This window comes from Mercenaria mercenaria, chromosome 11 (genome assembly GCF_021730395.1).
Source record: "Mercenaria mercenaria strain notata chromosome 11, MADL_Memer_1, whole genome shotgun sequence".
Classification (NCBI taxonomy): Eukaryota; Metazoa; Mollusca; class Bivalvia; order Venerida; family Veneridae; genus Mercenaria; species Mercenaria mercenaria.
The window spans coordinates 269,259-413,437 of NC_069371.1; the positions used below are offsets into that span (position 1 = coordinate 269,259).

General features: G+C 34.1%; 4 protein-coding genes and 2 long non-coding RNA genes across 8 annotated transcripts; all 6 read left to right on the forward strand.

The window, feature by feature from the left end:
- The first annotated feature begins 1,889 nt into the window (after nt 1-1,889).
- Nucleotides 1,890-28,276, forward strand: LOC123532205 (uncharacterized). 2 transcript variants are annotated; one of them, XM_053518397.1, is made up of 7 exons: nt 1,890-2,025; nt 10,098-10,160; nt 10,763-10,858; nt 18,734-18,802; nt 23,039-23,118; nt 25,566-25,656; nt 28,065-28,199. In XM_053518397.1, the coding sequence occupies exons 1-6, from the start codon at nt 2,010-2,012 to the stop codon at nt 25,644-25,646; spliced, it is 405 nt and encodes a 134-aa protein (XP_053374372.1). In that variant the 5' UTR covers nt 1,890-2,009; the 3' UTR covers nt 25,647-25,656; nt 28,065-28,199. The 2 variants fall into 2 exon arrangements, with proteins under 2 accessions (XP_053374372.1, XP_045169519.2); XM_045313584.2 differs by lacking the exon at nt 25,566-25,656 and having other exon boundaries at nt 28,065-28,276.
- Nucleotides 28,277-28,497: 221 nt separating this feature from the next.
- On the forward strand, nt 28,498-29,439 carry LOC128546963 (uncharacterized). The gene has a single exon (XM_053518394.1). The coding sequence runs from the start codon at nt 28,638-28,640 to the stop codon at nt 29,289-29,291; it is 654 nt and encodes a 217-aa protein (XP_053374369.1). The 5' UTR covers nt 28,498-28,637; the 3' UTR covers nt 29,292-29,439.
- A 1,655-nt stretch (nt 29,440-31,094) lies between these two features.
- LOC128546964 (uncharacterized) lies at nt 31,095-70,474 on the forward strand. 2 transcript variants are annotated; one of them, XM_053518396.1, is made up of 6 exons: nt 31,095-31,192; nt 31,366-31,525; nt 31,794-32,024; nt 32,350-32,448; nt 68,687-68,805; nt 69,226-70,474. In XM_053518396.1, the coding sequence occupies exons 3-6, from the start codon at nt 31,973-31,975 to the stop codon at nt 69,316-69,318; spliced, it is 363 nt and encodes a 120-aa protein (XP_053374371.1). In that variant the 5' UTR covers nt 31,095-31,192; nt 31,366-31,525; nt 31,794-31,972; the 3' UTR covers nt 69,319-70,474. The 2 variants fall into 2 exon arrangements, with proteins under 2 accessions (XP_053374371.1, XP_053374370.1); XM_053518395.1 differs by lacking the exon at nt 31,794-32,024.
- Nucleotides 33,683-53,641, forward strand: LOC123531831 (uncharacterized). The gene is made up of 12 exons (XM_053518393.1): nt 33,683-34,175; nt 36,818-37,088; nt 38,008-38,300; nt 38,517-38,652; nt 41,571-41,633; nt 43,514-43,573; nt 43,990-44,102; nt 46,942-47,007; nt 47,325-47,387; nt 47,681-47,746; nt 48,551-48,628; nt 50,725-53,641. Exons 2-12 carry the CDS (start codon nt 36,929-36,931, stop codon nt 51,028-51,030), a joined length of 1,404 nt encoding a protein of 467 aa, XP_053374368.1. The 5' UTR covers nt 33,683-34,175; nt 36,818-36,928; the 3' UTR covers nt 51,031-53,641.
- A 51,368-nt stretch (nt 70,475-121,842) lies between the features above and the next one.
- On the forward strand, nt 121,843-130,623 carry LOC123532057 (uncharacterized). Its single transcript, XR_006682568.2, has 4 exons — nt 121,843-121,978; nt 127,971-128,205; nt 130,037-130,107; nt 130,480-130,623. It is a non-coding gene; the product is annotated as an uncharacterized LOC123532057 (long non-coding RNA).
- Nucleotides 130,624-132,355: 1,732 nt separating this feature from the next.
- On the forward strand, nt 132,356-143,989 carry LOC128546966 (uncharacterized). Its single transcript, XR_008366224.1, has 3 exons — nt 132,356-132,552; nt 134,685-134,839; nt 142,355-143,989. It is a non-coding gene; the product is annotated as an uncharacterized LOC128546966 (long non-coding RNA).
- The last annotated feature ends 190 nt before the right edge of the window (nt 143,990-144,179 follow it).

Here is a 144,179-nt window from a genome sequence, read left to right on the forward strand (position 1 = left end):
CTGGGCAGAATTACACCAAACTTAATAGGAATGATCCTTGGGTGGCCCCCTTTCAAAATTATTCAAAGAATTGAATTCCATGCAGAACTCTGGTTGCCATGGAAACCGAAAGGAAAAACTTTAAAAATCTTCTTGTCCAAAACCACAGGGCCTAGGGCTTTGATATCTGGTGTGTAGCATCATCTAGTAGTCCTCTACCAAAATTATTCAAATTATCCCCCTAGGGTCAAATATGGCCCCGCCCCGGGGGTCACATGGTTTATATAGACTAGTATAGGGAAAACTTTGAAAATCTTCTTGTACAAAACCACATGGCCTAGGGCTTTGATATTTGGTATGTAGCATCATCTAGTGGTCCTCTACCAAGATTGTTCAAATTATCCCCCTTAGGTCAAATATGGCCCCACCCTGGGGGTCACATTGTTTACATAGACTTCTATAGGGAAAACTATAAAAATCTTCTTGTCCAAAACCAAATGTCATAGGGCTTTGAAAGTTGGTGTGTAGCATCATTTAGTAGTCCTCTACCAAGACTTAACAAATTATTCCCCTAGGATCAAATTTGGCCCTGCCCTGGGGATCACATGCTTAACATAGACTTATACAGGGAAAAACTTCGAAAATCTTCTTGTTAAAAACCACAGAGCCTAGGGCTTTGATATTTGGTATGTGACATCATCTAGTGGTTCTCTAGCAAGATTGTTCAAATATTGCCCCTGGGGTGAAAAGGGACCCTGTCCCAGGTGTCCGAACTAAACATAGACTTGTATAAGGGAAAAACTTTAAAAATTTTAAATCTTCTTGTCTGAAACCACAAGAACTAGGCCTTTGATATTTGGTATGTAGTATTGCCTTATGGTCCTGTACCAAGATTGTTTAATTACCCTGGGGTGAAAAGTGGCCCGACCCCGCGTGTCCAAAGTTTTACATAGACTTTTATATGACTTTTTTTAAAATCTTGTCTGAAGGTTCAAGGTCTAGGCCTTTGATACTTGGTATGTAGCATTGCCTAGTGGTTTCTAACAAGAATCTTCAAATTACGCTCCTAGGGTGAAAAGTGGCCCTGCCCTGGGGGTCACTTGTAATATGAGTGATATAGGAAAAAATACTTAAACTTTTCTGATCATATTTCCTAGACTGTTTTATTATAATTACCCGATGACCCCAAATAATTAGGGGTCACCTGACTTTGACCTTGACCTTCTGACCTACTTTTTTTGTTTTTTAAGATAGAACCTTGAGATTTTGATGACAAGTACAGTTTTGCACACCAATCCTAAAGCTGACTTTCAGTGACCAATTGAGCTACTTTCATAATAATTAAGCATCAGTTTGATATTTGAAACATGTAGCTGATATTACTCAGGTGAGCGGACCAGGGTCATCATGATCCTCTTGTTTGTTGTAGAGAAGGAAAATGTCACCAAAAGAGGAAGCAGAGTTTTGGGCCACTTCAGGTCTTGACCAAGAGGGGTTCAAGGTCAAATACATATCAGATTACAAAGGTAAATATAGAGGCTTGTTTTTTGGTTCATACTGGTATTGAGTTTTCCACACAAGATCTCAAAAAGCTCATAATTATGTCAAGAAGCTGCATAACATTGATCTAAACAGGATTTAGATTTTTTTAAAAAGTTAATACACATTAATCAACAGGAGAAAACAACAAAATATCCAAGCTAATACCTCCAGCAACATGGTGAACTATCTGAGCTGCACAACAAGTCAAACTTTCAGTAGCATTCATCAGCATTAGCAACACAGTACTTTAACCATTTCAATAAGGAAGATTGTAAAAAAAAAACTATCAACAAATGGATCTGATTTTGTATGCTGTGGATTTTAAACTACCGTTTTGTTTCCTTTTTCAGGTTATGGAGTGTTTGCAGAAAAACAGTTTAGCAGAGGAGATTTTCTACTTGAGTACGTTGGTGACAGAATATCGGTGTCCGAAGCAGAGGCCAGAGAAAACAAACATCCAGGAAACATTATGTTTTACTTTACCTACGATGGAAAGAAACAGTGGTATATATACACATAATAGAAAACCTCACTAATCTCAAATTGAAAATTTAAGTTTTAACAACATATCCGTAGAAATAAAAGATGTGAATAAAGATTCTGCAAGGAGACCTTAAAATTTTTTAAACCTTTTAATAGAGATGGTACCTACCCAAATAAATCAAAGGGGGACAACTATGAATTGATCAATAAACTGAAGCCAACATTAAACATTGATCAAAAGTGAAAGAAAAATCAGATAGGTCCTTTTTCAAACAACTTATCAGACAAACAAAATATGACCTACATTTGTTTAAATCCCTTTGTATTCAGTATGCACGCTTTTCTCATGACTTACACTGACAGTTATTTTGTAAGTTGAAGTGAGGCCCTGATAGAAAGTTTAGTAATGCATGAAGATTAGAGAATAATGCATACATTCCTTTGAAGAAAATTAACGACACTTAGAAGCGTTATTAAGTTTTGATCTTTTAGCCAAAGTTGTTTATTTATTGTTCTCAATGGTGATACATTGGTTTACACAACATTTATATATCAAAATGTAAAATGTATATATCCAACAATGAGAAATAACAAAAAAAGTTAAATTGGTAACACAAAAATTCATTGTCGTCAAATATAATTACAATGTTTTAAGGTAGTGGTTGTAATAACTACATGTTAAGGTAGCTGACAGGTAATGACTCTATGTAATGTATTTTAAGCAATTCTCAATTTAAACATTCTCTGGAGGGAACTAGCATGATCATTTAATAAATGCTGAAAAAGCATATGGAAATTACTCTATTTTGATTATTTTCATTACAGGTCAACTACCCAAAACAAACTAAAAGGTGTTTTATTTATTGTTGAAAACAAAGTAATCGGATAATTTCAGATATCAACATTAATTTAAAACTTATGCTGTTTACACAACATGAAAAAAGGTTTTTGTTGGGGCCTCTCATTTACAAATATATCAACAATTAACACCTGAATTGAGTGCATTCATGAGTGGTAAATATTGATGGTAAAATGATGTAGGGGTTTGTTTACAATATAAAATCTTCAATAACTCCTTTAAGGTACAGTTTTGGTATGGTTTTGGTAAGCTTATAATAAAGAGCATGTCATTCTCTTTCACTCAGAATTTTTTCAAGCATTCTAGACTCTTGGCTAGTCTTGGAATTTGACTTTATTAAAAGACAAAAGGAAATTCAGTATAGGCTCTTTCAAAATGTTGAAAGTAGAGTAAACTTACCTTATACTCTATTGAATATATTTAGCTGTGGGAGCATTTGATATAGACTATAATTGGAGAAGTCCTAAAATCTTTGAAAAACGGTCAATACAAGCGTTGTCCATTTTGCTTCAGATATTTTGAGAAAGTCATTTTTTAGATATCAAATATTTCTATTTTTGACATGGAGAAGAGGAAAACCATAAATATATTTAGAAAATTGGTGCACTTAGCTATCATTTCCCTCTGAAAAAAATCTATAAAGATGAATTTGAATTTTTAGGTACCATGTCTACTTTTAACAGAAAATAGCTTAAACCCATAAATGGGCAACATTTCGATCCCTGGTGACCCCATTTTTGGTATCATTTGAAAAAGATGTATCTGCTGAAAAAGAATTAGTAACTAAAATGACCAAAGAAATATGCACCAGTCACTACAGTCTGCGAAATGATAGATCTTACACAGTAAATACTGGATAGTCTGTTGAAGTATTATTGATAATTATAAATAGAAAAAACAACATATTTGTGACCCCACCACCCCCACCCCCATGAAATAGCCAAAATAGTGGATTTTTAGTTTGTGATGCTCATAGCTCAAAAAGTATATGGTCTAGAATAATTAATCCTTTTCATAAAATGTTTGTTGAGGCTATACCCCCTTAAGACTGCAAACAATTGAATTATTGCCCCTTATTTGTGACAAATGTACCAGTCGGGGCACACCTTGTGTCCTACAGACACGTTCTAGTTTGACATATAATTTGTATTTCATTTTCAGTGGACAATACACTTTCAAATGATACCAAACTTACATAGGTTTGCCAGGCATCAATATTTGATATATTTTAATATCACTGTTATATAGACCTAGCTAATTTGTGGATCGGATGCCTTAAACATGGTTACTGATACTAGAAATCAAATTATGTTTTAAAGGCATAACCCCCTTAATCGAAGGACTTTGACGATGATAAATGTCCATTACATTTCATTTGGAATGGCCAATGTCAGTATTTGAAAGACCACAATGAATTTGGTTATGGTATCGAGAACGAAACCCCCTTATTTGTATTAATTTTTGACACAAAAATAATTTCTGAAAGATCACATTAATGATAAAAAAAAATTCCGAAAAAATAATTTACCTATCTACCTACCCTATTTTTTTTACCATGAAACCAGAAACAATATTTTTTTATACTTCCCCCGAAACGAGGTTTGGGCGGGTATATAGGAGTGAGCTTGCCTGCCGGTTGGTCGGTCCGTTGGTTTTCATGGTTTCCAGACAACAACTCATGAAAGGCTTGACAGATTTAAATAATTTTTGGTACACAGGTGTAACATCAGAAAATACAGGTCAAGTTTGACTTTGAGGTCAGTTGATCAAAGGTCAAGGTCACAATGACCCTGAACAGTTAAACAGTTTCCGGATGATAACTTGAGAACGCTTTGGCGTAGGATCATGAAATACAGGTCAAATTCGACTTTGAGGTTGGTAGGTCAAAGGTCAAGGTCACAATGAACCTGAAAAGTTCAACGGTTTCCAGGTGATAACTTGAGAACGCTTTGGCCTAGGATTCTTAATTTGGGTACAGAGGTGTAACATCATGAAATACAGGTCAAGTTCGATATTGTGAACGGTAGGTCAAAGGTCAAGGTCATAATGACACAGAACAGTCGGATGATAACTTGAGAACGCTTTGGCCTAGGATCATAAATTTTGGTACACAAGTGTAACATCATGCACAATGACCCAAAACAGTTAAACGGTTCCCAGATGATAACTTGAGAATGCTTGGTTATAGGATCATGAAAATTGAGGGAGGTTGGTCATGACCAGCAGATGACCCTTGTTAATTTTGAGGTCAGCAGGTCACAGGTCAAGGTCACGGTGACCTGGAACAGTTAAACAGTTTTCGGATGATAACTTAGAACGCTTAGGCCTAGGATCACGAAACTTAATAGGGAGGTTGTTCTAACCAGCAGATGACCCTATTGATTTTGAGTTCAGGAGGTCAAAGATCAGAGTGACCTGGAACATTTAAACAGTTTCTGGACAATAACTTGAGAACGCTGGGCTGAGGATCATGAAACTTCATAGGGAGGTTTATCATGACCAGCAAATGACCCCTATTGATTTTGAGGTCAGTAAGTCAAAGGTGAAGCAAATTTGGCTTTAACATTGGCTTAGTTCTGTGACAAGGCCTTATTTTGGAGGTATAATTCGTCACTCCTGTGACAACTCTAGTTTATTATGTCTCCCACACTGCTGTAGTGGGAGACCTATTGATTTACTCCTGTCTGTATGTCTGTGTGTACATATGTCTGTCTGTCACAAATCTTGTCTGTGCTCCAAGTGGAACATTTCTCATCCGATCTTCACCAAACTTGAACAAAATGTGTTTGCCAGTAAGTTCTCGGCCAGGTTCGATAACTAGCCAAATCGGCCCAGGCACTTCGGAATTATGGCCCTTGAATTACCGAAAATACAGATGCAACTGATACATGTATTGGTGCAGTGCTGACTCAGATACATAACTGTTCAGATGATTAGGCAGTTGTGGGAGACATGTGCTTTTCTCAAAAGCAGCTCTAGTTCGCCTGATGTTTTTATGTCTCCACTGATTAATATTTTAAAAATTACTTATCACAGAACTTTCAAACTAGAGGTGATTATTAGGTTTAAGGAACACTTAACCCTTTATGTTTTTAAGGTCATTTGGTCCATGGTCAAATCAACATGGGCCTAAACTTTAAAAATTGTTTCAGCTTAATAACTTTAGAACCTTGAAAAAGATGAGTTGTGTATATGTTTGAAGGTCAAGGTCACATTGACCTTGTACATTAAATGAGTTTCTAGACAATATTTGAGAAAAAAACTGACTCTGAGCCAACACCTTTGATTCATTGATGAGGCTTATGGTGTAGATAATCCATAATCTCACGTTTTTGGGTCAGTATGACAAGTTTAAAACCATATGACATAGAACCTGAGTCAAATAATGACTTGGCTGACAAAGTAGATGACTCGTTTGTTTGAATCTCTACACTTACTCCATTCCTCACAAGTGTGCTTTATAATCAGAAATATACTCATTTCAAAACCTGTGTTGTATGCTCTGTTTGTGTTGTTCCCTATAGAATTTGGAAGAGGCTGATGCTTACTGTTATGGTAATTGTACAGCAGTGTGTGAAAAGTCATGTTTTAGCTTGTTGATGAAGTTCTTTGTTCCCTTTTTTTAGCTCACCTGAGCCAAAGGCTCATGGTGAGCTTTTGTGACTTCTTGATGTACGTCGTGCGTCGTGTATCCGTCAACAATTCCTAAAAAAATCTTCTTGAAAACCACTGGGCAGAATTACACCAAACTTCACAGGAATGATCCTTGGGTAGTCCACATTCAAAATTGTTCAAAGAATTGAATTCCAAGCAGAACTCTGGTTGCCATGGCAACCAAAAAGAAAAACTTCAAACATCTTCTTGTCCAAAACCACAGGGCCTAGGGCTTTGATATTTGGTATGTAGCATCATATAGTAGTTCTCTACCAAGATTATTCAAATTATTCCCCTAGGGTCAAATATGGCCCCGCCCCAGGGGTCACATGGTTTATATAGACTTATATAGGAAAAAAAAATAAAAGAATTCTTGTCTGAAACCACAAGAGCTAGGCCTTTGATATTTGGTATGTAGCATTGCCTTATGGTCCTCTACTCAGATTGTTCAAATTATGCCTCTAGAGTGATAAGAGGCTCTGTCCCGGGGGTACCAAGTTTTACATAGACTTGTGTAGGAAAAACTTTAAAAATTGTTTAGTCTGAAACTGCAAGGCCTAGGCTTTTGATATTTGGTATGTAGTATTGTCAAGTGGTCCTTTACCAAGATTATTTAAAAAATATGCTCCTGAGGTGAAAAGAGGCCCCACCCAGGGCGTCCCAAATTTTACATAGACTTATAAAGGAAAAAAACTTTAAAAATCTTCTTGCCTGAAACTGCAAGGTCAAGGCTTTTGATATTTGGTATGTTGCATTGCCTAGTGATCCTCTACCATAATTGTTCAAATTATGCCCCTTGGGTGAAAAGAGGCCCAGACCCGGGGGTCCCAAGTTTTACATAGACTTATAAAGGAAAATATTTTGACAATCTTCTTGTCTTGAAGTTCAAGGCTTAAGCCTTTGATATTTGGTATGTAGCATTGCTTAGTGGTTCTCTAACAAGATTGTTCAAATTATGCCCCTGGGGTGAAAAGAGGCCCCGCCCCGGGGGTCCCTTGTATATGAGTTATATAGGAAAATATACCTCAAAAATTATCTGATCATATTTCCTAGACTGTTTAATTATAATTTCCTGATGACCCCAAGTTACTAAGGGTCACTTGACCGTGACTTTGACCTAATGACCTACATTTTTGTTTTTTAAGATACAGCCTTGAAATTTGGATGACATGCAGTTTTTCACACCGATCTTAACAGCATAGAATTTGGACTACATCAGTAACTGTCGACAAAGATTTCAATTCTCTCTTCAATGTTCTTTTTGTAACCTAGTGACCTACTTTCTTGTTTTTGGAGCTACAGCAAAATGATTTGACCAGAAGTATAATGTTTGATACAGATTTCAATACTCATCTTGAATAGTGTTTATCATGACCTACTGACCTACTTTCTTGTTTTTGAAGATACAGCATGGAAATTTGGACCACATGTAGAACTTTTGATACAGATTTCAATACTCATCTTTAATATTATTAACCCTGACCTACTGGTCTACTTTCTTGTTTTTGAAGCTACAGCAAAGAGATTTGGACCACCTGTATATTTTTCTAACAGATTTCATTACTTATCTTGAAGAATGTTCACCATGACTTTCTCACCTAGTTTTGTTTTTGTTTTTGAAGCTTTAGCAAAGAAATTTGTTCAAGCGAGCAATTAATCTCAGGTGAGCGATATAGGGCCATCATGGCCCTCTTATTTCTGAATTGTGAAAATGTTTTTTTTTCATTTTTTAGTTTGACTTTTCGAGATATTTTTGTCGCCCAGGCGTCGTCTTCACACCTTGGTTCAAGTTTTGCGTGCAAGTGCATATATCCATGTAGAGAAGAGATATGGCTCTGAAACCTTTTGTATATTATTCTAGGTCATTGTCCGCACTAAACTGATCTAGTCCCATACCTCTGGCATGTATTTTGACTGGATTTTGCCCCTTTTTGGACTTTGCATGCAATGGCATATCTTCCAAACTACTGCACATATTGCATTGAAACTTCACACAAGTCTTCCGGGTCAATAGCTAAGGTCACACATCAAGTCCCATAACTCTTGTTTAAATTTACAAAATTATCCCCCTTTTTGGACTTCGAAAATCATGGTTAAAGTCTTGTGTCCAAGGGCATATATTCTCCATAGCTACTGCAGATATCACATTGAAACTTCCCGCAAGTCTTTGGGGTCAATGGTTAAGGTCACACATCAAGTCCCATAAGTCTGGTTTGAATTTTGACAGGATTATGTCCCTTTTTGGACTTAGAAAATCCTGGTTAAAGTTTTGCGTGCAAGGTCATATCTCCAGAACTACTGCAGAAATTACGTTGAAACTTCACACAAGACTTCGGGGTTCAATAGCTAAGGTCACACATTAACTCCACTAACTTTGGCTTGAATTTTGACAGGATCATGCCCCTTTTTGCAGTATTTGGACTTAGAATGTTAAAGTTTTGCTTGCAGGGACATATCTCTGTATCTACTGCAGATATTGCATTGATTCTTCACACACATCTTAAAGGTCACTTAAGGCCAAACATCAAGTTTCATAACTCTGGCATGAATTTTGACAGTATTATGCCCCTTTATGGACTCTGTTTAATATAAACCTGGGTTCTGGAGTCAGGCATGCTGTCTTTTAGATAGTTCTTGTTAGAGTCAAGCACTGAGAATAGTCAAGCGCGCTGTCTTATGGACAGCTCTTGTTTTTTTCAGTTAACTAAACAAGTTTATGTGTATAATCTTTATGTGTAAGTTCTCCAAGAAAGCAGAATATCTCTTGTCACAAAAATGATACCTTTATTCCTTACTACCTTCAAAAAGCTCTAATTTGCTTTAAAAGTAGTTGCAAAATCTAAAATAAGTATCTTGCAAGTCCCGTTCTTGTGAAACGGATCTTGTGATCACAAAATTGACGTCTGCATATAACAATTTTATTATTGTTTCTTGTTTTTATAACTGTTACAAGAAATGCCAAATAATAACAGTTTGCCAAAATGCTTAACAACAAAATAAGAGATTGACCTAATACACTTGTAAATTCAGTGTTGTCAACTCAGGTCAGGTCTGTTTGTTTATATTTTCTGACGTGAAGGTCCAATTCTTTTAGGTTACACAGATTTAAATCAGGCAGACACATGCACTGAGTAGGGGTGCTTGTTAATTTGTTTTTGTGCCCCAGATGCTATCACAGATAACCATAATGATATTTGCCAGAGTAAAATGTCATCAGTGGCAGTAATTTGCTGTTTGCTTTTGGCGTTTTTTTAATCAGAGAAAAAGAAAACAGTAAAAATAAATTTTTGTTTATTATGCACTGATAAGGATCCTTAGCAAACTCGCAAACCTTGATGCTTCTTTTTCTTTTCTCATTTCTGAGGAATAATGTAACCTAAAGTAAAAAATCAAATAGCAGTTAAGTGTTGAATTTAGTTTTATCTAAGAACTAATGTGTAATGGTCATTTTTAAACCAACCAATCTTAGATGGGGGAGTTCTCCATTGTAGAATGTTAAACTTGTTTCATTACTGTTTGCATTCATCAGTTGTAAAACATTTTCAACCGTTTTTTAGCATGTTCTAATAATTACTTTCAGAAAGTTCAGATTCCGATCCATTTGACACGAAAGAATGGGTGTCCGACAGCTCCACAAGCTCAGGTATTTATAGAGCGATGATTATTATCTTGATATATATTTTGTCCTGAAAATGGGAAAACATTGTCTTGTAGTGTTAACCCATATTTCTTCTAACAGAGATGCGGATTATTTTCAAGCTAAAACTTTTCTTTTTTTCACAAAGCCGTTTACATGCATATGTAGTATACACTTTTTGCCTTAGCTTTCGATACAGGTGGTGGAATTTATGACGAATTAAAGATTAGAAGCGAGCTGTTTAGTTTACAATTTGCTCTTGTCATGTAGCATAAAATGATGTAAGTCACGTTGAATGTGCACATTCGCCACATTAAAGATATTAGATTTAAGATAGACAGAAGGTTCAGGCAAGAGTGCAGTGTTACATCAAGTTACATACCATTGATGCTTGACATGGCATATAGCAGAGTTACAAATTTTGCTGTTTTATTAGAACCTTGCATTGATGCTTACAACAGTAAAATTCAGATGATGAAAATATAATTAACTTGGCTGAAATAATATTGGCACTAAATATCCCTAGTATGAGTTGCAGAACCAGAAAGATCAGGAATTCATTGTATCATTATTAAGTGTTTTAAAATTTATCTTGTAACACATTTTAGATCAAGAGATGGAATCAGATGAGTTTCTAAGTGACAACAGTTTGGATAAACATGGACTTGAAGCTGAAGAAATTAAGGAGCCAGTCATGTCTAAAGGTACTTTATTTTATGAAAAAACACTGTGTTCTGAATTCCTTCTGTAGTGCAAAATTCAGTTTCCTTTGGAATGCTATACTGTTAACTCATTATTTCTTAATATCTGCTCAAAGATTCACCTTTACTATGCATTCCTGAGAAGAGTCTGAAACTATAATATTCTTCTTTCAATAATATACATATTAAAAATACTTAAAAATCATTTGAAAGCAGAAATTTGACCAATTTTGAGACTTTCTTCCAAGTCCTTTGGTCTCCTTGTTTCTTACCTCAGTTGTGAACCAATATTTATGAAACTTGGTCATAATGTTTGTCTTGATGATCTCTATGTAAAGTTCGAAACTGGGTAATGTGGGGTCAAAACTAGGGGTGTAACAATACATCGAACTACCGATGCATTGCGCTCCTGAGTGTCCCGATAGTATGCATCGATAGAAAAGTCACGATCCAATAACAATCGCCTATAGTTCCTTTGATAGTTTTGAAATTTTAGTAAATAAAGAAATAATTAATAATTTATAAACCAAGACACAGAGCCAGCTTTCATTTACGGCTCGGAAAATGTTTACGTCTCCATTACAATAATTAACCTCACGGAATTAAACTACCATACAGGACTGAGAAGTCTTGGAGATAATTAATAAAGTTAGTTTCTTAGAAACTTTGATTAAATATATTTAAATAACCTGTTTATCTTAAATGAGAAAAAGTACTCTGGACATGGAGAAAGTAGGCTACTTGTATGATATAGCAAACTGTCCGATAGGGCCCTTCATTTAGTGCTGTTACACCTTAGTCCGATCCGTCAATTTTCTATTCTATGGTTATTGCCCTTTGATTTTTCAACATTAGTGAACTTTAGTGTCGTCCTTGTTTAGAATATTTCTCAGCAACCACAGGCTGGAATTGAGCGAAACTTTGAAGGTAGTTTAACACTCAAAAGGAGATGTGTGTTTTTAAGCTCACCTGAGCCAAAGGCTCATGGTGAGCTTTTGTGACCGCTCAATGGCCTTTGTACGTAGTCCGTCGTGCGGCGTGCGGCCATCAACAATTTGTAAAAAAATCTTCTTCTTGAAAAACAATGATCAGAATTACACCAAACTTCACAGGAATGATCATTGGGTGGCTCCCTTTCAAAATTGTTCAAAGAATTGAAATTAATGCATAACTCTGGTTGCCACGGCAACCGAAAGGAAATACTTTAAAAATCTTATTGTCCAAAACTGCAAGGCGTAGAGTCTTGATATTTGGCATGTGACATCATCTAATGCTCCTGTATGAAGATTGTTCAAATTGTGCCCTTGGGGTGAAAAGAGGCCCCGCCCCAGGGTCACAAGTTTTACATAGACTTATAGGCCTTCGATATTTGGTATGTAGCATTGCCTTGTGGTCCTCTACCAAACGTGTTCAAATTATAATCCTGGGGTGAAAAGAGGCCCAGCCCCGGGGGTGTCAAGTTTTACATAGACTTATATAGGAAAAAACTTTAAATATTTTCTTGCCTTAAACTGCAAGGCCTAGGCTTTTGATATTTGGTATGTTGCATTGCCTTGTGGTCCTGTGCCAAAATTGTTCAAATTATGCCCCTGAGTAAAAAAAGACCCTACCCTGGGGGTTCCGAATTTAACATAGACTTGTATAGGGAGAAAAAAAAATCTTCTTGTCTGAATGTTCAAGGCCCTTGGGGTGAAAAGAGGCCCCGCCCCAGGGTCACAAGTTTTACATAGACTTATAGGCCTTCGATATTTGATATGTGGCATTGCCTAGTGGATTTCTAACAAGATTGTTGAAATTGTGCCCCTGGGGTGAAAAGAGGCCCCACCCTGGGGGTCACTTGTTATATGATTTATATAGGAATAAATATTCAAACAATTATCAGATAATATTTCCTAGACTGTTTTATTATAATTACCTGATGACCACAAGCAATTAGGGTCACTTGACTGTGACTTTGATCTACTGACCTACTTACTTGTTTTTTAAGTTACAGCCTTGAAATATGTATTACATGTATAGTTTTGTACACCGATCTTAAAACTAACTTGCAGTGACCAAGAATGTGACCTACTTTCTAAAATTTTAGCATCAGTGTGCCATTTTAAACATGTGGCTTATATTACTCAGGTGAGCGATTCAGGGTCATCATGACCCTCTTGTTAAGAAACAACCTTCAAATTTGGATGACATGTACAGTTAAGCACACAGATCTTAAAACTGACTTTCAGTGACCATGAATGTGACCTGATGACCTACTTTCTTTATATTTTAGCATCAGTTTGTCATTTGAAACATGTGGCTCATATTACTCAGGTGAGCGATCCATGGTCATCTTGACCCTCTTGTTTATTTTTTACCGTCGATGTCCTCGTAAAATGATGAAATGTTTGAGTTTCGAACTCTCGGCCCAGTTTACAGTGCCTATAGCATATAACATATACTTGAAAAAGTAGTCCGTCAGTTGCATTGACGGTATAAACCTGTATTAACTAAATAAACCTCAGATTTACACAGTAGGCAGATATCGGACTGATAAGTGCATAGTGGTAGGATAAATTCTTTACACTGGCCACATACATTTGTAAATGTACTATGTCTATATATTGGTCACCTTAATGTTTGTTTTAACCAAGGTATGTCCTATGTATCAGTTACTCTAATGTTTGTTTTAACCAAGGTATGACCTATGTATTTGTCACTTAATGTTTGTTTTAACCAAGGTATGACCTATGTATCAGTCACTCTAATGTTTTTTTAACCAAGATATGACCTATGTATCAGTCACTCTAATGTTTGTTTTAACCAAGGTATGACCTATGTATCGGTCACCTTAATGTTTGTTTTAACCAAGGTATGACCTATGTATCAGTCACTCTAATGTTTTTTTAACCAAGATATGACCTATGTATCAGTCACTCTAATGTTTGTTTTAACCAAGGTATGTTTTATGTATCGGTCACCTTAATGTTTGTTTTAACCAAAGTATGACCTATGTATCAGTCACTCTAATGTTTGTTTTAACCAAGGCATGACCTATGTATCAGTGACTCTTACACTAATGGTTGTTTTAACCAAGGTATGACCTGTGTATCAGTCACTCTAATGTTTGTTTTAACCAAGGTATGTCGTATGTATCTATCACTCTAATGTTTGTTTTGAACCAAGGTATGTCCTATGTATCAGTCACTCTAATGTAGAGATGGTACCTAAAAAATTCAAATTCATCTTTGCAGATTTTTAGCTCACCTCAGCAATGCTGCTCAGGTGATATTTTGTGATCGCTAGATGTCCGGCGTCTGTCTGTCGTCTGTCTGTCAATATTTAGCTTGTTTGTGCGATAGAGGCTATATCTTTTAACTGATCTTCGAGATCTAGTAATAGTTCGAAAATGGGTCATCTGGGGTCAAAAACAAGGTCACTAGATCAAACCAGGTAAAACGTTGTTATGCGATAGAGGCTGTATTTTTCACTTGACCTTCATGCAAATTTGTCAGAATGATTAACTTGATAAAATCTAGGCCGAGTTTAAAAATGGGTCCCCTCGGGTCAAAAACTAGGTCACTAGGTCAAATTAAATAAAAACCTTGTGTATGCGATAGAGGCTGTATTTTTCAATTGATCGTCATCAATTTTGGTCAGAATGATTACCTTGATAAAATCTAGGCCTAGTTAGAAAATGGATTATCTGGGATCAAAAACTAGGTCACTATGTCAAATCAAAGAAAAACATTGTGTATGCAATAGAGGCTGCATGTTACACCAGATCTTCATGAAATTTATTCAGAATGTTTGTCTGTATGAAATCATGGTGGAGTCTTAATATGGGTCATCTAGGGTCAAAAACTAGGTCACCCGGTCAAATTTTAAAAAGCCTTTTGTACGCAATAGGGGCTGCATTTTACAATGGATATTCATTAAATTTAGTCAGAATGATTGCCTTTACGAAATCTAGGTCAAGTTAGAATATGGGTCATCTGTGGTAAAAAACTAGGTCACTAGGTCAAATCAAAGAAAAACCTTGTGTATGCGATAGAGACTGTATTTTTCAATTGATCCTCATGAAATTTGGTCAGAATGATAGCCCTGGCGAAGTTAAGGTCAAGTTTGAATATGGATCATCTGGGGTCAAAAACTAGGTCGTTAGGACAAATCAAAGAAAAACGTTTTGTATGCGATAGAGGCTGTATTTTTCAATTGAGGTTGATGAAATTTAGTCAAAATGATTGCCTTCACCTAATCTAAGTCAAATTTGAATGTAGGTTATCTTGGCTCAAAAACTAGGTCACTAGGATAATTGAAGAAAATGCTTGTTTACACTTAAGAGACCACATTTTTGGTCCAGTCTTAATGAAAGTTGGTCAAAATATTTCTTTCCATGAAATCACTAGGTCAAATATGTTTACACTATTATGGTGTGTTTCTCAGGTGAGCGACCTAAGGCCATCTTGGCCCTCTTGTTTTCAGAGTGAAATGATAGCTAAGTGCACCAATTTACTAAATATATTTATGGTTTTGTTTTACTCCTCTCCATGTAAAAATGGAAATATTTGATATTTAAAAAATGATTTTCTCAAAATATCTGAAGCAAAATGGACAACTCTTGTATTGACCGTTTTTCAATGATTTTTAGGATTTTTCCCAATTAAAGTCTATATCAGAAGTCTCCACAGCTAAATAAATTCAATAGAGTACAGTGTAACTTTAGTCTACTTTCAACTGTTTGAAAGAGCCTATACTGAACTTCCTTTTGTCTTTTATTAAAGTCAAATTCCAGGCTAGCCAAGAGTCTAAAACTCATGAAAACAATCTGAATGATAGAGAATGACATGCACTTTATGATAAGCTTACCAAAAACATACCAAACGTTTACCTGAAAGAAGTTATTAAAGATTTTATAATGTAAACAAACCCTACACTATTTTGCCATCATCATTTTCTACTCACGAATGCACTCAATTCATGTAATAATTGTTGATATAATTGTAAATGAGAGCCCCTTAACATTTTTTTTTTCAAGTTGTGTAAACAGTTTATGCTGAAAATTAATGTTGATATCTGAAGTAACCCGCTTACTGTGTTTACAACAATAAATAAAACACCTATAATTTGTTTAAGGTAATTGACGAAAATCATCAAATAAAGTAATCCCCATATATCCCTTTTCAGCATTTATTCGTTTTTTCCCATGGAAAGCAATGATCGTGATATTTCCATCCAAAGAATGTTGAACTGCTTAAAATGCATTGCAGAGAGTCATTACTTATCAGCTACCTTAAAATGTTGTAATTACAACCACTACCTAAAAATGTTGTAATTTCATTTGATAACAATGACATTTAATGTTACATTATTTGCAGCAAAGTACTCTTTGAACAGTAAGAGGAATGCTTCAAAATGACTAAAGCATAAAAAACACTTTCAAAATGATTCATTGAAATGATGAATATAACCAGTCTACACAAACGTGATACCAATTTAACTCTTTTTATGCCCCCGAAGGGAGGCATATTAGTTTTCAATGTCCGTCCGTTCGGTAGTTCGTTCGATCGTCACAACGTTAACTTTTTGCATCAAGGCATTTTACTCGCGAACCACTGCACCCAGGACCTTCAAACTTCACGTGCTGATAGTTCATATTGAGTACACGACCCCTACTGACTTTGGGGTCACCAGGTCAAAGGTCAAGGTCACCAGGTCAAAGGTCGAGGCGCTGCGGGGGCATTTGTCACCATTAGTGACAGCTCTATTTTTTAGTTCACCTGAGCACGAAGTGCTCAAGGTGAGCTTTTGTGATCGCCCTGTGTCGGTCGTTAGTCTTCCGTCGTCCATCCGTCCGTCGTCCGTCATCAACAATTTGACTGTTAACACTCTAGTTTGTAATTTCTTATTGTTGGATATATACATTTTGCATTTTAATATATAAATTTTATGTAAACCAATGTATCATCATTGGCTAAAATATCAAAACTTGTCAGATACTTTTTACTTCATTTTCATGCACTACTATTAGGGCCTCACTACAACTTATAAAATAACTGTCAGCATAGGTCATATTTTGTATGCCTGATCAGTTGTTGCTAAAAGAACCTATTTGATTTTTCTTTCACTTTTGATCAAGGTTTTATGTTTGCTTCAGTTTATATGTCAATTCAGAGTTGTTCCCCTTAGATATTTTGGGTAGGTACCATCTATATCTAATGTTTGTTTTAATCAAGGTATGACCTATGTATCAGTCACTCTAATGTTTGTTTTAACCAAGGTATGTGACATTATGTACCGGTCACTCTAATGTTTGTTTTAACCAAGGTATGTCATATGTATCAGTCACTCTAATGTTTGTTTTAACCAAGGTATGACGTATGTATCGGTCACCTTAATGATTGTTTTAACCAAGGTATGACGTATGTATCAGCCACTGTAATGTTTGTTTTAACCAAGGTTTGACCTATGTATCAGTCACTCTAATGTTTGTTTTAACCAAGGTATGACTATGTCACCTTAATGTTTGTTTTAACCAATGTATTTCCCATGTATCAGACACTCTAATGTTTGTTTTAACCAAGGTATGACGTATGTATCAGTCACCTTAATGTTTGTTTTAACCAAAGTATGACCTATGTATCAGTCACCTTAATGTTTGTTTTAACCAAGGTATATGACGTATGTATCAGTCACTCTAATGTTTGTTTTAACCAAGGTATGTCCTATGTATCAGTCACTCTAATGTTTGTTTTAACCAAGGTATGACGTATGCATCAGTCACTCTAATGTTTGTTTTAACCAAGGTATGACATATGTATCAATCACTCTAATGCTTGTTTTAACCAAGGTATGACGTATGCATCTGTCACTCTAATGTTTGTTTTAACCAAGGTATGACATATGTATCGGTCACTTAAAGTTTGTTTTAACCAAAGTATGACCTATGTATCGGTCACCTTGATGAATATTTTAACTATGGTATTTTCTTATGCATCGGTCACTTCAATGTTTGTTTTTGTCCAGTTACTGTATATCCTTTACACTGGCCACATACATTTGTAAATGTACTATATGTATCGGTCACCTAAATGTTTGTTTTAACCAAGGTAATGTCTATGTATCAGTCACTCTAATGTTTGTTTTAACCAAGGTATGACCTATGTATTTGTCACTGTAATGTTTGTTTTAACGAAGATATGTCCTCACCTAATGTTTGTTTTAACCAAGACATATGATAATATCGCTTTTCGTCCGTGGTCCGTCCGTCCGTCTGTCCTTTAGCAATCTGTAACTCTTGAACCCCTTGAAGTATTTTGAAGAAACTTTACACAACTGTTCATCCCATCAAAGCAAAGTGCAAAACCCATGAGCCAGCCATGTCGGGTCAAGGTCACTACTCAAGGTCAAAGGTTTTCAAGAGCCTTAATTTTTGTGTTTGCTCTGTAACCCCTTAACCCCTTGATTTTTTTAATTTTTTTCTGTAGGGCAAATTAAGTTTTCTTTACCAAATCACAAGTGTTAGTTCCCTAGTGGTCTGTGACTGAAGGGCACTGTTTGTTTGTTGGTCAATCAGTATTTCAGTCTGTCCAGCAAACAAATCCTGTTATAGCTCAAAAAGTGCCCAACCTAGACTTCCGAAACTTTGCATGTTTATTTCAGATTTTTGTTTCAAACTTTTTTCTCATTCAACATGCACAGTTTGAAGAAATTCTAGGAAAAAAATGGTGTTGATATTTATGATAGGAAGATTCATAGCTAACTTGTCACAATGTGCATTTACTTCAAGCAGTAATGTTCTGGTGATAAAGGACCATCATGGCATTCATTGTTCGTTGCATATTTGCCCTACGTCATGCAAGTAAATGTTTAAGTATCTTGTATGTTTTTATATTCTAGATGGAAGTGAAAACGGTCAACCAGACAATGCTTATGAAGATTCCAATTTAAGTGATTGTTCTGCAATAGGTAACTTTTATTCCTCAGCTCCAATATTTGAAGAAGAGAGTGTCAGCTTCTCATTTTGTGGTAGATTGTGTATAATATTATAGTAAACCCTTGTTTTTAGATACTAGTATGTCTTTGATACTGATTCTCCAATCTACAGTTACTTAATAGAAACATAGTACAGGATGCAGCTACTTCAACCCAATGCCAGAGTGACCATGTGTGCTTTTTCTTTAGGTTTCTGTTTTGTTATGTAATGGAATTTAACTTAAAATTGCTGCATGGATATATAATTTTGTTTCCCACATTCAGATTTGCTCCTGTTTTTATTTTATCTTTAATACCTAGCACTTAAAAAGCATGGCCAGACTGTTCTAATGGCAACAGACGTCTTTCTCTCTGCTGTCAACCACATTTCTTTTTTCAAATATAATATCATCCAGTCTATAGAGTGCAAATGCTTGTATCTCTAGTAACTGTCAAAGGTTATGGTTTAATGAAAGTACTAAAAACAGTAAAGCATACAGTCATAAAACCGGCTCTTTTCTTAATTCCACAATTACTAATAAACTACAAATGATACATGATTTGATTGAAACTCTTAATCCAGTGGATAGAAACCATTGGCAGGAGAAATGTGATCAATGGACAAAGTCATTCAAAACCAATCAAGTTCTGCTCTTTAGCTCACCTGTCACATAGTGACAGGGTGAGCTTTTGTGATCGCATTTTGGTCTGTCCATCCGTCACTTTCCGTTCACAATTTCTTGTGAACACGATGAAGACCACATTTTGCAATTAATTCTAATCAAACTCGCACACAACTTGTATTGGAATAATATCCCAGTTCCTTTCGAAAACTGGCCAGATCCTATCATGGGTTCCAGAGTTATGACCCCTTAAAAGGACAAAATTTGATATTTTGGCTTTTTAGCTCACCTGAGCCAAAGGCTCAATGTCCGTCGTCTGTCGTGCGTCCATCAGCATTTAATAAAAAATTCTTCTTGAAAACCACTGGGCAGAATTACACCAAACTTCACAGGAATGATCCTTGATTGGTCCCCTTTCACAATTTTTTAAGAATTGAATTCCTTGCAGAACTGTTGTTGCCATGGCAACCAAAAGTAATTTTTAAAAAATCTTCTTGTCCAAAACCACTAGGCGTAGAGCCTTGATATTTGGCTTATAACATCATCTAATGGTTCTCTATGAAGATTGTTCAAATTGTGCCCCTGGGGTGAAAAGAGGCCCTGCCCCGGGGGTCACAAATTTTACTTAGACTTATATAGGAAAAAAGTTTAAAAATTTTCTTGTCTAAAACCACAAGACCTAGGCCTTTGATATTTGGTATGTAGCATTGCCTTGTGGTCATATACCGTAACCAAGATTGTTCAAATTATAACCCTAGGGTGAAAAGAGGCCCTGCCCCGGGGGTGTTATGTTTTACATAGACTTATATAGGAAAAAACTTTAAATATCTTCTTGTCTGAAACTGCAAGGCCTAGGCCTTTGATATTTGGTATGTTGCATTGCCTTGTGGTCCTCTAATTAAATTGTTCAAATTATGTCCCTGGGGTGAAAAGAGGCCCCGCCCTGGGATACACTTGTTATAATAATGAGTTATATAGAAAAAATACTTAAACAACTATCAGATCATGTTTCCTAGACTGTTTAATTATAATTACCTGATGACCCCAAACGATTAGGGATCACCTGACTGTGACCTTGACCTACTGACCTACTTTATTGTTTTTAGCTCACCAGAGCCAAAAGCTCAGGGTGAGCTATTAGGATCACTCACCGTCCGGCGTCCGTCGTCCGTTTTCCGTTGTCCGTAAACTTTTACTTTAAACGACATCTCCTCATAAACCGCTAGGCCAATTTGATCCAAACTTCACAAGAATGTTCCTTGGGTGAAGCTCTACAAAAATTGTTCAAAGAATTGAATTCCATGCAGAACTCTGGTTGCCATGGCAACCGAAACGATTTTTTTTAAATCTTCTTCTCAAAAACAAGAAGCCCTAGAGCTTAGATATTTGGCGTGAAGCATTGCCTAGTGGACCTCTACTAAGTTTGTTCAAATCATGACCCCGGAGTCAAAATTGACCCCGCCCCAGGGGTCAATTGATTTTACATTGATTTCTATAGGAAAATCTTCAATTTAAAAAAAAATAAACCAGAAGGCCTAGAGCTTAGATATTTGACATGTAGCATTGCCTAGTGAACCTCTACAAAATTGCTCAAATCATGACCCCCGGGGTCAAAATTGACCCCACCCCTCCCCTGGGGTCACTTCATTTTACATAGGAAAATCTTCAAACAATTTCTTAAAATAAACCAGAAGACCTAGAGCTTAGATGTTTCACGTGTAGCATTGCCTAGTAGACCTCTACAAAATTTGTTCAAATCATGACCCCCGGGGTCAAATTGACCCCGCCCCATGGGGTAACTTGATTGTACATAGAAAAATCTTCATTAAAAAAAAAAATAAACCAGAAGGCCTAGAGCTTAGATATTTGACATGTAGCATTGCCTAGTAGACCTCTACAAAATATGTTCAAATCTTGACCCCCCAGGGTCAAATTGACCAAGCCCCAGGAGTTACTTGATTGTACATAGGGAAATCTTCATAAATTTGCTAAAAAAAACCAGGAGGCCTAGATCTTAGATATTTGATATGTAACATTGCCTAGTAGATTTCTACAAACTTTGTTCAAATTATAACCCCCGGGATAAAATTGGCCCCGCCCCAGGGGTTACTTGATTGTACATCGGAAAATCTTCCAAAATTTTTCTAAAAATCATCAGTTTGACATTTGAAACATGCAGCTCATATTTCTCAGGTGAGCGATCCAGGGTCATCATGACCCTCTTGTTTAAGATACAGTCTTGAAATTTTGATGACATGTACAGTTTTGCACACCGATCTTAAAACTGATTTTCAGTTACCATGAATATGACCTACTGACCTACCTTCTTAATATTTTAGCATCAGTTTGCCATTTGAAACATGTGGCTCACATTACTCAGGTGAGCGATCCAGGGTCATCATGACCCTCTTGTGCAGCAATAAAGAGACTTCATTTATGGTTTGATTTGAAACAAACTTGCATACTATCTTTAGCAACAATATATCTTGTATTCTATGATGAATTCGTCAGATCCAATAATAGGTTCCGGAGTTACGGCCCCTGATTGACCCCTGACAGGGCCAAAATTTGTTATTTTTTACATTGTGAATATGATAGAAGCGACATTTTAAATTTGATTTTAACTACACTTACACACAATTTGAGTCACAAAAAGAATCTCGGTTCCCTTCGAAAACTGGCTAAATTCCATAATGGGTTGTAGAGTTACTGCCCCTGAATAGGGCAAACTTTTCTATTTTGGCGCTTTCAGCCATATAGAGGTTTCATTTATGCTTTGACTTGATACAAACTTGCACAGAATGTTTATCTTGATGATTTCTAGGCCAAGTTTGAAACTGGGGCATGTGGGTAAAAAACTAGCTGACCCGGTCAAATTTAAGGAAAAGCTTGTTAATAACCTAGATGCCACATTTATGATCCTATCTTCTTGAAACTTGGTCAGAATGTTTATCTTGATTATTCCTAGGCAAAGTTTGAAACTGGGTCATACTTGGTCAAAAACTAGGTCACCTGGTCAAATCAAATGAAAATATCTTTAACACTCTTGAGACCAGATTTGTGACCCTATCTTCATGAAACTTGGTCAAAATGTTTATTTTGATGATTCCTAGGCCAAGTTTGAAACTGGGTCATGTGGGGTCAAAAACTAGGTCACCTGCTCAAATCTAAGGAAAAGCTTGTTAACACTATAAGGGCCATATTTATAATCCAATCTTCGTGAAACTTGGTAAGAATGTTTATCTTTATGATTTCCATGCCAAGTTCGAAACCTGATCATGTGGGGTCAAAAACTAGGTCATCACTCAAATCAATGAAAAGCTTGTTAACACTGTAGAGGCTATATTTATGACCCTATCTTCATGAAACTTGGTCAGAATGTTTATCTTGATGATTCCAAGGCAAAGTTTAACAGGTCAGCGATATAGGGTCATCATGACCCTCTTGTCTTTAATTCTTGCTTTGCTCATGTTGTTTTTGAAAGAAAAACTTAACGAAATATCAAAAACCTAAATTAGAAATTTGGCATATCTTAACTGTAAATCACACTCTTTAGATAATTAAAATTACATAAATATAGACCATATAATTATGACTCTGTTTGTAGTGCCCATGCAAAGCGCAGTGAAAGATTCAGTAAAAGAGCAGGTCAATGTTACAGCAAACACGAAGGCAAAGAATAAAAAGGTAACCATTATACTTGTTTTGAAATTTTTTTGCTGCAATATATTAGCTTTATCTCTAAGCCTGATAAAGCTTTGTTTTTGACCTTGACCTTGAAGATATCTGCAAATAATTGAGTACTTGGTGCTATAAAATATTTGTGTTTCATTGAAGTGCTATAACTAGGACTGGTTCAATTACTCGGTTAATCGGATCCGATTCGATTGCTAGGTGAAACCGATTTCAATTTTGCAAAACCGCTCCCAAACAATGAACATCACGAGTCGTACTTTATCTTTATACATTTCTTTGACCAGCACATAGATCCACAGTATATTTCAGCTAAAACACATCAACTGAACATAATCAGTAGTCTGGGATTTGCATGTCGTGTTATATTAAAAATAAAATACACCAAAATATGACTTATTAATTGTCACACTGCTTGCAAACAATACAGTTGGTAAGTTTCTAATGAAGTCAGCTGCTGGAAGTACGTTGATACGGTCGTCAGGAAAGAAAACAGGCATTTTCAATATGGCGACCGATTAACCGGTTCGATTCGATTTCAAAATTAAAGATTAACTGGTTTCAAAATTTTGAAATCGTCTCAGCCCTAGTTATAACAGAATACAAAAACGTAGTCTGAAAATGAAGAAACAACGAACAAATGTAGTTGAAATTATTTTATTATAACCAGTTTGTCATTATACCCCTGCCAAACGAAGTTTGAAGGGGGTATATTGGAATCACCTTGTCCGTCCGTCTGTCCGTAAATGTTTGTCCATAATTCTTGTGAATACAACTGCTCCTAAACTACTGGGGATTTTGAAAAAAAAATACACACTGGTAGTACATGACCTGAGGATATTCATAGTGACTTAGTGTATCACCTGAAAATATGCATACTGCAACATAATCAAGGTCAGAGGTCTCTAAGGGGTGATAACTCGACTTGATTATTTTTAGCGTGACTATACGAAGTATATGGAGAGCTATCCCCGGCGTCGGCGTCTTTCCACGTCTCCACCTTGATTAAAGCTTTTATGCACTTTCTCTTTTTATGCCCCCGGTATCTACTGATGCATGAGGCATATAGTGATTGTCCTGTCCGTCCGTTTGTCCGTCCGTACGAGGTTAACCAAATGGGACTGTTTCGTCTAGCATCAATACCCCTAACAAGAATGACTTGATACTAATGCAGATGAAACCTGTGACCATTCCTCATCTTCAGACATCACCTGACCTCAGTTTGACGTTGACCTTGAACTTGACCTCGTTTTGGACTTAGCTTGCTTTATATCGACAAGGATGCCATCGGGGGCATCTTGAACGCAGCTACTTGTTTCTCCTTATCTCAGTAATTACTTGATGGATTTGCTTTAAACTTAAAATAGTTATTCCTCATCATTACCTACATCATCAGGCTTAAGGGTCATAACTCTCGCACCAATATTTCAGGAATTATCTCCCCTTTTTACTTAAAATTTCAGGTTAAAGTTTTGGAGCACTTTCACTCTATCTCAGTTATTATTAAAGTTTTTCGGCAACCTTTGTTTTTCTGTCATACCTTTATGTATGTTTTAACCAAGATATATCCTATGTATATATCATATGTATTGATCACCTTAATGTATTTTTAGCTCGACTATTCTCAAAAGCAGCTCTAGTTATACATGGCATGCCCATTGATTTGAACATTTTATCAATTACCATTAAGCTGAATACTGGAGTTAAGGTATCGGAACCATGCTGTTTATTACATCACAGGGTGAGCTTTTGTGATCGCCCTTCGTCCGTCCACAATTTCTTGTGAACACAATAGAGAACATATTTTGCAATCAATTTTAATCAAACTTGCACACAACTTGTATTGGCATAATATCTCGGTTCCTTTTGAAAAGTGGCTAGATCCCATCATGGGTTCTAGAGTTATGGCGCCTTAAAGGGCCAAAATTTGGTATTTTTAGCTTGTGAACACGATAAAGACCACATTTTGCAATCACCTTTATTCAAACTTGCACACAAGTTGTATTGACATAATATCGCGGTTCGTTTCGAAAACGGGCCAGATCGCGTCATGGGTTCCAGAGTTATGGCCCCTTAAAGGGTCAAAATTGGATATTTTTGGCGTGTGAACACGATAGAGACCACATTTTGCAATCAGCTTTAATCAAACTTGCACCAGATCTGTTTATATCTACGGACTGTCCGTAGTTTCTAGGAACTTGCCTTTAAAATTACGGACTACGATTTACCAAAAAATTACTACGGAAAATTGCCATGGAGATCGGCAAATTGGCGAATTTGCAATCAAAGTGGTGCTTAAACATCCCAAGTGGCGAAATGGAAATTTCTGCATATAACTTTGTTCTAAATCATAACCTTTTTAGAACTTTGACTGGTTCTAATAATTTGCCTTCAATTTAGGTCGCAAAAAAATTGATAGCGATACGCATTCTGTGTTTTAGGTAACACGTGTAATAAACATCTTGACTCATGTGATTGCAGTTTGCATTCAGTTAGCAGATAAATTATCGTGTGAGGAATAACCACTTACAGGTTTGTTTTAATTACTAGTATTGGTCTGAATAAATGATTTTTCAAGAAATAAACAAATTGGCGAAACATTAAATTGTATTATTTTACGTTTTTGAAATCGTAAGTAGATCGTCTGCTATCGTGTCAAACTGAAATATTTCAGGAAATGATTTTAACAAGAGGTAATGTTACTATAAACTATAATGTCAGATACTGCAAAATGCGGCTAAACTGACTTCTTATTATCAAAATTTGTCAAACATATCTTTGAAACTAGAGATTTGGGCGATATTTAGAAAAGTATAATCGTATTTGGATATATTAATATTTTTGGATAATTATCGAGACGCTGTGTTCTGAAATTTTAACATTCAAGTAACATACATGATTAATGTTATTGTAACAGAAATGATTCTAGAATTTATTCTCATAACACATACATATATCAGACTTATATTCTACAGGAGGCTTGACCTGAAAATAAAAACATGTAGTGTCAATAATTCATAATTTGGATATTGTAATAGGTACTATTTAGAAATTGAAACGTGTCATTTTCAGTCAGAAAATGCACAAAATGTTGTGTCAAGGGCCTACATTTTCAAAATTTTCTTGGGGTGATACTAAAATCCCTTCTTGCAGGAGTGAGTATTCCTTCCACATCCTCCCTTCTTATAGCCACTTTGGAGTTTTATGTGCCCTTTTACCAGCTGCCACCATATCCATTTCAAAATTTGACTGCAGCACTGTTTTACTAATGGAAATTACAAAAAAATCAAAGCAGGAGGGAACACCCATCCTCACGCCCACCCTGCTACCAATTGAATGAAAGTGGCTCAAACTTTTTTCGTCCCATTGTGAGCCCTGTCTGTCTACATGGATCAAATTGTGATACAGACTTAAATTTGCAAGATACTGCATTAAAATAAAGGAAAGCTTGCCAGCAGTATTTACACACATACACTGCCATATGGCCTCAACACGACTTTATACGCAATTCCCATTGACAGATGGTCAAAACTACTGATAAATCTCTTAGAGACTACTGACATTGCTTTGAACGGGTAAACAGATCTGTTGCATACAACTTGTATTGGCATAATATCTCGGTTCCTTTCGAAAACTGGCTAGATCCAATCATGGGTTCTAGAGTTATGGCCCCTTATAGAGCCAAAATATGCTATTTTGGCATTTGCAGCCATATAGAGACTTCATTTACGGTTTGATTTGATACAAACTTGCAAAATATCTTCAACAACGATAACTCTTGGATTCTATGATGAATATATCAGATCCAGTCATAGGTTCCAGAGTTACGCCCCTGATTGACCCCTGAAACAGCCAAAATTTGTTAATTTTTACCTTGTGAAGATGATAGAAGTGACATTTTATATTTGATTTTAACCACACTTACACACAACTTAAGTAACAATAAGATCTCGGTTTCTTTCGAAAACCTGCTAGATTCCTTCATTGGTTCTAGAGTTACTGTCCCTGAATCAAAGGAAAAGCTTGTTAACAACCTAGAGGCCACATTTATGACCCTATCTTCATGAAGCTTGGTCAGAATGTTTATCTTGATGATTTCTAGGCCAAGATCGAAATTGGGTCATATGGGGTCAAAATCTAGGTCACCCAGTCAAATCAAAGGAAAAGCTTGTTAACACTCTTGAGGCCACATTCATGATCCTATCTTCATGAAACTTGGTCAGAATGTTTATCTTGATGATTCCTAGGCTAAGTTCGAAATTGGGTCAATTGAGGTCAAAAACTAGGTCACCCGGTCAAACAAAGGAAAATCTTGTTAACACTTGTTCATTTGATGTGCATGAAACTTGGTCAGAATGTTTGTCTGCATGAAATATGGCAGGAATTTTTATCTGGGTCATGTGGGATAAAAAACTAGGTCACCAGGTCAAATAAAAAAATAAGCTTGTTTACACCCTAGGGGGCATATTTTTGATTCTATCTTCATAAAACTTTGTCAGAATGTTTGTTATGAAGTCTTGGATGATTTTAAATCTGGGTCATGTGGGGTCAAAAACTAGGTCACTCGGTCAAATCAAAGGAAAAGCTTGTATACTCTCTAGAGGCCACTTTTTTGCTCCAATCTTCCCGAAACTTTGTCAGAATGTTTGTTTTCATGAAATTTGGACAAGTTCGAATCTGGGTCATGTGGGGTAAAAATCTAGGTCACTAGGTCAAATCAAAGAATATGCTTGTTTAGTCTAAAGAGGCCACATTGTTTGGTCCAATCTTAATGAAAATTGGTCAGAATATTTGTCTCCATTAAATCACAAAGTAAAACATGTTTACACCCTTATGGTGTGTTACTCAGGCGAGCGACCTAGGGCCATTTTGGCACTCTTGTATGATAAAGTCTGGAATAACCTGTTTATCTCATGAGACTTAATTTGTCTTCTTTTCAGAAACCAGGCAGATTCTGCATTTTTGTAAGAGTGCAGTGCATGGCGGAAAGCTTAAGAGGCACATCATCATGAAACATAAAGAGAAAACAGAAGTTCAGGATATATTATCAAAACCACGCCAAAATTCATTTTTTGATAAAGTACGAAGAGAAGGTATATATGAGAATAATTTAAAAGACATTGCAGAAGATCGGGTACCATCAATGAGAGAACGCAAACCAAAATACCAAGACAATCTACGTGTTTGTACTGAATGTAAAGGTTTTTTTTTCAAATAGGTATTCTTCAAAGCATAAATGTGAAGGTGAAAGTCCTGTGGCGTTGAAACCAAAATGGATGCTGATGAAGAGTTCAGAGACATATTGAATAGGTTCAGAGATGGTGAAGTTGGAGATCTTTGCAGGAGCAATGTTACAATAAAAAGGATTGGGTATCGACACTTTAATCTCAGACGCCATGAGGAAGGAAAACAAAACGAAATCAGTAAAGAAATTATGACTGATATGAGGGAATTGAGCGAACTCTTTTTTAAAGTTTCAGAATATTTGTAATTCTGAAAAAGAGGTTGAAGATATGTTCGACAGAGATTACCTGCCACAGTTAGTAGAAGCTATTGAAGAAAGTGTACGGCTGGAAGATACCCATGGGAAAAGAAAGGAGAAATATGGACAGAAACTGACTATTGATGCAATCATTTTAAAATCAATCAAAACATTACATGGATTTTATCCAGAAACAAAACAGGATGAGAAAAGAAAGGAAATGAAAAACTTCAAACTTACATACAAAAACAAGTCATGTGAATTGTATCCACAGGCAAGACAAACTTGTGTGAAAAATTCACTAGAAAAAGCAAGAAGGCCTGACAAATTGCTCACAACCAATGCAGTACGACAAGTTAAAGAGTACATCACAGTAGAAATGAATCACGTAGTGTCAGAGTACACACTAAAACATTATGCATGGTTGAGAAGTTTAGTGGTAGCAAGGCTTACTCTGTATAATGCCAGGCGTAGAGAAGCAGCAGCTAGATTACTCATGAGAGAGTGGGAAATGGCCCAGACAGGTGCCTGGTTACCGCCCGATCAAATTGAGAGGGTAAATGATCCGGCTGAAAAATTCTTTTTAGGACAATACAAATTAGTAATTTGGGATCAGAGAAGACAATATGTTCCTCTTTGCAATAAAAGGAAAAGATTCACATTATTCTGGTTGGCATGCAGTTGACCAAGTTTGTCAAAAAATTGGAGTAAAGCTTACTGCTATTAAAATGCGCCACTGGATCTCCTCCATATATGCAAGTCTACACATGACACCAGAAGACAGACAGATTTTTTTAGACCATTTGGGTCATGAAGGACACATTAATAAAGAGAACTACCAGTGTCTAAAAGGAATGAGAACGGTGTTGGTGATGAGTAAAATGTTCAGTGGAATTGATGATGATAGTAAGTGCACTATTTGCTCTGTACATGTATTGATACAGTAAGATACTCTATAATCTGAATGTAATAAGTCACCAGTTTTTATACAGCAAAGCTTTCTCTAAGTCTCCCAAACTTAATTGTTTAACTTTAATTTTGAAATGATTAATTTGTTCAAAACTTTGGTAAACATATTCACCTTGTTTTCTTCTCTAGGTAGAAAGCCAAAACTGTTGTGTGAGTCATATTTATACCTCCCGCACAACAAAGTTGTAAGGGGGGTATACTGGAATCAGCTTGTCTTTTGTACGTCTGTCGGGTTTATTTTTGTCCGGAGTATAACTTTCAAACCCTGTCAGATATCAACTTGAAACTTCATACATGAATAGATGGTTGTTAGGCGGAGTGCAGTGTTCAAGAATGATAACTCTAGCGACATTAGTTATGCAGTTATTCGCCTTTGTCAATATCCTTGTGACAAAGTGGCTTGTGGGGGGTACTTGTGCCATGACAGTGGCAGTTCCTGTATAAAGAAAAATTGTATTTGCATTGTTGCATCTGATTAAAAGGAAGCAGTTACAGTCAATTTCTGATTGTTGTTTACAGGATCAAAGACGGTATGCGGTATGAATTATGAACATAATTTCAGTGGTACTGAAAACATCAATGGTACTGATACTGAGATTTGTAACAATGAGGAAGTGGTGGAACCAGAGGGTATTAGTATACTTGATGACAGAAAAATGCTGAGTCATTCATTGAAATCAGGTACTGTTACAAAGTTATTTGTTTTTTAGTTACTTTTCAAAAAGTGTATCTTCTTATTTCTCTTTTCCTGAAGAGAACTGTATTTTTGCAGGAAGTTTAGAATAATGTGCATGCATCCAAATGACCAGTAAAACTATAATTTTCATTTTTAACTGCTTGAAATGAATACTATCGAAATTGGTATCATATTGAAAATTTTTGTAATGAAGTTTTACAAAAAATGCAATATTTGGACATTCAGCCAGTCATTCCTGCTAACCTATTTAAGGGTAATAAGCCCTTATAACTCGGCAGTGCTTGAGCCGAGGATATACAAACTAATAGAGAGGTTGGAACTGACAAATAGATGACCTTGAAGTGAAAGGTCATGGTCACTGTGACCTTTAGTATCAAAAAAAGCTTGTCACTGAGCATTGCGTATGGTTAGGACCCTCAACCCTAGTAAGGATGTTTGTCCTGACTGGTAGATTAACATTAGGGTAAAGGTTATGGTCAAGGTCACCAAGATTCAGGTGAGTGATGCAGGGCCATCATGGTCCTCTTGTTTTTAAATCTGAAGCTGTAATTCAGCAAAACTTTACGAAAGTGACTATTAATTTGTACATAAAGTGTGTAATGTTTCATGTTTAATGACCATAATTAGGTTTATTTAAAAGAGCACATGATATTGTATCATGTTTTCCTTATAACTGCAAAATGAAAATGTTTCTTCTTAAATCTTGATTTTTGCAATCCGTGTGGATTGTGATTCATTGCTTACTAATCAAATTCTGTCCAAAAACAGGAAGTTACATTTTCTCATAACACAGCATATAACACTCTTTGTTAGGTTTTCAGTGAAATGGACTGAAGAAAACACCAGAGTTGTCAAACGTTATTTTCAAACCATTGTGTTAGATAACTCGGAGAACCAGCACAACAAAGGGAGTTTACCAAGTAATTGCACATTTTATAATATTTTGGTAGATTTTATGTCAACTTCATTTTTTCCTAGAAAATATTCACATACTGTATTGAGAGTGGATAAAAGATATATATATATTATACTACAGTTCGTGTAAAAGGGAACAGCATTTCAGTTTACTGTTACCTGCAATGTATGTTTCCAGGGATATGTTTTGGTCGTTATGAATTCTGAAGATCATTTCAGTGGTACTGAAAACATCAATGGTACTGATACTGAGATTTGTAACAATGAGAAAGTGGTGGAACCAGAGGGTATTAGTATACTTGATGACAGAAAAATGCTGAGTCATTCATTGAAATCAGGTACTGTTACAAAGTTATTTGTTTTTTAGTTACTTTTCAAAAAGTGTACCTTCTTATTTCTCTTTTCCTGAAGAGAACTGTATTCTTGCAGGATGTTGAGAATAATGTGCAGGCATCCAAATGACCAGTAAAACTATAATTTTCATTATTAACTGCTTGAAATGAATGCTATCGAAATTTGTATCACATTGAAAATTTTTGTAATGAAGTTTTACAAAAAATGCAATATTTGGACATTCAGCCAGTCATTCCTGCTAACATATTTTAGGATAATAAGCCCTTATAACTCGGCAGTGCTTGAGCCGAGGATATACAGACTAATAGAGAGGTTGGAACTGACAAATAGATGACCTTGAAGTGAAAGGTCATGGTCACTGTGACCTTTAGTATCAAAAAAAGCTTGTCACTGAGCAATGCGTATGGTTAGGACCCTCAACCCTAGTAAGGATGTTTGTCCTGACTGGAGGTAAAGGTTATGGTCAAGGTCACCAAGATTCAGGTGAGTGATGCAGGGCCATCATGGTCCTCTTGTTTTTAAATCTGAAGCTGTTATTCAGCAAAACTTTACGAAAGTGACTATTAATTTGTACATAAAGTGTGTAATGTTTCATGTTTAGTGACCATAATTAGGTTTATTTAAAAGAGCACATGATATTGTATCATGTTTTCCTTATAACTGCAAAATGAGAATGTTTCTTCTGAAATCTTGATTTTTGCAATCCGTGTAGATTGTGATTCATTGCTGACGTATCAAATTCTGTCCAAAAACAGGAAGTTACATTTTCTCATAACACAGCATATAACACTCTTTGTTTGGTTTTCAGTGAAATGGACTGAAGAAGACACCAGAGTTGTTAAACGTTATTTTCATACCATTGTGTTAGATAACTCGGAGAACCAGCACAACAAAGGGAGTTTACCAAGTAATTGCACATTTTATAATATTTTGGTAGATTTTATGTCAACTTCATTTTTTCCTAGAAAATATTCACATACTGTATTGAGAGTGGATAAAAGATATATATATATATATATAAATGTAGGTCTCATATCGGTGGCTAGTCCCACAACGGTGGCCGATTTCCCCAACGATGGCCGAATTGAAAACATAACGAAGGCCGATTTTTAAATTCCACAACGGTGGCTGATTCCACAACGACGGCCGATTTATATTGTTAGTCACAACGGTGGCCAGTCTATAATCGTAAAGACGTTACCCTCATTGTTAGCGTACATTAGCGTAACCTATTTAACCGTTTTGGCGTTACAAGGATTACTTGGGGTGTTTGGGTTACAGTTTTCATACATCATGTCGTTCCGATAGTGGAGAAAGAACGTATCGGTGAATCATTCATTTTAATTTAAAATTAATCTTAATTGAAATCAAATTAGTTATCAGACAGTGAAATATATTGCAATGTCCGGATACAATTGTAACACGTATACATTATTTAGTTTTCAAACGTAACGGTAATTTTCTTTTTTTTTTTTTTTTTTTTTTTTGCATTTTTGACACGTTTGACATTGTGACTAGATTAAAGTATACACATAATATTATATTAAACGCCAAAATCAAAGTCAAAATGGGACAAAAACGTACTATTCCAAAAGTTGAATTTATGTACTTTTTGTAGAAAAAAAAGCATTATAGAAAGTCTACAATAGTTAAAGAAAATACCGAACTTTTAACAAATCCGGTCGCGGAAAGAAATAAAATCTTACGTTGTTAGCTGGGTAGGTATTTTGCTTCGGTTTGTTACAGGAAGCCTTGAACAGCAAATGACTGAAATGACGTAATATGTATTGGACGTCACGTAACCGAGTCTTCTAATTTGGCAGAAAAAGAATAATTTGATGAAGTTACCGAGACGTTAAATAATGCGCACTGGTAAATTCTGTTACATCTTACATGACGTTTTTCTGATGTTTTCTATTATTCTCTGTCGAATTAAATTTATACTAATTATTTAACGTAAATGTGATCACATTTACTAGCAGGGCGATTGTTTTGCCTTTCTGATGATATAAGGATATAAACAACCATATTTCTAAAACGAATTTCATGAAACAGTCAATTGTAAGAAATTTACAAATTCCCGATGGTCGCCAACTATGTACGCAACGTCCAAATGTTTGCGAAATTGACGTCATTCGTAAGCAAACACACTGACGTCATGATATTTTGACGTCATAATTAGCCGCACGCTTTGATGTTCATGATCAAAGATGGAGGATCAATCTCCCGACACCTTTCGGCTAACAGTAAAAAAAAAGAAAACCAGTGACAAAAGACCCAAACCCTGAATGGTTCTGGGCTGAATTTGATCTAATTACTACAGTAGCCGAAAAGAAATCCAGCAATCCCAAATGGGGACCAAAGAAACTGTCAGAGTTAACAGACTGTAATGAAAGGAAAATAAAACAAATCCTAGAGAAGTATTTTTATGATAAAGATGAAAATAAACTTTATCGAAAAAGCCAAGACAACACTGAAAGCCATAGGCAATGTGTTAGAAAACCGCAGTTGATAAGTTTGCTGCAGAAGAATCACGAAATAGACCACAGGAAACCTGACGCCGTATATGAAAGCTTGCGGAGGCACATATTTCCGGTACAGAGGGAACACGTTAAGACAATTTTCAAGACGGAGGTATGTATCATGAAGTATACAATTCTGCCTTAATATCAGTAAAATGTCAGGAAAATTTGTGCTGAAAACAATGAACAAATAAAAACAACAGGTCACAAGGCTTGTATTTGTGAAAGTTTGTTTTGAAAACACCCACTGTTGCTTAAACTGATTTTTCATAATTTTTCGTTGTTTTTTTTTTTTTTTTTTAACTCCAACCAAAGTAGAATCTATGCATAAAGACCACCGAATAAGGTTTATTCTTTTTACTGATTTAATCAGAACTTATTTCATTCATAGTCATATTTGTAATAAAATATTATTACAATAAATCTGGTTTCACATTCACTTTTGTAAACTTTTATTCAAAGGAAAAAACTCATAACTTAAAGAACATATTGTTGAATTTTGAAAAAAAAACTATTTCTAGAAATGTTTTTTCCTATTTTCATTATGAATAAACAGTTGTATTGTGAAAATAAAAATGACAAAAAAGTATGAGTCAAACTGAAATTAGTCTGTCCACCTACGGTTTTTCATCATCACGTGGTTCTGTTGTTTCAAAATCATGCTTTTTATTGTTTAGACTATTAATCAACCATGCAGTTTCGAAGAAAATAATGTAATTTTTGTATGCTTCTGAAGACACACTTTATGTTGAATGTTTGTGTTGTAAGGAGCACTCTAAAAGGGTTCCGTACAATTCGGAATCAAAGAAAAAATTTCTCCGCCATTTTATCAGCAAATTGTTTTATATTTTTTCACAAGACAGTATCATCTTTTTTACAAATTCTGAATTTAGAGAAACTGCTTTCTTATTATCAGTGTTTTGATTATTTGCTGCAATCTGTTTTGTATTGATTCAATACTGAAAAAAAAAAACATAATTGCGAAAATAAAACAGTTTAAGCTGGTTCTGTACGGTCGAATTAAAATTTTCTACAATGTGTCATTAAACCATGGTAATTTTGAAACTTCGGCATATACTTAGATGATTCGGAAAACGAGAACGAGAGGGTTGTATGCTTGATATTTGTTAGACTTTTTTTTTCAGATTTAAAAATTTTGTAACTTACACCAGTTTTCACAATTTTCATCTATCACCCCCTATAAACGACCGCACCAGAGCCTCTCCTGTTGCGACCAGTCAGTCGAAATCAAATAAATTATTTAACTTCAAGAAACGGTGTGTGTATTTTATTTTACGATAAGTTGAACATACGCATCGCATCTGAACTTATTTGCATGCACAAATCGGTTGCGTTTGGTGTTGTGTATAAGTGGATCTAAACTATGAATAACTGACACTAAAACCCTAAGGGAAATATTTTACTGGTACACTATAAAACCTCTACAATAACGTGCATTCGCCGTTTTAAGCTTTTTTTTGTCTAACACGTTACCTACTTATCTCTTCACCGCTTCGCCCCACCCGCTCCCCCTGGATTATGACCCTTCAATTACTAAAAAAACCAACAAGCTTAGCCTTGTCCGCTCTCTAAATTCAACCTTTTTCCATTCCATCATCACAACACTCGTTGACAACGGTTTTTGGCACAGTATGTCGGCCAGGTTTGGTAACCAGCCAAACAGTACAAGGAAAATTTTGATAACATACAAAAAGATGAGCAGTTAAGGTGGTAGTTCTGTACGTTTAATAATCCGGAAGTGATAGCTTAACGTCATTTATCCGGAAAATGTAGAATAAAGTCTAGATTCGGCGTACGGAAATGAAAATCAGTTAATGAATTAAAGGCAACCTGTGAGTAAATCTATTTCAATGGCACTGTTACTATCTTTCTAAAGTTAAAAAATATGATACTAAAACATCTAGCATGTTAGATAATTCAAAATAATGTCTTAAAATAAGCTTGAAATGTGAGGGTCACTTTAATCATGGTCAGATATCTAAAAAAATAAGCGCACGAACCTATACATTTTATTTCACCAATTTGAAATATAGGCTAAAAGTTTATTCATAACTTTGCGAAGTTTCATTAAAATCTACAGTGCAGAAAAAAAAATATATTCATGAAAAAGTTACGAAAGCTGTGATTTTCCCATAGACTCCCTTTATGAGAAATTGCGCGAGATCCTATATTTTCAAATCAGTCTGACAAAAAATCAAGAACACGACCCTATCTTTTTATTTGCTGAATTTTCTAAGTATATTCCGAAGTTTTGAAAAATCACAGTTTTGTCAAATTCTACATTGTAGAAATTCTTTCGATCCAAATGTGCAGAACTACCTTAACTTGAGCATTTATATGCAATGTTCAACATACCTTGTCAGAATGTATATTGGCATTAAATACTGGGCGCTCTGGAGTTATGTTACTAAAGTTACAATACTATGAAATTTGATACATACTTATAATTATTTTTGGGTAATGTCTTCTGAATTACATAAAACTGATACTTTTGATAACTCGCATTTCTAATAACACGTATTGCTTATATGTAGCATAGTACTTTTACTTATAATAATTCAAAAACATCTATTTAGAAATAAATACGGAAGAGAAAGGCGTAAAACAATATAAGCACAGAATGCCAGTCTTTACGTCATTTTATAATTCATATACAAAAACTGTAAAGGGTACATTGAAGAATAAATGCCATTTTTTTCTGTTTCATGCATTTAAATAAAATATTCTTTGCAGATAAAATGCCACCAGTGTAACTGTGCTGCAGATTTACCGAAGACAACAAGATCCAGAAGACCTATACCAGCGACATACCCAAACAGCAGATGGCAAATTGACTTGAAGAAGATGCCTGCCTGTAGAGGTTACAACTATGTTTTAAACATAGTAGACTGCTACTCGAGATTTGGGTTTGGCAAAGCTTTGAAGAGCAAGACATCAAAAGAAGTTGCCGAGGCCGTAATCAGCTTTATATACATGTACGGAGCTCCTCGAATAGTTCAGTCAGGTAAACATGCATTAAACATATTTATATAGAGAGCTTCAAAATGAAGAATTTTTGTGCCCCACCCCCACCCCCCACCCCCATGATTGGTGGGGGCATATAGATCTTGTCCGTCGGACTGTGCGTCCGTCCGTCCTTCCAACTCATGTAGGAGTTATGGCCCCTGACTTTGTAAAATTGTCAATTTAGTGTTGTGTCACGTTTAGCTCCAAAGGTATTTGACGTAGAGTCACAAAACTTTACAGGAATTTAAAGTATTTGATCTAGAGTCACCAAAGGTTACAGGAATGTTGGTCAGCATGTGTAGTTGTGCACCTGGGGTTTCGCGTCCGGATTCATTAAGTCATGTAGGAGTTATGACCCCTGACTTATTTTGTTTCTTAATTTTTTTTCATTAAATAAGACCAGACTTCTTGTCCAGACTTACTCAAAAAACATTAGAGGACTGTTTTATAGCCTGTGAAATGTTCTTTTAAGGATTTTACTCAGCTAGGCTAGAGTTATGGCTAACTAAGTGAAAAATACACATACGGTTCTTAAAAGTTTGTTTTGCAAACATCTTAAAAATATTTAAAATGAGTCATAAAACCATGTTGCAGTGTGTGTGGGGAAGGGGATGGGGAGGCGCCTGTGTCATATGGACACACATCTAATTTTTGAATATCTTTTAATTAAATATTTTTTTCTTAAATATTCAAGATTAGCATCTGTTTAGGATGGCTTTATGGCAAAATAAAACTATTTGTGTCCGTACAAACTCTACAGCTCTTTGCAATGAAAATGCTACTGTGGTAACGATAACATAAATTTTCATTTATATAAAAAGCATTTATCATCTCATAACATTGTTCATTTAATCGGCCTGTCTGACACAACTAGTTCGCAATGTATAAATCAAATGTATACTAGCAATTTTGTTTAGATAATGGTAGAGAGTTTAAAAACTCTGATCTGGCTGATGTTGTGATGGAGTTTGAAGCAATACAGATGCATGGAAGACCCTACCATCCACAGTCTCAAGGAAGAGTAGAACGGTTCAATAGAACAATGACTGATTACTTCAGGCATAAGATGGTCGATGAGAGGAACTGGGTTTCACAGTTACCCGAATTTTACTACAGTTACAATAACAGAATACACAGATCTACTAGGCCTTCAACACCGTACCAAAAGTTTTTTAAAAGGCCAAATTTTGCTGCACCCGTAGATGATAAGGTAATTGTGTTTTGTTTAATGTTTACTCGAATGTTTTCAACAGTGATGAAAACATCATGTGGAATAACCCTGAAATTTAAGAAACATCATTGAATCAAATTGAAAACTTGGATTATTTTGTACATGCTTTTGAATATATGGTTTATATTACATGGTTTAACTAGATGTTGAAATTCATAACAGTACTCGATTCTTCTATTTTATTTCATCATCAAGGTTCCCTATGCATCTCTCACAGCAGAAGAGAAGGAATTCTTAAAAACGGCGCATTTAGACGTAGAAGGCGATACAGAGGATATTCATCATGATGACGTGGTCGATAATGTGTTTGTTGCAACAAAGGCTTTATCTGGTAACTTCAAAATTTAATATTTCATTGCTCTTTAAAGTCCAATTATTAATCTTTTTATGTATAAAAACAAAACAAGAAAAATACAAAAGATTAGATTATCTTTTTAAATAAATTTATGAAGATAACCATTTATGAAAAATGTTAAAGAAAAACCATCAAAAGAATGTAGGGATAACGCATGTGTTTTCGTGTATTACACCTGCAGAAGGGTACTAACGGATCCCGAGGAAAAATAACATGCGCTAACGCTATTCTTGCAAAAAACGCGAAAAAAAATAAATCGGATGAATGAATAAATTATTCCTCAACGCCATAAAATTTCGTTTAAATGTGCGGTAATATCCGAGTTTGTCACAAATTGACATACGGGCCTTATTTTATCTGTATTATAAATGCAGGTATTGCATCATCTTTTTGTAAATTTTTGAGTTATTGAGGTAAATGTCAGATTTCACGCATGAAATACCTCTTATATTTTTCTGTATTTCATAACATAAATTTCCATGTAAATTTCATTAAATTCGGTTCAGTAATAAGAAAGTTGATATTTTATAAACTTCAGTAATTCGTGCTTTTATCCCCAAAACCACTATAATGGGCCTCAAATTGTCAATTTAAATTCGCGCCAAAGTAGTTAGATTTCCCGGCTATTTCGTGAATCCCGTGAAAATGACAATAGTCATAGCTCACGGCTTAGCCGTGAATCCCATGAAATTTAGTATTTGGCGGGACATTATCCTTTAAATAGACTGGACTAGATATGCCTTGCGCACACCACCTTACGACTTTATAGACGAATCTATGTCTGAATTATTTTCTTGCTAGAAATTTATGCTCGATCGAGGTAAGAAATTTATTTGTTAGATTTTTGTATGATTTTTGCATTACGATTTTTATTTGGTAAATTTTTGTTCATTCTACAGAATTCTGTAACATTTACTTTTCGGCATATGATTTTAGCTAGTTTCGGTATGTCAGGATGATTTATTAAATTTTTCAGACTTTTGTAAATTATTTCGAAAGAGGAATCTAAAATGTTTCATTTATATAAGATGTAAAATTTGTACTGAAATTTGTAACATGATATTTATAAAGTACTTTGTTTCAAAAACTTATGTCAAACATTTCGTTATTATGGAACGCCATTACTGCATTGTATTGTTATGTATAAATCTATATGGCAAGTCTAGTACCATGTATATTTTATTGTAATATGAAATTGTGTGACAGTCTATTGCATACACATACAATGTCCGTTTTAGTATATGGCATTAGATATTATATGGATGCCAACTATCATATAACGTTTGATTTATATTGAATTTTGTTAATTTGTAGTTGTAAATAATAGCTGCAGTTTATCATATCCGTATCTATAATGTTTCATCATATACTTTTCATATCTTTTTCATACTTTAACTTTAGTCTTTTAAGTAAGTAATTAATTTTGTTAATAATGGAAGAAATAAGTGACGTATTTTAATCATGTGACGTTTGAACTTAGTAGCACATATATTTTGTATAAGTAGCACGTATTATTTATGGGAGCCTACGGAGGTATGGTGTACCCAAAGGAGCAGTTTTATGCCCTGATTTTTTGTTTTGCTATGGTGCTTACCATATGTTATATATTTTAGCTTCTTCCGCCAGACGATTTTTCCTGGTGATGTCATAACCCGGAAGTACAATGCCCGAGGTTCACTTGTCTTCACTCGCCTGGATGTGATATTCCCAGCGCAGAGCTTTCGTCCCATGGTTGTGTCGTAAACCGCAAAGACGATGATTTTTGTTATCCTCTGAAGTCAGCTCAGGGATGCAATCACCTACCACCATAGGGAGCCAACACGGAATCAACGTATTCACGGTTTAAAGGGACTGTATTTCGAATTTAGAAGCTGTTTTGTTTGTGCTACTTAAAGTTCACAATTACATTAAAGACCTGTGTCACGTCAGATTAGAATGGAAGTATAAGAACTTTTGTATCTAGAGATACTGAACTTTTTTTTTTTCCTTTCTTATAATCAGTTTTTTTTTCTTTTCATATCTATTCATTGTTAATAATCATCTTATGTAAATAAATTTGTAAATATTGTAAAGGGTGTTGATTTGTTTTGATGGTTACTGTCGCCGGTACGGCCTTTCCTGTCACAGAGTTGTTGTTTCACGTTGACGTCATTATTAATTGAATTATCCGTAATACGTTTACGCTGTGCTATAGGTGTTATAACAGCACGTGAGCGCGAGAATCTCTCTTTTAACACACATTTTCTCTCCTGTTAATTCAGCAGTTTTATGCTAGAAAATGTTTCATAAAGAAATGTGTGTTGTATTTAGTTTTATCACATGCTTGACGGCACGGCATTGTAATAAAGCCATTACATAACAACAATACGCTAGTGTAATAAAGCGTTGACGTCGACGTTATTTACAGTATCGGGCACGTTGGTCAATTTGACTTATTTATATAGTGAAAGGAAGCAGATTTTGTTTATGTTTCGGCAGGAAAAGCTAACATGTGATAAAAAGAATATTGTATTTGTGACTTTCCACATTGATAAACTAGTTAAATAAAATTGATAAAATGCTCGGCAGAGCCTCGCATTTTATCATTTTATTTAACTAGTTTAATTTATATTCGATATGAAGAAGACACACATGTAATATCCGCTATGTAATCGCATGATGCGAGATAATGTAACAAATTTGTACAAAACTTAGATTCTTTTCTTTTCTTATGTGTATTTAAAGCAATACATCGAAATGTAAAGTTTTGAATTACTGGGCAAAAAATATTTACAATTTCAATGCCCGCTGAGATGTGTATAAATTAAACATTTATTATCATCACTTCTGCCCATTAATAATGTCTACCAGAGGAGATTTGTTTCTCAAATGTTACCAGCTACTCTCATTTGCAGATATGGAAGAAGCATATGGAGAGGTGGCGGAGGCCGGTACTAACAGCGAAGAAGAAATTAGGTGTAAGTACAGTTTACTTAAACGTTTTATCTTCAAACCCTAACTGAAGCGTAATGTTTTATGAAAATGTCTGACAATAATGAATTGTCAAATGAACATAATAAATCACCGATAACAAAATTTAAACAAGAGGGCCAAGATGGCCCTAGGTCGCTCACCTAAGAAACACACCATAACAGTGTAAAACATGTTTGACCTAGTGATTTCATGGAAACAAATATTCTGACCAATTTTCATTAAGATTGGACCAAAAGGTTGGTATCTTGCGATAAAACAAGCATTTTCTTAGATATAACCTAGTTTTTGACCCTAGATGACCCATGTTCAAACTCGACCTAGATTTTATCAAGGCAATCATTCTGACCAAAATTCATGAAGATCAATTGAAAAATACAGCCTCTATCACATACACAAGTTTTTTCTTTGATTTGACCAAGTGACCTAGTTTTTGACCTCAGATGACCCATATTCAAATTCGACCTAGATTTCATTAAGGCAATCATCCTGACCAAATTTCATGAAAATCAATTGAAAAAATCAGTTTCTATCGCATACACAAGATTTTTCTTTAATTTGAACTAGTGACCTAGTTTTTGATCTCAGATAACCCATTTTCAAACTCGACCTAGATTTCATCAAGGCAATCACTCTGACCAAATTTCATGAAGATCAATTGAAAAATACATCCTCTATTGCATACACAATGTTTTTCTTCGATTTGACCTAGTGACCTAGTTTTTGACCCCAGATGACCCATTTTCGAACTCGCCCTAGATTTTATCAAGGTAATCATTCTGGCTAAATTTCATGAAGATCAGTTGAAAAATACAGCCTCTATTGCATACACAAGGTTTTTCTTTGATTTGACCTAGTGACCTAGTTTTTGACCCCAGATAACCCATTTTCGAACTTGGTCTAAATTTCATCAAGGTAATCATTCTGACCAAAATTCATGAAGATTAATTGAAAAATACAGCCTCTATCGCATACACAAGGTTTTTCTTTGATTTGACGTAGTGACCTAGTTTTTGATTCCAGATGACCCATTTTCGAATTCAGTCTAGATTTCATCAAGGTAGTCATTCTGACCAAAATTCATGAAGATCAATTGAAAAATCCAGGCTCTATCGCATACACAAGGTTTTTCTTTGATTTGACCTAGTGACCTAGTTTTTGACCCGAGATAACCCATTTTCAAACTCGAACTAGATTTTATCAGGATTATCATTCTGAGCAATATTCATGAAGATCAATTGAAAAATACAGCCTCTATCGCATACACAAGGTTTTTCTTTGATTTGACCTAGTGACCTAGTTTTTGACCCGAGATGACCCATTTTCGAACTCGGCCTAGATTTTATTAAGGCAATCATTCTGAGCAATATTCATGAAGATCAATTGAAAAATACAGCCTCTATCGCATACACAAGGTTTTTCTTTGATTTGACCTTGTGACCTAGTTTTTGACCCGAGATGACCCATTTTCAAACTCGGCCTAGATTTCATCAAGGTAATCATTCTGACCAAATTTCATGAAGATCAGTTGAAAAATACAGCCTCTATCGCATACACAAGCTAAATGTTGACGGACAGACGACAGACAGACGCCGGACATCGAGTGATCAGACAGTTTCCATTATGACCGGAGGATGCAGAAATCGCACCTAAATTGCATAGTTTCATTACCGGTATAACACTTTCTTGCTATACCACACAATATACCATCTGCATGTAATTATGACGACGTGGAGTCCCCCGTAGTTTGAGAGAATAGTTTATAGGTGCTACCAAAGTGGAAATTGAAACAGTTTAAATGAAAAAATAATGCTTCTGTAATGTTTTAGTTTGGCATTTAAAACGTAATTTTTGCTTAATTTTTCAGACACAGTTTTTGTCGAGAGCGAAATTAGTATGCATCCGGTGACTGAACAGAACATAACTGGTATTTAAATCTATGTTACTGTCAAAGTTGAATACAAAACTACCTGTGTTAAAGAACTACATTCAATTCTGTAATACCAAAATGATGCAATGGCATTATTCCATTCCAAACCGTAAATCGTTTCACTCCAAATGATTAAACATTAAATTGAACATATTAACCAATTTCTGTCCGAGCATTTTTTACATGCGTACGAACAAGTTTGCAACAGAAACCAGCTTTTTATGTCACCCTTTAGTTGCAAATAGTGATCGAAAAGTACATTACATCATATATATGTATAAGCTGATTTTATATATTATTTCAATTCTTAAACTTACGCAACAGCATATTTTATTATCTCCGCCGCTTACCTCTTTTACATGTTATGGATTTAATGAGTGTTATAGGCATTGTAAAGAAATCCTTTTCTTTAGGAAGTCAAAGGTCAGACGGTATTAAATACAACTGGACACCAATTTCAATGCCAGCACTAACACCTGTGCATCTAACACCTAACGCAAATTGCTCAGAAAAAACAGTAAAGCAGGTAAAATATATAAATTATTGTTTTATTGTTGTAACAATACAAAGAAACAAAAATTTCAGTAACATTTTTTTATCCTCATATTATAGTTTGGCCTTGTTTTACCATCCATAAAACATGGGTTAAAATAGCTTAAGGAGGTAGGTTACCTTCATATTTGTATGTGCGCATGTCCAACCGGAAGCTAACGTGACGATTTACGACGACGTTTACGACAAACTAAATGTGTTTGTATATTCATTCTTCTGAAAATAAATCATGAACCTGTCTCCGATCTGATGCTTTATGGTTTAATAATGCAGAAATAATGAATAAATTGCCGCAGAAACGCTTCAAAACAATGTTGCCTTAAAATGACGTCATTGACGTCATGACGTTACGTGTCAGTTACCGCGCAAAATTAATAGCTTTTATTTTGAAAGTACGTAATTCTGTGCATTTTCTTTATTTGAACTATTTTCAAACAGCTATTATTTGCTGAAACATTTTTATGAGTCTTTTGCTCTGAATAACAATCAATATTTTGCTTCTTTTATGTAGTTATATTGAAATGTTATGCGGAATGTAAGAAAATGGATGATGGTAACCGATGTTATTTGGAATATAGTTGGATGAAAGGTTACTTGTTACGACCATTTTCAAATAAAAAACTTGCAGTTTGATTTGTAATACCTATTTTTCAGTTTTCATTGATAATTTGTTAGTTATATACTAAAACTAAGCTCTAAAATTGTTCATATTTCAGTAGAAAATTGTGATTTCTTGAACTGAATTGATGTTACCATGGAAACGAAGCCCGTGACCTATATATCTAAATGTAAAATTCAAAAGCGTTGGCACTGGTCTATGTAAGGAACACAGCTTCGGCTTTTTATTTTCATTACAACAACATCCATGAGAATAATAGCAGATGCTGAACGATTTTTCCATGAAAAATGCAAGACGAAGGGTACTGCTGCAAGTATTTTAAGCTGTGAAATTTGTATGAATAAGTACAAATAACACGAAAATATAACTTTTAAATAATATGTTTTGAAGCTACATTAACAAGAAATATAATTTTATTCAATATTTTTTATAAGAAATTGCGACAAAAAGCAAGATATAAGCTATTTTAAACATCTCTGTTGCCATGGTTACTTTAAACTTTAAGAAAAATAGGGTACCATGTAAAGTGCTTGGTATTTTGCTAATAATATAACCCAAATATTCCATGTTGGTCATTAACAGAATGCCACTGAAGCCGTCGAAAACCCCGTTTTTATACATAGCTGTTTAAAAATGAGAGAAAATGCGTTACCATGGAAACACGAGCCCCGCGACATATACATTTTAAGCTTATATTAGAAAGCTAACGCGCATACTAGTAAAATTATCAATTATGCAGACTTCTACGGATATCGGTGAAACTAAAATACACTGAAAAGTGTTAAATATCCGTATTTTCCTTCTTCTTTCAATATAAAATACCTTTGGAGGGTCATGTTCTTTAAACCTGGATAAAAATTGAACTTGAAGGGCCAGAGAAAAACGAAATTGAGATTGTAGCTGTTAAAACATCATATTACACAAATTACAAAAAATTGCTGCGGTTCAACTAATTTGAATTTACCCTGGTAACAAGGTAACCTACCTCCTTAAGAAACTAGCCGTGCTGTTTATATTTAATCAATTTTAAGTAATATTGTACTCATTACGCCTGTTTCTGTCATTTCTCCTAACTTGATTTAGCAGAAAAAGTAAAGAAAAAGTAGAGCTATTGCACTCATCCCGTTGTCGGCGTCGCCTTGCTCAAAGTTTTTTTTTTTATAAATATCTCTCTTATTATCAAAGATATTAACTTGAACCTTAAAATGGTTGTAAAACTTACTATCAAAGTCTGCACCAGGAGAAACAATCTCTATAACTCTGATTTGAATTTTGACAGACTTATGCCCCTTTTAAGTTTTTTTTGTTTAAGTCAATATCTCTGTTATTATCAAAGCTATTGACTTGAAACTGAAAATAGTTGCTACTATCAAAGTCTTCACAAGGAAAAATAATCCCCCATAACTCTGATTGAATATCCATGGAGTTATGCCCCATTTTAACTTAGAATTTCCGGTAAAAGTTTTTAGATAAATTCAAATATCTCTTTTACTATCAAAGCTATTGCCTTGTAACTTGTAAATAGTTTTCTACTATCAAAGTCTTTACCAGAAGAAACAATCTCCATAACTCTGGCTTTTATTTTGATTGAGTTATGCCCTTTTTTTAGCTTATATTTTTTTGGTATTTTTTTTTTTTTTGATAATTAACAGATATATCTGTTGCTTTCAAAGCTGTTGACTTGAAACTTAAAATAGCTATTTATTATAATCAGTCTTCATCAGGAGAAACAATCCTCATAACTCAAATTTGACTTTATATGGAGTGATGCCCCTTTCTTACTTAGATATTTTGTCATAGTCTAATATTTCTGTTACTATCAAAGCTATTAAAAGAGTTATTAACTATCAAAGTCAACACTTGGAGAAACAACTCCCATAACTTTGATTTGAATTTTGTCAGTTATGCCACTTTCTAACTTAGAATGTTTGTTTAAAGTCTTACGGGCAAAGTTCTAATTTGGAGACAAGCACTGACAAAAGTCGAGCGCGCTTGTTAACCCAGAAGTTTGATTTTTTAACGTCAAGTTTATTGGTAACTGAAATTACAAAAATTAATGTTTATGCTTTTCGGTGACTTGTATAATTAGAGTTTATGCTTGTTTACATCTAATGTTAACTGAGTAGTAACAGACATTCATGCCAGTGTGTATCCTTAACAAAATTCACATTCCCATTACTTTATTTCTTCCTAGATATATGACAGAGAGTCGCCGATACCACAGACTGAAACATCCCGAGGAGAACAAAGAGACATTGTGGTAAGACAGTTTTAATACGAAATTAAACTGATTAAAATGAAAACAAAATCAGTGAAATGTTATATTTTAACGCGTTTTTGCTACAAATAATTTCTTAAATAATGTATTGAAATTAGCGTGGATAAGCGATTGACTTTAATCATTGTCAAATATCTAAAGAATAAGCATGTGAACTTATACATGCATGTTCTGTTTTCGCGGTAACTCGGAACAGTCTCGTTTTCACCTTAATTTTAATTAGTATTATGTTTTAACAGTTAAAAGTATTACAAGTACAATTGGTTAAATAACCATTTTTACAAAACTTTATTTTAAAGGTATATGATAGCGAGGCGCCTATCCCACTGGCAACAGGAACACCAGAGGAAAGAAATTTTATCGTAAGAGCATTTTTATAACATTTCCTCTGGGTAATAGCTCTAAATAATCATAGTTTGCCAATGTCGCCTTAAAGTGCACCAGCCCTGTATGATAACCTCTTAGTCTTATCTACTCTTTTCACAATTGTTGACGTATAGAACGTGTCAGTTTTTTTTTATTAAATTCTGTATTACATAAATATTACCAAATAGAATCAACAACAAACTTGAATTTGACGAAGTTCAACGCGTATTTCTATTATTTATATTTGAAGTAAAAAAGCAAATTAGCAATATTTAAAAATATATTCTAGGGAGTGAAAGAAGATGTCGAGCCAAGGGAATTTGAAGTGGATACGCCACAGGGATCAGATCTAAATGTAAGGACACATCATTAACGTATTGTTTTACGTCATTACAAAAAAGTATGTCTGCTTGATAAAGCGCTGTTTAAATCTAGCCTACACGAATCATAGCTGGAGGAATAATGAATTTAGATTAAGTTTTTAAGTTATACATTACTATACCCGTTCATCAAATAACCCGACCGGTATTTAAGTTATTTTCAGTTTGACTCTACTATGGATAAAAACAAATGTTCATGCATTTTAATTATTAAGTAAATTTGTCCTTTTTCGATTAATTGCTCTCTGCTATGAATAGCAGTCCACGTCTGTCATACCAAAACTGTTTTCAAATGGACGTCTTAAGAAGGGAAGTAGTGTTTCGAACAGTATGATTTTTCAAGTATCAGACAATAGCCGCATATGAAATGGAACTTAAAATGTGTTACAAATGGCATACACGTTTTAGAGACTAAAAGCAATTATCATCATTTTCAACATATCCGCCTTTAGTAGGAATACATTGAAGGGCTATAATGCTTTTCTAGTAAAGGAAATTTGTGCGACAAATGTTTAAGACTTCTCGGTGTACAAACACAGCAAAAACAACAAATGTACAATACAAAAAGCAAGATAAAATGTAACACTTAATTTCAGTTCGTTTATTTTCTGTCTGGTCGGCGGCGCAAACAGGATCATGGTCTATTAGACTTAAAGCAAAGATCACCATAATGTCTTACGTTTTAACTACCCGTAAATCATAACTGTGTTTCTAAACTGTTTAATGTTGGCTTTATAAAATTCATGTTTACATTTTTTGTTATTTTTCTTGTTAAACAGCTAACAGTTAATGAATACATTGAAAAATGGAGGAAGCGCAAATCTGTGGAAAATGAAGAAAACGCTGGAAATGAATCAGTGAGTATAAATACAAGCTTCTTTGATCGTAATAACCTAATTAGGTTTTCCCTTGCCAGTGTTTCACTAAGGATAGTCAAATGTAGAGGGCAACTATTATTGAAAATTGATCATTTCGTTTCACTGCAATAAAAGTGACGTTATCAAAGAAATGGACAGTGTTTCACGTGTACTATTAAAACTGAATTAGAATAAAAGAAAGAATAGATGATATTTTATCATCAATAACCAGTTGAGGAAATAATTTTGAAAGGTTATTAAAGGAAAATTTATGAGCTTTTAGTTCTGAAATAATTTAAAGCAAAAGAGTGTTTCAACACTTTGTTTACGGAGACCGTCATACGTCGCCCTAGGGTGGTGGAACCTAAGCTAGAGATGGTTTGTACATATCATAATCTATTTAAGAAGCAAGAAAAATTTGCTAATTCGATTTTCCTATGCAAAAACATAAAGTTATCCTGCATTTATCGAAACATGTTGTTGATGTGCTTCATCGTGACGTAGTCGTCTTGTGAGCTATCGACACGGCATATGTGGAAAAAATAATAAGAACATTAAACATTTATTATGTGATAAACAAAAGAAATGAGGATAAAACGTAATATGTGCCTCTATGTGTATATTTCTCTTTCAGAAATTGAGTCACCATTAGAACAAAGCTTAAGAAACGTAAACTAATGTCATATGTAAACAGAATGTTCAAGTATTGATGATTCAAACAACGTCATTGATTAACTCACTATTGTTTCCCAAGCTTATCTGGTGTATAGGAAAATTACTCTTCAACATCGATCTTTTCAACAGGCACTCGTATTGTAGCCAAGCGTCACATTCATCAAATCTTGCTCTTAGATGTATTTCATATCTGAATGCAATGCATGATTTAAAACACACTGACTTTAACTGGTTAATTTTTGGCGTATAAATTTGTCTGTGCGACGAAAATATATTGCGTAAAATGTATCGGCTGCGGTATATGTCACGTGAGCCGCACGCGCGGCTATCACTACTTTTGTTGTAAAGGCATATCACCAATGGTCGGTGATGGACATTGCATGGTAAGACATTTTAATCTGTGCTTCTGCAGAGAGCGTATTTATCGAGATGCCGCGAGCATAGGAATACCGAGAGCATTGGTTCCACCACTCAATAGAGAACTTATTTGAACGACGTATTACTGCTGTATAATAGTGTTAAAATATAGTGTTGAATGATTATTTTGATGCCTTTAATCTAAAACAGTAGAAAATGATTGTAGTGCTCTTTCTTAGTCGCCATGTTAACGTGGCGTCATTCTCGTCAGACTCGTGATTTAACAGGGAAAGAAACTTTTTTGAACAGGAAATAAGCAACAATTACATGTTCTGATTCTGATTCTGATTCTTTATTTCCTCCACTCGGGAGATTGCCAGTTGCATATTACAAACATAATTTATCAAAGTACAAAGGTAATATATACAATCATGATGACATATCAACAGGAATGCCTTAATGTATAATACTATATCATTTGAGAATAAATATCAAGAAGCTAGTTATGTGTTCTACTGCTCTTCCTTGTCATTTTTACTGTCTTTTTTACACTCGTTCAGTATTCTAATTATCTGATATTAAAAGCAAACAGTCTATAATGTAATCATATGAGAGCCGCAATAAATCGATATGTCCGTAATGCGAATACTCTATCTCGTTTTCAGACATGCCTCTCAACAATTTTACTGTAAACATTTTTTCATTAAGCAATTTTATACTTGTAATGTAATTGTTTGTAAAACTGTTTCTAATTCAGTGAAAAAGATTTCTCGTCGTACAGCACTAATAGAACATTTTGTTATAACGTGGGACAAATAATCGACGAATGGCATATCAGAGTTAACACATAAGTCTCCTGTTAGGTCTACGGGTCTTGTCCATATGTTAGCTATTATATCTCTTTTAAGTCTGTAAATATATTGTTAATACCAAGTTAGCATCCGAATAAAAAGTGCATGGAGGCCAAACACCTGTGGTATGATCTACGTTTTCGTGATATCTAGTGACTTTATTAATATAGACTAGCGTGTTTTGTACTTATTCCTTTCATAAAATAATTGCAGGAGAGGAAAAGATCTAATAACAGTCGCGTTGACAGGAAGGAGCTACATAGAAAAATGTTTCCTCTGGAACAGTTTAATGAAAACCTGCTACATGACGACATGTATTGCCCGAATGCAGGGGAAAGTGTGTATTACCGATTGAATCCTGCCCTCAGTGCCGGGACAAGTTGTTTCAATACTGGATTTTATCGTCCTGGAAAATGTGTTGGTGTCAAATACACTGACACAGGTAGGCTTTACAGAATTTATGATGACAGGAATGGAACAGAGCACACACTCAACAGGTTTCAAATCAAACAAGCCTGATTTGTACATAACATTGTCAATAAATAAATATATTTTTATGCCCCCAAAGGTGGGCATATTAAAATCGCACTGTCCTTCCGTGCGTGCGTGCGTCCGGTTAATTATGTCTCCCACAACATAGTGGTGTGGGAGACATATTGATTTACTCCAGTCCGTGTGCCTGTGTGTGTGTGTCACAAAGCTTGTACACGCTCTAAGTCAAACATTTCTCATCCGATTTTCACCAAACTTAAAACTTGTTTGACCATAAGACCTCGGCCAAGTTCGATAACTAGCCAAATCGGTCCTAGCATTTTGGAGTTACGACCCTTGAATTACTGAAAAATCAGCCATTTTACTCTTGTCCACATTCTAAGTCGCACATTTCTCATTCGATCTTCACTAAACTTGAACAAAATGTCTTTGACTATGAGACCTCGGTCGGGTGTGATAACTAGTCAAATAGGTTCAGGCATTTTGGAGTTACGGTCCTTGAATTACCGAAAAACCCGCCTTTTTACTCTTGTCCGCTCACTAAGTCGAACATTTCTCATCCGGTCTTCACCAAACTTGAACAAAATGTGTTTGGGCATAAGACCTTAGCCAAGTTCGATAACAAGCCAAATACGCCAAAGCACTTTTAATTTATGGATCTATAGGGGAAGTTGTGGGAGACATGCGCTTTTCTCAAAAGCATCTCTAGTTCTTGTCCGGGCTGTAACTCCATGAATGGATTTTCATATAACTTTGCAAAAATGTTTACCATAATGAGACGACGTGTCATGCGCAAGATCCAGACCCGTAGCTACAAGGTCAAGGTCACATTGAGAAGCAAAAGTTTTTTTATCTGGTTCATAACTCTGCCATTTATAAAGGGATATGAAAATAATTTTAAACAAATATTAACCATATTGAGAATGTCTGTCACGCTTATGAACCGGGTCTCTTAGGTCAAGGTCACGAAATGATGTATGATTTTTTACGCATACAGCTGTATCATTCTTTGGCGTGCTTTTTGGGCATTTGTCATCAATAGTGACAACTCTTGTTCAAGACTGAAGTGGACATAGTTATTTCGAAATAATTTATAGCAAAAGAGTGTTTTAACACTATTTATACACGATGGATGGTACTACGTCGGGCGTAATAATTTTCACGATGGCGCAGCCCGAGTGAGATTAAATGTACGATGTATTACCGACCAAGTGTATAAATAATGTTAAAACATGATTTTGCTATGCATTACTTAGATTCTAATATACCCTTATTTTTAACAGGAGATAAAATATAGAAGCGTTCATTTTTAGTCGCAACAAAAACACTGACGTGATCGCACGTTAACGTAACGTCATTCTGGCGTACGTATGTTTTAACAGAGACAATCTTATTAGAATTAAGAAATAATTTATAGAAAAATAGTGCTTTATCTCTACTAATACACGATGAGCGGTTAACGTCGGGCGTAATAATTTCCCGGGTGTACAGTGACAAAGCACTGTTTTGTTATAAATTATTTTGATTCTCATATTGTAAAATTTATATTAAAAAATGACAATGTTTCTTCACGCAAGCATGGCGCCAGTAGAAGGTATTTGTTAAAACACGCCAGGACCGGAAACGGTAATACGTCTTGCGGCAGAATTCAGTTCGAGCGAAAATTATTGCGAATTATTCAGCAATGCGAATAACTAATTTAGTATGTGTATAAATTAATCAAAACATTTTAGTAAGTGTATAAATTAATCAAAACATTTGTGCAATGTGACATTTCGTCTAAAACATGTTATTTAGTAAAATTCGTGAAATTTGAAAGGACTATTTCTTGATGCGTACTAAATATCACGTTGGCGTGATGTCAACATAACATCGTTGTGATGATTAAAGCATTGTTAGCCATATTTGAATGCAAAATATTGCATTTATTTAGCTGGTTGACAGTGTGTAGTGGTATGTTTGAACACATGATCTTTCTAGTTATTACGTTTTAACTTTCAGTAATTTGCCTCATATGCATGTTATCGATTTTGAAAATTTTATTCATCAGATTTCAGACGTTGTTGCCGTTTCTAAGCAGATATATTTCCCTACATCCGTACATTTTTAAGATATGTCTAGGTGATATTTTGCATGCTAATGAATAAAAATCGTCAATTCCAAGAAATAAATATGGTGATAAATAGAGAATATTAGGTAATTGTCTTTCTTAACGTATTTCTATCCACCAGTTTTGTTAATGTAATTGTCCACTTTTATGTCAGTTTTTCGGCCATTAAAAGCCCAGTTTCTCAGTTTTTACACATCATATTGTTCTTTTTTTTAACATTTCTTAATACAATAATAGTATATGATAGAAATTTTATGATATTTATAGAAATTAATTCAATCTCCAATAATTCTTTAAAAGAATGGTCTTGCATATGATTTTATGTTTGTATTATAATGTAATTGTATGAAGTACATGTATGCAAGAATGATACGTAAATAAAGATATGTTCGTACTCACTTCTTCACCTGTTTACTCCCCTTTTAAAAGTGGGTCTCGATTCAGTTTTTTATAGATAACCGTGATTGTTAAACTTGCGTGATTGTTTGCTTTTAGGATATTTTGTTTAGTACAAGTTATCATTCTTGAAATTATGCACCTATATACGAAAGTTTTAAGTAATATAAGAAAAATTTAGTAATGTTATCTTTTAATATCGAGAGATAATAAACTCACAAAAAAAAACTTTTGAATGTGTTTATTTCATCTTTAAAGTGTTACACAGTAAAAATCCCATTCTGGAGACGTTGGTATATAAATCGGCCACCGTTGTGGAATTTAAAAATCGGCCTTAGTTATGTTTTCAATTCGGCCATCGTTATGGAAATTGGCCTCCGATGTGGGACTAGCCAATGATATGAAACTTTCATATATATATATATATATATATATATATATATATATATGAAACTACAGTTCATGTAAAAGGGAACAGCATTTCAGTTTACTGTTACCTGCAATGTATGTTTTCAGGGATATGTTTTGGTCGGAAAGGCAATTTTTAGCTCGACTATTTGAAGAATAAGTAGAGCTATCCTACTCACCACGGCGTCGGCGTCGGCGTCACACCTTGGTTAGGTTTTTGTACCAGTCCACTTTTTGACAAAGTCTTGAGATTATAATCAAGAGTACATAACTCCATCAAGGATTTTGGCTGAATTATGGCCCCTTTCGACTTAGAAATCTTGGTTAAGTTTTTCGTACCAGTTCATATTTTGACAAAGTCTTTTTAGGTAAAGCTTTGAAACTTTCAACACTTGTTTACCATCACCATGTCCAGTTATAGGCAATAGCACATAACTCCATCAAGGATTTTGGCTGAATTATGGCCCCTTTTGACTTAGAAATCTTGGTTTAGTTTTTCGTACCAGTTCATATTTTGACAAATTCTTTTGAGATAAAGCTTTGAAACTTTCAACACCTGTTTACCATCACCATGTCCAGTTATAGGCAAATGTACATAACTCCATCAAGGATTTTGGCTGAATTATGGCCCCTTTCTACTTAGAAATCTTGGTTAAGTTTTTCGTACCAGTTCATATTTTGTGTAAAGTGTTTGACATATGGCTTTGAAACTTTTATCACTTGTTCAGTATTATAGCCTCTATCTGTAGGAAAGAGCACATAACTCCATCAAGGATTTTGGCTGAATTGTGGCCCTTTTTGGACTAAGAAATTTGTTCTGTTTTCATACAAGTCCACGTTTTGTCAAAACTATTTGACATATGGCTTTTAAACTTCGAACACTTGTTTATCATCATAATTTCCATCTGTAGACAAGAGTACATAACTCTGACAACTATTTTGGCTGAATTATGGCCCTTTTTGGACTTTGAAATTGGTTCACACATTGCCAATTACTGCAAGACTAATCGAAATCCACAAATACAGGAACATTGTTTGTCTAATCTGTTATTTTGTTTTGTCTGAATATATGTGTTAATATTTTGATACCATTCTTCAATCAATTCTTCGAATAGTCGAGCGCGCTGTCATCAGACAGCTCTTGTTAAATTCCGGCTTTACATTCTTTGAATTTTTTTCTATCTAAATTGAAAAAGGTGTACAAGGTTGTTTTCAAAGCAGAACTATTTTTAGCTCACCTGAGCCAAAAGCTCATGGTGATCTTTTGTGACCGCTCAATGTCAATCGTCCGTTGTGCGTCCGTCAACATTTTGTAAAAAAGTCTTCTTGAAAACCACTGGGCAGATTACACCAAAGCTCACAGAATGGTCCTTGGGTGGCCCTCTTTCAAAATTGTTCAAAGAATTGAAGTCCAGACAGAACTCTAATTGCCATGGCAACCGAAAGGAAAAACTTAAAAAATCTTCTTGTCCAAAACCACAAGGCTTAGAACCTTGATATTTGGCATGTGACATCATGATCTAATGGTTCTCTATGAAACTTTTTCAAATTATGCCCCTGGGGTGAAAAGAGGCTCCGTCCCATGGGTCCCAAGTTTTACATTGACTTATATTGGAATTTTTAAAAAAGTCTTCTTGTCTGAAACCACAAGACATAGACCTTTGATATTTGGTATATAGCATTACCTTTTAGTCCTCTACCAAGATTGTTCAAATTGTTACCCGGGGGTGGAAAGAGGCCCCGCCCCGGTGGTCCCATGTTTTACATAGACTTATATAGGAAAAAACTTTAAACTCTTCTTGCCTGAAACTGCAAGGCCTAGGCTTTTGATATTTAGTATGTTGCATTGCCTAGTGGTCCTTAACCAAGATTATTCAATTTATGCCCTTGAAATGAAAAGAGGCCCCACCCAGGGGGTCACTTGTTATATGAGTTATATAGGAGAAAATACTTAAAAAAGTATCTGATCATATTTCCTAGACTGTTTTATTATAATTAACTGATGAACTCAAGTAATTAGGGTTCACTTGACTGTAACCTTGACCTACGATACAGCTTTGAAATTTGGATGACGTACACAGTTTTGCACACCAATCTTCAAACTGACTTTTAGTGACTTTTACTGACCTACTTTCTTAGTAGTTTTAATAGTTTTGCACTCTGATCTTTAAACTGACTTTCAGTGACCATGAATGTGACGTGCTGACCTACTTTCTTGTTTTAAGCTCACCTGAAAATTGCTCAGGATGAGTTATTGTGATCACGCTGTGTCCGTCATGCATCCGTGTGTGCGTCCGTCCGTCATCAACAATTGTGTTTAAAAGACATCTCCTCTATAAATAAACATTGAATGGATTTTGATGAAACTTGGCATGGATGTTCCTTGGATAGTCCTCTACCAAAGTTGTTCAAACGGTTCTGCTTGGTTGCACATAGGGGCCGCCAGAGCTACTAATAGAAAAATCTTCAAACGACATTCCTTATATGTATATAGTTGAAATTTTAAAAATCTTCTTGTTTGAAACTGCTGGCCCGATTTTAGAACAATTTTACACAAATCATCCTTGTGTGACCCTCTACCAAGATTGTTAAAATTATTCCAATTCATCAAGAAACATGGCCGCCAGAGGACGTGTTCACTTTTCCCTATATGTATATACTGTAAAATCATCTAATTTTCTGGGCATGAAATATGAATTCGTGGATTTCAATTTTTCAATGATCGTTGTTTGACCCTCTACCAAGATTGTTCAAATAATTCCAATTCGTCAAAAAATATGGCCGCCAGAGGACGTGGTCACTTTTCACTATATGTATATATTGGAAACTTTTAAAATCTTCATGTATGAAAGTGCTGGCCCGATTTAAAAATAGTTTTACACAAATGGTTCTTGTGTGATCCTCTACCAAGATTGTTAAAATTATTCTGATTCGTCAAAAAGATGGCTTCCAGGGGGTGTGGTCACTTCTCCCTTTATGTATACCATACTTGTCAAAATTATTGCTTTAAGGTAAAAAAAAATGGCCACGCCCATTTGTCAGACATGTACTAACTATAGGCTTTTGTACTTATACAAACACACTTGAAGCCCCTTGTACACAGGTGAGCGCTTTAGGGTCAACAGCGCTTTAGGGTCAACAGGCTTTCAAGTGGCCCTAAAATTCCTAAAAAAATCCTTTTTTTATTAGGCCTCCTTAAAAAGAAACACTCAGAAAAAGCCAAATTCCTAAAAAAGCCCTTGTTTTTTTTAATTATTCCTATTTTTTGTAATTTCTGTCTGAACTTAATTTCTTTTTGCACAAAGTCATGCATATAATGAACCAATTAATTTATTGAAGTTAATATTCTCTAAGATTCATTTACAGAGGATGCTTCTATCAGATTCCATAAGTCCAATGGGACCCAAGCCCTCAGTTGGCTGAGAAGTGACCTATGATCATCAAAGCTGCACCAAACTATTTTAGCAAAGAAATAATATTTTCTCAAAATTTAGGCCCTAAAACGCACCAGAGGGCACCGTTCAATACCTTTATTTCAAAATTTTTTCAGGGGGAAAACCCCCTGACCTCCTCCCGCAAATGAGGGAAGTACCACACCAGTACCTCAAATTCAGATTAAAAATGCACCAGAGGCCACCATTTCATACCTGTATTTCAAAATTTTCCAGAGGGAGTGCACCTTGACCACCTCCTCCCAAATTGAGAGGAGTACACCTCCAGGACCTTAACATTTAGACAAAAACTTGCACCAGTGTTCACCTTTTCATACCTGTATTTCAGAAACTATCAAAATAGACCCCACTCTTCCCAACACAGGCAGAGGTCCTCCTTCTGTTCCTACCCCCTCTAAGGGCTATGCACCTCACCGATAAGGCATTTGTTTTACTGTTTTTCATGACCAGCAGATGACCCTATTGATTTTGAGGTCAGTAGGTTAAAGGTCAAGGTCACTGACCCAGAACAGGTGAAAGGTTTCTGGACAATAACTTGAGAACCATTGGGCTTAGGATCATGAAACTTAATAGGGAGGTTTGTCATGCCCGGAAGATGACCCCGATTGATTTTGAGGTCAGTAGGGCAAAGGTCAAGTTCACAGTGGATCAGTTAAACCGTTTCTGGATGATAACTCGAGAAGACTTAGACCTAAGATCATGGAAGTTGACAGGAAATTTGATCATGACCAAGAGATGATCCCTATTGATTTTGAGGTTAGTAGATCAAAGGTCAAGTTCACAGTGACCCGGAACAGTTAAATAGTGTCCGGATGATAACTGAAGAACGCTTGGGCCTTGGATCACCAAACAAGATAGGGAGGTTGGTTTGTGATCAGCAGACGACCCCTATTGATTTTGAGGTCAGAAGGTCAAGGTCACCCAGAACAGTTAAACAGTTTCCGGACGATAACTGAAGAACGCTTGAGCCTAGGATCATGAAGGTTGATAGGGAAGTTGATCATGACCAGCAGATGACCCCTATTGATTTTGAGGTCAGTAGGTCAAAGGTCAAGATCAGATTGACCCAGAACAGGGAAACTTTTGTTTACAGTGACCAAATAATTTCTGTTCCTCTGTTCCTTTCACAGTTGATAATTTTTCATGTGCAGATGTGATAAATTTTATCAGAATTACGGAACTTTATTCATATGCACCCCCTACCCCCCCCCCCCCCCCCCCCCCACAATTTAATTTATTAGTCCTCTACTGGTTGAAAATCAGTTTCGGGGACTATAGGAATGCGCTTTTCCGTCCGTCCGTCCGTCCGTCCACAATTTCGTGTCCGGTCCTTAACTCTGTCATCCATGAAGGGATTTTAATATTACTTGGCACAAATGTTCCCCATGAGGAGACGACGAGTCATGCGCAAAACCTAGACCCCTAGCTTAAAGGTCAAGGTCACAGTTGGAGGTCAAAGATCAACAAGGTTTTTTTCCTGTCCGGTCCATAACTCTCCCATCCATGGAGGGATTTTAATATTACTTGGCACAAATGTACCTCATAATAAGATGATGTGTCATGCACAACTTTCAGACCCCTAGCTCAAAGGTCACACTTAGCAGTCAAATGTTAACATAGCATGAACAGGGTCTGTTTCGTGTCCGGTCCATAACTCTGACATTCATTAAGGGATTTTATTATCACTTGGCACAAGTGTTCCCCATGGTGAGACGACGTGTCATGCGCAAATCCCGGACCCCTAGGTCAAAGGTCAAGGTCACAATTGGAGGTCAAATTTCAGTAAGGTTTTATTTTCCTGTCCAATCCAGAACTTTGTCATCCATCAAGGGATTACAATATTACTTGGCATAAATGTTCCCCATGATGAGCCGATGTGTCTTGCGCAACAACCAGTACCCTAGCATAAAGGTCAAGGTCACACTTGGAGATCAAAAGTCAAGAGGATTTTTTTTTCCTGTCCGGACTATAACTTTATCATGCAAAACAGGATTTAGATATCAGTTGGCACAAATATTCCCCTGGATGAGACAACATGTCATGTGCAAAACCCAGGCCCAAGGTCTAATGTCAAGGTCACACTTAGAGACCAAATGTCAGACACAAGAATGACTTTGTCTGGAGCATTTCTTCTTCATGCATGGAGGGATTGTGATGTTACTTGGCACAAATGTTCACCAACATAAGACGGATTGTCATGCACAAGAACCAGGTCCCTATGTCTAAGGTCAAGGTCATATTTAGAGGTCAAAGGTCAAATTTCAAGAATGACTTTGTACGGAGCATTTCTCCTGCATGCATGTAACTTGGACCAACTGTTCACCACCATGTGACACCCTTGTTTTTAGAATTACGTCCCTTTGTTGCTACTATAAACAGATTTTATTGTAACTTTTTTATTACTGGCGGTAGAGAAAAATCGAGACCACTTTTCTGTGGTACAACATGCATGTTACATACAATTTGAAGGTGTATTTTGATTTTTCTCTCCCTGGTAAAAAGTTTCTTGTGGACTTATATTATATAGATTTTTTTTTATTAAGATTAATTTCCCTTTGTTGTTACTATAAATAACTTATATGATAACATTTTTACAACCAGCCAAAAAAAATTCAATATGAAAACAACTGTGGGTTTTTATATATGCACATTTTAATCCAAGTGTGTTGTTATTACATATTGTATATATAGTACAATATTGTTTATACATCATTGACAGATATCAGTTCATTATGTTATACTGCTGTAGAGAAAATTAGGTGCCTTCCAGTATGGGACTTTGTATTGCATGGCAATACTTCATTCACTTGTTTATTATAATTTCCTTCATGCCTCTACCTCAATTAGGTATTTTCAAAGCCACTAAAATAATGCACAATGACTTAGCTAAATTTCAGCAATATTATATCTAGTGAAAACATAACATTTTACGAAACTGTTTTTCAATAAAAGAGCAATAAAGATCACGATTTATGAATTTTTGAACTTTTAGTTTCTATAGCAACCCTATATTTATATGAAATTGATTTAATTTTGAAATATTTATTATCCAACCCTATTTACTTGGCACTCATAAAACTTCGTATTTGGCAATGTACGCCTGTATTTACGATATCGACATACTTTATATAAACCTTTTTGCCCATTTTTGAGTGAGCCTCTCGATTAGATTTAAAAATAAAGCATAGTTGAATAGTTTAAATGACATACGGTTAGTCGGAAATCTTACGGGTATCAATGGAATATTAATGAGTGCCAGGTAAATGCGGTCGGATAATATGTTTTTGTTTTTATTTGCAATACTGTTAAAGAAATTTTAAAGTCTTAGAAAGATATTCAATAATTGTTAGCAATAATATATTTATTGAAAACATAATGCTTTACGAAACTGTTTATTTTTCTTCTTCCTACGCATAAACTGTTTATGAATAGAATTTTTATGGATTTTGCCGTTAAAGTTTCCGTAGCAACCATATTACTTATTAGATACACGCAAAAATGATTTTATTTGAAACATGCATATTTTGTTGTTTATTTGCAATAATCTAAAAGAAATTTCTAAGAATCATTGCCAAAAAATGATACATTTTAAAAATTGGCAAGTTTCAAGTTACGGTAATATCATGGGTGCTCCCTTGGATGATCTTTTGGGGACCCTTCATTTTTTGAACCTGACATCATAACTAACAATGTGTGAAGTTTTAAAGCTTTATCAAGGGGGTCACAAAATTAAAAAAAAATCCCCTACTATAGTACAAAAACAATGCATTTTCTGAAAATAAACTATAGTGTTTTTCTGACAAAGATGTTAATGTAGAACATCTCTTTCTGCTGTGTTAATCACATAGATTAGATTCCGGAAATGAATGTTTAATTTCTGGGCTTTTTGACAACATTATCTCACTCTATAAAATGGGTTAGATATTAGACATGTATACTAAATCTCAAATGACTTTTTATAGAGAGAAATATGTCCTTGCTTGATTTTATAGATAGGATATTTTAGCTCGACTATACAAAGTATATGAGAGCTGTCCTACTCGCCCTGGCGTCGGCGTCCTTCCGCGTACACACCTTGGTTAATGTTTTGATGTACTTACTCTTTATTATCCCCGGCCGATGAAATCGGGAGGGGGTTATTGAAATGGCGTTGTCCGTGCGCCCGTCCGCAGGCATTTCTCAGTAACTAGCAGGTAGAAGTTCATGAAACTTGGTATAAACATGAACCAACATACTGCGATGATGCCCGTCAAGTGTTTTTTTTTTTGGATTGGTCAATTTACCTTAGAGTTATTTCCCTTGATGTAATGAAAAATGTCCTTCTGCAGCCGTTTCTCAGTAACTATCAGGTAGAATTTCATAAAACTTGAAATAAACATGCACCAACATACTGTGTTGATGTCCGTCAATTGTTTTGGATTGGTCAATTTCCCTTTGAATTATTGCCCTTGATTTAATGAAAAATCTACGTCTGCAGCCATTTCTCAGTAACAAGCTGGTACAATTTTATGAAACTTGAAATAAATATGAACCAACACTTCGATGATGCCTGTCATTTTTTTTTAATTGGTCAATTTTCCTTAGAGTTATTGCCCTTTAATTGTTTAAAAATATACAGATTTGTACATAACAAACCAACCAATCGGTGGAATGAATTTCATTAAACTTCTTTCATTCTTTTCCTTGAACATTTATTATAAACATGTGAAGTTGTTTACCCACACTTGGTCATCACCTTGCCTTGGTCACACCCCCTTCCACCTTGCCTTGGTCACACCCACTCCCACCCCCCCAAAAAATCATTCCTTTTTAAAAAATATTTATCAACATGCAAAGTTGTACTGTTCCCCCACCTCACTCCTCAACCCGGCTGAGTCATGCCCACTACCCCGATCATGCATTCCCCCCACCCCCACCACCACCACCCATTTTTTTTTCTTTTTTCCATTTTTAATTTTCCATAAATATTTATAATCAACATGTGATGTTTTGTACCCTCACCCGGTCACCTCCACTGCCCCAAAACCCACCCCTCCACCCCCACCCCACCCCAAAACAACAAAAAAAAGAACATTCATTTTCTGTTAAATTGATTTTGACTGTTGTAATTATTAGCTTCTAAGTAACATCCTTAACTTTCTGTTGGGTAAATTATTTTGCCATTCCTCACCACAAACCCTTTCGGCGGGGGATACCAACTCATCGAATTTGCTTGTTCTCTTTATCTCTGTAATTACTTGATGGATTTACATCAAACTTAAAATAGTTATTTCTCATCATCACCCACATCATATGGCACAAGGGCCATAACTCTTGCAGCAATATTACATGAATTATGCCCCTTTGTACTTAGAATTTCAGGTTAAAGTTTTGGTGCACGTTAACTCTATCTAAGTTATTGATTAATGGATTTGATTCAAACTTAAAATAGTTGTTCTACATCATCACTCACATCATATGACACAAGGTCCATAACTCTGGCACCAATTGTTCAGGAATTATTCCCCCATTTTACTTAGAATTTTAGGTTAATTTTGATGTATTTTTCACTATATCGCTCTTATCTCAGTTATTAATAAATGGATTTGATTCATACTTAAAATAATTGTTTCACATCAGTATCCACAACATATGACGCAAGGGCTTTAATTCTTGCACCAATATTTCATGAATTATGCCCCCTTTTCACGTAAAATTTCATGTTGAAATTTTGATGCACTTTCACTCTGTTACTGTTATTACCAAACAGATTTGATTCAAACTTAAAATAGTTATATCACATCATCAGTCACATCATATGACACAAGGGCTATAACTCTGGCACCAATATTTCATGAATTATGCCCCCTTTATAAGTAAAATTTCATGTTTTGATGCACTTTCGCTCTGTTAATGTTATTACTAAACAGATTTGATTAAAACATAAAATAGTTATACCACATCATCAGTCACATCATATGGCACAAGGGCCATAACTCTGCACCAATATTTCATGAATTATGTCCCATTTTTACTTAGAATTTCAAGTTTATATTGATGCACTATATCTTTATTTTTTAATGAATTTGATTCAAACTTTAAATAGTTCTTGCACAACATTTGACACAAGTTCCATAACTCTTGCACAATATTTTGTGAATTAAGTCCCCTTTTTACTAAGAATTTTAATTTAATTTTGATAATTTTTCACCATATCTCTGTTGTTACTTAATTGATTTGATTCAAACTTGAAACAGTTATTACACAGCATCACCCGCATCATATGACACAAGGTTCATAATGATGGCACCAAAATTATATGAGTTATGCCCCCCTATTTTCCAAGAATTACATTGTGATGCACTTATGCTCTATCTCAGTTATTACTGAATAGGTTTGATTCAAACTTAAAACAGTTGTTCAACAATATTATTAACCACATGATATGACTAATGATGCATTACTTTATTTGGCAGAATTTATTACTTAATACATTTGACACAGACTTAAGTTATTGTCCAATATTTGCGTCCACATTGGAGTCCTTAAACACTCCAGTGACAGCTCCAGCTTCCTCAGATGTGCCCAGTTTCACCATCCAGCATAAAAATAGTCGAGCGCGCTGTCTCTGTGACAGCTCTTGTTATGTAGTGCAGGTAATGTTGGATATCTGTATACATTCTTTGTAGAAATGAAATTTCTTTCATTTGGTAAAATAAAGTTTGGAATAATTTAACCTGTTGAGACTTTGAAAATGTCTACAGTCTGGACAAGCTAAGCAGTTGCAGCTGACTTTACATGAATGTTGTCTGATTATTCAGATATTGCTAGTGTTAGTATTTTGTGGAACAGTATATGGTGCATCTAAGTGAAACACAGACAAGCCCGTTTTGAGCTCGACTTTACGAAGTATATGGAAAGCTATTCTACTCTCCCTGGCGTCGGCGTCTTTCTGCGTCCCCACCTTGGTTAAAGTTTTTTACACTTTCTTTTTCCTCCTTATCTCTGTAATTACTTGATGGATTTGCTTTGCAATTTAAAATAGTTATTCATCATCATTACCCACATCATCTGGCATAAGGGCCATAACTCTCACACTAATATTTCATTTTATCCCCACATTTTACTTAGAATTTCAGGTTAAAGTTTTGGTGCACTTTCACTCTACCTCGGTTACTACTTTATGGATTTGATTCAAATTTAAAACAGGTGTTCTGCATCATCACCCACATCATATGACACAAGGTTCATAACTCTAGCACCAATTTTTCATGAATTATCCCCCACTTTACTTAGAATTTCAGGTTAAAGTTTTGATGCATTTTCACTCTATCTCAGTTATTACTAAATGGATTTGATTCAAAATTAAAATAGTTGCTCAATATCACTCGCATCATATGACATAAGAACCATAACTCGTGCACCAAAATTTCATGAATTATCTCCCCTTTTTCTTGAGAATTTCAGGTTAAAGTTTTGATGCACTTTCACTCTATCTCAGTTATTATTAAATGGATTTGATATAAACTTAAAATATTGTTCCACCTTATCACCCACATTATATGACAAGGTGCATAACCCTGGCACCACTATTTCATGAATTATGCCCCCTTTTACTTAGAATTTAAGGTTAATTTTGATGCATGTTCACTATAATTCTCTTATTAATAAATGGATTTGATTCAAACTTGAAGTAGTTGTTCAAAAATCATATCACACAAGGTGCATATCTCTTACAACAATATTATATGAATTATGCCACCTTTTTGCTTAGAATTATACTTATTTAGTGTTTTGATACATTATATCTTTATCTCTCTTATCACTTGATGCAGTACTGTATTTTTGACATAGACTCGAGCTATTGTGCAATATCTTCATCCACCATTGGAGTCATTAAACACTCCAGTGACAGCTCCAGCTTCCTCAGATGTGCCCAGTTTCACTATCCAGCACGAAATAGTCGAGTCTGCTGTCTCCTGTGACAGCTCTTGTTGTACTACTTGTTGTGAAAAACCTGAATGAAGTGATATATTTGTATTTTAGCATAACTTCATCTCTTGATCAATTTACTCTATATTCACACACAGTGTGCTTACTACTAGTGTGCCTTTGCTGTTTTTAAAAATGAATTACATATACAATAAAATCAAAGTGTATTACATGTCCCATGTTTCCAGTTATACATGTAGTTGAAAACAAATATCAGACACGATCTTGTTTATATTATTACTCGAAATAAACAACCAAAAAAAAAAACCAGTTGCAATTCCCCACTTTCAGAACCGAAATTTCTAATAAACGGAATTAACTATGACTGAATTAGTTGTCATTAATGAGGTATAATGGCCACCTAAGATCTGACTTGGTGACAAGCCAAATTGTAATATGTTTCCCAACTGATGACTGTGAGGGAAAAACGTGTAAAGGGAAAGAACTCGGCCGATCGGGAGGGAACCTTGCGTGCTTAAAGCAAAACAATCTTCAGTTACAATCAGCAACTTTCGACATGTCATTATGCTTAAACTCAGTTTCCACAATACAACAAGATGGACTAAATGGCATAATCTGATATCCTCCCTTACTCCACTGACTGGTGACGTGGTCGAGTATTTCAAGACGTTGACTTCACAGATAAGTAAACTACCTGCCGAAGATAATTGAAATACTGTTGAAACAGGCTTAAAACTGGATACAGCCGATCAATAAAACATACGAAGGTTTCTACCATTTATATATATAAAATGGTCTCCTTAAGCCCTTTTTAAAGAACGGATCTTCTTAAGTCCTCTTAAAGGAGTACAAAATATAAAGGGGACCAACTGTTTTATATATTTTTACTCTACACTTTTTTTGATGAGAACAGGAATTAAAACAATGAAATAACATAAAATTATGCAAAATGAATGGAAAAATAGTTGAGAAAGATATCGACAGGAAAGATAGGTTTTGTCCCCTTAATGCCTTTCAATTCTGACAGTCCACCTAATACCAAAAACAGATATTTTTGCACTTTGTAGTGACTTACTTACAATATATACAGACATTTACCGAAGCAGTGAACTATAATGATGTTAAATTCGAAACAGACATATCACTATATTTAGAGGTTCACGTTTATGCACACAGATTGTACATTTTATTAACTGCTGTATGTTGTAACTGTGATTGGTATGAATCTGCAATAGATTCATTCATCAAGACTTTATCTATAGTGTTGGCAATCTCGACTGTATCCTCAAGGAGATATTCCGTGTAGATATAACTTCTATGGAGCCGGAATCAAATAATGGTCATGAACGGAATAGTGCGACTTTCTTTAAAACTGGTCTGTATATGTGTCTAGGAATGTTATTTTGGGGCTTATGGACGTTGACGTCGTTATCGAGGAAATGCGAGATTTGTTTACGTCTTTGTAAGCTTAGAAAAAAATTATTTGTAAACTTTCAAAGAATAATTTTCAATACTTTGAAACAATGTGAAACTTACTATATTCTTCAACGACACTCACGTGGTATACAACCGGGGATAATTGAATTTTCACAAGATACTGATTATTCTGATCGCTCTAACGGTATAAATTCGACATCAATTATGCACTGGAAATGCTTCTATTTATAATAGTTTGGACGATTCCTTCACGATTTCATGTATTTAATGCTAATGCTAGATTTGTAGGTAACACCTTTGAGTTGAGTAAGTATGAACTTCTCACTAATATTATGAGAAAATACACATTTTTGACGAAATGATTAAACAGGGAAGTAATGAGACTTTGAAACTGAGGAAGGATTTAGCAATGATTTGTTTATAGCAACCAAGTTATGGCTGCCATAAAAACAATAAAGTTTGACCCAATAACCTTCTAAAATGAGCCAGTTTGAACTGTCACAATCTAGTACTATACCATATGAGTTTTCTGACAATGACCCAGAGTTTAATGATGAACTTCACTTAGTTGATGTTTTATACCCAGAATGTCCAAATGCTGAATATGTTGAATATGAAGAACCTTTGTCCTTTTTAAATTACCAAGAGAATGATAATGCTTTAGATGATGGAGATGATGATGATTTATATGATGCGTATTATGATAATGTAGATAATGAAATTGAAAATGATCTTGTGCAGCAGGAAAAGGGACTAATTGACCAACACGATGATGATAGAGTTTTGAAATTTCTGGAGTTCTGAGCATGTACTTGTGCCTAAAGAAAGGAATGGGAAGGTCGCGGTCAAATTCCACGGCGGGTAGGAATCTGACGCTTTACCCACACCAAAGTGCTTCCAGTGGGTAGTGGCTCATTAAGTTAAATTGACTATTCTTACTCTATAAGCGACATGAAGCTATCACCAAAGTCAGTTTTTAATCACTGAATATATACAGTTTTATGATATCGGCTTATAAATTTAAAGAAATTATTTTGTCATGTTTCAGACAGTACACCATGCACTCTGAATGTTGAATACAATTATTTCTGGGATTTTTCACAGCAGGTGCATTATCTGCATGATTTACAACAAGTTGGACCAATTTATTTCCGTAACCCAAGGAAGTGCCATGTGTTTGGTGTATGTGCAGAAGGATCATGTATTAGAATAAATGATTCCTGCTACTAAAATCTAACAGTATTCATGCTTCAATACTGTATTAAACTCTTAGCATCGTAGATGTGCTTATGTCTGCTTTTGACAAGAGTGCAGATTAAGATCAGGCTGCACAGTCTGTGCAGTCTGATCATGATCTGCACTTACGTTATGGGTTCAGTAAATTATCAATGAATACCTCTATGAACTATAAAGGTAATATCCGAATTGAAAGATGGAGTAGTCCATTCTAGAAATTTAGCAGGGTAAAAGTTTAGAAATCTTATTCTCATATTTTGTAGTCTGATTGTTTTACCTGAAAGTACTGTGCTATGAGATTTTGAAGAAAACTCTTAGAAAGTTCTGTGACATTTCTTCCAGCAAGTCAGTAATGTACTTTCAATGTTGTGAAAGTGAAAGTCGATGTCTAATTTGCGGTCAATGTAGATCAAGATGAGCCTGCACATCCATGCAGTCTGGTCTCCACAATGTTTACTATTCAGTCATTAATAGTTTTATGAACTCGCCTATAAACTATAAATAGCATTGTCTAAATTGAAAGACATTTTATTTGGCATTCTAATGATGAAACACATTTAGAACATGTATTATGTAAATATTATATTTTTGCATTTTGGTATTTCTTGCAGGCAAACAGACATTTTATTTGACTGATGAAAGTCTGTGCATGAAAAAATGCATTATGAACATGTATTATGTTAATATTATAATTTTTGCCTATTTCTTGCAGGCAAACAGACGTTTTATTTGATTGATGAAAGTCAGTGCACTGGGAAAGGAGCGAAAAGAGTGGTGTTTATGGCTCATCAGTATCTGCAGTTCTTTGGCATAGGAGAGAAACATGCACAGGTTGTATAATACTATAACAATATATGTTATACCTCAATATATTTTTTGGGGGGCTTGAATCGTACTATTATGAAAAAGCGATAACTGTTGGCAAATGGCACAATATATAGAGGACAAAAGATGCAAACATCTGCAGGTTGAATATGGGAATATTGTTTATGACATGGTTTCAATAAAAATGGAAATATTAAATGTTTAAGTCCTTGATCATTTTTTAATGATAAAACTCACACAGATTCAGTTATATTCTATTCTATCTATAAGTACAAAAGAAAAATTAAACATACTTTTACTCCTTTGTAAAAATTGTACCCACTTACAAAAGATTTATAGTAAGTAAAACATACAATACATTTAAAAAAATGCGTATCTTTTCTATTGTTTTGTATTTGGTTTAATTTGTTAATGTTTTTTTATTAGATATATTTCAATAATGCAGCTGGGCGGAATAAAAACAACAACTTTGTCATTTTGTACGCAGTATTGCGCACTTTAATAGGTAAGATTTCTTAGGCTAAAATAAACAATTTTCTATAGTTGTTTTTAATGTGCCCGTATTTTATAACAAATAATAGAAATTATTTTCTTCTGCAAATAATTTACTTTATTTTGCAAGAAAAGGCTGTCAACACCGTTGCTATGCAGTTACGTCACGATCACTAGTCAACTGGTGATCTTCGGATATTATCGTCCGTTACGCATGGTTTCTAGCCAGCATGCTATCATTAAGCCGGGTATCAGTTCTACCAACGGTATATAAGCACCAAAAGTTCGTGCAAATTTCTCTTTCTCGATTCAACACCGAAGATAAACTACGCTGCTAAAAGCTCAATTTCCCATCCGACCCACCCAAAATTGTTTACAAATCGTTGTTTTGCTACGATTTTTCATTTAGACATCATATTAATACATAAATTATATAATGATTCTTTCTTCGCTCTGCTCTGCTGTGTTTTAATGTATTTTTCAGAGTCTTCTTGCTAATATGAGGAAATGGCAACATTGTTTACCAGACAAGGGGTATCAAGTGAACGATCTGTCACTCATGAAGTTATAGACATTCAGACATTCTCATCACTGTCAGAAACTAAGTGTATAATACTACATAATAAACGTCTATAGTGCTTTGCACATTAGTGAACTTTATATTGTATCTATTGAATCAGTTGAATTGTTATTAGAAAGGACATTCAGGACAGTATTTGTGGGAAGTTGTTTGCTATAACTTATACAGTCTGTAGACATGTATATCTATGGATGTGAACACTTTTTGTTATTGCATTTTTTTGTGATGAACGTTTGCATAAAGATTCTATAACTGATGTGTAATAACTGTTCATAATAGTCTTTGAGAAACTGAATATAAAAGATGATTGTCAATTCTTTTCAGTAAATTACTCTATTGTCATATAACACTGTCACTTATCGTAAAAATTCTGTCGGTCGAGGGTTGAACACGCGAGCCAGCAAAATTCAATGCTTATACACAAAAATATTTTATTATTTGATATTGTATGGTATTTGTCTGTCGAATTTTCTCCTAAATCGATGTTGGGGCCTTGGCATCATTCCCGTCGGTTTGGGGGCCTATTCGACTGACGTATTTATAGTAACAATACACAGCGTAATTTGAATCGCGGTTAGATAAATTTTGATTGTAAGCCTGCAATTCTGTTTGCGTTTCTAGGTTTTGCCCAAGTGATCTGGCAATCCTAGCTTGCTTAGTTTACTGTTGCGCTTGCCATATTTGCCTAGTTTGCGTAGTTTACTGTTGCACTTGCCAAGTTTTTTACTTGATTGGTTTCAAGTAAATTTGCGTCTTTGCCCGTGGATTCCAATGATAGCTTGCCTTATTCGCAACAGGTTTTGCCATTTGCTTATTTTGCTATTCATGTCGGACAGTTGCTTCGGCACTCCCTGACATAATATTGCAGGCTTGGACAGTTGCTTCGGCACTCACTGTCATAATATTGCAGTCTCGTTACTCTTTTTTATGGACAAAAATTTGCTTCGATCCGCACTTCGTTTTTACTCATTCAGGCTCGCTGGTTCTTCTCGGCCGACTGTGTTTGGACAGTTGCTCCGACACTCCCTGTCCAAACATTGAGTGGCCTTAAACCTCCAAACTTACCATAATAATGTTATTATCTACATTACTTGTTACCCCTTGTGATAAATGTTATATGATGTAATGTTTTACATGATTCTTATTGAATAATAATGATAAATCGTTAAGTATTTTGTTTTATTTACTTTCGAATGATAAAATAACTAAATATATTGCATTGCATTTTTAGTATGTCTTTAAAAAAAGAAGGACAATAATACTGAGGCCATGTATCTGTTTCCGGCATTCATGGATACTGTGTGAAAGTGAATTGAGTAGCTTATGATACTTGCTCAGATATGCAGGGTGATGATGGTTAAATTGTCCACATAAGCAGTACTAAATGGCTTCAGAAAGGTCTTGTCATTATTCTAATGTGATGTCAAAGGAAGTTGTTTCCTGCATATTTTGCCAGGCTTACATTACAAGTGGCTTGGTACCCGATGATAATCATAACTTTTAGGTTCTTTAGACAGATCTATGATACAGATACTACAATATTATTATGCAAAGTGTGGAAACAGTTTCTCATGTTGTATTTTAGTAAAAGATTCATCAAATTCATAGAACAATTCATAGAACATACGTATTTCAAGCTGAAAAAGTTGGATGAATGTATGAAGTACACTCATATTAAGTTTTGAGAAGTTATATCTTTCTGTGATTAGTATGAAGCTATTACTTTAGCCACGTCATGAGAAAACCAACATTGTGCCTTTGCAACTGGTAGGAAATTACATGATTATATCTGACAGTCATCTAAAGACAAATATTATATAAGCTGCATCATGGGAAAGCAAACACTTTGATTTACATCCAGTATGGATGCAGCTACATTGGCTCATCTCAATCCATACTGGTCATAAAATCGTTATGATGGTTTTCTCATGGCCCTGCTCGTTTTACGTGAAGATGCTGATAAAAGTATTGTAAGTTTAATATTAACAAGACATTTTCAATATTCAGGACTACATGAGACTGTTGCAAAGAGTATGTTGGTGGCAGGACACACGAAATTTGCCCCAGATTGGAATTTCGGTGTATGGAAAGTGAAGTGGAGAGATTCTGATGCAGAAACAATGATCCAAGTGGCTAACACTGTCAGGCAGTTATCAAGAGGGGGTCACACTGTTCCACAATTAGTTGATGATCCTGACAAATCTGTTGTTTTTACAGCTGAGGGCCATTTCTTGAACAGTATTTTAAACCTATTAAACAGTTGTCTAAATACCATCATTTCTTTGTCAGTTCAGTTGAACCGGGTGTTGTATGTTGCAAAAAAATATTTTGATTGTAAAGACGATAAGGTAAATATGAAGAAGTTAAGGTAAATACACTGAAGCAAAATGCTATACCTGTAGTAAAAGCTTTTCCAGGTCTGAATGCGGCCCGTCAGTGGTATTTGTATGAACAAATTTGTAAGTTCTTTAATTCTGAGCTTGCAAAAGATGTTGTTTGCCCCAAACCGTTTGTTCCAAAAGTAGAAATTAAACTTGATGTAAATTGTGATGCGAAAGTCGGTGGTAAGAGAATGAGTAATTTACTGACATGAGACTTCATTTTGCAAGAGAGAAAAAATCCTTTGCCATGAGATGGATGTGATATTCCCTTAATATCCAATGCTTAAAAAGTCAATCTATATGGCTGAACAATACACATATAATTATGCAAAATAAATAAAAAATACATATTTTTTGTTAGACAAAAGTATTTGTTTGTGTGAAGGGGCAATATTTATCACAAGTTATTAGTTGTGTTTCACTTAATGTTTTTTTTTTATCTTAGAAACTATACCATACTTTAAACAGAAATTTTTCAGATTATTTTTTGTAGACATTGTTTCAAATGTCAATGCATTCGTTAATTTCTCATTCACAGTGTTAGTCAAATTAAAAAAAGAAATACAGAAATGCACTCTACTTTCTTGGCAACAAGAACTATTTTATAAGTAATATAGGTGTGTATGCTAACAGTTATATGCTTGAATTATGTTAACTTTGTTTATCTCAAAACTACAATTTCAAGTGAATATTATTATGTATTTATTGAAGGCTGAAGAACAATGCCCAATTAGTGTCTATTCAATAGCAAATAAATCTATAAAAAATTCAGTCATTAGTATGATTTCTAAAGGTTAGGTACCCAAAACCCAAATGTCAAACAAAATTCTGCTTTATATGTTGTCTTAAAATGTCTTCTTAAGACATTGTTTTGACTATTTATCAATATTTTTCAGTTTCATCAAGTTTGTATATTTTGCAAATGTCGAGCATAGAATGATATACATATAACGCTATGGAAGTGGGGAAAATTCAACAGTTACTAGGCAGCAGAACTTAGTTGTAATTTTATTGTGAATACTGTAATCTTTGTTAGATTCTGAACACTCAGTTGTATGAAGATACTATGTTGTTCAGGGATTTTATAACGAAAATGAATCCTTTATAACTGTGATTTGAAGTTTCTGTGAAATTCCGTTTGCAAATGCAATTTTACGCAATGTACTTTGTTTAAGAAGTTATTGTGTCTTCAAAATACCTTTTTATTTTAATTGAAGTCTTCAAGTCTTTTTCTTATGACATTGTTTATATTTTGGATGCAGATTATTTTGTATCACAAGACATTTTTATCAGCATTCAAGGGTAGTCATGTTATATAACAAGAAGAAGAGATGAAATATTATCTGGTTGCTAGGCAACAGGAAGAATAATTAAAGTTATGGAAATGTTTTATTGATAGTTCTTTGCTTCAACCGTACATGTATATTTTACAACAACATTTTAACTATTCCTTCACTGAAACAGGTAAAAGTATTTTAAATCAATGTCAATATGCTAGCAGTATTCTGTTAGGAATTCAAGTTGTTAGCAAAAGTTTTAAAATGAACCGTCCTGTCAGATTTCTGTATATCTTCCAATGTTTTCAATAGAATGACCTGAAATTTTCAAGACTGTTTGTTTTTCACATTTTGTTCACTTTTTAATTTCATCGTTAAATGAATGCAAATGTTTCAGTCAAATTTCAAGTCTAAAAACCAACCTAAAACATGGAAACTGTGAAATATTCTATTGTTGCTAAGTAACAGAAATATTGAGGTCACTGTTTCGTAACTATATTTGAGCTTTATTATCATAGCTTTATTTCATACAGCCATGTTTGCAAAGAAAGCACCTTGTTATTGGCTTGTAAAACACTGAAGATTAATCTTACTAGGTGCATTAAATTTTGAAAGAGCCTGTTTGCAGATGAAATATTTTGCACACTATGTATTAAAATCATTATATCTTCAAAACCACTTTATATATTACCCTAAAAATTTCAAGACTGTTTAGATAAAGAACGTGTTATTTTTCGTCTTGAAAACAATTTCATTTGTGACATAATTTCACTTAAATTGTGGTCATATATAGCTTAAAACGTAAGTCAGAAAATTGAAATATCACCTTGTTGCTAGGCAACAGAACTAAAAACATTTGTCTACTGATTCTCCGCTTGAACACAGTAATTTGCTTCTGTATTTTATTTCCTAAACTGTATTTGATATACTTACTTGGAGGCAAGAAAAATGCCTCCAAATCAGTGCGGATAGGCACATATCTAAAAACGGTCATCAACATAGAATTCAATGTAACTTCACCATATTTTTGAGATTTGACCCTCATTTTGTTTTGGAATTTCTTATGATATGTCATACAATTCAGAAATAAAGAATAAAGAAACATTTTTTTTTTTATCCATAAACCCCATTTTTACATTCCATGACGCATATATTGATGGTAGTTCCAGAGGACTATTATAGGAACAGCCTCACAATAAGATATCCTGTTAAAGAACATGATGTACCTCTAGTAGGTAAAAGTAAGGTGCAAAATGGTGCATTTGATTTGCCCAGTCTGAAGGCGTTTTCTTACAAAAGTAACTCTTTTGATGGCAAATATGGGACTTCAAACTTTATGGTTGAAGGTCATGACCATTGTCTTCCACTAAATTTCTTGACAAGTTTATGCCGAGGCCTAGTTTAATATCCAGTTATTTGAACCTCAGCTGGTTTCTAGGGAACCCAAGGTCGAAGACAAATTAAGAATATTCGTAAATATTGTTATTTAAAGTCAAGCAACTTGTGTAAAGTTCGGAGGCCACTTCCTTCCAAAGGTTTGTGGATCTCATACTAGCAACCCTATGGAACATCAAAAGCTCGCATGGGCATTGCCCTTCAATCACACGACGGAATTGCCTTTTAATCATTGTATTCGGTACTACCTCCTCCACCAGTGTTCCATTTTACCGCATTTAACCTGAGTGCATGTACGTCAAGTGCTTCTCCATAGCAGCAACTATGGAACAAATATATGTTTAGCGATTCTTGTCCTGCGTCGCAAACTGCAGTGTCCTTGTTTGGGGATCTGTGTCCTTCACCTCAGTTTTACTCATCCCTTCATTCAGAGATTGGTAGTTTACACTACCTTTTATGTGCACAGTCTGGGGGAATAGGGTCGGGTTATGACAACAAGTACAATATCGGCCTTAGTCCTGTCACCATGGCTGTACACCATTATGGAAACATCGACTGTGAGGATTTTTCTTTTTCTTGTGCAGGGTCTTTGGGGTGTGTTCAGGTCTCCTGTTTTGATGGACAGACAAGTAGGGGCATGTTGTGCCAGAGTCTCACTTGTTGGCCTGGTTATGGTTTGGTGTCGCTTGCGAACCCTAACTCGGTAATTGGATATGTGGATTAAGTTAAGCGGCGGCAAGATATATTTATCTCCAGTGTGAGACTGCAGTCTCTAAGACTGACAGTAGATATGGCTGTGCAGCTTTTATTTAACCACAACATCCTTTGTACTTGGGTTTAAGAAAGAGTCCCTTCCAGATGGGAATTGGAATTTTTGGACCTGTCGCGAGACAAGTTTGGTTTAAGAGCAATAGAGATCCTTGGGCTAGAGGCCTGGGAAAAGGGACTCCGGGTCACAGAGATCCTCTTTAAGAAACGGGTCTGCAGAGGCAAAGCCTAGTCCGGCAATAGACGCAGAAACTGCGTCCATCCGTTTGGTGTCTCCCAAGCTTCCTGGGCATCCCAGATCTATCCCTGTAATAGATGCAGAAACTACGTCCATCTTTATTTGGGTCCCCTAAGCGCTTTCCAGAAAACCCAGGCTTCTCAGATTTGTATGTTTTGTTGGGTCTCTTGGCTGTGTTTTAGAAATGCAGGTCAGTATGGATATCCCATAGTACACATTGATATGAGTATCAACATCACATGGCCAGGAAGACCAATCGTTGACGAGGAGCTTTTCTTCTCCACCAGACTCCATTGAATGCAATTGTTTTTATCATCATTATCCAAAATACAAGGCCATCAGAAGACTCTTCCTCCCCTAATAGAAGTGTCGAATCTGGTATAGTGTATACCATTTTTACTTCAAGGTCAAGGTCATACGTTCGGGCGTATATTGCTCCGCATTGTGATGCTCTTGTTATTTATTTGTATTTATGATAATTAGGATAGGCAGTCATACTGGTACATGCAGAGAGCTATATATTTTTAATATATTTTAATAATATTGTCTAATAAATAAAAAAATCTATATACATTTATTTAATAATACTGTTAATGTCTGTTACTGTGAATTTATAGTCCAATGTATAAAATACTAAACATAATTATATGAGAGACGTTGAAGGGGAAGGCGAAGGTTGACATCTCAAACTCTCTATTAACTCACTTCTACTTACTTACTAACAAAATAGCTATCTTACTGTATCTTAATATTCTAATATTTTATCTGATGCCTGATCTTTTGTTTAATACTTACTAAATAGTTTATTCACAATGATATTTATGATCATTTATTTCATACATCTTTAAAATGTCTTAATTTTTAAACGTAATGTTTTTATGTTTGTGAAACGCAATTGAATATGTTTTACGTAAAAATAGGCGTTTAATAAAAAAAAAAAAAACAGTTTTCAGTTTAATGAATTGGTAAAAACTAAAGCAACAGAACTATCGAACTGAATATGCCAGTATTCAAAAAGCTGAAAGAAATTTGCTTTGACAGGCATATGCAGATTGGCACTCTTTGCTATTAGGTAAGGTAAGGGAGGTAATCCTATATACAAAAGTGTAAACTTGGATGCCTTTGAACTTGAGCTTTCACCTCTAAATGTGACATTGACCTTGAAGCTAGGGGTCTAGGTCTTAGGAATGACACGTCGTCTTATTATTTTCTACATTTATGCCAAGTTATTCCAAAATCCCTTCATGGCCGGCAGTTATGGACCCGACACGATGTGTGACGGACGGACGCAGCTTATTTCTATATCCCCCCTTTTCTTCGAAAAATGTTGTGAACAGAAAAAGCATACCAAAACTTCATAACTAATATAGTTTGTTCTGCAGTACAGGGAATACATATACATAAGGTGATTATATAACACTTAGTATTTTGACATCATTTTTATACGTACATCAGAAGAAAAATAAGTTTAAATAAAACTCATAAAATTTGATAATTATTCCAACACGATTTACATTTCGATAACCAACACATTGAGAATACCTCGTTGAAAAGAATAAACAATATATCTTATACCTCTGTGCTTATATACTCATATATTACTGAATGTGAAAGTTCTTAAGGTATATTTGTGTACGTATAATTACAGATCAGGGACCGTATTCATAAAGCATCTTAAGTATAAGTTTTGACTTAATTTTAAGATTTTACTTAAGTTTGTGGTGATTTCAACTTAAGTCTAAGTAAAAACTTAAGTTCTAGTCATAAAACAGCTAAAACTTAAGATACGTAAAAAATGACTTAAGTCAGAAAATAAAATAGCGTGGTGAGTACGATTAAAGTGTTGTTTTCAGATGAAAGCACTTTAAACATAATTGTGCATGTCGCGTCTGTCTGAAATTAATGTTGTTTTTTTTAATGTTTTCGTCCACAATAAAAAACAAAAATTACTTATTAAGTTCTTTTATGAATAACAAATATACTTAAGTAAAATAAATTTCTAACCTAAGTAATACTTAAGTAAATAATCAATTTCTTATACTTATACTTAAGATGCTTTATGAATACGGCCCCAGATGTAACCGACTTTTGATGGACACAATAACAAACTTGAGCAAGAGCGACACATTCGGTAAAAGGATTGATTCCGTCACTGGGCATTAACTGATGTTAAAATTCATTTCTTTAAAAAGCTCTTCATCTGATCGATAGTACTATTCAATCTCCTTTTGAATATCAAAAATGGAATGCGTTGACATTTCCCTGATCCCATTCTAAAAGTGCTTAACGTTTCATACCGCAAAGATGATAAGTACTCTGAGTCTAAGTAATGTCCCACATAATTCTGAAATTCAGCTTTATTGGCCCAATGTGGAAAATAGCCTTTAGCCACTTCAGTAAGACCAAACGTTTTTAGAAAAGCTGACAAAGACATACGGAGAAAAGCATAAGGAATCAATCATTCTGAGTCCTTGGCATTTCAGGGAAATAAGTTTGCTTCATGATGACCTCGGGTTTGGTTGTGGTTTAACTGACAATATACCGCAATATAAACTGACCGTCATAATCTAGAGAATTGTGAGCTATGACCGTGGACCCTTTGTGGGTGGGTCTAAATAACCAAGTACAAAACTCGATCACGGTATTATCACCGTTAAAGAGCATTTCCCTGGGATCAGGTGACGTGTTGCAGTAGTCGCATGGTTCCGTTATGTATTTACGGGTACATTCATCGCTAAGGCGTTGAGAACAACAAAAATTTGGTATGTGCTCGCTTGTATCAAACCGACTTTCAAAATCAAAAAGATGTAATCTGAAGGACCTTAAGATTCAGGTGAAAACTATTTTAGTATGTGGCATTCGTAGTTTGGTCCAACAATTTCCTTTCAATACCTATATTTCTTAGACCCTGAACAAACATTTTCTTTATACCAACAACAAAACTATGACATGTTTGACATTGCCATACAGATTCACAAATACTTATCTTTTCGTGACCTAAGATTAGCTTATGCTTTTGATAACATTCAACAATTTAAAAAGTAATCCAACAGTCACTAGAAATCACCTGTGTGCCAGGTTCACAAGGTTCCGTTGAATAAAACTGACAAGTGTTTTTACACTTGTTTTGTTCTAGATTGTTATAGCCAATGTCACAGTATTCAAATAATAACTATGACCGTAGAATCCCTTGATCGAAGTGGTGATGGCATATTGTCCTCCGTGGTGGTATACGTGTATCACTTTACTACCTTTCCTCATGGTGGGAGAGATAAACAAAGGTTCACCTTTACCATTCCTCATAGCATTGGGTAAAGTCATACGACTGATCATAGGGTTTGAATGTGGCATCGTACACTTTACTTTGCGCCATGAAATTTCTTGATATTCGTTCAATTCTAGATGTAATGTTTCAGTATTTGCTTGCCAGGTCGTGTCGTTTCTCATTGTGTTTATATTGCCTTGCTTATTAAAGTATTTCTTCTAAACCCGCACGCCGCCGTTCTTTTCTAGTAGCTAATATTTGTTTCTTTTGATTTAATGAGAAACGATGTTTCTTTAGTTCTTCTTCATCATCTTCACTGCTACTTGAGTACCTGAATAAGGTACTAATTTATGTGGTGCTGCCATATTTGCTCAGGCAGAAATGATACAAGTTCCTCGATGACTTTCCTTTTATACTGACAGAAACCCTGTTTTATAACCTTGAAAAATCCGAATAATAAGGCGACTGTCAACACATCGACAGCAGTTGATCTCTGAAGTCTGAAGAGACAAGATCGAAAGAAAAACACCTGAAGAAAAAGTAGGTGGATTTGATACCATGTACTACCAACAACCAAGAGATGTGTTGTTGGAGCAATTAAAGAAGAATATCTGGTTGATCTACAACAACGGAAAGAGTGTTTTTTTATATTTCCATGGAGTAAGAACATTTTGCTAGTCAATGTCCTACCAAGAAAATGATGTGCATAAAGTGTAAAGAAGTAGGACACTTTTCTAACAAATGTCCCGCTCGGCAAGCAGCCGATAGCAAGGACAAACCGGCGACATCAGTCGTACAAAAACTGGGAGGATTCACTAACAGCATACCATCAATCTATGATAAAACACATGGTTTTGGCTTTGGCTACGGTATAGAAGCAGGCCGTAGCCATTATTTCCACTTATCAGAGGATTATTTGACAGCATACCACCAACACAACCAAGCATGTACGCATGGTCAGATATTGCAAAGCCAAAGGAAACCGGCGTCATTTCGGGCATCTGCTCTGTATCCTCTGTTGATCCGCGACAATATTTTGTTCAAGAGAAGCCAACTGCAGGTATGCAAGGTATTACGAAAACAAAAACACCTAGATTAAATCATACATTCGATCTGATAATACCACCTGTACCCCAGGGGAACACTGTTGAGAACCAGGATACCCCACCACAAACCAAGGAACAGAAGGCCAAGAAGGAGCCTGAGAAGCGTTTCATGCCCAAACGGAAAGTTCATGATAAGAAGAGCCAAAGAGAACCCAAGAAGAAGCAGCCAAAGTTATAAAACAGTGACATTGATTTTAACGTTATTATGTTTTGCTTCACTATATAGTTGTATCTTGAATAAAACGTGTAGACGAGATAAGTGTTTGTTGTTTTTCATTTGACAATATGTGAAATAGTTTCTACTCTAAAATAGTTGGTTGGTCCTTGAAAGGACCCTTTTTTTCAGTCAAACTCAATAAAACTCAGACAAGTCTGGATATAAATTATTAAGCTTGACTGGCCGAGTCCGGGCACAGAGTTTTATTATGTACCGCGGACGACGTAATCCATTCCACATCTTGCGAAGAGCGAAAAAGGTCTAAATGCCTGCCTGCACCTGCCTCTTTTCGTGTTTCATAAAAGTATTATATTAAGCCTTTGTCAAAAAATAAAGCGTCATCTACCCATCAGAAGTGTGTAACAACAACCAAAATATGAAGGCTGTGAATAACGTTATCACTATATCCCCCAAAAGGGTTACACAAATTGAAGAAACTAACCTCAGTTCGAGTTTCTGTTGTATATTTGATTTACGTGTGCAGTTAAGAAATCAAGAAACAGTAACAATTATTAAAATATCTTTAAATAATTTTCGCATGTCTTTAAAATACCCAAAGATTAACTATAAAACGTTGACATGTGAATTGTTTTTCATTGTTTCAAGCTAGAAATGTATTCTCTTAGTTTATTCTTGCCATCAAACACAATGTTTTCTAGCTGATGTTTCTTTTTAAAATCTACATTATATCTTGTCCCATGAAACTTTAAATGACGACTCACGACCCAGTTTTGTTGATCGCCAAGGTGTGTACACATTTGTGATCCAGTCATCAGCCCACCAGTTGTCAAAGAACGGAGGATAGTAAAATCCGAATATATCTAAATGCGTACAATGATGAACAAAATCATGAGTCAATATCGCGGTATTACCACTCTTGCATGTTGGACCGACGACACCGATATTTGGAGGACTGTAAGACTGCAGCACAGTAAGACTTGCTGATGTCCAGTTTTTGGTTTCAAATGAAGTATCATCGTTTATACGAAGTATGTAATCCATGCCTTCCTCATAAGCCTTTCGAGCTAAGGCGTTTACAGCTTTTACAAATGTTTTTCCAGGCACCTCACAAATTATAGTGTTATGAAAACTGGTTTCAATTTCACGCTTAACGGAATATAAATAGTCTTCCCGATCAATTCCAATATAAATATTGTATACATATTTGTTTTCAATAGTTTTATAAATGGATGGTAAACATAAAGATGTTAAGCTTAGCGTATGTAGCGCAGGGGCTTTAATTTTACGAGTTGTTGAAGGTATCAAAATTCCAACAGATTTCCCTTCAAGTATTTTCGCTTTAATGATTCGATCTGTAGCATTAAGTAAGGTTTGTTTCTGACTTAATGTCTTGTTTTTAATAGAAGAGAAACCTGTTGAACTTAAGCCATTAAACTTAATATGAAGATTGGTATCGGCTTTATTATATGTGATATATAAAAATAAAAGGCATGCGCACACAGAAAAAATCCATGCTTTTTTCGCGATTAGTCTTAGATTTAAAATGTTAACCATAACGCTGTAACTTTTGGGTTTTTATACGTACAATGAAAAGTTTAAAAGCAATATATGGTTTGTGTGTATTTCTCGAATATGTAGGAACAGACGTATCAGATGTTGAATCATATATGTTTTATAATGAAATGTTCAGGCAACTTATAAATTGGAATAGTAAACGTATTAAATCGGCGCATGAGGAAACACTGGAGCATAAAGACAACACTGGATACACAGTTGCGCATTGCGCTGAATAAAGTGAAGTAACAATAATTTACATAAACATTTTCAAAGTAAGGTAATCCATGATGGTATCTTTTCTCGGTTTCGACTAATGAAGACACTTCCGTACGACATGATTAGAAACTGTGTTAAATAGAAGTTTGAATATGTATTTTGAAAATTTTTGAAATAAATCCGTCATCAAATCGTATTTCCTCATCTAAAATGTTTTAATAGCTTTATGAAGACAAAACCTTTGATCGAGTAACTAAATAGGAAAAGTTTATTGTCAGGTAAATTTTACATTTGAGTGTTTTTGATAATTTGCTACTTATTTTGACGGGATTCGGGTTTGATGTATTGAACACATTAGCGGCATAAATTTTCGAACATAACTTTCACTGTTGACTTGATTGCACTATTTTCTATGCAATTGGTGAATGTAAAATTGAATATTTTATCCCTAGACTATTCAAAATAAGGAACGACTTGCTTTGCAATTGTTGATACATATATGGAAGCATGAATTCGGCACCAAATATATAACATACTCCGAGCTATACATGCGGCATAATATGACAGTAAATAAATATGACGGAATTAATTGTTACGACATAATCACATTTCTGCCTTAAACACCATTATAATTGACGACCTAATGAGAGTCCCGGTAAAGCGATGAAATTGAACGAATCATAATGTATGATTTCAAAACTAATAGTCACATTCATATGTCGACATTTCCTTAATGTATGACGATTTATTAAAAATTATGTTTAAACTATGTATTAGAAAACGGGTTTACATATTTTTTGTGAATATAAAACTATAATTGCAATTCCGATAACTACATAAATTGCTTTACATACTTGTTAAATAAGGCATTGCGACATACTAGGGGACGTTATGTCGTTGTTTATTATTTGGAGACAAATATAGCTAGACAGAATTACTGCTCTTTCTGAATGCTGGTAAGTATGCTGTTACTGATTATTGTCATAGCAATGAATTAAAATTCGAAAACCTTCAGAAAACTATGTGTTTATAAGAATCTGTCTATGTTAATGATCATCATTTTGTCAAAAACGTGTTTCTTTTCTAATAAACTTTGTACGTTTCTGTCAAAGATAATAAATTATGTCGCATCATGGTCTTATTTAATTTTTTAAACGCAAATTCATGGTGAATCTCGAGACATTTAGGGTTATTTTTCTTTCGTATATAAAAGCTGTCATTGCAACAACTGAGGCCAAAAGAAGTTTATAAATTTTGGAAACAATATTTTATATCCTCCAAGAAACCCATTTTTAAGCGTTAAAGCCGTGCCTATTTATATTTTGTAGACTTATGGAAATGTTTGGGGGTAGGGTAAAGTTTACGTCTACCAGTTGTATTTCACTGTTTAATTACAGTAACTATCTGAGTGTCAGTAAATGTATATATCGTCATATGAGCGCAAACACTGGATAACTGACATTTCTTTCAAATATTACTTTTTTGCATATTTTAATCAAAAATGATGTCATACATATACACCAAGTTTAGTTTTTAAAGTTTAAAAAAAAACCTTCAGAGGTTTGCAAAAGCCTGCTATCTGCAAACTAATTTTTAATAAGAGCAAAAAACAGGATAGGTGCACTTAGCTTATTTTTGAACTCATAACATATCTTTAATTGCATAGATTCTAAACGCAAAAACAAGCTAAGTGCACTTAACTTGTTTTGGCAGCAATGATTTGTTGAAAGACAATATAACAGATAAGCAAACAAAAATGTGAATTTACATTTTGTTATAATTATAACATCAAGTGAGTTTGAACACCAATTTCTGCTTAATGATCTTAGATTGATTTTTTCTCTCAATATATTATTGTTATCCTTATGTTATTCAAAGGTAACAATTTACGTGCGATATAGATAAGGTCATACATTCTGTATATTGAGTAATTTGCCTATGTACACATGGAATAGCCAAATGCAAATCTCTTTGATTTAGAGGATAGTAATAAAATTCTCTAAGCAAAGATGGTTTTAATATTTATATACTTTAATAACATAAATACTAAAAGGTAAATGAGCTCAAAGCGACAATGCCGAAACTGGATGTTGATCGGGAACATGTATATAAAATTCAAGTTTTTCAAGTCCAAAATTGGGCATAATTTGGCCAAAATGAAAGTCAGGTTTTTGGATCTTGTTTCTATTACGTAGTTAATCCTGAATCTTGGCACAAGTGAAGTATCAATTCAGCATATGCATTAGTTTTGGAGATAGGAACTTGTACATTTGTACCAAAAACTTTAATGGTAACCAGGGGGGACATAAAAGTTTGCAATTTCTGCATGCTAAATCTAGAATTCTAAGGGATTAGCTTCGATTGATTATGGTTACCGATTACCTTTGTTTAAGTTATATATTGTCAACAAAACTTGGAAAAAAGTATTTGAAGTAGAAATCTTTATTAGGTGCAAGATCCATGTGGGAAGTAATACTGCACTGGTTATGAATATTTCAGTAGCTAACTTTTAGGATATGATTATCAGTATGGTCTTATAGATAAGAAGGAAATATATACATAAATTAGTCAAACGATGGTACACTCCTCTCCTTTCCCTCCCGTACCCTTCCTTACTCATATGCTTAAGGTTACAGTATAGATTACTGTTCATATACTGAAATTAACAGTATATTATTATTGCAGTCAATCTTACTGAAATACTTGATTCTACTAAACGAAGATCTGAGAATGACCCATTCATATTCGTCTTTTGCATGTTTTGGATAGGACTGGTTAAATCAGATCCGATCCGATTACTAGGTGAAACCGGTTTCAATTTTGCAAAACCGGTAATCGCTCTCAAACAATAAGCATCGCGAATCGTACTTTATATTTATACATTTCTTTGACCAGCTCATAGACCCGCAGTATATTTCCACTAAAACGCATTGAACAAAGACAATAGTCCCAGATTTTTCTCTCGTGCTATATTTGAAATAGAATACATCAAACTATGACTTATTAATTATCACACTGCCTGCAAACGATAAATTCTGTAAGTTCCTATGAAGTCAGCTGCTGGGAGTACCTTGAAAGCATTTTCAGTATGGCAGCCGATTAGCTAGTTCCGTTCGCTTTCATACAAATGATTAACCGGTTTTTAAATTTTGAATTCGTGCCAGCCCTAGGTTTGGATTTCAGATATTGCTATTTTTATTTTCACAAATCTATTTTTATTTCAACTAGACAGACGACTTGTCTCAAAAAGCATTTGGCTGAACCATTAAGATAGTGTTGAATGTCAAAAGGAAAGAAAAATGTGCAGTCAGTCCGGGGCTGGAACCAAAGACTCCTCGCTTACAGGGAGAAATCCCTACCGACTGAGCTATCTGACACTTTACGTTACCAAGTCCGTATCATGACATATGATTTCTCTCAAAACACAAATTACAGACTTTTTAAATAAAAAATACCCCAGTTATAAAACTGGATCGTTTCTTTTGGTGTTATATGTGTACTACTTGTTTATAATTTTATTATACAGTTTCTAATTGTTTCATTATAATAACTCAATGAACATTGTAAGGCTAATAGGCGGATAATCTCCGACTCCTATTATGCCATTATGCAAATGACGGGAAAATATATGGGGTTACCCAAAAAGAATTATGGCTTTCAGAGAAATAATTTATTTAAAGATCAGACTTGGAGCCTGCATCTTTTTTCAGTGATTTGGGAGTCAGAATTTGTTTTCAATATTCTGAAGCAAGACTATTTCTTTCAAGCAAAACCAGAGAAAGAAAGGAAACCTTTTTCAAAAATATATTTTTTTAGCTGATCAGTTCTGATTTTTCTTGTTTTATAAAGATGGGGTTATGTCATTACCTGAGCATTGTCTCACTGCGTTACTGTCGGCATTAGATTAGGTGATAGGGTTAGTGGTATACTCTAAGTGAGGCCTTAAAAATTGATATTTCCGGTATCTCAACATACCGTAAATTTTTTGCCCGACCCTAGATGATTTTTATGGCCTTGGAGATTTTTTTTTCAACTTTTTAAAGCGGCATGCCTCCAGATCGTTCAACAACGAAAAAATATTTTTTTCTTAGATATCTTGAAATAAATGCTATATTTCTTAAGAAGTCTTTAAAACTTAATTACTGACAAACTTTATGTTACGGAAACACATGAGAATTTGATTTGCTGTTTTTACTACTTTTAACGATGAAAATCGGAAAGCGTCTGTCACGCTTTCACTCCAAGTAAACTGTCTCGATTATAAATAATTATATTTTGAAGTCATTAATCACTACTTCAGCTATAGCGCTATTGGGTACGACGACGGGAAAATGTCCTTATTGCCGGGGCGGTCCGGGGTTAGATTCCAGACGCGGTCAACTTTTTTCTAGATTTGGAACTTTTAAAATATTTAAGAAACAAAAGTTCATATTCTAATGTTCATAATATGACCAAACTTCAATTTGAAAGAAAAAAGTATTTTTAGCCAAATCTGGAGGCATGCTGCTTTAACAAAAGTTGCAAAACTGCACTTTTCATGCTGAAAAGGCATAACCCTTTCATTTATTTTCATTTTTTGGGTGACTGGGGTATTATGTCAGCTTATGATTTTGAGTTACATATTTAAGTTTGGGAGCTGGTTTACAATTAATCATTTCTTATGACTTCAAAATACAATTTCCAAACAAATACAGGTTTTAATTAGGCTTAACGAAAAAAATAAGATTGTTTGTTCCAGATTCATAAAAATGTTGGGTAGGTTGGAAGGTATTTTCTTAATTTTTTCTTGTTATTAAGTGAGACTTTTCGGAAATTAGTTTTGTGTCATACGGCGCGGACAGCTTCGTCTAGCCACGAATAGAAACGTAGTAATTATTAATCCGTATCAATCCGTACCTGAGCCGTATCTCAAAGTAGTAATCCGTATCAATCCGTTACAACACTCGGTCAAAATGTATTCAAGACTTATCCCAAACTTATCCAGTTTTTACAACTTTTGAACATTCACAAAAGTTTGAGTGATCTGTAGCCATTTGAGCGTGACTCTAGTCCAACTTGGTTGAAACTTATTCATCTATCGTTAAACATACTAAAACGTAGTTATCCACACTGAAACGTACCTTGCCTTATTGACTCGTAGCTGGTCATATTTATCACAGACCGCCCGTACTAAAGCATATTTCAACGTAGTTCACCGCAGACCCGACCACGCGCTTGGCAAGTTACTAGGCGCAGTGAAGCGTAATTTAACATAATATATAATGGCGTTCTCTATTTTTTATTCCCTGTTTCTCACTATTTTTCACGTACTAAGTCGTACTACACCATACTAATCCATGTCTGTTCCAACCATAGGCCATCACATCTGCTCCATACCTCAACGCATAGACATATCCGTATGTGTGACTGTAGCTTAAGATAAGTTATGCAAATAAATAAAGCTAACTTTGCCTGTTATGAGAAATCTGACCGGAATAATTAAGAATAATATTTTCTAACATAAAACAATTAAATGGTTGCTGTTTCTGAATCATTTAGGATTTATTTAACAACTTTTCTGTTGAAGAATGTATTTGTGCTATACTTCAAATTATTTGAGGAATAAAAGTATCTATCTATTTATATTAGGTTGCAGAGGGGTCCGGCACATAAGTGGATTGAGTTTTGTGTCCTAAAGCCATGATCATAGTCTAGGGAATAGTCATATTAATATATTCTTATAGGCTCTAAACATAAGTCACATAACTCATGTGCAGGACACCTTTGTTATACTGTATTAGAGTGTTTGGTATTTGTCAGTTTCAGTCACTGGCTTCCACTGTGTTTCTACATTTTCAAGTCATTAACATAAATAATGATAATTATTATTATAATTAACACCAATTGTAACTGAATGTAGTGAAGTATGACACATTACACTGTATAACATAGTACATGTGTAAATATAATCAAGCAGATGCTCTCCGACCATACTGGTCATCGGTGTGAGTCAACTTTGAAATATATTCCCCAATCTTATTATCTAAGCATACACAAAGCTTTATTCTTAGTTTGCTTGTGCAAAACTGCATTAGGGAAGTGTACAAAGCTTCTTTTTGCACACACAACAATGATGCAAAAACCAGTTATGAAAATATAACCTGTTTTTGCACAAAACAATTTTAGGACAAAATCCAGCTATAGGCATATTTAACAAAAAACAACAACAAAAAACAACTCTATTAACAGTAATGATTTTATAAAAAATACATCTAAGCTATAAATTCATGTATTTTCAACTGTTGGAAAAAGCTACACATATAAAATGAACTCAAATTAGAATGGGAGTAATAAGATTTTTAACTCTCCTGAAAAATTTTGAAAATATCAGTTATCTAGTTTTTGCGCTCACATGACGATGTGTCAAACAATGTCAGAAATAAGAAATTCATGAAAAAGGAATAAAGGGAAAACTTGTAATTCAAGGTCAAAGGTCAAATTTATGTATAAATCACATCATTGGCATATTGCAAAGTTATTTTTATTCTTAGAAATTGGTTTGTTAGCATCAGTCGCTCAGCTTTATTTATGTAATATGTCCATATCAGTTAAATTTGGAATTGCAAATCTTATTGCTAAAAGGCAAAGTCAACCTTAATAATTGAAGGTCAAAGTTCATTTTCATGCAAAAATGCGAGAAAAAGTTACATTTACTTCTTTTAATATGTTAAATATGTTTTCACATTATAAGTAATTGAAGTTAATTCGTTTTTTTCAGCAGTGCAGATGTAACTCACAAAATGCCAAGGGTAAAGCTAATATTAAAGGTAAAATGTCAAATTTGAGTGAAAAAGATCACATGAATAGCTTCCTGTTTGATATATAAAAATATTTTTCAAGCACAGTGCATGTTTAGTGATTGACCCCTCTACAGTTAATTGCTACGCTTTCCTATTTGATGGTGCGATGACTAATAAAGTGTAGGACTCCATGATGCTTTTCTCCTAAATCCTACATATAACGGACGGAGGGAGTTGATTTTTGTCTTACAGTTTTCTTAGTCGTGCACTTAAAAGTTAGGCGTTTGAAGCTCTGATTTCAGACAAGTTGTTGAGTACATTGGTGCAATTGTATCTTAAATTTATTTTAATTTTTTGTTTTGCTTTATTTATCTGTTACTTTTGCACTAATGTTAGAGCCTTTCTCAGCGGGGATTTTATTTACATTGTGTTGTAAAACCCCCAGTTTCATTTATTTAGGTTACTGACCGTTCCAAGGCGGTGCCCCTATTTTCAACAGGTTGTTTTGTCTGTCTTTTATTGTGAGTTGCGTATGTTTTCTTGTTTGCTGTAAGCGTTTTTTCTCCGCCCCACTCCCCTTTTTGCCCTCTCCTTTCCCTTGCATTTACGCTACTTTTTGCATCCCATCCCCTTTACTTTTAGTAAGTTTTCGTGGCTCCTCTTTATTTTGGCAGCCGAATCCCAACACGGTACTTGACTCTTTTTTCCTACTTGTGTGGGTGCTTTTGTAAGCTTGTGAGTCTATAACGGTGCCCTACTGTTTTCTTATGTGTTGCATGTTCGTTTTTCTATGTTATTCAGTTGATCGTCGTTGTGTGTTTGTCGTTGGTACATGAGTGTCTGCGCTATTGTGGTTTACGTTGTAGTGCGACAATTTTTAAAGAACATGGCATTCCCTTGTATATTTGTCCTTGTTCAACTTTCCCCAGCGGATTCCTCTCCCACCCCAACCCCATTTCGCCCCTTACCATTTCCTTCCCCTTTATCAATATTTTGCTTATATTAATATCTTCTTTTTGGATGTTTTAAGCAACCTGTCTGAAATATTTTTCCATTACAGCTTCTTTTTGTTGTGGGCCTACTATGTAAATGCGTTGCTCTGGGACTGTGTTTTTGGTTTTGGTGCTCTATGTTTCTGAGAAATCTACCGTTACCTATTATCTTTAGTAGTAATTGCTTGTGATTTATTTAAATGTTTGTCTGTCCAACAAGTAATAAACATATCGTCTGAAATTAGACAATTTCAAATGTGAAATTTAGGGTCAATGGTCATTTTCAAGTAAAAGAATTTTCTCGTTTTTAATAACATCTTGTCGATATTAGTCAATGATTTCAGATTATTTTAATGTATAAATGTAAGGATATATCTGGTATGCATATATAAGTTCAAACCATTCAAGGTCAACCATAATATGAAAGGTCAAATGTCGAAAAAGTGAGCAAAGTGTTGCAATAATTTACCTATTTGTTTTATTTTTATTGTTTAAAATTACTTTTTTTGTCATTTTAGTAACTGATCGTTGTTCATTTTTTTGTGTACATGAAGATGTCATGGAAGAGAAAATACGTCAAGGTCAAACCTGGTACTGAAGGTGAGGGGTCGTATTTTATAGGAAAATGTATAAATAAGTAGCGTACTTGCTCATTACTTTGTTCAAATTAGCTCGTTTATATAATGCGCTGTTAGCAATTTAGTTTAATGTATACATGTCAAGAAAGGTCAGCAATGTAAATCTTCTCCCAATAAGTCAAAGGCAAACCTTCCATCAAAGGTCAAACGTCAAATTTGAGTAAAAATTCGAAAAAAACAAAAACATATTTCTTTATCATTTTAGATATTTTGGTCACTACTAAAACGGATCATTACTCATTTTAAAGTATATATAACAGAAAATATCACTGTTAAAATAATAATGAAAAATAAGTCAAGGTCAAACATACATGAAAGGTCAAAGTCATTTTCATGTAAAAATTCAAAATCCGGCATACTTAATTTTTTCTTCATAAAAATTATCTTGTCATTTTTTTCATTGAAAATAGTTCATTCTAATGTATATTTGTAAGACAATGTCAGCAATGCATATCTAATTTCGAAAACAGTGATTGGTAAAGCTTATATCAAATGTAAAAGGTAAAACTTGTATGAACGATCATAAAAATAGCATTTTTGCAATACGTTTCATTTAGTCTACTGACAATTGTAATATCGATCGAAACTAGTTGAGAAATAAAGCCACATTAACCAAATTATGTCTTGACCTATGACAAACACAATATGTATGTATCTCTTCTGGGGACTGCGACTGTACCCGGAAACGACGTCATCAATATGGCGACAGATTACGAGAATAATACCGCTGAATAATGTCTTAACAAATCAGTAAAACAAGCCAATCGGACATTTCAAATGTTGATATAAACATATTCTCAGAAAATTATATATTTAATTTATTTTAATAGTTTAATTTGTACCACTTCCACTTATTACAGTGGATTTTTTTTCACCTTTTGATATTAATGCTTTTCGACTATTCTTATGGTGCTAAATTTGTAATATGATTTTTTCCGAAAGTAACAAAAAAGTATAACGTACAATAAGCAAATATAAGAAATTTGACGATAGTCCAGTAAAGTAAAGTCGACACAAGCAGTTGCATTTAAAACGTACTGGGTTTAACATGGGCATTCCGCAGTTACGTTCAGCTAATTGTAGAATGAAGGACATAAAGGCGGATGGTAATGTTGTCATAACTGGAACAAAGCAACCATTTCCTGCCCTTTCTTTCATCATTTCTTCTCTGCAACTGAAAATATTTCTCGACGGATCCGGTATGGGATACACTATATAGTTTAGAACATGATAACATGGGCAAAATTATGCATATGGACAGCAAACTCAAAACGTAGAAATAAAGGAACGTAGAGTGACAACGCCTTGAAACGGTCTGTTGCAAAAAACGAGAGCTTGTGTGTTTTAAACAGTATTTAAGCAAAAATGCTCACACTCTTATATATCCCCACCATATTCCAGTATTATACATCAGCATAAAATTAAGCCTCCGATAACTGAATGTCTTACTCACGCAAGGGAAACTAAAGACACGTTATGTGAAACACAAAATGATGGGGAAAACAATTATATGAAAAATATCTGCTTCTTTAGCATTTTCCTTTTCAAAGCTGTCGCTAGTAGTGGGCGTGAGGGGTATTATACCTTTCTAAATCTCTCATGATAAAACGCAATCAAACCATGTCTTCTTTTACATTTGTTGATTTCTATACTTTCAAGGGATCTTCTGAAAGCTTTAAACGGACATTTACGCTTGTTCTCCATGCCGTTGCAGAAAACAGAGCAGAACATTATTAAGGGTCTTACGAATCAGGAAAGCAAACATATATCAAAGCAGCTCATTACCAGTGGTCTTTAAGACCTACCTGTCATGGCGTAGTCCATCTCTTTTCTTATACACGGTAAAGAGGAAGTGTACAATCCAGCTGGCAAGTACTGAACACCAAATATATAACATATCTCCAAATAAGCGGGTTAGAACCGCATGCGGGTGTCATCTTTAATTTTATCAGTAAGCATATGGCAATATATATATCATGGCAAACTGCTGGCCAATTAAAATAAACACAGGTATTGAACCCAGTGAAAAATAAAAAAAGTTTTAAATACATATAATATAAATGAGTCAAAAACAAATATATTGTGTAAAAGAAAGGAAATTTACTGATAGTATAAATCTTCAATATGTTAAACAAAAAATGGTAGACTTATGTTAAAAGCTCCGTGGTGTCCATCCTGCGGTAGTATAAAAACAAATTTTGTGAAACGTTTCGGAGGAGCAATTGATATTCATAAAGCAATGTTACCTTTATTACCTAAGAAAGGTTTAACACTCCCAGGATATAACTATTTTGGGCCAGGAAATCCTTTAGATAATGGACCTCCTGTTAATGAACTAGACGCAGCATGCATGGACCATGGCTTTTGCTAAAATGATATTAGTACAAATAAAAGCGAATGCGATAAAAAAATTTTTATCTAATTTAAAGAACACTAAATTAAAAACATTTGGATAAAAGATTGCAAAACATTTAGTTGTAAAACCAGCAATTAAAACGAAATACAAACTTGGGCTCGGACGTAAGTCCCAGGGAGCTGAAAGCTCACTTGGGCAAAAACAAAAATCAAAATACGGAAAAAGGGGGTAGAGTATTTACTTGGACGTAAGTCCTTGGGAGCTAAAAGCTCACTCAAAAAGATCCCCGAAATAACATGGAGTGATGAATTACAGAAGAATTACATAAACCAATTAAACGAAAATTTATGAAACGAAGAGTGATAGTTAATGATATTGATGATACTTGGTCTGCCGATTTAGTTGATAGGCAAGCTTTTTCAAAATATAATAAATGTGTAAAGTACTTGTTAACCGTTATTGATATATTCAGCAAATATGCGTGGTTTATTCCATTAAAGAATAAAACTGGAGAATCTGTTAATGAAGCATTTGAAAAAATAATTTCTAAAGGTAGAACACCTACAAATTTATGGGTAGAAAAAGGAAAAGAGTTTTATAATAAAAAGTTTGAATCATTTTTGAATGAAAATAAGATTAACATGTATCATACATTTAATGAAGAAAAGGCTGTAGTAATTGAAAGTTTAATAGAAGTTTAAAAAGAATAATGTAGAAATATTTTACAGCAAATAATACTTACACTTATTTAGATAATTTACAGGAAATGGTTGATAAATATCACAAAACAAAACATTCTAGTATAAAAATGACACCGACTGAAGCCAGTAAGAACTTGAATAAAGGTACTGTTTACTTTAATTTATATGGTTATTTAAAGATACCAAAGAGTAAACCAAAATTTAAAATTGGTGATCGAGTTCGCTTAAGCAAACTGAAACGGCATTTTGAAAAAGGATATACACCAAACTGGACAGAGGAAATATTCATAATTTATGGAATTAATAATACAAATCCCAAAACATATACTATTAAGGATTTAAATAATGAAATAATTCAGGGTTCATTTTATGAGCAAGAACTATTACCTACTAAACAAGAGGTTTTTAGAATAGAAAAAGTTATCAGAGGAGACTGTAAGAAAAAACAATCTTTAGTACAGCGGAAAGGCTTTAGTGAAAAAATTAATAGTTGGATTTCATTTAGTGAATTGGAAGAAATTTAATTTAAAAATTATATTATATAAATGGGTGAAATTCTAATTTCTAATGGAATAGAAACAATAGATCAATTAATTATTCACTTGACTAACTTGCTGCTGCTTACAGAAAAAGTTATAAGTTTTTTGGAAGAGTAAATACAAGACTACAAATTACAGCAGGTATCTTTGGTTGCTACGCTGTATTAGCACTTGTTCCTGTCATTCCTATATTTGTAGCAGTTGCTGTCGCTGTTCCATCAGTAATTACTATATTTATTAATAAACTAAAAGTTGAAAACAAGAAAACTATTTTAAAATTACATCATCACAAAATAAAACAACTAATAACAAAAGCACGGATTGCAGCTTTAGCTGTTCATGACCCTAATGATCCTGGAAAAGTAAATAAAGAAGATTCAAATAAAGTTATTCAGGATATTTTCACAATACTGTTAAAATGCAGAAAGAAAAAATCTATTCGATGCCTCTTGAAATGTATATGAAGGAATTTAAACTTAACGGATATAGAAATAAAAACGAAGAAGACAAATATTAAATTTAGATTAGAAAGGTAGATAGAATGATTATGCCAAAAGTATTTAGCACATTAGGAGAAATAATGAATGAAGATAAAAATTCATATAAAAAAGTACTAAAAAGAAGAAACGTTATTAAATCAAAACTTGATCAAATAGTCAGCGATGAATATAAAAAACATGTGATTGATAAATTGCAAAATGTTACAGATCCATATCTTTTAGAAAAGAATATAGATTTATTTAAATGGAATTGTGGTTGTTTAATGTTAGAAGAGGAAAATAATAAAAGATTATGTGATTGCCCAAGACCAAAAAATCATCGAAACAATTCTAAAAGAGTTATTGCAATCGATTGTAACACTAATGAAGAAACATCAGCATACGCAGCATCTAAAGACCAAATGCGGAAAATCGAAAACAAATGGGAGAAAGTATAAATTTAAATATTTTATCTCTTCTTAAACTGTGTTTTTTTTTACTTAAAGATTGTTTTCTAAATATGATATATAGATGGCTGTTAGAGAAATTGAGAGGTCGTTAGATCAATATATTAAGAAATTTGAAATTAAAATTACATATAGACAAGATCCAAAACATCAATTATATTTAAGTATAGAAGACTCATTTGATGTTCTTAAATCTGAAATTAAAACTTACAAAGGTATAAAAGTAAATGTTGTTTTAAAATGAACTTTTGCGAAAATGAGTAAAACAGGTACAATATATAAATCAGCTTATTTTCAATCAAAGGCTTTAATTATTATTAACACAAACGAAATAAAAAAACTTTACGTCAAGCCTTTGATGAAATAATAAATATGATTGGTAATTGGATTTCAGTAGGAAGCGGCTGGAGAATAGAGTCAGTTGATGCCCATTATATAAATAGATATAAATATACACCGCTGGCTGCTTCAAGTTATTTAGAATCACAAAACAATTAAAACATCCAATGAAAGGATTAATAGATATAAAGAACGACTATAATGAATGTTTTAGATGGTGTCATTTAGCTTACACATTTCCTGTTAAAAAAGACCCTCAAAGAGTTTCAAAATATAAAAAGCATATAGAAAAACCCAATTATAAAGGAATAAAATTTCCCGTTACAATAAATCAAATACCTAAAATAGAAACTCAGAATGATATTTCTGTTAATATATTTGGTAATGAAGATAATTAAGTTTATCCATTGTACGTATCAAAATATCAATATGAAGAACACTGTGACATGTTATTAATCGGTAATAACAAAAAAAAACACATTATGTTTGGATAAAAAACTTTAATAGATTAATGTGTAACAAAACCAAAGATCAACATAAAAAACATTTTTGCAAATCATGTTTACAACTTTTTTCACAAGAAAGAATATTAAATGAACATATTCCAAATTGTTTAGCTATTAATGGTGTCCAAGCTGTAAAAATGCCAAAAGAGAGAAGTGAAATACATTTTAAAAATTATCATAAAGGTTTAGCCGTACATTTTGTAATTTATGCTGATTTTGAATCTATAACTAAGAAAGTTTCAACTGCTTTACCATCACCTGAATCTTCATTTACTAAACCATATCAAAAACATCTAGATTTTGGTTACGGCTATAAAGTTGTTTGTTGTTATGATTCTCACTATACTAAAATACAAAGACAAATATCAAACAGGGAATGCCACGTACCAAAAACGCAGCCTCCCCAAAACGAAACCTACAGCACGCAGACGTGCACACCACAAACATACATACACATACACATACACGCGCACGCAGACACAAAGCCAACACATGAGGACAAAATGAGCAAACAAAGGAACACAGTGGGGCACCGCCTTGGAACGGTCAGTGGCAAAAACACCACTGGGGAGCTTAAACCGGTTTATGGTGCGCACACTACCTAACTCTTACCCCCAGCATTTTCCAAAGACACGGGATAGTGTAAATAAAAATAATACCCTCCAGGTGAATCTCTAACACACGTAATGGAAACAAAAAGGCATGGCATGTAAAACACAAAAAGGCTCGTATGTAAATATATAAAAAGCAAACCTTTAGAACCAAACACGTATGTACTCAATGCCTTATCAGAAGACAGAGCAACAAGAGAAACACCTTTAAGGGCCCGACAAAACAGGCCAGAAGACAGATATCAAAACAGTTCAGTCCTGGTAGGATTTAAAAAACTGCTTATCATAGAGTCCTCCCCCTCTTCCGTCAGACACAATGAAAGAGGGAAGCGTAGTGTCCAACTGTAAACGGGTTGAACACTAAACATGCGGTATGTCTCAAAACAGTTGGGCCGTAACCTCTTTTAATAAAACGTTTTGTAATTTTACCAAATACATTTGGAAAATAACCATGACCCAAGATCTTACGAAGTTTGTAAACCACATCCCCATAAAAAACGGGTTTAGAAATACCTTCCCGCAGAAGTGTCTTTAAATTACTATTGAATTTTAAAACTAAATCAGAATTACGATAATGTCAGTAAAATTTAGCAAAATATTTACGCAATTTGTAATAACGGTAGCCTTGCTGAAGAAGTTTACTTGCTATATGTATTGATTACGTTCATTGAAATGCTTGACATGACTACACGGTCTGGTAAACCGAATTAATTGAGAAATATATACCCCATAAGATGTAGCCTGAGGTACATCCCCATAAACCATAAACATAAACCAACACAAGTTTACAGAGGTCCTAATGCACTTTATAAGTTTATTGAGAAAATGCTTGAGGAAGAAGAGTATTGTAAGAAAATATTTAATGAAAACTTTAACAAAGATTTGAGAATGTCTAAAAAAGATTAAGCTTAATTTAAAAAAACAAAAGTTTTGTCATATTTTTGGAAAAGAATATAAGGAAAATAAAGCTAGAGTAAGAGATCACTGTCATATAACAGGAAAATTTAGAGGAAGTGCTCATCAAGACTGTAATATTAATTTTAGACTAACACACAAAATTCCTGTTATTTTTCATAATTTAAGAGGTTATGATGGCCATTTTATTATGCAAGAACTTGGTTAGTTCAAAATAAGAAATTAATGTTAGTCCTAATAATATGGAAAGATATATGGCATTGATGGTAAGTGATTTGGTTTTAATAGATAGTTTTCAATTTATGTCTCAATCATTTGATAACTTAGTAAAAAATATTCCAGAATTTAAGTACACATCTCAAGAATTTAGTAAAAGTAAACTTATTAAAAACAAAAGGTATTTATCCATATGATTACATGGATTCATTTGAAAAATTCAAAGAAACAAAATTACCTCCTAAAAAAAGAGTTTTATTCAATTTTGAACGAAACGCATATATCTGACGATGAATATGAACATGCTAAAAATGTTTCGAATAAATTTAAAATTAAAACAATGGGAGAATATCATGATGAATATTTAAAAACTAATGTCTTACTTTTAGAAAATTTTAGAAGGTTGTGTTTGGAATATTATAAACTTGACCCTTGTCATTACTTTAGTAGTACTGGTTTAGCTTAGGTTGCAATGTTAAAAATGACTGGAATAAATTTGGATTTAATAACTGATATTGATACGTATCTTTTTATTGAAAAGGGACTGAGAGGAGGAATAAGTGATATAGCTAATCGTTACAGCAAAGCAAACAATAAATATATAAAAAACTATGCTCCAAAATTTAAATCTAGATACATTATGTACCTCGACGCCAATAACCTCTACGGTTGGGCTATGTGTCAACCTTTGCCGTCTGGAAACTCTGGGTTACTGAAAAACAATATAAGAAATTAATTGCAAAAGGTAAAACTAACTTTATAATTGAATGTGATCTTGATTATCCCAAAGAATTACATAACCTTCACAATGATTATCCCTTAGCACCTGAAAAAATTAAAATACCAGATCAATGGCTTTCAAATTATAGTAAAAATATTAAAGAGGAATTTGAAATAGGAAAAAGTAATGTAAAATAATTAGTTCCAACTTTAATAAAAAAACAAAACTATGTTGTTCATTTTAAAAATCTTGAACTTTATACACAATTAGGATTAAAAATAACAAAAATACATAGAATAATAACGTTTGATGAAAGTCCTTGGTTAAAAATTTATATTGATTTTAATACTCAAAAAAAAATGTCCAAAGCAAAGAATTCTTTTGAAAAAGACTTTTTTAAACTCATGAACAACTCTGTATTCGGTAAGACGATGGAGAATTTACGCAAAAGAATCAATATTAAATTAACACATGATGAAAATCTTTTATTAAAATATATAGCAAAACGTTCATTTGGTAGTTCAACAATGTTTAATAAGAAATTGTTTGGTATTCATAAAGTAAAAGAAAGTTTATTATTAAACAGACCTTGTTATGTCGGAATGTGCATTCTAGATTTATCAAAATATTTAATGTATGATTTTCATTATAATTACATTAAGGAAAAGTATAAAGATTTAGCAAAGCTTTTATCTACTGGCACTGATTCATTATGTTATGAAATAAAAACCAAAGATGCATATAAGGGTTTTTATAAGAACAAAATTTATTTGATAATAGTGATTATGATAGTAATTCAGAGTTGTATTTTGATTACAACAAAAAAGTAATTGGAAAATTCAAAGATGAGGCTGCCGGAATTCCCATTGTTGAATTTGTTGGATTAAGAAGTAAAATGTATTCATATTTATTAGAAAACGAAACTAATATTAAAACATGTAAAGGAATTAAAAAGCATGTTGTAAAGAAAACAATAGTACATGAAAATTACAAAGATACTTTGTTTAATTCAACCCAAAGTAATCACACCTTTAAAGTTATTCGTTCGGATAAGCATAATCTTTCCAGTTATGTTATTAATAAAACATCTCTATCATGTTACGACGATAAAAGATATATTAAACCTAATGGTATTAATACATTAGGTTATGGTTATATAGAACCATAAATTGTTAATTGAATATTCTTAATGTTTAAACCATCTATATAAATAACTGAATCTACTTTAAATTGATCAGCATAATTAACGGAATAGATTCATCTTTTTTTTCTTTTTTGTTTTGCATTGTAACTTTGAAGAATTTAATTTTCTTTGTGTTTTAATTCTAATTTAGCTTCTCCTTTATCTAATTTAATTGCATCTATAAGAATAATTAAAATGCAATTTTGTTTGATTGTTACATTATTACCATTTTGAACAAAACCAGGACTAGCATTACCACATTTCCATTGAAATAATCCAGCAACATCTTCTGTTGCAGATGTTAAAAACAAAGGAGGTTTTCTTATTATTTGCCTTTCTATTTTACTTACTTTTTCATTTATATTATTGAATATTCGCATTATATAAAAAATGGAAATTAATTAATTAACCAAATATAATCTAACATAACTTTCAGCATCTATAACATATTGCATATCTTCAAATAGTGACCATTCCGGATGAATACTAAACATCATTCCTTTGTTTAAATGAATTTCATTTTTTTTTTAAATGTGTTAGCCACCTAGTGTTATATTTTCCCGACTCAAATCATCAGGCCCACTCCACCACTCGAGAAAAATAGTATCAAAATCAGATTTAAGGAAATCTTTAATGATAATATTGACTTCAATTATGTAATCCCCATCTTGTCGGACTAGAAATACACTATCTTTAAGTTCTGAATCTATAATATATTCATGATTTGTATTGATAAAAGTTTTATAATCTATAATCTACTAGCTCGTATTCCAAATAATGCAAAAACATGTGTGGTTGATAAAGCTTGTTGTGATTGTTCGTCTGCAATATCATATACTCCGTAATGACTTTTTACATCTAGAAGTCTGTTATTGTAGTATTCAAAAAGAAACACTTCACGTCTTACTGTTTCTACTTCTTCTTCTATTGCTTTATATTTATTTTCATGTTTAAGAATTACTTCAGCTAAATCATTAAGTCGTTTTGTTGTAGCAACTTCAGAAGCAGACAAATTTTCAACAGTATTTTTTCTTCTGGCCAGTTGTGTTTCCTGTTTTAGAAAAGCATTTTTTACTTTTGTAATTTCTTCAGCATTAGTGGAAATTGCTTCAGCATTAGTGGTAATTGATTCTCCTTGTTTAACTGATTTTTCAACTACAAAGTCCAGATCATTTTTTATTGTTTTTTCAATTTTAGTATTAAGCTGCGCTATATCTTTTTGTAATATTTCTGTAAGTGTACTTAATTCCGCGTACACTCAATTGTGACGTGTGTCGACAGTACTAATCAAGATCCGAAGTTGTTTCTAAGGTTATCTAATACTGTGTCATGATCATCACCTCTTTGTGAAGCTGCCTTTTCGAGTTCTGATTTATATTCTGCAAGTTTATTTGAAAATGTGTCAAGTAAATTTTGATTCATTTTTATCATTTCAGTATTTATTTTTTTAATTTATGTTCTGATTTCGAACTGATACATATTTTGTAACTTTTTCTCGCCTTCAATAATCTTGTCTTTTAGTTCTTCATGTTTAATCATACTATCTTTTAGTTCCTGAACTTGATTGTATAACATTTCAAAATTGGTCCTGAATACATCTTTCATCTGACTATCTGTCAAATCAGATTTCTTTTCAAGTTCTTTAATCATTTTATGCGAAAATTCGTATCAAGCGAGTTCGTAAGTAAGCAGAGTCAACTGTATGAAGAAAGATTACACTTTTTTAGCTGTGTAGACGGAGGTACATAATGTATTTGGGGTATTTGCCAGAGGAAACACCTCAAGTGGATTGAAAAAGGAATCTACCCCAATCCTCTTGGTAGGAAAGCTAATGCTGTACATACATAAACAGAGCCAAATATTTCTACTGTAAGCAAGATCCTAGCATTGGAATGTTTTACACAAACACATAACCAAATGAGGACACGAAATTGAAAATTGGCCTCCAACTTAGGCCAGTGTATGATGAAAAGCAAAATATTGAGACACTATCATTCTTTTAAACCAGAGCCCAGAATAATTTGCTTTTTAGTATATATTTTAATTTATTGTAGACTGACTGTAAAAAAGTTACTTATCAGTATATTTATTCCTAGAGAGAGATAGTATCACCGCCCCTCTTTATTTCTATAGTTTGTAATTGATTGATTGGGTTCTATTTCCTCTAGTGATGTATTTCCAACTAGCTATTTAGATGTTATATGGTATGGGTTCTTTTAAGGACGATGACAAATTTTTGTTTGCAGACTTTTAATATGTGTCATCATAATCATGTATCATAATAAGCATCATCAAATTGGCATCATAATGACATCATAGTTTCATCATCCTAAAAATAAAGTTATGACAATTTATAATAATGATTTAACAATTACATTGCATATCAAATATTCAACGCGAATGACAGATGACAGCTGTCAAAATTGTAAACAAGTAACTTACCGAAGGTAAAATCAATGATGCTTGACATCCAATAGATTACACAGGTAAATAAATAAATCGTTTACATAGCTTATCAAATTTCATACATACATAGAGAACAATATAAGATAAGGCATATTTACCTGGAAAATGTATAATTTCCAGTCCAAAAATATATATATGCACAAGTATAAATGAGGTACCTATGTAAACAAAGCCATTTTGAATTTTTGACCAAGAAGTAACCAGTGCTGTGATTGGGTGTTAAAGATCACGTGCAGATACTTATTAGATATAGAAAGTATAAAGTATGGAAGGCCGGGAATGTCAAATGTTACTATTATAGGAAAATCAAAAACAAACGAAGTATTTTCATGATTGTACTATATCATTTATTTGTGCTCTACGACATTCTCCCCCTGCTTGTAAAATGTCGTCCTCGACATTTATAAAGGTACATACTGTAATTAATTGTTCAAATTAATTTACAAGGCGAAAAATCTTTTACATTTTTCGCAACATTAAACATGATATAAAAACAAACGAAGTATTATAAATTTATTTGTGCTCTACGACAATAGCATACCATTTCATTATTTGTACATATTCTTAGCTGGGTGTACTTAGGTACATTTGTCATCTGGTGTATTTGCCTATATGGTATATGTATTTGTAGTATTTGAGACAAGCATGTAAAACATTAAAACGATAGCATTTTTTATTCATACACTTTCGTTTCAGTTTAGAACAGAATACCAATCTGTAGTATTCATATTCTTTTAATTTGTAATGAATTTTGTATGACTAAACTCGTGGCCATAGACATCTCAACACTTAAGTTTTTATAACTTGCAGTTTTATTTTCGAACAATAGTAAAATCTGAAGCACACCATCCAATATATGTTTTATATACATTACACTCAGATTACATTCAATGCAATAAAGTTACATCGTTAGAAAATGCGTCTTATAAACCACGAGGCGATAAAAAAAGGACAGCGTGAGCACTTGCACAGTCAAGAGGAACATTTTCTTACAATGGTTTTGTATAATAGATTAACAGATGTACGGTTTGAACCAAAGATCTTCCTATTAATCTGACAACACCTTTTCCACTAGACGGTGCCTCAAAATAGCTTATAACTATAAATATTTCTAAAGTGCAGTGATTTACTGCAGACACCCCAAGAACGCACATAGGTACATATAGAAACTTGCTTAAGATGAACATATGATACAGAAATAAAAAAAAATCATGCCACATAGAATTGGTTATAAATTTTTGAAGGTAAAGAATAAACATTTGTTTATAAACACTGTCTCCTTAAAATATACTGACATACAGTAATATTTCATGTAAAGCCTCAAGGATAGATCTGTTATGTGATTTCGGCAAAAAAGATGTAAAAAAGGAAGGAAAAAAGCTCCACAGAACAAAGAAGGGGGACACCTTGAATGCGCCATTTTGCGACTACCATTATGTTTCTCCGCGCCAGTTTTCTTTTTAGTGTCTGTAAACCTTAATTCTGATCCTTGCATTGCTTAATTCTGTTAAGTCTGGATTGACCAGTAATGACACTTGACTTTTTTTCTGGGAAATCTATTACAATTCTTATCTTATTCTTATTCTATTCAATTCACCGCCGTTTGAATACATCTGCGGATGTTTCTAAATTGCTTTATTTTTGTATTTTTAGCATGTGTAAATGTTGAGTTCTGCTCAACCCGGGGCTAGAGGGCGTGGACGGTAGCATGCATTTCCACTACCGTCCATGAACAGGCTCAATCAAACCGAGCCTGCAACATTTTCGTTTTGGTCGTGTTGAGCAACCTGTGAAGTTTCCACTTTTCTCTATTTATTATCACAGCAGCGTTGTTTGTGCCGTGTGGCAGCCGTAAAAAGTATCCCCGTACATTCAATCAGGGCTGTTATATTTCGATCTTCTCAGATCGTTCAGCACGACTTTTATGTCGTGTTATTGGTACTGTTTAGTTTCTTAACATGATCATTTCGGCCTGGGTGGTTCAAATACTCCCGCTTTCATAGCCTTGGGTATTGTATAATCACCCCTTGGATATGGTGCCTGCTTTTTAATTTTGTCTTTTGACAGTTCCTGTGATACGCAGGCTCCATAACCTCAGATCCCCTTCCTAAATTCCAGTTTGTTTAGTTCTGCCCATTGTTTTCTCGTTTAGGGCAAACCCATTATTTTATCTGGGGACCAAACGCCGCTCTTCATGGAACTACACACCTCAACTCGTGTATCATTGAAAGTTCCATGTTCACCGCCGTTTGAATACATCTGCGGATGTCTCTAAATTGCTTTTTTTGTATTTTTAGCATGTGTAAATGTTGAGTTCTGCTCAACCCGGGGCTAGAGGGCGTGGACGGTAGCATGCATTTCCACTACCGTCCATGAACAGGCTCAATCAGACCGGGCCTCAAGCATTTTCGTTTTTGTCGTGTTGAGCGACCTGTGAAGTTTCCACTTTTCTCTATTTATTATCACAGCAGCGTTGTTTGTGCCGTGTGGCGGCCGTAAAATGTCTCCTCGTACATTCAATCAGGGCTGTTATATTTCGATCTTCTCAGTTCGTTCAGCACGACTTTTATGTCGTGTTATTGGTACTGTTTAGTTTCTCAACATGATCATTTCGGCCTGGGTGGTTCAAATACTCCCGCTTCCATAGCCTTGGGTATTGTATAATCACCCCTTGGATATGGTGCCTGCTTTTTAATTTTGTCTTTCGACAGTTCCTGTGATACGCAGGCTCCATAACCTCAGATCCCCTTCCTAAATTCCAGTTTGTTTAGTTCTGTCCATTGTTTTCTCGTTTAGAGCAAACCCATTATTTTATCTGGGGACCAAACGCCGCTCTTCATGGAACTACACACCTCAACTCGTGTATCATTGAAGGTTCCATGTTCACCGCCGTTTGAATACATCTGCGGATGTATCTAAATTGCTTTTTTTGTATTTTGAGCATGTGTAAATGTTGAGTTCTGCTCAACCCGGGGCTAGAGGGCGTGCACGGTAGCATGCATTTCCACTACCGTCCATGAACAGGCTCAATCAAACCGAGCCTGCAACATTTTCGTTTTTGTCGCGTTGAGCGACCTGTGAAGTTTCCACTTTTCTCTATTTATTATCACAGAAGCGTTGTTTGTGCCGTGTGGCGGCCGTAAAAAGTCTCCCCGTACATTCAATCAGGGCTGTTATATTTCGATCTTCTCATTTCCACTACCGTCCATGAACAGGCTCAATCAAACCGAGCCTGCAACATTTTCGTTTTTGTCGTGTTGAGCGACCTGTGAAGTTTCCACTTTTCTCTATTAGATATCTATTGAAAGGGTGTAAATATCAGTTTCTTTTAATTTATGGGTTTTTGGATGAGTCATTTAATTAGAAAACATGATTATGTCATACATTGTTATGTCATAAAAATGATCCATTTGAAGGGCCTCTCTTTTTGATATAAAACTATTGTCCTAATACATACAGATATATAGGTTACCCCGCGGACCTAAACGAGTAAACATATTTTAATAAAAACCCTAAACGAGTAAACATATTTTAATAAAAACCATGAATTCTGTTTCTTCACTTATGTTAAGTTCACTAATATGATATATATTTTTTTAACTTTAACGATTGAAATTAATTATTTTGCCCTTAAAACGTGATTTTTAATAATTTCTCCTTTAAGGACCTCATATTATTTTCCTTTGTCATGTATATTGAATGTGTATAAATGTAATTGAATAAATTTTGTGTCAATGGTTAAAATTGGTTAAGGTAATGATTAAATATTTTTGAAATTGTTCTAGATATATTTTATAATTGAAATCAATAAAAAGTAAATCCCATTTGGAGCCTCATGTTTTGGTCTATTCAAGCCAACAGAAAGTACATGTAATCAATTTCTGATCCAGGATACTTTATAATACTTAAATACAATCTTCCATGCTTTCTTCATAAGAATAACCTTTTCACACGCAGTTTTGAAATTAAGCATACGGTAAAATCTGATTAACTCCCTTTTTAGTTTGTATCTTGAGAAACAAAAGTGGTAGTAAACTTTGTAAATTTGTCAATACCAAATGGTTGTTTGTCTATGCTATGATATGTTATCCATATTTAGATCATATGAAACATTACGTTATTAATAAATTTCCTTAAGCCGGCTTGAACAGAGGAAGAATAACTACTCTTGTGAGACACGAACCCACGTCAATACGGAGCAAGTGATTAGAAGTCCCCAGGTGCCTTTTCATTACGTGTGTTACAATAACATTACTCATCTTATTGTTAGTAATAACTCGCTTGTATTTGAAGGTTTAATATTAACGTTATAAGATCCAAATCATGAACTATCTTTTTGTCAATGAAAACGATGTTTTCTCTCTGTAAAATTCAAGAAGTAGTTTATTTTCTGCTGAAAATATAGTATATAAGACCTTAGATACTGATCCTTTAATGACAGAGTGTGTTGTTCCCTAACATATCGGAAAATTGACGAAAGCCTATAGCTTTTGACTTCTACCAAACAATTTCAGAGAAAATATCATTTGAAGTAAAGTGTGACGAGAATTGTGTGCTCAAGTGAGCTAAAAGCCTTGACTTTTGTCCCATGGGATGCATTGCAAATGAATTACATAACAGAACAATAGACAAATGGACAGATGACCAAACATGTAAATCAGTAATATTTGTTTTCATTGTTAATCTTACATGCAGTAGGTAGATAACTCTATATCAGCTCAAACAACGATGGCTTTGTATGTCTTAACCAAGACTTAATTTCCTTCTAAACTGGTATAAGTAGCTGCCTCAATTCATCTACAATGAATATTCAATCCTTTATTCAAAGTATTGACAGTTCTCTGGAAGCCTCCCGTTTGTTAACCAAATCAAAATGTAAAAAGAACCCCAGAAACTAACATCTAACTAGGCCTTTCCATTTTACTACCTTGATGAATTCTGAAATACGATCCTAACAAAAAAGTAAAAAGGGGGATAATTAAGCAATAGTTGTCTGAGGAGACAACTAACTTGCCTATTACGATGCTGGATACTAAAAAGCAGCATGTCTGAGGAAAGTAGAGTTATCACTTAATTAATGCCACAAATGACAAATGTGGATGATTGCGCACAACAGTTTAGATAAAATGTCAGTAAACTTTGAAATAATTAGAAAGTTATAACAAAATAAATAAAATGTTGACATAAGTTCCTAAGTATAGAAGGACATAAATCATGGAATATTTCTGCCAAAACCTTGTGTCAGATTATGTTGGTAATAATGTCGAACCATTATTTTAAGTTAGACTTAAACTCATTCAGAAGTAACAAAGGTAGAGTAAATACATCAAAACCAGAAATTCTAAGTAAAGTGGGGTATAATTCACGCATTGTTCATGCCAGAGCTAGGATCCTCTTGCCATGATGTTGGTGATGGTCAAGAACAATATGTTTAAGTTTAATTCAAATCCATTTACTAATGATAAAGATACAGTGGCACTTTGTCAAAGCTTTAACCTGACATTCTATGTAAAAAGGGGGCATAATTAATCCAATATTAGTGCCAGAAATAGGTCCTGATGATGCGGATGATGATGAGAAATACCTCTGTTTGCAAATCCATCAAGTCAAAATAGAGATAGAAAGTGCATCAAACCTTTAACCAAGGTGTACCAATATGTGGATGCAAACACTGACAACAGTTGATTGTTAGGTAGGACAGCTCTCCATATAATCAAGCTAAAAACGGGACTAGTTTTGGGTTATGGTTCTTGTACGGTTCTCCTCAATATTCTGTAATCTGTACATAGTTGAATAAATTTCATTTAATACAAGAAAAAAAATGTAAGAACAAGTTTTAACATTTTTTTTACATTCTGCATTTTACCTTATTATCATAAATTATATTTCGATATTTCAATCAAATGTTCTTTCTACTTTTGGAATAACATATATGATTCAAAAGAAACAAGAGCAGTCTATGCATAATTGATATAGAATTAGTACCAGAGTTATGCACCTTGCGTCATATGATGTGGTTGATAAGGTGAAACATTTATGTTAAGTTTATATTGAATCCATTTAGCATTAACTGCGATAGAATAAAACAAAAGTGCATCCAAACTTTAACCTGAAATTCTATGCGAAATTGGAGATAATTCATGAAATATTGCTGCAAGAGTTACTGCTTTTGTGTGATATGATGTGAATGATGATGTTGAACAACTAATTTAAGTTTGAATCAAATCTATGAAGTAATAACTGAGATATAGTGAAAGTGCATCAATAATTTAACCTGAAATCTAGTTACATTGGGGGATAATTCATTAAATATTAGTACCTGAGTTATTGACCTTGTGTCATATGATGTAGGAGATAATATGGAAAGAGTTAATCAAAACTTTAAACTGGAATTCTAAGCAAAATCGAATCAATCAGGAAATTAAAGAGATATTAAGGAGATAAAATGACTGTGTAAAAAGAACTTTAACCATATGGGGACGCGGAAAGGCGCCGACGCCAGGGCGAGTAGGATAGCTCTACATCTACTTCGTAAAGTCGAGCTAAAAATGAAAAGGTACGTCAAACATGAGCTGTCCGGAAGACAGCATGCTCGAATTTTTTTAGTGTTGGACTCTACATAAGAGCTTTGCCAGCCTTACCAGTAAACTCTTTATCAAGCTTTAACAAAATATGCAAAGTTAAAAAGGGACGCAACTGTATCAAAATTTAAATTAGACTTAAGGACATTGAGGTTTTCGTTTCTGGTGAAGACTTTGATTGTAATTAATAATTATTTTAAGTTTCAAGTCAAAAGCTTTGATAGTAACAGAGATATTAAACTTTATAACAGAAACCTTTGACAAAAAGAACTGTCACTATTAGTGACAAATGCCCCAAAAGCATGCCTAATAATGCTACAGTTTTCTGCAAAAAAAAACCCAAAACAAACAACAGAACACATCACACATCATTTTGTGACCTTGACCGGGCAATAAGCATGACTCTCCTTCTCAATATGTAAGTATAAAATCAAAAGGGATTGATGATACCAATTAATAATAAACAACTCTGTCCTATACAACGTTCCGGCTTTGTTTGCCTTGATCAAGTATAAATATTCTGAAATGATCACATCTCATTTCATTCCGACCATGTTCATTGCTTTATAATAATGATGATAAAAATAATACGGATATAACTTTACGTTACCATAACGTAAAAGAAACTATAAAGCGCGAAATAAACGTTGACTAACAAGAACACAGATCATTAATAAAACAGTGATGACAAAATCATTAGACCCAATAATGTTACAGTTTTGCGCAGCACATTTAGGCTATACTGTACATTATTATTCAACTTTACAATATTACACACTGTATTAGATCAATTGCAAACATCATATGAAACAGACAGAGCTAATACAAAACATAACTGAGACAATACGAGAAAAACAGGGCCAATACGAGAAAAACAGGGCCAATACGGAATTCAAGCATTTTGATTGGTTCAAAAGAGAGGACCAATACGGGGAAGCCACTTCCGTTAGATTTTTAAATGACGCCATTTTGTTTTACATCAGAGTTATAGATTACATTTCTTTTTACACATTTTGACAAAAAATCATCCAACATGTTCATTTAATAACCAAGTATGACTGAGCGGGATGCACCTCTTCAGAGATTACACCGATACTTTTGCTTATCCGGTATTGTGTAAATGCAGGTGTTTCCTGTCAGTATTTCTGGCAGTTGTCAAGGAAAATAATAAGAAAATATGGAAACTCAGATTAATTAAAAGGATGAGACTTATCTTTAACATACATTTTGATAGTGTGGACTATTTGTGCAATGATAAATAGCGATTCAAATGCTGGAAAGTTGATGAATAAATTGGCGAACAAGAGTGTCAGTTGTGAACTGTAAACAATTTCGGATAAGAATTAAACGAGGCATAGGACTATATAATATGTGCTTGGTTGGTTGTATTATCTTGATCAACACACATGTGTATAATTTTGTGTCTCGTTGCTTGCAGCCTAAAAGGAAATGACTTTTAAAGCAGTTTTTATCACAGTTCAAATGATAAGATACTTGCTAAAGGGAAAATAAATAGGAATTCCAAAAAAATAAGGTAAGTTCTAGTTACTCTTGATTATGTCGCATTTAAAATATCTCTCAAAATTATTCTCAAGTACCTATACATACAAGTCATTCTGTTTTACTGGCGAAAATGATCATGATTTCTAAAATACGTCTAAACAACTTGTCAAGATTTTTCACCTGAACGTGCATAGCTGTCATAAGATAACTCACAGAGTTCTTACGGTGTTACCGTCAACAGTTGAAAGTTGAATAACAATATTATCATTAATCAAGCGATTTCATATTGGCCTAGTTATTTGTCCTCGGGCAGTCGTATTGGACAAATAACAAGGCCAATATGAAATTGCTTGATTAATAACATTATAATCTGTAAGGTTAAAGATTAAAATGATATATTAAAGTCTGTGTAAAATCATAGAAACTGTTGTCACGTTTAAAAGAATTCACTTTTATAAAAACAATCTTTAGATAAAAATTATACAGATACTGTAAATGTAATTACATCCCTTTCTTTGACGGCACCTGTCATAAACACTCTATGGACTATAACGACTTTAAGATATCTATGAAATATCTATATATATAGAATAACAATTCTAAGACAAAAATATTAAGAAAATGTTAAAACACTTAACAAACTGATAGATCTACAAAACCTTATAAGTGTAGAGTCTAATAAAAAGGTACCAATATCAAACATTGTGTATCAACTTAAGTTGTGTTTCGTTGCAATTACTTGTTGTTAAGTGTTTAATGTTTTACCACCGATTTCCTTACCCATTCCTGTTTTCTTATTTGCCTGTAAAAACGAGATGTGCCTCTTGTGTGTATTGTCTGTTGCGTATGTTTTCTTGTTTGTTGTAAGCGTTTTTCCTCAGCCTTACTACCCTAAGTTATGTATGAACATTGATCAGGATGATTATACTTGCATTTATCAAGTTTCAAGCATATAATGGTCAATTGAATGCCAAAGTAACAAAGTCTATATATGCATATACTTAGCACAGAAACGAAGACGAGAAGAACGTGTGCTACGGCTTTTGTCGTATATCACAAGTATGCTAAATAAAACACGGAATTCATTACAGAAATCATACAATAAACAGCCACCAGGATACCTTTGCAAAATCTTTGGGAAAGCACCATTACTTTTTGTATAAACTAAATTGATATAAATCATTTTCGCTTAAATAAATCTCTTGGCGATCGAACTTATCACGTGTTTACATTTACATGACCGTTTTAAAATGAAAGAACATTCGATTCATAAATAAGGGCTCTAAAATAACGTGTTTTGTGTCGTCACTATTATTTCGATGTTTCTAACTGCATGAAAAATGTAATATATTTTAGAATCGTAAATAGCAATAAATTTGTTTTTAACACTACAAATGCAAGATCGTTGACTAAATATAATTGCTTAGGTCATTATGGCAAGACGGCGCAACCAAGCCGTGTAACTAAAAAGCGGTTCTTAATTCTAAATTTGATAGTTTTTTTTTAGTTTTTTTTTTTCAAAATGAAACAGATTTTAAGACTGTGGTAAAGCTGTCTGTAAAGCCCCTCTCCAATGATCTAAAAGCAAACAATAAGTTGCTAAAGGTTTGTCTTACAAAGGGAGGTAACAATAATGAATTATCTGCAGTAAGATTTATGTTTTTACATAAGAAAACGGGTGTTTTCATATATGATTTTTTTTTGTTTTTTGTTCTCTTTGCTTTTCATCAACAAGGTACATGTAAGCCAGGTCTGCATACCTCACGTTTAAGGATGTGCCAAGCCTGCATGACTCACCTTCAGATGAGCCCTGCTTGTATTACTCACTTTCAGAAATGAGCCATGCCTGTATGACTCACTTTGAAAAGAGCCATGCCTGCATGACTCATTTGGAGAATCATCGTCTGTGTAATACTGAATCATCCACGTATGACTCGTTTCAAGATCAAACGACTATTCTGTAGATGAGAAACCCATGAATGACTCACTCTCAGACCCAATTTTAGGAAGTTGATCCATCAATGGTGGACGGCTCACCTCATTCCGTCGTCATTTAACTGAGTCATCCACGGATGACACTTCAAGGTCCAACGATATGTAGCAAGCCATCCACGGAGGACTTCCTTCCCAAGACCAAATTCACAGAAAACTCTACGCAACAAAACTATGTACCATTTAGCGGGTTAATTATGTGGGTTTTTATTTTTGCTAAATCGAGGTTGTCATGCAGAAATAAATTCCGCACATGTAAACTATCATCAGGTTTTTTCTTTGACGCAAAATAAACATTGGTATTTCGCTTAATGTAATGACCTGTTATCTTTATCTAGCGAGTTTTTCGTCTGCTGCCAAGTTATTCACACCGTATCGATTGTTGTTGATTGATTTTGTTGTTTTGTTATTGTATCAATCTGTTGTCTTCGAATGAATGGTTATCGTTTCGGGCGTGATTATCACAAAACACTCTAGGTTTAGTTTAAAAGTTTAACAAACTCATGTGTGTTGTAACTGTTGTAACTGAGTGTAACCCGACTATGTACTGGATTTGAATTTTTATATATTTGTAAATAAATTATAATATTTTCTAACAGCATTTATACATTTTATGAAAATGTCTTTCAGAATGAATTACCGGTTCTAGACCTACATTTTGTATTTTTCGCTCTGAATTTTGATTATACACGGTAATGAAAAGAAATCAAATTTAAACATAAATCAGCTGCACCAACTTCACTGTCCTCGATTCCGACCTAGGTAATGCCGCCAAGACATAAACCATTATAACGGGTCTTAAACTTTTCATTTTTACATAGGCACTAAAATAGTATGAACTCACGGCTATGTCACGATTCACGTGAAAATCCCTTATTTAGCGGGATATAACGATACAAATTGACTGGACTTGATATCCTTAGTGCACAACACAAAGCAGTCTTGATAACATTGTCACACATCTATTTTTTTGTAGAGATTAAATTTTTGCTCGATCAAGGTAAGAAATTTTTTTTTATATAATGTAATGTTTTTGAAATACAATTAAATTTAGTAAATTTTTGTTCATTCTACATAATTTTGTAAAGGTTTAATTTCTAAAGATTAGCCAGTTTCGGAATATCAGGCTAATTTATTAAATATTTCTGATTTTTAGTAAATAATTTATTTCGAAGGAGGATACAAAAATGTTTTGTTGGTAAAAGTTGTAAAATTATATTCAAAATTGTGTAAAGTGACAGTTAGCAAGTAGTTTTTGTCATAAATCGTTTTTGTCAATCTTTTCGTTGTAGATTATGGAACGCCGGCACTACTTTGAATTGTAATGTATAGATGTATGGTTTGACAAGTATATTACCGTGTATTATAAATATGTAATTGCAACTTAAAATGATCGTGTTCCAGTATATTGTATTCTATAAAATGTCCAAATGTTGTATGGTAGTTGATAATACATTTATACCAGCTACTGTTTTACGTTTAATTTGCATTATTTTTTTTGTTAATTTGTCATTGTAAACAATAGCTGCATTTTATCATCATCTTATCTATCATAATCTTTTCATATCTGTATCATACTTAAACTTTAGATGGTAAATAATAGTAAGTAATTAATTTGGGACATAATGGAAGAAATAAGTGATGTATGAACTTAGAAACACGTATATTTTGTATACGTAGCACGTATTATCTATGGGAGCCTACGGAAGTATTGTGTACCCAAAGAAGCAGTTTTACGCCTTTATTTGTATTTGCTATTGTGCTTACCATATGTTATTTATTTGAGCTTCTTCCATCAGACGACTTTTTCCTGGTGTTGTCACGACTCATAAGTCCTATACCTCTGGTTTACTTTACTTTACTCGCCTGGACGTTAATTCTAATCACAGAGACTCTACGTCCCATGGTTGTGCCTTAAAAAAACACTGAACTTTGTAATTGACTGAGAAAGCTCAAGGACACAAGCATCGGACATGGGGGAGCCAGAATGGGGTCAAATTCTTCGCGATTTGATGGGACATCATCTTACTTAACTCTAAGTAAAGTAAAAAGTGAAACATCTGTATAATAAACGCCACGATGAAAATCAACTGCAATTATGAGAACTGAACATCTTTTAAAAATCAAATATAGAGCTTAGTTTTTTTTCTTGTTTCTATCCTTCTATTTAGTTCTTTTTCATTTAATGTAAAAAATGTTCTTTTTAGTTTATCTGTGAATAAACTTGTAAATATTGTAATTTTACAGAAGTTTTAAGGTCTTATAGAAAATCGTTCAAATCCTTCGGCGCAAAGGGAAAACATCCAACACCGACTTCTCACTTGGATAGGGTGGTCTAAATCTCAGTCAGCAGTTCTGCCTTTTTTAAACTATAAGAGACCATTAAAGGGGGTTTCACGCTAAAATGCATGTACCGTCACGTTAAAATTGTGTATATTTAATTTTCAACCATTAAAATATATCTCAAAACTAAATAAAATACATAGATGATAATAGATATTAAAACATAATGAATTTATTAAACGAGTTAAATAAAATAATAAAATGCGAGGCTCTGCCGAATATTTATCAATTTTAGTCAACGAGTTTAACAAATACAATGTGGAAAGAAACTATTGTAATGCTAGTATTCCTTTTATCCAATGTAAGTCTTTTCAAGATGAAACATCAAAATTTCGTCTATCTTTACCTATTATAGAAAAGTTTATTCTATCAACATCTCCTAAAAATAAACGACGTCAACGTCAATGCATTATTTACACCAGTGTATAATCAAGCTTATGTATTACATATATCATTCTTTTTATCAGATTGGTAAAAGCATCATAAGCGGGTTCTTGTTAAAAGAAATTGTATTTCACATAATAATATGTTATACAGATATAGATGATATACTGTAACTCTTTTTGAGTATTTTTCTTTAAAGTTTCCTGTTTCCATCGCATCCCAAGGCTTGTAAACCTTCAGTTTTATAAAACACTGATTTTTTTTCTGTGAATAGATTCAAATGAAAATATGCAACTATGAGGTGTATTTGATGTTCAATATACAACCAAATCACAAACCATATATCCAATATATATACATGTATATATCCAAATGTACTGTATTCAACAATACGGATATAAATACAGGGAAAAAAAGAAGAAAGTGAAGGAGATCCACTAATATTACATATGCGGTTTATTTAGATTCTTTCCAACAATTATAAATATATAAAAGAACTCAACCGGTTTCACTGCTTGTGCAGATCTTCAGGAGTGAAATAAACGTTGTTTTGAATAATCTGTCCGTTCTCTCTGGAAACTTACAGTGTCTGTTCCTTCCTGGAACTTATAGTGGCTTATTGAGTGCAACTGGTATATGTTCCTACCTGGAACAAACAATACCTAGATTGCTGTATGTTCCTGCCTGTTATGTACATGCAGGTAAATGACCACTGACTGCAGTGCCTGTACTGTATATTTTATTGTTAGTTCCCGGTAGGAACAGATAAAAACTGTTCCGTTGAAATATGAATATGTTCCTATTTGGAACTAACAGTGCCTGTACTGCATATTTTATGCAGGTATTGACAAAGCAGATAGAATAATAAAACTACATGCACTGAGGCCATCTGAAAGAGACTGCCAAAGATACCAGTTAGAAGACCTATATTCATGTATATTCTAAACAACATTGAAATTGGGAATGCAGAAAATTTAATCTTAATTTAAACAATTGCTTTCCTCAAAATATACTGCATCAGGCAAAGCCTCTTGTTAAATACTTTGAGCTTTTAGGGTTAATTTGTTTGTCTATTTGTCATGTTTCCATGGCACATATGTATAAGGAGGAAAAGGTTTTGTTAAAATTTATCACCAAGTCTGTATTTGATAAAATTAGGATAATAATAGACAATCTGAGGCCATTTCTTAACAACTGCACAATTTTTGTAGTGTTGCTTCGAATATTTATTTACCCCACCACTTTTACCCAGTTTGAGAGTGTACCACTCTTCCAATATTAATCAGAGTTTAATGATATACTGTCATTTTTATGTTTATTTAGTTTACAATATCTACCGAAAATAACACCTTAATCTCAACTAATAAAAAATGTTTCAGCTTTTGGGTGAAGTTCGTCCATTGAAAATCAGTAAATTTGATTAGACCACTTTGTGGCTCTGTGATGAAAAAAGTACTCAGTGCAATTTAAAATGCAACATATTGTGTGAATGTCCATTGCATAGTTATTTTATCATGAAAATTTTAGGTAAAATGTTAGAACCATTTTTTAAAAAAAATAACGGAAATTGTGTTCCTGGCTGGTCATATGTCAGATTACCCTACCCACTTTTAATGTGAATATCTATAAAAGTAAGTCAAAACTGGTAACAGTAACACTTGTTAATGAAACTTAATACATGTAGGTATATTACCACAAAATATAAATAAAATCAAAAAACATTTTGAGCAGACACCTAACTGGGACCCCCCCCCCCCCCCGCACCCCCCTTTAAGCTCGACTACAGTATGTGACATACACGGTTAATATGCGACTGGAAGTAAATGTTGATTTACAAAAATAAATTTCTCGATGATTTGAAAAATACTGCAATGCCATTGGACAAAAACTAATTTCAAACACTAAACAAGTGTAAAAATCGTCTTACTTTTGTTTAGATTAAATTTCAAATAGAGGTTTTGACAATAGTCTGTTTTATTTGCGCTGATCTTGTCACAAATTTTTCAAAAGCAGAAAAAAACGGATATGACAATATTAAGTTTACCCAACATTAGCTGGAAATAAAACTATTCTTTTGACATATTTAGCAAATTAGCAAGCAGTTTCAAATGCAAACTAGTCTTGGCAACGGGCCAATTCCTGATTAAGAACAGTTTTAATGTGTATCAAATTTGAAATGTGCGTAATGTCTTTTAAAAGAAAACATGTGAATTGTAAAATTTACAGACTATGAATCAGATATATATTTGAACAGACACAGTCCTCATAAAAACATGACACTGATGCCTTTTCTGTCAATGTCTTAACAAATGACCAATATCAAATATAAGTTTGAAAAGCATATTATGTTTTTCTCATTTATGATAGAGTATGCGAATGCGCATGTCCAAGTTAGAAATTTTGGTCAAGTTTTGCTTGCAATCATGTTTCTTATAAAATATTAAACCAAAACTTTAAAAAACCACAACTGTCTTCGTCATCACGAAAATGTCAATTTTATCTTAAGTTTAATTCAGCTTCCATTTATTTCTGTAAATTTCTGAATATCATTCTGAATATATCTTAATTGATATGTCAGAATATTTATAAAAAATGTTCGTACTGAATTGTGCACATTACAGCAAGTGCTCATAAGTTAGTAAAGAACGGATTCTCAGACAAATAAAACAAAAATATATTTAGCAACTAGAGTAATTAGCCCACGAGTCGGACAGTTTAACTGTTTGTGTTTCTCACTCGTGAACTCGCGGAATATGTTTGATGTTATCGTAAGCGCATTTAGAATTCAGATATTAAACTATACCTTGGAAAAATCGTATCAATGTACTAAAAAAAACAACACACTCGTTTTCGCCCATAAGTGGGACACGTTCGCTCTTGAGTCGTACGTGTCAGATCCGCATACTTAACTGTCGAGTCATACACGCCACTATACTTATATATTGTATGAAAACACATTACCTTCCAAAATAAGCTGGAAAGGTCTGTATATCAACCCTGACTTACATTTCAAATGTGTTAGAACATCTAAGTAGAAAAAACAAATGAAAATAATCATAGCACATCGCTCTTTAATTGAAATTTAACCAGAGCTATCACTGAAGGCGATGAATGTACCCCCGCACGAACTGACACAGTCCATTTTGTGGACTGTATATACATAGACTCTATGTATATAGTACAGAAACAAAAAGAAGTACCCTTACTTTGAAGAATAATTTTCTGAAACACTCTGAGGAACCCACGTGACCAGAAGGTAAGATACGGAGCCCCACTTGAAAACAAATCGGCTCACTTCAGGATATATTCAGGGTCAAAACTTTGTTAATACCTAATGGAATTCCATGACATAAAGACGAACGCCTTCCTCTTTAAAATACAAACTCTCGATGCTGGTAAGAAGATATATTAATTTGAAACATTTTGCGAAAAGTGCAACGGCGTTTTTTTGCTGGTTATACAATATTGCGCTATGACACGGAGCATTTCATTTGAAAATGGTCTAAAAGATTTGCAAATAATCTTCAGGCTACGATTCATTTGTTTCCAAGTAGCCCTACAGATTATAAACTGACAACAGAAAATTTTCAGAATAATATTGGTGATTCTCACTGTGACTTGCTCAAAACTAAAGCGCTATGGTCCGTAGCACTTCTTAAAGATTCTCTTGTGCGGAACAGTATTTGACGATTTCACAGTTTTAGAATAAATTCTGCTTTTCTGAAAATCTAAACACATTATGTGATTTAACACAACATTTTGTTATAAGCGATATACGCCGTTGAACTTTGTTATTTTTTTGCAGATAGAAATTAGCAAGAAATTTAAACATATCATTACTTGCCTTTTTTCACCTTCAAGAAGAAGAAAATACAGGGTGGCAAATTTATATTTGTATAGAGTCGTATGTACACATTTCAGAAATAGTTTCATGTATATGGCTCTAAATCCAGCAGGAAATGTAACCTACCGATACATCTAATGAAGCATTCAGACCGGGGAAAATATTTACTAACTCTAGTTGTAGTCACAAGCGATAAAAGAACAGTTAAGTCTACCTCCATCAATAGTACCATTAATTGTTTAGTGGCTGGTATAATAAAAGTGCCCCTCTAATATTGTAAATGCTTGATGCCAAATAAATAGTCGTAAACTCGAGTATTTTCAATTCTAGAAATGGACTTTAGGATAGATATTTAGGTCCGTCTTAAGCATCTCTAAACAGTCAGACAAAGCAGTCGTTACAAGCTGACATTTTCTCTGTTCGTTAGAATTTCTCTGAACGCAGAATGTAGTAGATATCGGTCGAAAAAGTGTGTTTATTGAGGGTTTGAATACGGCTTTGACTGGCCTACAGCTATCTCTCGAAATCGAAAATACTCGATTTTAAGATGATCCATATGACATGAGCATTTATGCAGGTTTTAAGGGCATTTCCCAAATACTTTTTTCCGAGACAGATTTTGAAACAAATTACAATGTCTACTTCAACATTTACACTAATTGTTATTCAAACAACATAAGCTAAATATGAATTTAATTTCGTGACAAATAAACTTTACCTAAAAATTTGCCTGATGTTTTACTTCTGCAAACTCGATATCACATAACTTATACGAATAGGCTTTTCAAAATGAAATTCTTTTTTTTTATATTTCTGAGAAGATTCCTCGTCTAGTATACATTTTTTTTTACCTTTTTTTGTCTTTTTAATTCAGTATAAGTGGCTTACATCATACATTACAGACCAAATACATGACCAAAAGAGAGAATAATTATGTAAGAGATCGTTAACTGCGCGAAATATTGCGAGGTAACAATACCCGGAAAGGTCCTGAAGAAATATTCCCGAATCTCTCAGTATTTATACCTCACTTATTGCATATACAGACTTCTATTCTATGTATTTAGCATAGTAACAAAAAAAACAACAAAGTCCCATAATATTTATCTAAAAGAACGTAAGATGCTGCATCATGCACAACTAGGGGTGGTACTGATCACTTGTGTAAAGTGTCATTAAATTGTAGGCAAGGGTTCGGGAGATTAGGCGCACACAAACTTGCACATGCAGACTGTCTGTATATATCATATTAACAAAAACAGTCCCATAATTGTGCATATTATTTTGCTGAATTAACCTAAAATGCACCATGCACAACTATGGTTCCAATCTTTCTTTTATTACCACTAACTCCCTTGAACTGATTACTTCTGTGAAGTTTCATTCAATTCTGTAGAAGGGTTCAAGAGGCCGGTTTTTGCTAAAGTACTAACGTATGAGTAATTCTACGTTTAACGTACCTGCGTGTGCAAAATTGTTAATATGCGTTTTTTTAAAAAAAAAAAAAACTTTTGTACGTACCTTTTTTTGTAAATATTTGCGTGAATATACGCATACAAAATTCTTGAGTAACGCCTGTATAAATATGGCCGGCAGGAGAAATAACCAGCGTCGACGGTTACGAATTTTTCGCGAAAAGCTTAATTATATAATACATTGCCTGAAAGTGCAATCAAAGATAAGTACTGTCTTTCGCGGCAACAGATTATGGACTTATATGGTTTAACAGAGAAGGATATTAAACCAAAGACGATGCGGAGACATCCGATTTCTTCTCTCACAAATGTATTACTGCAGATCTATCACATTATATATTGTTAGTGTTATAATGTTCAGTATCGTTGCTGTAGTCTAAAGCCGGCCGACGTGTCTAAAGCCTGATTTAGTTGTGACTGTGTTATCTCCATTTCTTTATGACCTTCACTCTTTACACACGAGAACCAATATTTAATGTTTGAGATTTCGAGTTAGAATTAATAATGCATTGTGTACATGGGATACAACTACTGTTGTTTTAACAGTACTGTAAAAGACAGGGTATTATTTAATTCTAGACTTATTATTTATTCTGGACTTCAAGTAACCTGTTTTTTAACAGGCTATACATAGTATTTATTATATACTTCGACTGCTGAATGGGGATCAATTGTCACTCTTGAAATCAGTAGACGTTGACTACGGTTACTGGTTGAAACCTCTGTCAAAGTGTTTGATGTTTCAAAAGAGCAATCAAAATGCAAGGAACTACCTTGTCTTTGTAGTTCATTTTCATGTTTTTTTTATTTATCTAAGGGAATATGAAGTCATTGTATACATACCATTCTTATCGCTTGTTAAGGTAGATAACTCTGTAGGTCTTAAGCACTGAAGCGTGTATCCACAACAGCAAACCCTCAGTGGATACTTGATAGACGTTCTGGAATGATTAATTTATATGTTCTGGCACCAAAAATCTGTCATTAGGTACAGCACTAAGGTAGAAGTGCCCTAACCGTAAAGCCATCATTTCATCTTAGACGTTCTGGAATGTCTCAGTTAGACGTTCTGGAACCACTCACCAGCCTGTAATTGGTATACATTCTGGAACGGCTAAGTAGTCAACAAGACACTAATTATGTGACGTTCTAGATTCTGAAATTAAGTTATAGCGTTTATTAAATTTTATATATATCGCAGTAGTAATTTCTTGTATTGTTGTTATTTTCATTACCCCTTGAAGAACCCCAAGAATTTGTTCGAGTGCCAACGAACAAAGCTAATCCACCCAAGAAATTAGTGCATGTGGATTCTCAGTGTATGTCACACTTTTTTTAAATATATTTGCCAGGAAAATTACTGCAAGTTAAGTGTGTTTAATTTCTGAACGAGACTGATTGTTTTTGGAGTTATTCCCTATTCCTGGAAAAAGAAATCCGTTCGCCACCAAAGAAAAAAAAAACGGCTAATTATAATATCTGGTTCCCTGCCACATTGATTCTGTAAGCATACTTGCGAGCACCATTTGTCCTAGATATTACATTCAAATATTTAAAGCGTAGTGCAAAGTGGTGGAACGATATGTGCAAATGTTGAGAAAATCTGAGTACATCCAGCTGTTAGGGAATTCGTCGTTTACCTAGGTAGCTGTGGTCAGTAATTCATGTACTTAGGAATTAATGTACAGTCATAAATGTAAGTTTTTTTGTTTGTTTTGTAATTCATTATTTTCCCTGAGAATGTGAAGTAATGGTCGATAGGGATCTCACGTAGGTGGTCTAACATTACATCAGTGTTTATTTTCTGAATTGGGACAGCGAATTGCGTGTTGTATTTCAGGTCTAAGACCTTCCCTGGATTCGATATAAATACACTGTCACCTTATTGCTTTCCTGCCTTTCATCCAAATGCTTGCAAGTATGTTCCGCAAACCCTGAATTTTTAGTACCGGAACTAAACATTCTAAATCGAAAGTAGAAGAAAAATAATTTGTTTGCCTTGAATATGAATAACCCGAATGTAAGAAATTTATTTATTGTATTAATTTATGGAAATCATTCTGACCACTGGCAAGATGAGATAAGATAAGGTAAGATGAGATGATATTTATTTTGAGTCGTAACGAAGACAACATATAAACATAAGCTCATGGAGCTTTTACCTGTTTACAACCAGCTATGAATAACAAAGGTAAACATGATTAACATAAAATGAAGAAAGAGATGATAAGTATAGCATTCTGACACGAACCGAATCATTTTCCTATTAAACAAAGAAGGCTTGAAACAGTGAATTATTGAACAACAATTCACTGTTCTGATGTCACAATTATTACATCATAGAGTGAAACGGCGTAGCGGCGCGCTGGAAAAGAAACCGGTTGAAAATGGCCAAATATTTAATGAATGCCAACAAGGATTTACTTCAAAGTCCTTGGTAACGTGTTAGAATCGAAATAATATATCTCATTTAGTGATTTGCTCTTGAATAAATCATTGTTTGTCGTTTAGATGCGTAGTATTATATCACTCGGGCTGCGCCCCGTGATATAATTTCTTCGCATCTGAACTCCAGTGTTTTATTCAGCGACAAATTACCGATGAGATATATTCTTTCTTAAATAACCACAGTAAAGGTAACTCTTGCAAAGCCTTGTTTCAGGATTTCCAATAAATGTGTCTACCAAAAAATTGAAATACTCTTGTTCACTTTTCAAACCTATATTATCATCTTACATAGAGGGTATTTAAAATACTTTATCACATGTTTGACGTCGCGGGAGTGTAATGAAGCCATTAAATAAAAATGATAATACACTAGTGTAATAAAGCTTTGACGTCGACGTCATTTATAGTATAGTAGACGTTGGTCAAATTGACTTGTTTGTATAGAAAAAGAATGTAGAAATTTTAATGTTCGACAGGAAAGGCTAACATGTGATAAAAAGAATATTACATTTGTGACTTTCCACATTGAATTTATTAAACTCGTTGTATAAAATTCATAAAATGCTCGGCAGAGCCTCGTATTTTATTATTTCATTCAACTCGTTTAATAAATTCAATATTGAAAGACACTCATGTAATATCCTCTATGTATGATTTTCAAGAGTTAAAAATGTGCAGATTAGAAATTATACACGGTTTTCCAAACTGAAGGTTCCGTGTATTTGAATGAGGCTAAATTTCCAGTCATATTTTTTTTTTATTGAATTGCTTCGTAATCTCTTTCAAGAAACTATGTAAATGTTTCTTTATAGTGGATGAAAAAGTCATATCAAAATAGATGAAATACCAAAAAAATGCAATTAACTGCGGACACTTTTGCACAAAAAACCTGAAAAAGTTGTTACATGTCAAAATCTAGGACTTGACTTTAACACCACATAAAACTTTATCAGTTATGTTCAGAAACACAAATGATCTGTAATTCATACACATATTAGAGTCTGAAGACATAGTTTTATTCCTATAAATCAAAACTTACAAAATGTGGTGTTTGTTGCAAATAAATACATGAATTGTTAAGTAAAAACAATTTGCAATTTACATCATTTCTATTGCAGATGCACATCTCAATACAGGAGTAAGATATTAGAGGATTTTGTTTTTTTGAAGAAAAATAACAGGTATAGCACATACAGTAATTAACAGATCACAGGGCTCCAGATAAGATGCGTAATAGCGTAAATTACGCTTTGAAATAATGCATATACGCATGTCTGTTGATGTTTTAGCATATAAAAACGTACATGAAATTACAGAAATGCATGCAATGACTTCTTACCAGTGTAAACAAAATCTGAATCGTCTGGATGCTTTACATAACAGAGCACGATCGGCATTCCTTCTGCCACATTGAATGTACACAGGCATTGAATGGTACTCTATAAATTTAGGTTAAACTATAATTATACACTAAATGCGTTCGTAAATCAAATTGTTGGGAATTAATAATGATGGTAAGGTAGTGTATTTTAAAGCAGTGTCGATTTAAAATATCAAATTCCGGTATGGAGTAAAGAACAACATGTCTCTTTCTAAGAATGTATGTAGTGAAAAAATGTGCTACCCATTATTTTAACCAGCAAAATATGATTCCCAAAACATTGTTAAAGGTATATTGAAATTGAATAATCTATTTGATTTGGCAGTGAGTGTGAAGCCAAAGCAAGCCAATGGAGAAGAAGCAAAGACTTGAATACTGAATTGAAACTGAACTCCAAACAAAGTTGTTGGTGTTACACCCAATAAATAAGTTATAAAACTGATTTCTGTTTTTTTTTTCTCATTTACAAATTTTCAGGATTAAAATTACTCCTCGTCAGTTTCAGATTTTAATTTTTTAGTCATCTGCAAAAGTTATAATGATCAGTAAATAATCCTACGCCAACAAAATTTTCTGGAGCCCTGAGATCATATACAATTTACAATTACTGCCTTTTATTGATGTTGATATGTGGATTTATTGACCTGATAAAAGCGATATTGACTGCCCTTTTATCAGGTCGATAAATCAACATATCGACCGAACCTAAAAGTCAACAAATTCAATAGACATGATACATACTAAGTGAGCTTAAGAATAGCAGCTGGGAGTAATACATTTACCTTTCATTAATAAAAGTTTCATAAGAATAGCACATTGTCTTATCAGCCTCTGTTTCTATTTTGAGAATGACATGATACAAACCATGTTTCTGTTTAAAGGGTTCGGACAAACTCTGACAGAGATGTGTGTGTTATTTATTAAGGACTCATTGAATTGTGTGATGGTTGTATAATGTTACACACATTCTTTCTGTTAAAGAACCGAATGAAGATTGAATAACATGCAAACTTAAACAAAGCAATCAAACATGAAGCAGCAGTGATTGATAGTAAAAATATTCAATATCGCACGTACAGGAATAAGCAAAATCTGCGAGTTAGCACATATGAAGTTACATGTTTCAACTATAGTTCTTATTTGTCATAAAAGCACTTTTTACAAGTCGACAATACAACAGACAAATTTAGGGACGCAAATATGAACATGATAAACAGTGATTACGACACGCAATAAACTTGTACACCTTAAGATGAAGAAATGTTGTAACATTGAATAGAATGCAATGAATGTTAAACAAGTACTGTGAAGTGGCAAGGAAAATTAACCATAAAGGCAGCCATGCAAATGCAGAAAGGAAATGCCCTTGTACCTACCCCTAGGTATTATATTATAGCCATGGTCATGAATGTGAAAGTGACTTGCCCATTTCAATTGTACATTTCTCACCTGAAACGAGCAGTTTTATGATGGGAACCAGTCATAGTGAACAAGGTGTAATTGATCTTACATCATGCACATGTGACTTTTTATCAATATTTCATATTGCATAGACACTCCACTTATTTTATGCTTTCATACCTGTTATGGAAGAAACTGGAGACCGTGTGAACTTCCCTAATGAACATCCGGTCTTGGGGTCACACTGCAGGGCACACATGGTAGGCGAAATGTAAACAAGCAGAAACATAATGCAGTAAGTCAAAATGATGAATGATATTCATCTGATATATGATCTGAAATGAAGTCTTATTTTGTAAATTGTGTACATCTGTAGTGTTTTCTTAAATCATATTGCACATTTATGCTGCATATACACATACTAGCATACGCGTGTATTTAAACAACGACTGACATAAATTTTCACATCAGCCAATCTTGTAATTTGGCATGTAACATCACTAGGGAAGTGTCTTTTTTAAACATTGAAAAAGTATAACCTTTGTGTAGTTTCTCTAACAGCGCGTTTTAGATATGAAATGCGCAATTGAAATGGGTAGGTATATTTTCCCAGTCATGATCTTGGTTCTGATAGAATACTTAGGGACAGGGCATAACATCTACAGAGGAATTCATTGTCTGCCTGTTGCGGTGCCAGTGATTCTGACCATCATCATGTTAATAAAAGGGATTTTGTTATATTTGAAATTGGATCTTTTATAGGATGTGTATGTTCTAACTTCTATTATTACAGTTAACTATTAAGGCATCTTCACATTGTCGGCCATTTTACTCAAAAGTTTTAAAAGCAGGTTAAAATCAAATTTTCATAAAAATGAAAGATGAATAAATGGTAATAATAAAGTCAATAATTTTGTCATATATAATTTTTAAAAAACTATACACATATATTTTAACATATGCACTTATAAGGATTTGCTGTATTATGTCACTTGTCAAATTAACATAATTTTGCAATTCCACATGTAGTCAAACTTAATATATTTTCAATCATGTAAGAATATTATTTAAGCCAAATTGTGAGGTAGACGGTGAAGAACCCATTATTAAGGCAGACTTCCGGAAAGTCGTCGGTCAGAAGGACATGACCGGAAAATTTTGATCTTGACTAATACAATTAAGTTTAAACATCTATAACAACGCTGGGGTTTGGTTGTTCTGGGAACTTATTATTTCTTAAGTAATACATTGAAGTACAGTTCTGAATTCAATTTTACATATATTCTTCATTGTCTGTCTTCATTTTTTTTACTAGTCACTTCATCGTTTTTGTCCCTTTTCTTTTTATCATATTCATACTTTCGCCGACAACCTCTTTTCCGTCTATTTTTATGGTGGAAATTTCGATGTTTGTATTGTCCTCTACATTTTCGCTGTTTCTGACTTTTTCCAGGAAGTCCAGAATACACCTTGGTATTCTGGACTTGGTCACTTCAGTGTCTGAAATAAGATTATTATTTATGTTATGGTAACTGATGAAATGTTTCATCAGTGAGATATAATCTACATTGTATATCACTCACTTCATGGCACTCACTGTAAATGCCGATCTACTTACACATTGTGTACGAATTTTATATTGTTTATTTAAAATAGGAAGAAAATTGTAGTCGTACGCACGAAATAGTATATTTCTCAGGGGTCAAATTTAGAAACATTTCCTACTAGCTAAAATGTAAAGATACTAGCTAATGTTAAACAATAATATTTAATTACTTTATTAACATTTTACTGGCCAAAACCTACTGATTAATCTCTGTATGTAGCCAGTCGCACAGAAAAATTCTATTAGCTTAAAATAGGTAGTGCCATTTTTAACCACCTACAAGCTGAAGTCAAAGACTTCCATGTTAACTTAATGCCAGCTGCAATCATGCATTATATCAAAGTTTTGTTGAACAATGAAATATCATTTATAAACATAAATGATAAAATTCCTTTCATGCAGAAAAATGTATACCTGCAGAACAAACTTTATTAAACTTTAAAGCTTTGAAGACATTTGCTTGGTATATTATTGACTAGCTGAAATTAGCTAGTACATTCCAAGCCCACTGGCTATTCTAAATTTGAACCTTGATTTCTTGATACTAATTATTTTACTTGTTCCGAATTTCATAACTTTATGCAGCTAAAATTAAATTGAAACGAACTTTATCTTGTGTGCATCTCGCTTACGTCACACCATGTCTGACATCATTTTTGTTTATACTCATCTGTTTCCACGCGCCTAGTTTAAAATTTGTTGGGAAATGCACATCGCAACATAATTGAGCATAAGAAATTTTGCCTATTTTGAGTGAATTTGGAATATATTATGCACTCGTGAAAATATAGCAAACTTTCTCACTTCTCAGTAGATATATTCCATACACTCAAATGACTTTATTTACTTTAGGCCAAGACATGGAATGGGAATATGTTATTACAGTTCTCAGAGGAATCAAGGTTACCTGCAAATTGTTTAATTGCCTCCATCTCATCCGGGTGTGTTACCAAGGCCTCATCTACAGTCACTCCAAGAGTCTCAGCTAAAAGCTGTGGAAGCAGACGCTCCTTTTTGGCCTGTAGAACCAGTCTTGCCTTAAAGGAAAAATGTATATTTGCAACTTAGCTGGAGGTGATTGTTGAAGGTAAGGTTTTGATGTAGTTGTTAAGAATGAAACAGTGCACTGAGGGCTCAGATTGAAACTAGTCTGTTTGCCTTATTTTTTTTCAGAAATAAAATGATTCTTTTCGGTGTTCATGCAAAATGAACAACGGAAAAGCAACGGCAAATTCAGGAAATACTTTCATTTTTAGCTCCACTATTCGGAGAATAGGGGGGCTATACTACTCACGTCGGCGTCGACGTGACCCTTCTTGGTTAAAGTTTTTCGGCAACCTTTGTTTTTCTGTCATATCTTTGTTACATTTGCTTATATCTTGCTTTAACTTCACACATACATTGTCCAGTATACAAACAATGCATGTGTAGGGGCTGAGTCCATTATACCCAAGGTCAAGGTCACCAATGTCTTATACTTAGGTTATTTTTAAGGTAAAAGTTTTTCGGCAACCTTTGTTTTTCTGTCATAACTTTGTTACTTTTCCTTATAACTTACTGTAAGTTCTCATTGTCCAGCATACAAACATTGTATATGCATTGGCTGGGCCCATTATACCCAAGGTCAAAGTCACAAAGGAGTTATACTTAGAATTATTTTCATGTTAAATTTGTTCGAAACCTTTATTAATAGACATATCTTTGGTACTTTAAAAGATAATGACTTGAAATTAAAATGATTTGTTTATAATCATCATCTGCATGTGTGGTTACATACCCTATACCTCTAATTGTATTTTTGATAGAATTATGCCCCTTTTGTACTTAAACTTTGTTTTGCATACTTTGATTTCTGGATATAACTTTAAGTATTATGTTTAAGTCAGCTTTTCTCATAAACTATCAAAGCTATTGCTTTAAAACTTGCAAAAGTTTTTCACCATCATAAGCGGACGCTGTACATCAAGAAACATAACTCTATTCTGCTTTTTGCAAGAATGATGGCCCCTTTTAGACTTAGAAAATTATGGGTAGGACAATATTTCTATTATACAAAAAATCAGATGAGCGTCAGCACCCGCAATGCGGTGCTCTTATTTGTTTTTGATTCATAAACTTAATTTGTTTTTGGGTTTATTAAACTGATTGATAGCATCAAGTCCCATAACTCTGACCTACATTTTGGCCAAATTTAGCCCCCATTTTTGACCTGGAAAGTCTTGGTTAAAGTTTTGGGTGCAAGTACAGTCCCCTGTAACTTAAAGGCAAATAGATTTGAAACTGATTTTGTCTTTGTCTAGATCAATTATCAACCTTACTGGATTAAGTCCAATAACTCCGACATGGATTTTGGGCAATATATGCCAATTTTTGGAAATAGGAAATTCTGGTTAAAGTCTGTGTGGAACTTACTGTCTGCATGTATTGTTGTTATTATTATTATTGTTATTGAAACTAAGCCCAGTTTTCTGTGGTGGAACATGCATGTTACATCTAATTTTTAGGTGTATTTTGACCTATCATAATTTCTACCTGGGATTGGGTTTTAGATTTTTCAATAATCACTTAAAATATGCTATATGAAAACAATTAAAAGGTTTTATATTTTCAAATTTTAGTCTAAGTGTTATTTTATAACTTATTGTACATATAGTACAGTGTTTTGTTATACATTATTGACAGATATCAGTTCATTATGTTATACTTTAGTAGAGAAATTTAGGTGCTTCCAGTAGTGGACTTTGAATTGCATGGCAATACTTCATTCACTTGTTTTCACACAAGTGAGATATATACTGGTGTGATTACGGAATGTATGTTGTGAAAATGATGATGCAGCTGTCCAGAAGTTTGATTTCTCATTGAATCATGTTCTCATATTTTTGCTGTCTTATGTCTGAATAAATTGTAAATTGCAGGTACCTGCTTAACTCCATTTGTGCCTATTGCTGCTGCCAGAAAGGAGTTCTGTTCTCGTCCTTCACAGAAAGTAAGTTTTTGAATAACTGTAAAAATATGAAAAAAGTTGGTTTAATTCCTGTTACTGCTTATAAATATGCATTATGTATGACATCTATAAAGGCTCAATTGTGGGTGCAAATGTCTCTGTGATCTCTTGTTATTTTCATGGTGTTAAATTTTATTGACTAATCTGTTCCTAAGAAATGTTTACCAATGATTAGAAATTGACTTATATGAGTTACAAGTTGTTTTTATAGTGATTTTGTACATTTGTAATGGCTGGGGGTTATAAACGAAGTTCACATGAAATACTTAAATATGCTTTTATGAGTATGTTTGTTTAAAGTTAATAATCCTTGTAACTGTATTCATGTAAAAAAAAAAACATTACTTTTTAAAGTGGACTACATACTACTTGTGGAATGCTCGTCCCCATTGGACTGTTTCTGGTGAATTGAGAAAATATTTCCACGACGTGACTGTAGTTAATTGAACTATAACTTGCCACGGACAGAATGACTGGTATGCCGTCTTTGTTGATTTCCTGTAAATAAACTAGATTTATAAATATTAAATATTGTAGCTACAGGGGGTTGTCATGTTTCTGTATATACATGTCTAGCGGATATTACAATGATTTTCTTGTCCGAAAATGTTGGCGTGATTTTAAAATAATTTATAGAATGTGTGTGTCGGCTAACATTTTTAGCTCATCTGTTGTTTTTTTTAAAAATGATGAGTTATTGTCATCACTTGATCAGCGTCTGCGTTGCCTGGTAAAGTTTTATATTTATGTCAGCTTTTCTCCTAAACTATGAAAGGTATTGCTTTGAAACTTGCAACACTTGTACACCATAAATAGCTGACTATGTACAGCAAGAAACATAACTCTAGCCTGCTTCTTGTAAGAATTATGGGCCTTATGGCCCCTTTTGGACTTAAAAATAGAAGATTTATTGGTTAAGTTTTATGTTTAGGTCAACTTTTCTCCTGAACTATCAAAAGCTATTGCTTTGAAACTTGCAACAGTTGTTCACCATCATAAGCTGACCCTATACATTAAATAACATAACTCTGGCCTGCCTTTTGCAAGAATTATTTCCCCATTTTGGACTTTGAAAATCAGATTTCTTGGATTAGTTTTATGTGTACGTCAGCTTTTCTCATAAACTATCAAAGCTATTGCTTTAAAACTTGCAATTCTTGTTCACCGTCATAAGCTGACCCTGAACAGGAATAAACATAAGTATGTCTTGATTGTTGCAAGAATTATGGCCCCTTTTTCGGACTTAGAAAATATCAGATTTATTGGTTATGTTTTATGTTTATGTAAACTTTTCTCCTAAACTGTCAAAGCTATTGCCTTGAAACTTGCAACTGTTGTTCATCATCTTAAGCTGACTCAGTACATCAAGAAACAACTCCATCCTGCTTTTTGAAAGAATTATGGCCCTTTCTGGAAAATCATGTTTGAGGCAATTTTTCTATTATACCAATAAATCAGATCAGCGCCAGCAACCGAAAGGCGGTGCTCTTGTTTCTAGGGTGCCTCAAGTAAATGGAGTTAATGAGGCAGAATTCTAACTCAAACACTTCATTCGAAAATAACCTTGGGGTAAAACCTACCTACATTTCTTCCACAATATGTAATGTAAAGAATGAATGCAAAATAGAGAACTTTTACCACATGTAAGGCCACATTAAAAAAATTCTTTGCTTGCTGTCTCCCGACCATACTCTTTCATTTTTTTTCTTATTTTTTTTGGTGGGGGAAATATACTTTTACCAGTAGAATATATGATTGTTTCTTTACAGAATATTTCTTCTGTAAAAATAAGACAAATCTGTATGTTGTATAAAAGAATGAAACTTTAACTTTCTTACTTTTTATTTTGCTTACGTGAAATATATGCGGCACGTGTCATACCGCCAAATTAAAAAAAAAATACCAGCATTGTTCGATAAAAACTTTTGGGGTGCAGCATTTTAGGTGGGTAGGTAGGGAGACAGCAAACAAACATGTTTTTAATTTTGGCCTGACTCGGTAATTTTAAAGATGTCTAACTCTCCCCATTCTGTTTTTGAGGTAACTTCACACATATTGGAAGATAAAAATTGAAAGCTTATTTCTAAATCTATTTATGGTGCTAAATTTCACATTAACTGTAGAAAGAAACCTAATTTTATGATGTGGAATTAGGCCCATTTCCGCTCCCAAAACGGCCAAACAAGTGCCCTGATTTTGGGTCAATGACCTTTTTGTTTCATTTTTTCAGATAATTCATACCTTTCCATCAAGCAGTCCTAAGGAACGGGCACATGCTTCTTTCCACGAGACATCAGATGAATTTACATAGCCTTCATATATTCCTCGACAGTTCTTCACTTTATCCTGTAGGTTTCGAAGTGATTTGGTTGAATATTGCCTATATGCTCAAAACAGAGGACATCAGCTAGTGAATGATTTCTCAAGGTAAATATTACTGGGACATTTGCGAAATCTTATACACTTTACCTTATATTGCCAGCTTTAAAAGTGGCATTTCAGGCTTCCCAACTTTAAAGTTATTGCCTTTCTTGCATAAATTTGATATTAGAATACACGTAAAAGATACTTAAATTTTATTCTAACCTGACTCAGTTTGATTTCCAGTTGAAGCAATGATTTTTTAAATTTTTTTTTGAAAAATAATAATGGTGCCTATGCCCGCTGAATTTGGAGAATGAGCGCAATGAAATCGGGAAAAACAGAGATATGTTTAATTATTATAATAAGTGTTATAAATCTCTACATTTTGTAACTGAAAGTTGTTTCAAGAGGTTACAATTTTCGGCAGTAAAAATAGGCAAAAGAGTCACTGTACTGTAAACAAAGGAGGAAATCAAGCTTTGTATATTCTGCAATAAGCAACGGCTGAGGCACGGACCAGTATGAGAGCATTATGACGTCCGTTATGGCAAAGCAAATGCCGCATGACGTCCGATACATTACTCCTTGGGTAAAAGAAATTCAGCATAGTATTTATTAGAGTATGTCTATTAGCATGTCAGAATGAAAACAATCAAGGCCTTCTTGTGATTTATTTCTAATTTACCATGGTTCATCAATCAGATGCTTCAGTATTTAACCAATCGGGCTAACGCACTCGTGGTTCAATTTCTACGCGTCTGAACTCCGATCCCTGGTATATCAGGCGATAAACTACACGAAGACCTTGATTATTTGTTAAATAAACAGTTATGAATAGCAGTTACAATCAATTTATTTTTTTAAGGTAAAATGCAACTTCCATTTTTAGCTTGACTGTTCAAAGAATAGTAGTTATTGCACTCGCCCTTGCGTCTGCGTGTGCATCGGCGTCGACATCCCGATTTGGTTAAGTTTTAGATGTAAGTTGGTATCTCAGTAACCACTTATTCACTGTGATAAACTGACTTACATTGCACAGGTTCCAGATTTCTTTTTTTTGCTTTTTTACAAAATTATTATGCCCCATTTTTGACTTCTAAATTGTTGGTCAAGGTTTTGTATGTAAGCTGGTGTCTCAGTACCCACTAATGGGAAAGGATTGTAACTGTAGACACTTGTTCACTGTCATCATTTGACATGCATTAAGTAATACTTGAAAAGTTGGTTTTAAGGTGTTGCACTTTTTGTTATGCGCACTTCCCACAAATCTTGCTTCCAGATTTGTTAATCCGCAGAAGACTTCAACTTCTATGGCCTTGTAAATTTGTAGTAAAAAGTGTATATGAGATAATGTAATATATTAGAGTGGATATTCAACATTGAGAAGCACCTGAATCAAGATATAAATTTATTGGTATTCGAAGAGAGTGTTCATTTTCAAGTATTTGCCTACACTTGTATATAGTGGAAAAAAGTAAATATCTTCTTGTATAAACCAACAAGCCTTTCATATTTTGTATGTTACATTGGTTTGTTGGCGTTTACCAAAGCTGTTTAAGTTATACCCAATGGGTGTATAGGCCGTGCCCCATAGAAGCTCATGTTATAAGTACACATAAAGGAGAGAAATTGTAAATTGTTTTTGTCCTGAAGGTGCAAGGCCTATGCATTGGATTTTTAGCTCACATGAAAACGTTCTATAGTGTATATTGCATTTTACATGCTGGAATGCAATGTTTTTATGAAAGAAGCAAGACACTGATACCAGTTGTTTGTTTGTGCAGAAACACATATACATGTACGCCCCTTGGAAATACAGTTCATAGTAAAAAAATCTAGTATTAACAGCAATTTATTTCTTTTTCTGATTGCACACACTTTCTTCACGTTATTGAATGGGTGTATACAGGGACAAAAGAATGCAATGATGTATAATTTATAATCCTTAAGTATTTTTATACATCTACATCTTTACCAAGTATATCTGGCAATGAATTCTCTATTTTTTGTTGTACATGTTTTTCATAGCAGTGCTGTTTCATAAGAGTGAATAATGAAATTGATACTTTAACTGTTTGAAAAAAGGATAATATCAATTTTATTCCACTGAAAATGTGTAGTGTTCCATCGAAGAGCTTAAACTGAGAGTAAGAATTGGATACATTACCTTAAACAGCTGTAATTATCATTTCCAGGATTTTGATCCAGTACCATCTTCATTGCTTGAACCAGGTGATTTCCTCCCAAGGCATATAAGTTGACAGTAGCCAGCATCTCTTCCTTGAAAGAGTCTTTGGATTCCACCTTTTAACGTATACATGCAAATTCATATTGGCAGGTACAGAAAAAGGTATTGATTTCATTTATATTATTTGCTCAATTTTGCATTCACATGTATTTAGTGAAATATGGAACTTTTTTTCGAAGCTGTGCTGACCATGGCATTATTTTGTGCCAGGTTTTAGCTCGATTTTTCGAAGAAAAAGAAAAGCTATTGCACTCACCCCGAATAAAGTCCAATATCTCTGTTACTATCAAAGCTATTGACTTGAAACTTACAATACTGATTTCAGACTCTGCGCTCTGTTGTTCGAAACTTTAACAGGGGATTAAGCTAACAGTTGATTAACTTTTAAGGTTAGTTTTCGACATGTTAGAAGACTAAGAAAAACAAATATATGAGTTATGAATTATGAAATTTGAAAATTCTTTACAATAAAATCAAAACATTATACTAGTGTTTCCCACCAAGACTAGTGTTTTGAATCAAAATTTAACCAGCGGTTAGTTTAACAACCGGTTAAAGTTTCGAACATCTGACCCCTGGTTGCCAGAATTTCCCTATATAACTCTATTGAAAATGGGGATTTCAGACTTTTGATTTCTGACTAAATCCCAGGCCTGTTATTTACTATCAAAGTCTACATCTGGAGACAAAATTCCCATAACTCTGATTTGAATTTTGACAGTTATGTCCCTTTTTAACTTTTTTTTATGCCCCTAGCATCTACTGATGCGGGAGGCATATAGTGATTGTCCTGTCCGTCCGTCTGTTCGTTCGTTCGTCCGTCCGTCCGAGGTTAACCAAATGGGACCGTTTTGTCTAGCATCATTACCCCTTACTAGAATGAATTGATATTAATGCAGATGTAACCTGCGACCATTCCTCATCTTCAGACATCACCTGACCGCAGTTTGACGTTGACCTCATTTTGGACTAAGGTTATTTTATATGGGCCATCTCTTGGTTAACCAAATAGGACCGTTTCGTCTAGCATCAATACCCCTTACAATAATGAATTGATACTAGTACAGATGTTAACCGTGACAATTCCCCATCATCAAACATCACCTGACCTCAGTTTGGCCTTGACCTTGACCTCGTTTTGGACTTAGGTGCAAAGTCTATAGACAAGGATGCAACTGGGGGCATCAAGCGTTTATTGAACGCAGCTACTTGTTGTTCTTTTTTTACTGGCAAAGCTCTAATTCAGAGTCAAGCACTGAGAGAAGTCGACCGCGCAGTCTTACAGACAGCTCTTGTTAGGTCACTAATTCCTAAAATGACTTTATAATCTTTATAAAAAGCAGACAAATATTTATATAGATATGTTCCATTGGCTATGTAACACTTTCTAACCAAAGGTGGATAAATTGTAACATCATATGACCCGAATGAGGTATTACGTTGAAAATGTAGTATTGTAAAATGCGAATTGTTTGCATTGTTCGAATTGAAGTCATAAATATATTCCAATAATTTTCTCAATTAACAAAACATGAACTGTTATGATTTAATTATTACGCATCCAAACTCCTGTCCATATTTTAGCTCTTCTGAGGCAGAGCCAAAGGCACATGGTGAGCTTTTGTGACCGCTCGATGTCCGTCATGTGTCCGTCAACATTTTCTAAAAAATCTTATTCTTGAAAACCACTGGGCAGAGTTACAACAAACTTCACAGGAACGATCCTTGTGTGGCCCTCTTTCAAAATTGTTCAAAGAATTGAATTCCATGCGGAACTCTGGTTGCCATGGCAACCGAAAGGAAAATCTATAAAAAAAACATTTTGTCCAAAACCACAGGGCCGAGAGCTTTGATATCTGGTGTGTAACATTGCCTAGTGGTCCTCTACAAAGATTGTTCAAACTATCTCCCTAGGGTCACATATGAACCCGCCTCGGGGGTCACATGGTCTATATAAACTTACATAGAGCAAAGTTTGAAAATCTTCTTGTACAAAACCACAAGGCCTAGGGCTTTGATACTTGGTTTGTAGCATCATCTAGTAGTCCTCTACCAAGATTGTTCAAAGTATCCCCCTAGGGTCAAATATGGCCCCGGGGGTCCCAGGTTTACATATACTTTGAAAAAAAAAATGTTAAAAATGTTCTTGTCTGAAACCGCAGGACTTAAACCTTTGATATTTGGTTAAGCCGGTGCTAGGGGGCGTGGACAGTGTTGCATTTTCCATTACTGCTCATGAACAGACTCAATCAAACCGAGTCTGCAATTTTTACTGTTTGCCTTGTTCTCGGTGCTTCCGAGGGATCTACTTTCCAGATTTTATAGCATTGTCTTATGGTTCTCAACCAAAGTTGTTCAAAATGTACCCCTTGGTTGAAAAGAGGCCCTACCCTTGGGGTCCTAAGTATATAGACTTTTATATGGCTAAAACAAGATCAGATAGGGAAAGTAGAATGAGCTGATGTTATACACTAAACCTGAAGATATTGTCTGTAGTGCTTAAGTTAGTGTCTGAAGTGCTGGCTTAAAGCATATATGCAACTTTTTTTTTACTTTGTTCTCGTTTTCTATTAAAATTGATGTACATGTATTTCTTGTGACTTTGGGATTATATTTGAACTGGAATATTTGAATAGCACTTTTCTGGGTGCCAGTTCATTTATTCTGTTCTATACAGCTTGATGTTGTATGACTCATGAATACAGTGGCAAAAACACTTTTTATAAGGGCTGCCAACCTACATATACACACCATAACATATTTGATAGTGTCCGTAGATCTTTCGGACGGTTGTTTTAAAATTTATTAATAGTTATTTGACTATTTTATTGTTCAGATTTTGTTTCGAACATTACCTTTAGGTTCTAGAAAAGGCATTTACATGTCAATAAGTTGCAAGGTTAACCAAAAGAGTTCAGAGTCAAAAGAAATTGTCATAAGTAGTACCTAAAATTGTTTTTTTCTTCAATTTCAATGTTTAAACTTCAGAACATATCATATTTGTCATGAAAGGCATTATTAACAGAACTTTGTGCATTGTAGAATACAAAACAGTTAATAATTTTAGTTAACATATCATATGTAGTCAAAGTCATAGTTGGCGTATATATAACATATTTCGTAGTGTCCGTAGATAATTTGACACTTAAACAGAATTTATCACATTTCTAAAACTAACATATTGAGACAGCTTAAACAAGTTTTCTTTATTGATGTACTTTATTGGTTCTTCCCAGCTGAATTGCAAAAGCAATAAAATTTTAACCAATTAAGTAAATGTTAAGCTTTAAATATCCTTCTTCTTGTGTCATGGGATCAAATATTGCATTGGAACAGAACTGATACATATTACCAAATGTGTTCACAGATGTTTGTGTGTGCATTTGGGTAGAACAGTTTTTGCTATTGTGTTGTATTCATTGAAAATACAGCACCGATATGCTTTTAGTAGTAGTGTCCGTAGATCAACTACCTTCAGAGGATTGAACGGCTGCAGCTTGTTAAATGTTCAAACGCAAGCTAAAACCCTTTGGAATTTTATGTGTCACATATGACCCAATATAACAAACACCTTTTTAAAAGGATTCTTGACATTTCATTTTTGACCAAAAGTGAGACAAACTTTCCTTATCTGATCTTGTTTTAGCCGATAGGGAAAAATTAATTAGTCCTCTGCAAAAATTATTCAAATTATGCCCCTGGTGTTAAATGAGGTCCTGCCCCGGGGTCATTTAGTTCTATGATTTATATAGGAAAACATACTTATATGATTATCTGATCCTATTTCCAACACTGTTTAATTATAATTACCAGGTGATCCTAAGTAATATGATGTCACTTTACTGTGACCTTGACAAGCTGACCTACTTTCTTGTTTTTAGCTCACCTGAGCATGAAGTGCTCAAAGGTAAGCTTTAGTGATAGCCCTATGTCCGTCGTCCGTCGTAGTCCATCAGTCGTCCATCCGTCGTTGTCAACAATTTGACTGTTAACACTCTATAGGTCCTAATTTTGGTCAATCTTAATGAAAGTTGGTCAGAATATTACTCTCAATTAAACCTTGGGTCATCTGGGGTCAAAAACTAGGTCACCAGGTCAAATCAAAGGAAAAGCTTGTTAGCACTTTAGAGGTCACAATTTTGGACCGATCTTAATTAACCTTGGTCAGAATGTTACCCTCAATAAAATCTTGGAAAAGTTCAGTATTGGGTCATCAGGTGTCAAAAAGTAGGTCACCAGGTTAAATCAAAGGAAAAGCTAGTTAACACGGAAGAGGTCACATTTATGACTGTATCTTCATGAAACTTGGTCAGGATTTTAATCTTGATGATCTCAAGGTCCATTATGAATCCGAGTCATGTAGAATCAAAAACTAGGACGCCAGGTCAAATCAAAGGAAAAGCTAGTTAACACTGTAGAGGCCACATTTATGACCATATCTTAATGAAACTTGGTCAGAATGTTAATCTTGATGACGTATAGATCACGTTCAAATCTGAGTTATGTGGGTTCAAAAACTAGGTCACCAGGTCCAGTCAAAGAAAAAGCTTGTTAACACTCTAGAGGCCACATTTATAATTGTATTGTCATGAAACTTAGCCAGAATGTTAATCTTGATGATCTTTAGGTCAAGTTCGAATCTGTGTCATGTAGGGTTAGAAACTAGGTCACCGGGTAAAATCAAAGGAAAAGCTAGTTTACACTTTAGAGGCCACATTTATGACCATATCTTAAACGGAATTCCTATAGTTTTTTATGCGCATCTTTCTGTGCAGCCGACACGTTCTACGGAAAACTAAAGTTAAGTCAACATTTCTTGAAATATATGACAGACAATCTTAAGTATGATGAATATTGAATGAAATAACATTTTTGATAAGTTTTATCAGTAAAAAATGTTGATACTGGTTTACTTTGTATTGACAACTATCATGCCTGACAAGTATCTTGCCATTTTTGTGGTTATTTTTTTACATCGCATTTTAGTACAAAGACAGTATTGTTCATATAATGTAAGACAATTGACTTAGTACTGATAAGACGAAATCACCTTTCAGATTATTTAGTATTAAATTATAGAATAAATTAAGAATTTTTAAAACTTTTTTTTTAACTTCTAGCAGATATATATGTAATCAATTTGGTCAGGTTCGCACCATTTTTGTCCGAACAGGTGTTGTATTCAAGCGGTCTTAACATAAAATTTAGCCTGGTGACCTACACATTTTTAGCCATCCATTTTTATGCTCACAATACAATTATTTATACACGAGAAAAACAGGAAAAAAATCTATGAAACAGTTTGTTCAGAATCTAAAAACATTATTCTTCACTATGAGTATTTTTCATTGAAAAACGTTCACAAAGGCGAATATGAAACAAGAATTTTTTTTCCATTTGTACCCATTATTGTAAGAATCTAGTATTACAAATATGACTATGATGTCAAATAAGTATATAATAAAATCTGTAAAAAGAATAAACCCTATTGTGCTGTATGGATGTATATTTTGGTTGGTATTTATAAAAAAAGCAGAAAATTATGGAAATGTTAAAAAATCGCTGACAGTTTCAGCAACAGTGGGTGTGTTCAAAACAATCTTTCCCAAAAACAAGCCTGGTGAACTATTGTTTTTATTTGTTCATTGTTTTCAGCACAAATTTTTCTATCATATATGTAAATTTGAAAAAATTCTATGAAAGGAAAAAACTATAGGAATTCTCTTTAATGAAACTTGGTCAGAATGGTAATCTAGATGATCTTTAGGTCAATAGGTCAGGTGAGCGATACAGGGCCTTCCTGACCCTCTTGTTTATGATACAGTTTGTTTGTTTTGGGTTTAGCGCCATTTTTCAACAGTATTTCAGTCATGTAACGGCGGGCAGTTAACCTAACCAGTGTTCCTGGATTCTGTACCAGTACAAACCCGTTCTCCGCAAGTAACTGCCAACTTCCCCACATGAATCAGAGGTGGAGGACTAATGATTTTAGACATAATGTCGTTTATCAAATAGTCATGGAGAACATACCCCCCCCCCCCCCCCCCCCGAGGATCGAACTCACGACCCCGCGATCCGTAGTCCAACGCTCTTACCTACTGAGCTAAGCGGGCGGGCTTGTTTATGATACAGCCTCTAAATTTGGATGACATACACAGTGTTGCACACCGAATATAACTGAATTTCATTGACCATGAATGTGACCTACTGCCTTTCTTAATAGTTTAGCATCAGTTTGTAATTTGAAACATGTAGCTCGTATTACTCACGTGAGCGATCCAGGGTCATCTTGATCCTGTTGTATTTAAGAAATAATAACTTCCAAAGTGTGGTTTATTGTAGAATAACCCAGAGTTTTTAGTCCTTAAGCGTAGAAATAAATCACGAAGGCCGTAGGCCCAAGTGATATATTGTTTTGCACAAGAACGAAAACCTAGGGTTATTCTACGATAAATCACACCTGGGAACTTATTTCACTTCTAACTTGACAAACTAGTATCAACAGTGTTAGAGAAGTGGTAACTACTCTTTATGACTGTGCTACATACCTGGATTGAATGACATCATTGCACGCGAGTGGTTTATTGCAGAATAATCCGGAGATAGATTTTGCTCTACATGTATGTAGGTTATTCGCTGGTCGTGTTAGAATACATAATAATATATACGAACAGATTAATTTACTTTTTTTCAAATGAATTGATCATATCTGCAGTAAATCACTGTACCTCGTGTCTGTCAACAAGAACAGGAATTCTTGTTACCGGTGTTGTCGGTTGTATTACCAAACTTTCTTTTATTTCGTTAACCCATTCTGAATTAATGTCTCTCACTGAGAAGGCCGACAGTGCAGGCAATATCTTCCTAACAGGAACATTGAATGAACCTGAAATGTTAAATCTATTAATGTAATAATGTTTCAAAAACTAGGTCACAATGTCAGTAATTGGGAAAAGAAAACTCTGTCAAGGTAGCATTTTAATTTTTGTCCTTTCTGTAGCTTTGTCCATTGTTTCTTGTTGTAACACGGTTTGATTTATTTTCTTTTTAAAGAAAACAATGCTTAAAACAGGTAATTATTACACAACATTTTTCTGAATTCCCAAATATTACACTTGTGATTCTTCGTGAGAAACTTTTAGCTAATTAAAGAGTTACTCCCCTGTAAATAGTGTTGTCTTTTTTCCGGTTTTTTTATGCCCATAAAGTGCTTTTTTTTACCTGTTGAGGGGTTGTTTCACGATGGTCCACTACATTATTGCGCATGATATGTAGTACATGTAACCAATGTAGAGTTAAATTTTAATAGTTAGTAACTGCAGATTACGGAAGTAAACAGTTATATTGTTTAACCTATTTTGGTCTTTTTTTTAGATTACCATTATTTGCATAAGTAAGTGACTAACTCTGCCCTGTCAATTCAAATGAAACGGACTGCAGCTGAAAAAGGTATATGGCCTAGAATATTTAATCCTTGGCATAAAATGTTTGTTAAGACAATAAAACCCCATTAAGACTGCCAAAATTGGAATTATTGCACTTTATTTTTGACAAACAGTGGGGGCATACCCTGTGTTCTACAGAGACATTTTAGTTTATTTCTGTTTATTCTTTCAGGTACCTGCATCAAAGCCTATTGTTTTTGCTCTGGAAAGTGGAAGTATATAATATTTCTTCTGTCAGAACTAAGCATTGACTGAGTCTTTGGAGAGTATAAGATGGTAATTGAAATAAACTAAATGAAACAGCTTTCAAGTCTCAAAGTTTGATGTTAAAAGACTGTTGACTCTCGTCAACTGTGAAACCAGTTCCTACAACTGGCTACTTGAATGACCTGGAATCTCTTGTACATGTTTCAGAAACAGCATTACTTTGAGATAAGACTTGCTTAAACTTAATTACATGTCTCCCATATAAAAAAAAAACATCATATTTATGTGTACCATTGATTGTGATTTTTCTTAATTTAACCTGCCTTAAGATATACCCATAGTTCTACATTTTTTAAAGATGTTGAATGTAAAAAAAATAATTTTCATTTAAGTTACCTTGGTGAAACACCGCACCTCTTCTGTGGTACTGTAATGTAACTGGATTTTAAATTATGGGTTATTTGTGGGTTGTTGGGGCTTACAGTGTAGTTGTCCCCATTATTTTTTTTGGATATTATAACGGATGCATGAACATGGACAACCATTTTTAATCAAAGAATTGAGAAACACTTGACAACACATTTTGAAAATTCAAAGGATTTTTGTATTTATATGTTGATTAGATAACCTTTAATGCATGTATATCATCTTTCAGTGTTTATATTTGCAAACATGTTGCCTACCTGCACATTTTCCTTTCAGACTTTGCATTTCTGTGTCAACATGTGTATATTGTGGAAATATACATCCATCTCCCTCAGGCCATGTTATTTCTCAGATGTTAAAATTTTACAAATTGTTACATATTTTTTAGACCTTCATCAAAATTTTTTTAATTGAACAAAAGATAAAGCACTATTAAATATTTAAAATTTACTACACCTAATTACGATATTATATAACAATAAGCAATGTTCATAATAAGACAGTACTCGGCCGCTTAGCTCTATAGGTAGAGTCTCGGTGTACGGGTCGCTGAATCAAGAGTTCGATCCTCGTGCTGGCCATCTGTTCTCCATGACTATTTGAAAAACGACATTGTGTCTGAAATCATTAGTCCTCTGCCTCTGATACATGTGGGGAAGTTGGCAGTCACTTGTGGAGAACAGGTTTTTACTCATACAGAATCCAGGAAAACTGGTTAGGTTAACTGCCCGCCGTAAGTACTGTTGAAAAATACTGTTAAACCCAATACAAACAATCATATCATTATATGACAGCAGTGAACTACTCTTGACATAATGAAACACAAATGGTTATGGTCAATGTTTTTCTGATAATCATTGGCTTTAAAACTAATGCATATATTTATTTTACTAGTACTGCTGCCTTTTCCATTTTTTCCCAAGCCGTTATCAGTTAGGATACTTATGAAGTCCGCATTATTCATAGTGGAGTTGAGCTGAAATGAAAAATAAATGATTTTTTAAGTTTTTCTGTCTTTTCATAAGGGAAATGTTTTCAAAAGCATCTTCATTGCAAATGTTAAAGTGTAGGAGGAGTCTGAAATGCATTTTATACTTTTTGAAATTATCATAAATATGTTACCTTTTTTTCCTTTGCAACTCGTGAACTGGAAACAAACAAATTTTGTAGCATTCTCTTTCCTTTCTTGTCATTTTTGAATTTGAACTGAAATTGGGAGAATTGTTTTGGTTATTGTTTTACATTATCATGAATGTTATGTACATTTTTAGCCCACCATCATCAGATGGTGGGCTATTCATATCACTCTGCGTCCGTGGTCCGTCGTTCGTCCATCCTTCCACCGTCCGTTAACAATTTCTCGT

Coding starts and splice junctions, on each gene's coding strand:
- LOC123532205 (XM_053518397.1), top strand. Junction 18,803..23,038: donor AAGTGATTGTTCTGCAATAG/GTAACTTTTATT, acceptor CTCTGTTTGTAG/TGCCCATGCAAAGCGCAGTG. Junction 23,119..25,565: donor CGAAGGCAAAGAATAAAAAG/GTAACCATTATA, acceptor TCTGTGTTTTAG/GTAACACGTGTAATAAACAT.
- LOC128546963 (XM_053518394.1), top strand. CDS start 28,638: ATGTTCGACAGAGATTACCTGCCACAGTTAGTAGAAGCTATTGAAGAA.
- LOC128546964 (XM_053518395.1), top strand. CDS start 31,384: ATGAATTCTGAAGATCATTTCAGTGGTACTGAAAACATCAATGGTACT. Junction 31,526..32,349: donor GAGTCATTCATTGAAATCAG/GTACTGTTACAA, acceptor TTTGGTTTTCAG/TGAAATGGACTGAAGAAGAC. Junction 68,806..69,225: donor TAGGAGAGAAACATGCACAG/GTTGTATAATAC, acceptor TTTTTTTATTAG/ATATATTTCAATAATGCAGC.
- LOC123531831 (XM_053518393.1), top strand. CDS start 36,929: ATGCCTGCCTGTAGAGGTTACAACTATGTTTTAAACATAGTAGACTGC. Junction 44,103..46,941: donor CAGAAAAAACAGTAAAGCAG/GTAAAATATATA, acceptor ATTTCTTCCTAG/ATATATGACAGAGAGTCGCC. Junction 47,008..47,324: donor GAGAACAAAGAGACATTGTG/GTAAGACAGTTT, acceptor TTTATTTTAAAG/GTATATGATAGCGAGGCGCC.